This window comes from Chiloscyllium punctatum, chromosome 39, assembly GCF_047496795.1.
Source record: "Chiloscyllium punctatum isolate Juve2018m chromosome 39, sChiPun1.3, whole genome shotgun sequence".
In the NCBI taxonomy this organism is placed as follows: domain Eukaryota; kingdom Metazoa; phylum Chordata; class Chondrichthyes; order Orectolobiformes; family Hemiscylliidae; genus Chiloscyllium; species Chiloscyllium punctatum.
In genome coordinates, this window is record NC_092777.1 from 47,115,686 (window position 1) to 47,240,835 (window position 125,150).

Genomic DNA, 125,150 nt, shown 5'->3' on the forward strand with positions numbered 1-125,150 from the left:
AATGCAAGGTGCTGCATTTTTGAAAAGCAAATCAAAGCAGGACACTTAATGGTAAGGTCCTGGGGAGTGTTCCTGAACAGAAAGACCTTGGAGTGCAGATTCATAATTCCTTGAAAATGGAGTTGCAGGTAGATAGCATAGTGAAGAAGGCATTTGATGTGCTTTCCTTTATTGGTCAGAGCATTGAGGAGAGGAGTTCGGAGGTCATGTTGTGGCTGTACAGGACATTGGTTAGGCCACTTTTGGAATATTGCATGCAATTCTGGTCTCCTTCCTATTGGAAGGTGTTGTGAAACTTGAAAGGGTTCAGAAAAGATTTACAAGGATGTTGCCAGGGTTGGAGGAATTGAGCTATAGGGAGAGGCTGAACAGGCTGGGGCTGTTCTCCTGGAGCGTGGAGGCTGAAGGATGACCTTAGAGGTTTATAAAATCATGAGGGGCATGGATAGGATAAATAGACAAGGTATTCTCCCTGAGGTGGGGGAGTCCAGATCTAGAGGGCATAGGTTTAGGATAGAGGGGAAAGATATAAAAGGGACCTATGGGGCAACATTTTCATGCAGAGGGCGGTGCACATATGGAATGAGCTGCCAGAGGAAGTAGTGGAGGTTGGTACAATTGCAACATTTAAAAGGCATCTGGATAGGTATATGAATAGAAAGGGTTTAGAGGGATATGGGTCAAGTGCTGGCAAATAGGACTAGATTAGGTTAGGATATCTGGTCGGCATGGACAAGTTGGACTGAAGGGTCTGTTTCCATGCTGTTCAGTTCTATGACTCTATAACTCTAAGCTGTTCATGAACCTGTTGGTATGTGTGTTGAAGATTTTGTGTCTTCTGCCTGACAGAAGAGGTTGGAAGACATTTCAACCAGGGTGGGTGGGGTCTTTGATGATGTTGGCTGCCTTTCCAGAGGAGTCAATGGAGGGAAGGCTGACTTGTGGGGTTGTCTGGGCTGTGTTCACAACTTTTTGTAGTTTCTAATGGTCCTGTGTAGAGCAGTTGCCATACCAAGCTGTGATCCAACCAGATAGAATGCTGTCTATAGTGCATCTACAAAAGTTACTGAGTCTTTATGGATATGCTGAATTTTCTTAGCCTCCTGAGGAAGAAGAGGCATTGATATGTAGAGACCTTACAACGTAGATGTAGGTGGGTTAGCTAATTGGTTTCCTACTTCTATGATAAAGGATGAATGACAGGTATTAGCACCAACTTATAAAATACTAAGTGTTGTTCTTAAAAAGGGAAACAACCCCTCAAGTTGAACTTAAGCAACAAAGAGAATCTTAACAACTTAAAATTTAGTTTCAGGTATTGAAGAAGCATCACTTGTCTAATAGTCATGGAAGGCACCAAGAATACCGGTTGGCCCTACACTCGATTGGTCTATGCTGGCATTTATGCTCCAATCGAGCCACCTCCCATCATACCAAATCTAACTCTCAACCTGGTTTTGAAGTTTAAAGTATTGGAAGAATCCCAATATTCAGCAGTGTGGGCAGGTATAGGGGATGGGTTGAGGAGGAATTTCGTCCAGGTCCTGGGATTAGAAGCATTAAGAAGGCCTAGGGTTTAGTACTAAGGAGGGTGTTCTTTTTTTAAAAAACAGAAAATAGTAACGTAACTGTTTGAGTAAGCAATTTAAATAAACAAAGAGAAATGCTCACCCTAGCAATACAATAACTCATCCCAATTATTCTATTAATTCAAAGTTAATTTTGAAAGGCTTAGCCTTGATGAAAAGTAAGGAAAGAACTAAATATCTTACTGGCAGTTGCTTGACTGCTTGTTTTTTGCAAATCTTACAGAATCTGTATATACACTGTCTGCAGTTCTATAGCAGTAAAGTATTTGGAAAGACATTTCAGGATATAATAAAACAGAAATTGCTAGAGATACTCAACAGATCAGGCAACATCAATGAGAAGGGAAATAGAATTAATGTTTCATATTGATAGCTTGTGTCAGCCAGCTCAGTTCTGTAAGTCTATTACAAGGCCCTTAAGTGTTATCTCAAGAGGCCCCAAATGCCTCCTCAAGCTAAACTCCCATCCACATTGGAGACACTTGAATTTATTTCTGCCTCTGCTGTCGTTCCAATCAGATTTGCTTGCTCTATACCACTTCTCTCTTGCTTTCTTTTTGACAACAATATCAGAGTAGATCCTTCGTTCATTACAATAGTGCCATGCCAGTAGGTAATATCCTATTGTATGTTGTAAATATCTGTTGCTTCACCAGATTTCTTTAAAAAAAATAATTTGCTTACCACAAAACAAAATGTATTGCTAACACCAAGTGGCAAACACTGGTCAACATCAAAACTCTAGTTCAGAATTAGAACTATAGCCCCTTAGTCCCAACATGGACACAAAAGATAACCATCACTGCAGAGATTTTTTTTAGAAAAAAGGTCAAGGGAGAAAATAATTTCTGTTGACCAAAATGTCAGAAAACAAAGAAGGTAATTTCATTACTTCTCATAGTCCGTCTGATTTCCTGTCAACAAAATTTAATTACTGGAAGCTGTACACTGGTGGAAGATGTTCACTTTGTTTTGAAATCAAGTTGGATCAGAGACTTTTGAAAATAACAATATATTAGCCTTTTAGTGTTGGTAAAGTAGTCAGAAATACTGATATTTGGAAACTTTCAGGTTCTCAGAAATCTCTGCTGAGAGGGAAGGATGGAGACTTGCATCTCCTGGAGTTTCTTCATTACTCACTGTCTAGATCACTGTAAAACAGAAAACTAAGTCCACAAAGGTCAGTAGGAACCACTGGCATAGAGGTCTCCATAGTCTTTTCTCAGCCAGGTTTTTCAGCAAATAAGAGGCATAAGTGCCTACCTGTTATCTCCCTAAAAGCTTTCTTGTCTTTTTACGAAAGTCTCTTGACTTTCTATAGACAGCAGATAAGCCATAGCACACATTAAACTGTTGACTTCATTTCTGAGACAATATATGATTAAAAACCCTTTTCAATTTAGGAAATTTCCAAACCATTCCACACCTTCCAGTTTTTCAAGTATAAATACCAATTCTGAACACTGTCAATTTTCACTTTGCTCATTAGATAAGAAACTGCATTTTTCCCATTTCTAGTTGAAAGTAATGAATCATATTCTATCCCCTCCACCGAATTTTTTGTCCAATTACATTATCAAAAGAGCAGAAAAACTGCATAACTCCCTCCCTAATGGGACCATGGGTCTACCTACAACACATGGAATGCAGCAATTCAAGAAAGCAGTTCATCACCATTTTCTCAAGGACAACCTAGGATGGGACGGAAAAGCTGGTGCAGCCAGCGATGCCCTCATTCCATTAATGAAGGAAGAAAACGTTTCTCTCGCATTCATTGCCTCCTTCACTATAGCCTTTAAAAATAAAACATATTTTTAAAAAAATTCACCCTCAAACTTGGCCGTAACATTTTATTTTCTTGTAAATTCCAAAAGGTCAAGATATTTGTTTGGCTAGCTCTGTCCAGCATTACAATTTCCAAGAACATTTTTTATTCATTTGTGAGATGTGGACATTGCTAGCTGGCCAGCATTTATTGCCCATCCCTAATTGCCCTTGAGAAGGTGACGGTGGTCTGCCTTCTTGAACCGCTGTCGTCCACCAACTGTGGGTTGACCCATAATACTATTAGGGAGGGAATTCCAGGATTTTGACTCAGCAACAGCGAAGGAACATGTTATATTTCAAAGTCAGGAAGGTGGTGATGTTCCCATGTATCTGCCGCCCTTGTCCTTCTAGATGGAAATGGTTGTAGGTATAGCTCTTCCAATTTTGGCAGTAGCGCCCAGATGTTCGTAAGGAGGACAGGGTCGACAGGGCTGTTTCTGTGTTGACTTTTCTGGTGCATAAATTGATGCCAGATGATTTTTCCAGTTTCATTTCTTTGAGACTTTGTAGTGATTGGTACAACTGAATGGCTTGCTAGGCTATTTCTGAGGGCAATTGAGAGTCAACTATATTGCTGTGGGTCTGGAGCCAAATGTAGTCCAGACCAGGTGAGGATGGCAGATTTCCTTCCCTGAAGGATATTAATGAGTTTTTCCAACAATCAACAATGGTTTCATGGTCATCAGCAGGTTCTTAATTTCTGTTTTTTTTAAAATTGAATTCAAATTCCATCATTTGCCGTGGTGGGATTCGAACCTGGGTCCCCAGCGTATTAACTGGGTTTCTGGATTAATAGTTTAGCGATAATACCACTACATCATTGTCTCCCCAATAACATCTCTTCTGAAATTATTCTACTTACTTTTGTCTGATTTCTAAGTACTTCTTCCATACTATTCCCTCCTGATCGCTCAAACTTTTCAACAGTTTGTTTCCCTTACTCAGTTACCCTTTGGAGCATTGTTCCAGAAAGCATTGACAAGAAAAACAGGAACAATAATAAAACAGGAACTGCTAAAATGAGAGAAAATATGTAAAATACAGGAAATTAAGGAAAAGGTGAGGATAATAATATTAATAAGTGCAGAGGTCTATATCCAAAGAACAAACAAACTGCTGATTTTACTTAATTACACAGCAGTAAAGCAAAGTGGAGTTGAGGATTATGTTAGTCATGATCTCTTTAGAATAGCAGAGTGGACTTGATAGGCTAATGGTCTACTTATGCTCCTATGTTTTCAGGTCAGACCAACAAAAAGTATCCGCAGCATGAGCGAGAAAGCAGACCTCACGGTTGTAGATAAGTTGCAAATAAGGTAAATTTGATCAAAAATAAGTCGAACTTGAATATGGAAATAAGCTGTTTTGATGGTTGTATCGTTTAGTGTGTTGGGAGCTGGGATAGAACATTACTCTTACTCCACTAATATAAAGGTTGAAAAATGTGTTGCTGGAAAAGCACAGCAGGTCAGGCAGCATCCAAGGAGCAGGAGAATCGTCGTTTCGGGCATAAGCCCTTCTTCGATTCTCCTGCTCCTTGGATGCTACCTGACCTGCTGCGCTTTTCCAGCAACACATTTTTCAGCTCTGATCTCCAGCATCTGCAGTCCTCACTTTCTCCTAGTTGATTTTTCCACTAATATAAAACATTGTAACTTCTGACTAAGTATTCACAATACTAACAGGAAATTAACTAGTCATCACAAATATTATAAGAGTTATGGAAAGGCTTCCTAATCCTTATTCAGAACTTTTAAAACTACAAACAAATTACAAATGTTAGTTAAGAACAGCACAAAAATAAACAAATTGCAAATCTATTTAAATATCGAGCTGTACACCTTTGGATGAAGACTAAACTAGGTGACACTGTGTGATTGTCAGTGCTTGACTCTGCTGCTTTGGAATAAAATAAGTGGATATGAAATAAATTATTTTACTAACCTTTGCAATCCTTCAATTTCAGGAGCTGACAATAAATTCAACAATCATCTGGTATAAAAGCTAGACTAATGATGACTACTTAATATCTGCAAAGGGCTGCAGCACAGGGGGTTGGGTGCCCAAAACTCCATCAAATGCCTCTTGTGCAATGTCTATCATTTTGTTGCAGCTGTCAATGTGGCACCAATGTGCACCTCGCAATCTGTCAAGGTTTACGAATAAACATAAATGAAGCTACAACACTCAGCAGCTCATGCCCCATCATAACCTTTTGTCACAGCGAGAAGAACAGTTAGATATGACAGCGTTTCACCAAAAAGCTTTCTTGGGACAGGGGTGCAAGCGCAAAAGGATGAGCACCTCACAGGTATCTCAGATGCACACCAGATAATAAACTCGGTTTGTTTTCTAAGGACCAGAGAAGGTTGAGGGGGGAACCTGTTAGAATTATATAAGATAATGAGAGGCAGGGATAAATTGAATAGAAAGCAGGTGTTCCCCTTGGTCAAAGGGTCAATAACAAGGAGACATAATTTTAAAGTAAAAGGCAGAAGGTTTAGAGGGGATTTGAGGAAAAGATTTTTCACCTGGTGGGAATCTAGGAGAACATGAGGACTGCAGATACTGGAGATCAGAGTCAAAAAGTGTGGTACTGGAAAAGCATAGCCGGTCAGGCAGCATCTGAGGAGCAGGAGAATCGATGTTTCGAGCATAAGCTCTTCATCAGGAATGACGGTCGGTGGTGGAAATCTGGAATGCACTGCCTGGGAGGATGATTGAGGTGGGAAACTTCACAACTTTAAAAAGTACTTGTCATAACATTCAAGGCAATTGGCCTACTGCAGGAAAGTAATACTAGTGTAGGTAGTAGTATATTTTTCAGCTGAAGAATTGATGGGCCTCTTCTGTCGTGTATATTTCTATGATTTTTATAATGCTTTAAAAAAGAAAAGAACAGCAGATGCTAGATATCTAAAAAAAAATCAACAAGTCTGGCAGCATCTGTGGAGAGAAAGCAGTAAGCAATTTCCTAGTTGCCATTAGTTCCGAAGAAGGATCAATGGACTTGAAACGCTCTTCTGTTTTTCTCTCCACCTATGCTGCCAGACCTGCTGACTTTCTCCAACAACTTCTGTTTTCGTTTTAGAATACTTTTGTTGTTTTGCATTAACTGTAGCTCTTTCCTGATACCGAATTCTCACTTAGAACCACTAACACCTGATTTCCCCTGTATCACATTGTGCACATGCATAACTAGGAAGAATAATCTGGGGATTGATGGAGCAGTTCCACCTTCTGAGCGCAGAGCACCAATATTGGTCCTCCAGCCGGTGGTGGCGCTCCAGCGAGGTCAGTGCGTGTGCGTGACGTTGAACGTTCGCCCAACGTGGTCGGCGGTAACGCGCCTCGTGCCCGCGCCCCCTCACTATGTTATCGAATGTTAAAGATGGCGGATTTCCTGCCGTCCCGCTCCCTCCTGGCCGCTTGTTTTCCGAGTTGCGTCCTCACCCAGCGAGAGGCCGAACAGCTCCGCAAGAGCAAGCAGATCGACGAGCTCATCTCGCGGGATAAGACCTATGTGCGGCGGCTGGTGAAGATCCTGCTGCTCGGGGCCGGCGAGAGCGGCAAAAGCACTTTCCTCAAGCAGATGCGAATTATTCATGGCCAGGACTTCGACCAGAAGGCCAAAGAGGAGTTCAGGGGGACCATCTACAGTAATATCTTGAAGGGGATCCGAGTCCTGGTAGACGCCAGGGAAAAGCTCCGCATCCCTTGGGGAGACCCCGGCAACCAGCAGAACGGCGATGTCCTGATGAGTTTCGACACCAGGGCGTTGACCGGGGCCGCCGCGGGCCTCATGGAGACGCGGGTTTTTCTCAATTACTTGCCGGCCATCAGATCGCTATGGGCAGATAGTGGTATCCAGAACGCTTACGACAGACGCAGGGAGTTCCAGCTGGTGAGTAACTCCGAGCCGGGGAAAGTACGCGGGCTTTGAAAGGCCCTGGGGAACGGAACGAGAAGCCCTCCGCTTCCTGGAGGGTGTGTTCGAGTGGCAGCTTTGGGCGGGTGGGGGGGCTTGTATGGTTAAGTTCTCTAGTCTCCAATAAGCTTCATAAACTAAGACGTTCACTTAGGGTCTTTTTGACGCTGTAGGTTCTTTTTAGAAATCATCTCATCCACTCCCCATTATTGTCAAACTTTTATATAAATTTAAAGTTTCGTTCAACCGCAATTAATCTTTCCCTGTTCGTTGGACGTAAAATGTATATACAAGGCGCACGTTTATTCGTGTATACTGTATGTAGTTTGAAGATCGAAAGTGCCTCGGACTTTTAAACTTCATCATATTTAAACTTTTATGGGGGAGTACAGAGTTAAATTTGTGTAATTTCTGCCATTTAACCCTTGTGCTCATGATTGTATTTGAAACCTACCGATAATATTGAAAATCGCCACATCTTAACAACTAAGTAACTTTTCTGACTAATATTTGTTGCCTTTACATTTTTGACTAATACTGTGTTATAATCCATCCTTTTAAATCTGTTTTCGACTGTGATTAGAAATTGGTAAAGGTGTACCCATCATGAGAAAAGTGACAAATTTATGTCCTTGTGAAATGTTAGCTGATTTATTTGGAGAGTATTTATTTTACATACTAATAAACTAGTAAGGCTGAATAAAATAAAGTTTAATTTTGCCTTTAATATCCAAGCTTGTTACAATAAGTGTAACCAGCATGTTTCAAGCTTGTTAGGACTATAGATTACGTGTTTTAAAACAATAGCAGTTTACTAATGTCCTGCTAACAGTCAAATGGACAGTACAGTTTTTTTCCAATCTGAGTAAAGTAGTGTGCAAAATGTTTTGAAGGTATGAGAAATCAACACTTTATGCATGACGTAACTTGGGTGGGTGTGATGACTTCAAAGGGGTTTCTTTTGAATAGGTAGATATAATTAGCAAATGTAGTGAGAGAGGAAGTGAAATCAAAAAGTAGTTTTTGAGAGTAGATGAGGCCTATAGCATTGTTGTGAATTATCAGATTTAAAATTGACTAAAGGGAGCAAAATTTAAGAAGAAAGGCAGAACTTTAGATGGGATTTGAGGAGAAGATTTTTTTTTATCCAGAGGGTGATGAGAATCTGGAATGCAGTATCATGGGGACGCGGGGAGGGGTTGAGTAGGTAGGTAGGGTAGTGGAGGTGAGAAGCATCATAATTTTTTGTTTATAAAAATTTTGGATGGGTACTTGAAATATCATATTCAAGGCTATTGGCCAAATGCCAGGAAGTAAGACTTGTGTAGGTTTAACCTAGATTTGTTTTCTTGGTGCAGACTTGATGGGCTGAGGGACCTCTTTGGTACTGTATAATTTCATCATTGTTTCCCTAGAATCCGACTGCAAATCTAGTATGTTTGATTTAGAAAGTGACTTTCCTGTATCTGTCATTGTCATCTGTGGAATTTTTTTGCATTTTATTTAACCCAGACAGGCATTTTATAATCCCAAATCTGGGAGTGGGTGAGCTCAATGGCACATATTTCTGTAACCGCCGACGAAGCTGTTATGATTCGTTGATAGTGTGATTGAATGAGGTAAAATAGCATGCCCCCTTTTTTTCCTTACTCTGAATTTACATGTGGTCAAGAGCTGATAGAATACAACAAAGGCAAGTGAATTGGAGTCATAGTCAATGTAGGAATTTGAATTCCCCTCACCCCCACTTCTGAAGTGAGACCGTTGCGTCCCCTGTTTGAACTGGCAGTATAATCCTTCAGAATAATATTGTTGAATTTTACAGGCTGTATGTCTTGAAACTCTGGTAAAAACAATTTCTTTTAAATCCAAACCAAGTACGTTTTGAACTAAACAATACTGATGCTTCATTCTTTATATTCACCTGAATATACACTGATTTGAAAATTATTGTAAATGGTTAAATTCTTTATTGTGCTCATTTGGCTAAATTGTAAGGTAATCTAGTCTTCCTTTGCAAATTGATCAATTATAACGTTCATAGATCTTGACTAGTCTTCTAATAACTGGTCATAAAACTGTAAAAATTTAAATTGTCATCAAATTTTGTTTCAAATTCTAACAAGTTTTAAGAACTGAGGGTCATTCAGTGAAAATAATAGTTTAACTATGCATGTATTGATTCATTGTATTTGGTGCTAATGTCTGTATTTCACTAATTCTGTGGGGAATGTGGAAATAGTGTTTTAAAACACTGTCAAGTACCTCAGCTAAAGAGCAATTAGTTGTGGAGAAATGAAAGCATGGCATGAAACAAAAGGAATCCTGAAACACAAAAACAAAGACTTTTTGAATGCTTTGCAATTATTGTGTGTTAGGAACATTAATGATATATTGACTTCTGTTAAATATTTGCACTTAACAACAAGCCAGGAATATTAAAAGAAACAATTTTCGAGTATTTTGCTGCACATGTGCAAAGATTAATGAAAGTGGATTGATTCTACATTCCAGTAAATTGAAAATTTGTGGCTCTTATCAAATCGCATTTTAGGTTTTAAAAAGCACAGCAATGAGTTAACATCCTATATAACGATTAGAACTGTGATTTGGACGTGGATATGAAATACTCGGTGTTGCACTTAACATTTACTTTATCATGTGCAACAATTAAGCAAGAAGAAAATTGTCTCTCTGCATGTATCTGTGTCTCTGTCTGTCTCCCTTGCTTTGCTCCCCTCTGTCCTTGGTCTCAGCCTCCTTTCCTCCCTTGCTCAGACAACTTCCCACCACCTCCCCTGCACTTGGTCCCCTGTTTTACTGTGTTTTGTCCATGACCTCTTCTTGGCATGTGATTCTTATCTTGATTTTCACCTGCTTGATTTTATGTAAGTTGTCTGCTTAAATTTTAGATTTCTGATTTGTTTCTTTGATTCAAAAACATTTAATTTCATTAAATATATTGCTTTGATAAGAATGATCATTTTTAAATTAATTTATAAAGTAACTTTTAAGATTACATCAGCTTACAGGCCAGTGGCTTCATTTTCTGCATATAGTTCCACACTAGTATTGATTTAATTACTTTAGGGTTCAGGATATTAGCATTTGAGTTTACATCAACAATTTTAATTGTTGCAGTCTCTGGGATCTGTACAGATTCAGTTCTGTTCAAAATGTTGTAATTGTCAGATTTTTTGAAGTTCTGCTGAACTGACAAGTTCAATTTTGCTGATTTATCCCATTTGATCGCCCAAAGGGCAAGGATCGTAAAGGAAGAAAATGTTTTTCAATTTGTACTTGAGCCCTGATCCTTGTTTTCTTCCACTGAGACAACTAGCTATGTCGTTTTGCTTCTAAACTCTTTCTGATGCACACCTCATCCCCGAATGCAACTTTACTTTTGACACATGGACTGATTAGCTATCTTTATTAGCTTTTATTTATTTTCTAAGTCACAACACATCAAATTGCAAATCATATCCTTCTTTCAAAATCCACCCTATTCCCTCAGTCCACTTATTTTAGCAACTTCCGTAAGTTCCACAATTTAGTTATTTGCCCTTTAGTCTTCTGACTCTGGTCCCGCATATTGATTGTGTTCACTACAATAACTTTTTCTTTCTGCCTTTCTTTTAAAATCGTCACAGGGATCCTTTTAACCATTTTTACCCTCTGGGTATTTCTTAAAGATGGCAGAGCGCCAATGTTAATATAATTATAAAGCGCCAATGTTAATTTCCTGATATGAACTTGAGAGTTTTATATTTGAAAAATTATGATGTAAAAAAGACAGGACAAGGAATTGTTGTTTTCCACCATAGGATTTTTGATGTTTTCATTGCATCTAGTGCAGTGGAAACATTCACTGGAGTGATTTGGAATTTTAGATTTAAGCTTGGCAGAGCTGTCAGTTCTGCATATGTGAGAGTAATTTAAATTTATAATTACGAACAAGTTAAAATTCCCAGCTTTTAGCTCAAACACATTGTCAACAATGTGATTTTTGGTACCATTTACTCAATCCAATGTATCAGCATCAGTGATTCTGGGTTCTAGACTACAGTGTTAGACATTGTCAGAGTTTTATACCAAATGCATATATTAGACTTAATTTTATATTTAATCTCAAAATGTGTGGAAAGAGAAAATAGGTTCTGGTTTTTAGAATTTGCGATTCTGCAGCCAAAAACCAAACACAGACCATTGACTCTGGACGCTTCATAACTTTTGGAACAGAAATTTAACTGTATTGCAGGAAATCTATTTTAAAAACTGAATCCTCCTGTTCAAGTGCAGTTTACAGCTGTGCAATTCACAAAGTGCTTGGTATAATATGACAAAATCTTGGGTTAGGTTGGTGACTGTCACAACTTAACTGAATTAGTATCATATGTGAAATCTTATTACGTTAGAGATGTAACAACTTCCTTTTGGGTGGGTAAAGGAGTGTGTCTGAGGTTGAATATCAGCTTGTGGAAGATTATTCTTGGTGGTCCTCACTGAACTGATTGTGGCCTTAATTTCACTTTGTCTGCCCCAGTCCATCAATAACTCTGGACTCCCTAGTGTAATTGCAAATCTAATGAACACTCTTCAATACACTTGATTAGCTGGTCTCTGTGGCTATCTGGGAATGAAAATTCCACAGACCAAGTACTCAGGAAAAAAAATCATCACGACCACTTATTAAACTGTGTCACTTAGTTCTAGTCTCTGTTATAAGAAGGAATATTCTCAGTGTTCGCGCTACCAACTCCTCTCGGAATTTTATAACGTTTCAGTAAAATAATCAATCATTCTTCTGAACTCTGATGAATATAAGCACAATCTGTTTGACTTTTCTTCATAGAATACGGCCTTCATCCCAGGAAGGACCGTGCAAATCTCTGAACTGCTTCCAGTGCTATAAAGAGACTAAACTTGCCCACTACTGGGATGTGATCTCACCAAGGCCTGCAACAAAAGTCTGCCTCACTGTTCCATTCCCCTTTCAATAAAAGGCAGTATTCCATGCATCCTCCTATTAATTTGTAACCTGTACGCTTTTATTTTAGAATTCATGTACCAGCATACCCAGATCCCCCTCTCCTCTCAGTTCTGCAGTCACTCTCTGTTTAAACGTGAAATTGTGGGTGCCAGAATCTCAATACACTTTTGAAATGAGGACACACTCATCTAATGATGCCAAAGGGGGAGGAAAAGGCTTTAAAATTTAACTTGCAACAGTGTCTAAAATATGCTAATTTAAAAATGAGAAGCAGTTTGTCGTAGTTCATTGGCTTAAGTTTTGTCTTTAGAAAGTCCTGGCGCATGTTCTTTACTATGTGTTTAGTCAATTTCAGTCTGGGCTGCTGAGGGACTGAGCTTACCTCACGATCCTAGGATGAAGATACAGAGAAGGAATTCATTATGGTACCCATGTTGATTTGGTGCCCGTTGATTTTTGTTGGGAAGCATGTACATATTGGGCAGGAGCTCATTTTGAGATATTCCTTTAGAACATAGAACATTACAGTGCAGTACAGGCCCTTTGGTCCTTGATGGTTTCACAGGTCAGCACAACAATCTAAAGTCCATCTAACCTACGCTATTCCATTATCATCTATATGTTTATCCACTGACCATTTAAATGCCCTTAATGTTGACAAGTCCACTAATGTTACAGGCAGGACATTCCACGCTCTTACTATTCTGAGTAAAGAACCTACCTCTGACATCTATTCTAAATCTATCATCCTTCAATTTAAAGCTGTCCCCTTGTGCTAGCCATCACTATCTGAAGAAAAAGGCTCTCACTGTCCACTATCTAATTCTCTGATCATGTTATATGCATTCATTAAGTCACCTTCTCTAATGAAAGCAGCTCCAAGTCCCTCAGCCTTTCCCCATAAGACCTTGCCTCCATACTAGGCAACATCCTGGTAAATCTTTTCACCATTTCCAATGCTTGCACATCCTTCCTGTAATGCAGTGACCAGAACTGCATGCAATACTCCCAAGTGCAGCCACACCAGAGTTTTGTACTGCTGCAGCATGACCTCATAGTTCTGAAACTCAATCTCTCTACCAATAAAAGCTAACACACCTTATGCCTTCTTAACAAAACTACTCTTTACTGAATAGCTGACTAGATCAGAGTTATCCATTTAGTTTAAGTATGAGACTGCACTTGTGACAGCATAACCCAGCATGAGTCACTGACCTTGATCAGTGAAGGAAGGAGAATAAAAACGCCAAGAGGTTTAGAGTGAATTAGTGATCATCAAGTATACTAGTTAAAACATCAGTTCCTATTTGAAGGAATGTTCACCTTAAAACTTTGAAATTCTACAATGTATGTTCACAAGTTTCTGTTAGCGTTTCTATACTAATTTGTTCACTAGTTATAGAATATATTTACTTCAAGAATTTTCAGAGTTGCTGTACTTCCATTGCAAAATCTTTTTTTGTGTTCAAACTTTGAGGAAAGTAACAATAATAGGGTAAATTTGCTTCAAGGAAATTGCTGTTTGTTTTTTAGAAAGTCGGTATGAAGTTTACGGAGAATAAAGTGATAACATTGGCAAAGGAAGACAGTGAGTATTAGCAGAAAATGCAGCAGTTGAAAAAAATACATTATTGCCGCCAGTTTCAACACTTCCCTTTTTGACTGGCAGTGTTCTTGAAATGAGTAATGGCGAAGGAGGGTTCTCTATTCAGAACATCATGTTCAAATTGATTTCTTTTCTGCTGTCAACTACATTTGATTTTCAAAATATAATCATGAAACGTTGAGAAACCCTATCAAGGAAGCCATTCTTTCTGAATTCAGAAGCTCACATTGGAAATTTTATTAATTCCTTTGGATAAAATGATGGTCCTCTTTTTAAAAAGACGTTTCTTTAAATTGAACTATCTCTTCAAAGTGACAGTTCCCCATTTAATTTCTGCACTTTTTTCATTCCTTCTATTTCTTTATCTTTTGCTGTTTGAATTTTCATTTACTCTTTGTAGTTTAATATTTTCTTTCTAATTCCTGTTCATGTTATCTGCTTCCAGTTTAATTCAGAATTCTTCTGCTTAAATCTTATCTTAGTGAGTGGACAGTTTTGTTTTGGAATCATAAAATCATTTTGTACAGGAAGAGACGGTTTAGTTCATGCTTATATCAGTTGTTTGAAAGAGCAATCCAGTTAGTCCTAATCCGTGCTCTTTCCACATAGCCCTGCAAATTTTTCCCTTTAGGTAGTTTTCAGTTCTCTTTTGGAAATTACAATTGAATCATGACTCTTAACCAGTGCAATTTACAGTCAGTATGCATATAAAACTGATTTGCTTCAGAAATTCTAAATTAATTGAGTTGACACATTTTGGTGTTCCCATTTGGCAGGCCATGTCAGGTTTCTATTTTTTGATCTTTGGCTCTCCATTCTGTTGAAAGAAATTTAGAATTCTTGATTTGGCAAAATATTATGAATGAACACTTGAGTTTGAATATCAGCTGACTGACAATCTTCAGATCTTATTGAGATTCCAGCTGAGTCCAGAATTCAGAGCTCAAGAGATTTTGGTCAACAGGGACATGTGCTTCATAAAATCTAATTACATTGGATAGTGGAACCTGGGAGCATGATGTAGTCAAGTTGGATCTCCTATCTGGGGTGATTTCAGCAGAGCCTAATGTAAAATAAATGTCTTGAGCCATTCCTGGTGGTAGGGGTTCAATGTGATATAAATTCAGGAAGACTGACTTCTCTAGCTAGTGTTCTTAGCATAAGGTTATCACGTGGAGGGGGGGAAAAAGACTTGGAGATGTCCAGAAGCCGTTTGGTATGGGGAACTGAAATATCAGTGATATTTAAGGCTGACTTTTAAGATGCATTGAAATATAAACTTCCTACTACTCAACCATATCAGTATTTAATATTGACAGTGGGTACTTGAGGTAGAAAGTGCTGGAGACACAGAGCATCTCTTCGTTGACTTTGCCAGACTTGTTGAGTTTCTCCAATGCTTTCTGTTTTCATTTTAGATCTCCAGTGTCCTCAGTTCTTTATTTTATTGTAGTTTTTATATTAGTCTTGGGGCAGGATAGAGAAGTGATAAAGGGAAGGAGATAACCCTTGGAAATAATTGGTATCTTTGTTACTGTGACACGATCCTATAATCTAATAGTTTTCTGCTATAATTTCTAGCTGAAAATTTTGTTCTTTAAGAAATTAATTTTGAGTCATAGATGTACAGCACGGAAACAGACCCTTTGGTCCAACTCGTCCATGCCGACCAGATATCCCAACCTAATCTAGTCCCATTTGCCAGCACTTGGCCCATATCTCTCCAAATTCTCCCTATTCATATACCCTCCAGATGCCTTTTAAATGTTGCAATTGTACCAATCTCCACTATTTTCTCTGGCAGCTCATTCCATACGTGCACCGCCCTCTGCGTGAAAAAGTTGCCCCATAGGTCCCTTTTATATCTTTCCCCTCTCAACCTAAACCTATGCCCTCTAGTTCTGGACACCTCCCCCCCCCCCCCTCACCAAAGTGTACCAAATACTTCCTTCACTATCCTATCTACCTGCGACTCCACTTTCAACGAGCTATGAATCTGCACTCCAAGGCCTCTTTGTTCAGCAACACTTGCCTAGGACCTTACCATTAAGTGTATAAGTCCTACTATGATTTGCTTTTCCAAAGTGCAACACCTCATGTTTGTCTAAATTAAACTCCATTTGCCACTCATTAGCCCATTGGCCATCTGATCGTGATCCCCTTGTAATCTGAGGTAGCCTTTGCTGCCCACTACACCTCTAATTTGGTGTTGTCTGCCAATTTAGTAATTATACTTTCTATGTTCATATTTTAAGTCATTTATATAAATGATGAAAAGTAGTGGACTCAGCACTGATGCTTGTGGCACTCCTTAATTCTATTTGCCAAAGCTATCTCATGTCCCCGTTTTGCCCTCCTGATTTCCCTCTTAAGTATACTCCTACTTTCTTTATACTCCTCTAAGAATTCACTTGATCTATTTTGTCTATATCTGACATATGCTTCCTTCTTTTTCTTAACCAAACCCTCAATTTCTTTAGTCATCCAGCATTCCCTATACCTACCAGCCTTCCCTTTCACCCTGACAGGAATATACTTTCTCTGGACTCTTATTATCTCATTTCTGAACATGGCTTTGTGCGTGGGAGATCATGTCTCACAAACTTGATTGAGTTTTTTGAAGAAGTAACAAAGAAGATTGATGAGGGCAGAGCAGTAGATGTGATCTATATGGACTTCAGTAAGGCGTTCGACAAGGTTTTTCATGGGACACTGATAGCAAAGTTAGATCTCATGGAATACAGGGAGGTCTAGCCATTTGGTTACAGAACAGGCTCAAAGGTAGAAGACAGAGGTTGGTGATGGAGGGTTGTTTTTCAGACTGGAGGCCTCTGACCAGTGGAGTGCCACAAGGATCGGTGGTGGGCCCTATACTTTTGTCATTTACATAAATGATTTGGATGCGAGCATAAGAGGTACAGTTGGTAAATTTGCAGATGACATCAAAATTGGAGGTGTAGTGGACAGTGAAGAGGGTTATCTCAGATTACAACAGGATCTGGACCAGATGGGCCAATGGGCTGAGAAGTGGCAGAAGGAGTTTAATTCAGATAAATGCAAGGTGCTGCATTTTGGGAAAGCAAATCTTAGCAGGACTTCTATACTTAATGGTAAGGTCCTAGGGAGTGTTGCTAAACAAAGAGACCTTGGAGTGCAGGTTCATAGCTCCTTGAAAGTGGAGTCGCAGGTAGATAGGATAGTGAAGGAGGTGTTTGGTATGATTTTCTTTATTGGTCAGAGTATTGAGTACAGGAGTTGGGAGGTCATGTTGCGGCTTTACAGGATATTGGTTAGGCCACTGTTGGAATATTGTGTGCATTTCTGGTCTCCTTCCTATCGGAAAGATGTTGCGAAACTTGAAAGGGTTCAGAAAAGATTTACAAGGATGTTGCCAGAGTTGGAGGATCTGAGCTACAGGGAGAGGTTGAACAGGCTAGGACTGTTTTCCCTGGAGTGTCGGAGGCTGAGGGGTGACATTATAGAGGTTTACAAAATTGAGGGGCATGGATAGGATAAATAGAAAAATTCTTTTCCCTCTGGTCGGGGAATCCAGAACTAGAGGGCATAGGTTTCGGGTGAGAGGAGGAAGATATAAAAGAGACCTAAGGGGCAACGTTTTCATGCAAAGGGTGGTACACGTATGGAATGAGCTGCCAGAGGAAGTGGTGGAAGCTGGTACAATTGCAACATTTAAGAGGCATTTGGATGGGTATATGAATAGAAGGGTTTGGAGGGATATGGGCTGGGTGCTGGCAGGTGGGACTAGATGGGGTTGGGATATCTGGTTGGCATGGACGGGTTGGACCGAAGGGTCTGTTTCCATGCTGTACATCTCTAACTATGACACTGGTCACATGCTTCCAGTCTGAAAAACAACCCTCCACCACCACCCTCTGTCGTCTTCCTTTGAGCCAGTTCTGTGTCCACATGGCTAGTTCTCCCTGTATTCCATGAGATCTAATTTTGCTAACCAGTCTCCCATGGAGAACCTTGTCGAATGCCTTACTGGTCTATACAGATCACATCCACCATTCTGCCCTCATCAATCATCTTTGTTACTTTTTCAAAAAACATAATCAGGTTTGTGAGAAATGACTTCCCACACTCAAAGCCACGTTGACTATCCCTAATCAGTCCTAGCCTTTCCAAATACATGTAAATCCTGTCCCTCAGGACTCCCTCCAGCAACTTGCCTACCACCGCCAATAGGCTCACTGGTCTATAGTTCCCTGGCTTGTCCTTGCCACCTTTCTTAAATAATCGTACTACGTTCACCAACTTCAGGTCTTCTGGCACTTCACCGTTGACTATCGATCTTATAAATATCTTAGCAAGGGGCCCAGCAATTACTTCTCTAGCTTCCTACAGAGTTCTAGAGTGTACGTGATCAGGTCCTGGGGATTTATCCACCTTTTGTGTTTCAAAACATCCAGCACTTCCTCCTCTGTAATGTGGATGTTTTTGAAGATGTCACTATCTATTTCCCTACATTCTATATAAAATCATAGATGTACAGCACGGAAACAGACCATGAGGTCCAACACGTCCATGCCAATCCGATATCTCACCCAATTTAGTCTCACCTGCCAGCACTCGATCCATATCCCTCCAAACCCTTCCTATTCATATACCCATCCAGATGTCTTTTAAATGTTGCAATTGAACTAGCCTCTACCACTTCCGCTGGCAGCTCATTCCATACACGTACCACCCTCTGCCCCTTAGGTCTCTTTTTATATCATATCTTCCATGTTCTTCTCCACAGGAAACACTGATGCAAAATGCTCATTTAGTGTCTCCCCCATCTCCTGTGGCTTTACACAAAGGCCGTCTTACTGATATTTGAGGGGGTCCTATTCTCTCCCTAGGTGCCCTTTTGTCCTTAATGTATTTGTAGAAACCCTTTGGATTCTCCTTAACCCTATTTGCCAAAGCTATTTCTCGTTCCCTTTTCGCCCTCCTGATTTCCCTCAAGTTTACTCCAACTGCCTCTATACTCTTCTAAGGATTCACTTGATTTGTCCTGTCTATATCTGATGTAGGCTTCCTTGCTTTTCTTTTCCAAACCCTCAATTTCCCTAGTCATCCAGCATTCCCTCCACCTATCAGCCTTTCCTTTCACCCTAACAGGAATATACTGTCTCTGGACTCTCATTATCTCATTTCTGAAGGCTTCCCATTTTCCAGCTGTTCCTTTACTTGTGAACATCTGCCCCCAATCAGCTTTTGAACGTTCTTGTCTAATACTGTCAAAATTAGCCACTTGTTCTGATTTTGGCATCATCAAGTAAATTTATTTGTAGTTTGTGCAAATTGTAGTGCCACATACCCAGGAAAATAGACAATGTTAAGTAGTTCGCACAACATAATACAATTGTGGTCGAAAACCAGGAAAAAATTAACACTGCTGACCTTGAAGAATAAAATTTATTTTAATTCTTCATTTAAATTAAATGCAGCATGCAAAAGCTGTTGGCAGTTGCAGAGAAGTATGACAAGGCAACTGTGAGGCTATCACTCTGAATTGGTTCCTTTCTTTAGTTTATCATTTTGAGAGAGTAAGTTTAGTAACACTTCATGATGATAGTATGACTTGTCTCTCAAAACATTAACATGGTATGAGTTTTAATCTTTCTGTCTAAAGTTGAAGTAATCATAAATATTTGGATTTAAGTTGCTATGTAAAGTCTCGTAATTGAAGATTGTAGAGCTTTTTGTGACACAGAATAATAAAGTTAAGTTGTCTTGGCTCAAGGGACCATAGAGCCCTGAGGATTACTATATCACAGGGAAGGGGAAGTTGAGAGAGATTCTTTCATGGTGGCCTCAACCAATCAGGAAATTGAACCCAAACTGGGGCATGACTCTGCGTTGCAAACCAGCTGTCCAGCTAACTGACCCTACAATCAATAATAACATGAATTTTAAAGAGCATGAGCCTGTATTAATTATAAATATTGCACCAAGCAGTTTGTATACATTTTCAAGTGTGATTTTAGGTACTGGAGTTTAAATGGCAGGGACTTACAATCAAGCACCATAAAAGTACAGGAACAGAATTAGGCCATTTGGCCCATTGAGTCATAACTGATACATTTGTCAACTCCATTCTTCTGCCTTGTAATGTATGATCCCCTTCCTGATGAAGAGCCTCTCTATCTGTCTTAAATACACTCAATAATTTGGCTTCCACACACCTAACGTGGCAATAAGTTCCCAGATTCCCCATCCTCCAGCTGAAGAATTCCTCCTCTCAGTTCAAAAGGGTTGTCTCTTCACTCTTGAGGCCTTACCCTTAGGCCCTAACCCCCCTCCTAATGAAACAGTTTCTCCATATCCATTTCTATTAAGGCCTGTCAGTATTCTGTAAGTTTCAATCACATCCCCCTCATCCTTCTAAATTACGTTGAGTACAGATCTAGAGTCCTCAACCGTTCCTCACATCATAAGTCCTTCATCTTCAGGATTGTTTTGTAAACCTCCTTTGGATTCCCACCTAGGCCAGCACATCCTTCCTTAAGGAGTCCAAAACTGCTCACAGTATTCCAATAGTGGTCTGACTAGAGCGTTATTCAGCCTCAGTGGTACATCTTTGCTGTTGCATTCTAGCCCTTTTGAAATGAATGCTCACGTTCAATTTGACTTTGTAACTATCAACTGAACCTGCACATTAGCCTTAAGAGAATCCTGAAGTAGGACTCCTCAGTCCCAGTTCAAATTTCTGATCTTTCCACCAAAATGCATTACCTCACACTATCCCACATTGTATTCCATCTGCCATTTCTTTGCTCACTCATTTGGCTTATCCAAGTCCTTCTGCAACTTCCCCACTTCCTCGACACAACCTCCCTCTACCTATCTTCATCTTGTCTGCCAACTACGCAAAAATGCCATCAATTCCTTTGTGCAGATCGGTAATGTATAATGTGGATGGTTGTGGTCCCAGCACTGACACTTGCAGAACTCCAAGTCACCAGCTGCCATTCTGAAAAAGACTTCATCAGTGCCTTCTGCCAGGTAGCCAATGCTCCATTCATACCATATCTTGCCCCAACACCATTTCACGTATTCAATTCCTCTGCCATTTCTTTGCCCGCACTACTAGTCCCCCTGCCTCATTTTCCAGCAGTCCGATGTACCCATCTTGCCTCTCTGTAAGCTTTTTATATATCTTTTTTAAAAAATTCTTAGTAGTCTTTTATTTTACTGGTTGGCTTACTCTCCTATTTCATCTCTTCCCCCCCCCCCCCCCAGTTTGTTTTAAGTTGTCCTCTACTCATTTTAAAATCCCCTGGTTTCCCACTAATCTTCACAACATTGAATGTTTTTTCTTTTGCTTTTAGTTTCCCTGACCTGACTTGTCAGCCATGGTTGCCTCATCCTCTCCTTGGCATGTTTTTTCTTCTTTGGGATGAACTTTTGCTATGCTTTCTCATTTACGTCCAGAAACCCCGACCATTATTGCTCCGCTGTCTTCTCTAGGCTCCTCTTCCAATCAGCTTTGACCAACTCCTCCCTGATGTATTTATAGTTACCTTTACTCAATTGTGATACCTTTACAGCTAATTCAAGCTTCTCCCTTTCAAACTTAGGATGAATTCTATCAAATTATGGTCTCTGCCCCCTAGTTGTTCCTTCATCTTAAGCTCTCTAATCATGTCTGGATTTGGTGATGTGTAATGAGTCAGAATTACTGTTCCCTTGTGGGCTTCACCACAAGCTGCACCTTAAAAACAAAACTACTTGTAGGCATTCCATTAATTCCTTTCCTGGGATCCACTCCTAACCTGATTTTTCCCAGTACACCTGCATATTGAAGTCCTCCATGATTATTGTGGTAATACCTTTTATACATGCCACATATTTACCTCTTTAAGCTTGTTGACCCTTTACCAATGAGCACATGGCTCAGATAGTAATCTAGAAATTATTGCCTTTTTTGGTTCTGCATTTTAATTTAGCCCCTAGCTGCTCATATTCCATCAGCAGAAACTCTTTCCTCTTACTGCCTATATTGTAGGACCTGCTTGGACCACAACAAGTGAATCTTTCTCATCCTACAAATGCTAAGTTCCTCTGCAGCCTGCACCAAGCAGGAAACAGAGTCTTCAGAACTGTTGATCTTGGCCACAGAAGTGTCTATTCCTTGACAATACCATCCTGTACTAGGTTACAACTACATCCCCACCTGCCCCCCAAAAAACCTCTTGAATGGTTCCTTGTACTGTGGTGCCATGGTCATTTTTTTTTTACAGCCCCACTCTCCATGCAGAGGGTAAGAACCTTAAACCCTTTAGTCAAGTGCAAGAGCTAGAGCTCCTTCAGCACTAGCTCCTGATTCCTGTATTTGCTTCATTTGTCACATCATCCTGTCCCTGAGCACTGATAGGATAGTTTCAGGATTGTTAATGTAAGAGATTTGCCTGCCTCCTGAAAATCAGCATCCAGGTACCCTCCACCCCCCAAACAAAATGCACGCACACACTTCAAATCACCTCTGAGCCAGAGTTCCTCGAGCAACCAACACTTGATACAGATGTGGTCAATGAATCAAATGGGGTGCACCAGCTCCCATGTCATGCAGTTACACTTTGCCTGGCCCTGCATCTCTTTTGTTTACTTAGCTCTTAACTTTTTCCCTAAAAGTACTCTGCTGGTCTTTTATTTTGTAACCTGTAAATATTTCCCCATTTCTCTAAAATCTAAAAGTAGAATGGGCTTTAAGATATTGCACAGCTACTGAAGTACATTAGTTTCTTCATGGACAATCAATTGTTACATTTAGAACTCTAACAAAAATGGAAGTAATTTACTGTAATAAGCATGTTATTGACATTGACTTGGATGCAGCATTAGAAAGGCAAATTGATGAACAGAAACCTGCCAATTGCAGTTTTAACCTCAACTAAATTTTTTATATGGCTTGTTCAAAATCTGAGGTAGTTATAAAATAATTTTTGAACTGAAGTACTATATATAACTGGAATATTCTTGAACTTGCTGACTTGAGTCCCTCAACTACATTTGGGCTGAGTGGTCACCAAGTACCTTTATAGTGTACAGCTGCAATGTAAAGAATTGCTATGGAAAATTGTAATAGCCATTGCACCACTCAGCAGGGACACATTATCACAGAGTTTTCAGCACTCCGATGATTTCTGTTGCTACTGATTTGTATTATATGGCTGCGACAACAGTTATTGTATTTTAAAGTTGCTAAGGAAGTATAATATGTACAATGTGTTATATTTAGCATTTTATGCAAAGTGTAAAAAGGTATGTGTAAACCAGTTCTATTTAATCTTTCTCCGTATGAGTACATTTAATTATATTTGGGATGTCAGTAGAGTTGTCAGTAAAGGCATGACATTTCCTGAGGAAGAATGGTGATATTACATGCTTGCAAATATTTATTTGCATAGAGACAATAGGAGAATGGTCGACCTACAGAAAGTGTATTTCAGGTGTTGAGGTGAAAACAGCAATTCAAGTGGATTATTGGATGAAAATGTACTTTCCATCACCACCTGTGGCTGCATTAGTAGCACTGCAGTTTGTTTTTGATACATGGTGGCCAGTGTAAGCAAGACATTTCTGAAATGGACAGAAGGCATCGTTGCCCTTCATCTTTCCATTTGTGGCTCTCTGTGTGCTGGTTTTGTAAGCACATTGTGTTAATGATCCACGTCTTGTGTAGTATTAAAGAGCTGAATGGGGCTCAAGTATGTAGTGTTGCTTACTTTCATCTTTGGTTTTGGAGTGAACTTTAAGCTCAGAGTTCAGGCATTTCAGCTATGGAGGACTGGACCGTGGTTGAATTAAACGCAGTGATAAACCCATTTATCTTGGCATTTTATTGCAAAAGCTCTTAAGGCCAATGGAGGTGACTGAAGGCAGTAAAGTTTTCTGAAAAGACAGTGCAAGTGCAGCATTTGATGAGGTACAGTCAGTCTGAAATAGTCATGCTTAAGCAAATGACTTTGTAATTGGTACTTATTTTAGTGACACAATTAATTGCATTTGTCCACTATCAGCTATTCAGCTATTTAGGATAAGCATGGCCAAGTGGTGGGGCACTGTAGCTAATGTACTCAGTCATGCAGAACACTGTTCTTAATTTTTTTCCCATCTAACATTTATGTCCCCCACTTGATGTACTAATTTTGGTCATTTGTGCTGAGCTAAAGCAAAAAAAGTCTCCACAGTTACCTTCATAGTTTCACTGCAGTTGGAATGAGGTATGTAAGAAATTTGCATGGATCCCTGCTGCTGATTTCTAGCGAATGACATTAAAATTATCTAATTGAGTGTCAAGACAGCATTAAACTATCTGTGGAAACACATGATTCCATAAAATGCTGTTCTTTAAGAGCATGAAAGTTACATTAGAGAGATGCTGATATCTGTAAAAACTGCTACTTGTGTTGGAGCCTTCAAACTGATTGAAAAAATGAACCTCTTGGTAATTTTTGTCATTGTACATGAATAAAAGCAAGGGTAAAAGGAACATTAAGAATGTTGCTTCAAATTATTTTGTTCTCCGGCACAGGTGTTTTGTTATAGCTACTGACTTAGATTTCCATTTGTATGAAAGCAAAATACTGTCAATGTTGAAGATCTGAACTGCAAATTGAAAATGTTGTAAATATTTGGCAAGTCCAGCAGAATCTGTGGAGAGAGAAAAAGAGTTGAAGCTGTTGATCTGTGACATTTCATCTGGGGTGTTCTGAGAAGTGGTCTTAGACCAGAAATATTACCTGTTGTTCACCTTCCATATTTACCACTAAATTTATTAAATGTTTCCTGGATTTTTGGTTTTTATTATCCAATTAGTATGTTAGTGGTTAGATTATTGATTCTTATGTTTTTAAATTCTCAACTTAGAAAAATCATTTTCTTGAAATTAGAAACTATTGCAAACAAATTTGGAGGGATTGTATTGTGAGCCAACTTCAAGTTTGTGAACACTTTTGGCATTTTATAGTGTCTTTGTTTTTTAAAAAAAAAGTTCTGAGCTTTTTTTTTTAAATACCAGATGTCCCCAGAAAAGTGTGTACTACGAAAGGCCAGTGCAATGCAGTGAAAGCTTGTTTTGGCAATCAAAACCAAAGAAGACCAGTGCACCGCATTAGAACTTGTTCTTTGACCAAACATCTTTGATACTCCAATTTTGAAATGGCTTTTAAAAACTTATTAATCTGCTAAGCTTTTTAAATTATCTGCCTTTATTTCTAAATGAGTTGATATTGTGCTTTTACTGGGCACTGTTGTAATTTTTTCCCGTAGTTTCAAATTAGTAGTTTTAACTACATTTATTTAGTAATGTGTTCAAATAATTAATTGGCAAACTGAATGTTGCCTTAATTGCAACTTAAATGTTGGATACCAGTTAAGAAACTACGTTGCAAAACACTTAGTATTAGCAAATTTACATATGCTGGACTTTGACCAAATAGGTCATTAGAGTTAGTGTCATAGAGATGTACAACGCAGAAACGGGTAGACCCTTCGGTCCAACTCGTCCACGCCGGCCAGATATCCCAACCTAATCCAGTCACATTTGCCAGCACATGGCCCATATCCCTCTAAACCCTTCCTATTCACATACCCATCCAGATGCCTTTTAATGTTGCAGTTGTACCAGCCTCCTTTGCTGGGCCACTTACTAAAATACTCGTATCATTGTTAATCACAGATGAGGTGTCGGAAGACTGGAAGTTGACCAATGTGGTGTCACTGTTTAAGGAAGGTGGTAAGGACAAGTCAGGGAACTATAGACCAGTGAGCCTGATGAAAGTGGTGGGCAAGTTGTTGGAGTGAATCCTAAGGGTCAGGATGTACATGTATTTGAAAAGGCAAGGACTGATGGGGGATAGTCAGCATGGCTTTGTGTGTGGGAAATAATGTCTCACAAACTTGATTGAGTTTTTTGAAGGAGTACCAAAGAGGATTGATGAGGGCAGAGCAGTAGATGTGATCTATAAGGACTTCAGTAACGCGTTCGGCAAGGTTCCCCATGGCAGACTGGTTAGCAAGGTTAGATCTCACGGGAAACAGAGAACTAGCCATTTGGATACAGAACTGGCTCAAAGGTAGAAGACAGGGTGGTGCTTGAGGGTTGTTTTTCAGACTGGAGGCCTGTGACCAGTGACCAGTGGAGTGCCACAAGGATTGGTGCTGCGTCCACTACTTTTCGTTATTTATATAAACGATTTGGATGCAGATGACACCAAAATTGGAGGTGTAGTGGACAGCGAAGAAGGTTACCTCAGATTACAAGGGGATCTCGATCAGATGGGCAAATGTGCTGAGAAGTGGCAGATGGAGTTTAATTCGGATAAATGTGAGGTGCTGCATTTTGCTGAAAGCAAATCTTAGCAGGACTTATACACTTAATGGTAAGCTCCTTGGGAGTGTTGCTGAACAAAGAGACCTTGGAGTGCAGGTTCATAGCTCCTTGAAAGTGGAGTCACAGGTAGCTAGGATAGTGAAGAAGGCATTTGGTTAGAATATTGAATATGGGAGTTGAGAGGTTGTGTTGCGGCTGTACAGGACATTGGTTAGGCCATGTTTGGAATCTTGTGTGCAGTTCTGGTCTCCTTCCTATTAGAAAGATGTTGTGAAACTTGGAACGGTTCAGAAAAGATTCACGAGGATGTTGCCCGGGTTGGAGGATTTGAGCTAGAGGGAGAGGCTGAACAGGCTGCAGGTGTTTTCCCTGGAGCGTCGGAGGCTGAGTAGTGACCTTGTAGAGCTTTACAAAATCATGAGGGGAATTGATAGGATAAATAGACAAAGTATTTTCCCTGGGGTCAGGGAGTCCAGAACTAGAGGGCGTAGGTTTAGGGTGAGAGGAGAAAGATATAAAAGAAACCTAAGGGGCAACCTTTTCGCATGGAGGGTGGTACGTATATAGAATGAGCTGCCAGAGGAAGTGGTGGAGGCTGGTACAATTGCAATATTTAAAAGGCATTTGGATGGGTATATGAATAGGAAGGGTTTGGAGGGATATGGGCCAGGTGCTGGCAGTTGGGACTAGATTGGGTGAGATATCAGGGCAGCATGGACGGGTTGGACTGAAGAGTCTGTTTCCGTGCTGTACATCTCCATGACTCTGACTGTGTGACTCTATGACTTCCTCTGGCAGATCATTCTATAGATGCACCATCCTCTGCATGAAAAAGTTGCCCCTTAGGCCCCTTTTATATCTTTCCCCTCTCACCCTAAACCTATGCCCTCTAGTTCTGGGCTGCTCCACCGCAGGGAAAAGCCTTTGTATATTTAGCCTATCCATACCTCTCATGATTTTATAAACCTGAGGTCAGCCCTCAGCCTTTGCTCCAGGGAAAACTGCCCCAGCCTATTCAGCTGCTCCTTAGACCTGCACCTTGGCAACATCCTTGTAAATCTTTTGTGAGCCCTTGCACATTTCACACCTTCTGATAGGAAAGGTACCAGAATTGTACACAACATGCCAAAAATGGCCTAACCAACATCCTATACAGCCGCAGCATGACTTCCTAACTCCTATACTCAGTGCTCTGATCAATAAAGGAAAGCATACCAACTAACTTCTTCACTATCTTATCTACCTGCGACTTCACTTTCAAAGAGCTGTGAACCTGCACTCCAAGCTCTCTTTGTTCAGCAACACTCCCCAGGACCATACCATTAAGTGTATAAGTCCTGCTAAGATTTGCTTTTCCAAAATGCAGCACCTCACATATATCTAAATTAAAACTTCATCTGCCACTCCTCAGCCCATCAATAAAATCACGAGATGTAAAGCAGTGCTTTCCCCAAAAGGGAAAAGAAAGAAATTGGCAAAGCAACTCAGACCACATTTATGAATCAACTGACCAATGAATAAAAATTGATCTTCCTGGGTTTAGAAGCAGCTGCTTAATCATTGGAGTTATGAAAAGACCTCCGTAAGATTGAAGTAGTCTCTTGTCACGCTATTTTATGTAATTTGCAAAACTGAAAAGATCTGTTTTCATCTTTTATGTAATTTTTTTTCTGTTGTGCAATAATATGATTCAGGATTGAGGGTCTTCACTTTTATGAAGTGTCTGGAGAGCTGAAGCTGTTCCCTTAGAGAAACGAAAGTAGATCAGGAACTTAATCATGAAATGTTTTGATTGAATAAATGAGGAGAGCCTGCATGTCCATTGTGCACCTTCGATCTGGTATATGAATCAATTATATAATTCTTTACTATTTATAGTCCATTTGTAAAATTCACTTGATTTAAAATCCGACAGAATGAGTTTCAGTTGCATTTGAGACTGTTTACTTGGAAATTGTAACATAAATTTCTTAAACAATAGTGACATCTTACCATGAACTATTACTGCTGTAATATCAGATTAAAAGCAGATAATTTAATTCGAAGAACTGAGGTTTAATGTGTACATCAGAGATTTATCATCATTGAAGCTTGATGAGAATGTAATGGAATTGATCATTTCAAGACGTACCATGAACAGTATTTCTCATGGATGGTTAACTAATTAACAACATCTCTACAATAGTCCTATTAGTATTGACATAAACCAGGCCATTGATCCAACTATTTTGAATCAGAGCTGTCATAAGTGAAATTAGGAATGCTATTCTAGGATGGAAAATGGAATATGCTGAGTTTTCATCAATTGTTTCATGTATTTGTAAACTTTTGGGAGGATCTGGCAGAAGTCATCTCATTTTGAGTGATTGATGCCTGGTATGCTTTTAATTCTTTAGCTTGCTGTTGCCATCGCTACTTATACATGTGTCATTGTCTTTGTGTGTGCCTGAGTACATTATTCTGAGGCAGTCAGCAATTTTAAAGACAAATCTATAATTATACTGATGGGTATTTTCTCTGTCAGTACTTTAAAAGCCTCATGGTGACTCTGACTGCAGCAAATAGGAGAACAGGTTTGAGATTCAGAATAGCTTACTTCTCTTCCAGTGCAAGTTATGCTGCTGTTTTCCAACGTAACATTATATGTCACCTTTTAATAGTTGAACTATTGAGGGTAGCAAGTATTTTGTTTTGCTATAGAAACAGCCTGTTCACTCAAACATTTACAAGCTATTTCAGATAGTTGTTTTGAAAGCTTTAAGAAAACTATTAAGAATTCATTGGAGAATGAAGGGTCTAAGTTGCATGCAATTTTCTTTTAAGCGTTTTTGCTTTCTTGAATCTTGATACGCAAGGACCATGTAACTGGATTAACCAGTTATATCCACTCGATGTTAAGGGGCATTGTTCATTGATATGAATGGTGTTTATTGAGTTTGAAGTCATTTTTGATCAGACCGAATGAAGTTGCTCAATATGTAGTGCTTGCGGGGGTTCAGGAAATTGGGGGGAGTGTCTGAAGCTATTGATTGTGTAAGTCTGGGAGTGGTGGATATTGAGATGTGTTAGTTGTATCTTGGTATTTCCTCTGTCCTAAATGCAACTGCTTGAAAAAAAACTTTTTTTAAACCACCTTTAGTTTTCCTTGGGTTTGTTTGCCCTTTCTATGTTCTACATCAATGAGCTGAGAGTAAACTTTATTGAAACAGAGTACAGAACAACCTCAGTTATCCGAACTTTGGACAATCTGAACAAGATCTTGAGGTCCCGAAGTTTGAGATCAGAAACTGGACTCTGTCACTACCTGCAGAAACTCTCTTTCCAAGACAGGGCAATTTCACTCCTGCTCTGCGTCCGTCATTTATTGTCTTTGCTTCTCGTTTCAATATAAAACGATCGAGGTAAATTTAACAGTAGAGAATCTGGTTGTCTAGTTTCTGTGATAGGTTTCCAGAAGGGGATGGAACAGTTGTGCGAGGACCCGGAGATAAACTGCCTTGCACCCGCTGTGTGCCTTAGCCCAAGACCGTTTGTGCGAGGCAGCAGTTTCCAGCTGGTGGCAGTGGAGGAAGTGCTGGGGTGGTGGTTGCAGAGAGGAGAAGGTGGGCCTCTAAGTCCAGTTGAAAAGGCTGGAGATGGCAGCTCTGTGTACACCCGAGAGAGGTCTTCCCACTGTCTGAATCATCTCTGTCTGGTGCAACTGTTTAAATATTAATTTAATTCAACCTTCTGTTAATGTTAAGTTGATTTAAGATATTTACCTGACTCTGAGCACTTACCCGAACATTCAGTTATGCGAACAAAATACTCCCCGCCTGTGTCATTCAGATAATCGAGGTTGCCCTGTATATTAGCACTTACTGAATTGTCCTGAATGGTTCATAGTTATGTATTAGGAAATGTGTCCCTATTTGCATGAACCTGACTTGACCAACAGCAGGAGAGAGAGATAATGTAATATTTCACTGTTCTCAATGTGCTACAGGTGTAAGTTTTGAAAAGATGGGTTAACAATGCATCATGAGGGTAACAATGACTATAAGCTGTACAGTAAGGGTTGGCTTCACATCAGTTAGAGACTGCTTTTTCTGGGCTTGTGGATCCATATCTTCCTTATGCATTTGTATGCAACTGTCATCAGGACAACCACAACTGTTGCCTGGACCTAGTCGTGATGGTTCCAATGAGCTTATGTGGGCAATATCTGAAACAAAGCAACCCTTCGGTAATGGGATCACTCAGCAGTGGCAGCACACACACAAAAAACATATTTCAATCTTTGGGACAAGGAAGTCAGTGAGATATCGCCACAATGATGTTGCATATGGGACAATGGTGTGGATGTTTTATGAGAAACTCCTGCATCTTGTGCAAACCATATACATTTGTTTTGAAAGTGGTGCCACTGAAGGCATTTGGCACGCATGCTTTCATTGGTCAGACCATTGAATATAGGGGTTGGGACGTTATGTTGCAACTATACACGGTGTTGGTGAGGCCACTTTGGAGTACTGTGTATAGTTCGAGTTACCCTGCTATCAGAAGAATATTATTAAATTGGGAAGCATGCAGAAAAGATTTACATAGATGTTTCTGGGAGTGGAGAGTTTGAGTTGTAAGGATGGCTGGGTAGGCTGGGACTCTGAAGTGTAGGAGGTTGAGGGGTGACCTCTTGGAGGTTTATAAAATCATGGGGGGCATAGATAATGTTAAGAGCAAAAGTATTTCCCCTAGGGTAGGGGAATTCAAAACTAGAGGGCATAATTTTAAAAGTGAGAGGAGAAAGATTTAAAAGGGACCTGAGGGGCAACTTTTTTCCCCCACAGTGTGGTTTCAGCGTGGAATGAACTGTCCAGAGGAAATGGTAAATGCAGCTCCAAGTACAGGGGAACCTCGATTATCCAAACGAGATGGGCAGGCATTATTTTGTTGTTGAATAATTGATTATTCGGTTAATTGATTAAATGCTTTTCCTCTGGGGCTCGGTGTTTTTAAAGTCTGCTCCCAATTCAGGACTCAGCATGTGAGCACCCGCCCCCAACCATCCAACGGTATGAAGTGGAGCACAACTATACACTGTATAATTTGTCAGAATGTTGAAGCTGACCCTAACTGCAAAGCTGAATTGAAATTCCATCTGCTGTCCTGGCATTGACTTGCTATGTTTTGTGGTTTTAGCACCAGTGGGGCATCTGCATTTGGAAAAAAAGCTGTTTGGCTTATGAGGAAGAGTTGTTTGTTATTTGGATCCTTTGAAATATCATGTTATATAATTGTATCATTTCAAATCATGCATTTTAATAACCGTGTAGATCAAATCTATTTCGTAGGCCCCATGTTGATCAGGATTTTGTTTTTGAAGTGAGACTCCCTGATGTTATTTGGAGAGGAGTAAAGAGTTTTTTTTTCTTTGGCATTTTGCTATGCAAAAAAAGGGCTACTAGTTTGAATGTATTTCAGGATAAATTTTCTGGTTGTGAAACATCTTTCGACATCCTATGATGTATAAATGTAAGTTTGTTCTGTGTGCATCCTATCAGCAAATGATGACTAATTTCAAATTTTATTGCTTCATGTGAGAGAGGTAAAACATTTTTACTGTCTTGGAGCTGTGAAAGAATAAGTTTTTTTTTTGAGCATGTGAAGATGTGGGTGATAGTATCCAGTTGAATGGAGGCGTTTGGCCCATCTTAAAAAAAAAACTTTAAAAAAAGAACAATCCATCCTAATCCCAATTTCCAGTTTTTGGACTGGAGTCTTGTAGGTTGGAAGAGATATGGGGTTTCCTTAACTGGGGCAATATTGAGGCCAAGAAGTGGTTGGTTGAAGATATGTTCATGGAAGTTATCAAAATACATGATAGCCATTGAACTTAGGAGTAAATTTGGTAATTTGAAAATTCAAGCTTTTATTACCCATTTATAGAGCATGAATCAGATCAACATTTTAATAATTTGACGGTGATTTACAAGAAACTGATCTTATGAGCAACAATTGACAAAATAATCTTTCATTGTAGGCTCAAAATTTGCATAAAATGTAGTGCAAGTCTTTCTCTTAGTTTATCAGAATACTTGCTTGGGCTGGTTGAGTTGAGGCAGTCTTTGAGATATGATATCCAAAAATACAAAGCTTCAGTGTTTAACCTCTATTCAGAGCACATTTATTGAGTATCCTGTTGTGATGGTGTATACAAGTTTAAAAAATATCATGATTTGAGTAGGCTTGATTTGAAGTATCAATTTTTAGTACAGTTCTCTTTCTGAAAATTAGCTTATGTATTCTATAACTGTTTTGGAGTGTAAAATTGTGATCGAGCTGGTTCCTTCTCATATCTTTATTGGCATAATACTGTTCTTACATGAGGTGTGTCTAAGCTGTTTTGGTTTCTTGAAACAAACTCTCAAAGTTTTCAGTAATTCTGTTCATATAATTGCATTTGTGTGCATGCAATGTTTGCAAAGTGGCTGTTGTTGGATTCAATGGTAAATAATACTACTTTTAAAAAATATATAGCTCGCCTAATTTTAGTCAAAGTCTGAAGTTCAAAGCCTGAATTTAAAGTTTGTAGTCGCAGTCTGATTAGTGCAAAGTTTAGCTGTCATTATGAATGTTTTCTTAATACTGTGTATACAATTCATTACCTTATTATTGTTCCATATCACATTACCTTCCTTTTAGACAGCAAATATGTTGCTTGGGCTTTAATCATATTTATGAAGCCTGTTAATAATAAAGTTCAAATTTAATAACCCACCTGTCAAAAATCTGGTAATGAGGCACTTTCTAGGTTTGGGTATTATGTTTGTGACAAAAAAATTAATAGGTTAATTTCATTGAAGAAGCTATAAACCAAACTGTTTTTCAAGAAAAAAACTTGGTGAGGTGAAAGCTTGACACCATACATGTTCAAAATAGTTTTGACCAGAAATAGGGATTAACATATATACTTCACCAAGTTTAAAATAATAAAAGTTGCGTTTTTTGAAAGTGAAAATTTCTGAAGTTAGTTACTATCTCAGTTCAGTTATATGACTGCATTTATATTAAAAATATTATCTCAATTCTTTGAATATCTGTAAATAATGAATAAAGCACATGTTTTGGGCTCCCCGTCTATTTTAATGTTGGCAAAAGAGATTTTCAGAGATTTGAATACCAGATACAGTATGTCCTATAAGGTTGCTAATGTAATTACTTTTAAAAGAAAATTTTGTTACAATAAGACACGTGTAGTTAGTATTTCAAATCTGGATGAGTGGATGGCATGGACTTGCTGTACTTTAAGGCACAACAGCAAAACAAAGATTTAGGGATTTGACCTGCCAACTGTTGAGCTGTTTTGTTAGCTTTGCCAATTTGGTTTCATTTAACATGACTTTTAGGCGCTTGTTTCTGTTGTAAATTAACTGCTCAATGTGAGTTTGCTAAGGCAGTAGCACCAAAACTATTGCAGTATGAAGAATTTGATTCTGTGTAATGTTTGGTACTTGCCTGCATATTGAATTTCAAAGTGATTATGTTCTTTGAGAGGTTTTTGGTAAATGTGATTAATTTCAAAATGTAAATCTGTTATTTTTCAGTTTGGAAACTGAGTCTGTAATGGTGCTCTTTATTGTCTTGCACAGGTTTTTAAAATCATGTATTTATGAAACCAAAATCATTTGAATCATTTGCTCCAGACAACTCAAGCTTTTCTGTTTTCTATCTGATAAAAGCTTTTCTGTGGCAGTGTCATTTGAAATGTCAGAAATTTTATGAAGTCTTGTGAAAGTAGATTTGTAAGAAACTACGACAGTTTCCTTGAAGTGCAGTTCAGTCACTGTACTTAACACCGTATCAACAAAATGTCTTGAACCCAAGGATATCCCATATTTTTGTCTTTATGGGTTTAGTGTTATTGTAGCCCTAACTATAAAGTTTGAACTTGCATTCTCATTTGTTTGCACCTCAAGTTGCTGGCATGAACACATCTTGTAATTTTGATTTAGGCTTCATCGAAGAGAGCAGTAACAATAAAAGAACTGAGAAGAAACAAAGTTGCAATAGCTGAATAAGATATACAGAAGCCTTTGGACTTTGACCAGCTTAGGAGCTGTCTTGGTTTTCTAAGTAAAAGCCAATTTATCTTTCTTTCAGTGCTGTAAGCCATGATACTTAATTGATAAGTCTTCACTTTTGATAAATGAACAAGCCACCCTCTTGTAAATCAGTGAAAGCATCAGATGAGTGCGAAACAGCTCTGACTAGCATAAGAATCATCTCGGCAAACCTGGTGAACAGAAACTGTGACTTTTTTCCAGTTTTACCATCTATCCATAATCCATGGTTTTCTCCCCCACCTGTTACCTGTGTATGAGAACAGATAAGGGGGAATTTATTAGGGAGTTAGAATTCTAACGAGTAGAGTTAAATGCTGATTGTTTCATAATTGTTTACCGATTGTTAGAATTGATTTGCCTGTAATGAATAATAATTTTTAAATACAGAAACCTGATCCATGCTTTCTGTTGACCTGGCTTAACGGACAAATATGTTGGGGAATCCTTTTAAAATCTCTTAACTTCTGTGATAATGGGAATTGTGGTTTGATTGACTGTCTGAGTAATTTATAATCATTCAAACTTGCTGGGAATATGGAGATGAAACTGTCCAGAATAAGCTCTTTCCTACTCTTGTTTTGCGCTACCTACAGCTTCTGAACTTTACAACATTGACAAATTAAGGAATGACTACTTTGGGATAAGGGAGTTAAATTCCTCAATCTATTTTCATTTTGTGTCCATTTATCAAATTCATTTATCCATTGAGCATCTTGATACATTTGAAATTGTTTGTATTCACATCTAAGAATGCTTTAACATTGAGCAAGAGTCTCTGAATATTTGATTTCACACGATTTGGAACTAGGGCATTTGACCTATACTATGAAGTTCACTTAAGTCTAGATGCAACTTGAATTTCCATGAACTTCAAAATTTAGCAATTTTAAGAAGTAAAATACTAAATCAACATCTTGAGTCATGTATTTTGTAATTTTGGTTTTATACATCAGTGATAATTATACATTTTTAGAATAGCTGTATTTTTGTAATCTCGTCATTTGTCAGGATCAACTATCACCTGTTATCAGTATTCTTGACTTGTCTAAGACAAGTATGTGCTGCAACCTCTTTGGTGCACTTGAACTAAATAGTTCTGAACATAAGTAACAAAAAATGTGAATACAACCCTTTCATGATTAATTTGTTATGCAGGGTAGCTAGCAGTTTTGCTCTGTTCACATTTAATTGTGACATTTTGCAGAAGGAAATCTTATTTGAATTTTTCTCTTGATTTGCCAGGCAAGTGTTTTTCCTTTCACTAATATAAAATCACTGAAAAGACATTGAGTTTGGATGTGTATGTTCTGCTAATATGCATCATATACACTTATGAATTTAGGAAATGTTCAAGTTTGGTTTATGCAGAATGTTCAGCTCTTCTAAGACATTTTATGCATGCATTAGGGGAAAGAGAAAATGTTCAGGAGTGTGGCAAAGTACAGATTTCTTGATAATTATCTCTTTATGTCTTAATAGCAATCCTTTCATTTCTTGTAAATGACAGGGGAACTCACTCTATTACCCATAATGTTACATAGTGGATGCTTGCACTTTAAAATCAAATTTTCTGCAGTACTTGAATACCCAGTGATTAGTTCATTGGGAGAAACTGATATTGCTTGATACAATTGTATTCCGGTTAAGTATCTATCAGATGTGACAGTTTGTATTTGTATTTTTGAACAGTTATATAAAGTCTTTATTCCTGAACAAAATGTGTAAAACTTTAGATGCATTATAGAAGGAATTTTCGTTGTAATTGCAACAGTATGGCAATCATTCAAAGACTGGTAAGTAACTATAACATCAAATAATTGTGAATGAAGAAGATGACCCAGTTAGAGTACTTAAGTCTCTGTATTACAGCACCCAAATATTTCTGAAAGGCATCCAGGGTTTTTACCTCCACTGTTTGGAAATGCAATACATAAATTAATATATGGTTTGAAACATTAAAGGTTGCCTAGTGGCTGTCTGCAGAATTAGAATGGGAGTAATTGCTCATATTTCAAATTCAAATTTAAAATGCCAGCAATGATTATTTTCTTTGGAAGTTTTGAAATTTAAAAAGAATTGTGTCTAGCTGTTTGAAACATCTTTACGTATGTGAAATGTTGTAAATGAATTTTTCAAATAAATAAAAGTTATTTTAATGTGAGGTTAAAACTATGGAAAGGCTTTTCCAACCTTGGACAATGTTTGTTTCAGCACTCGGGCAAATTGATGATGTTTGCCAGTTAAAATTTTATTGGAATGAGCAAACTTTTTTTTCCTTACTGTTCACACATTTGAATTATTTAAAAAGTTCCTCGTACATTGACTCCTCCCAAGGTGAAGATCTTCATTCTTCAAACTTGCTGTAATCGAAAATTAGTAAACAAATACTGCATTGTACAAAAAGGTTCTGTGTAAACTGTACAACTAAAAGAAATAAAGACTTGTATACAGTGGAAACTCGAGTATCCGATGTGATGGGCGGGCAGTATTTCATTTGGATAATCAATTGTTCAGAAAATTGATTAAATGCAATTCCTCTTGGGCGCAGAGTATTTAAAGTTTGCTCCATGTTCAAGAGACTACAGCAGTACACAGTGTGTGAGGCTTTGCCCCCCCCCCCCACCCCCGATCCACCTCTGGCCCCTCTCTGGGGCATCCGGACTGCACACCAACAATAAGACTGCTGCAGCTGCCTCTATGGGGGCACAGCCACAGCCCCCCACACACCATTTTTTTTTTACTCTGAGAAAGTGACGACTGCAGAGGCGGGGGGTGGCGGGCGGTGGCAGTGTTAGGGTACACCCCTCTGTAGAATTCCAAGGAAAGTGTAGGGAGAGAGGAAGGGCGGGCAGTCGGTCATTTTGAGACAGTGCCTGTTTAATCACTAAATAAAAGATATGATCACCGTTAAAAAACACGTCTTTGCTGTAATGTTTCTATCAGGACCTCAAGATCTCCTTCGAATAGTCTGATTCCGGATAATCGAGGTTCCCCTGTAGTGCCTTTTGTAGTCTCATGAAATTCCACAAATAGTAAAGTATGATCATTACCATATAGGAAACAGCATTCAGCTTATGCACTGTTAAGGCCCCATGAATAGCAATAAGGGAAGAACCAGATGCTAGTTGAAGGCTACATGGAAGCTAGGACATTGGGAGAACTTGCCTACTCTTGAGTGTTATGGAATCTTCTATGCTTACCTGAGATGGATAACTGAGCCTTGATTTGAACATATTCCTGAAGGGACTGCAAAATGTGCCAACCTGGATTCTATGTGCTCATGTCAGAGAGTCATAGAGATGTACAGCATGGAAACAGACCCTTCCCTCCAACTCATCCATACCGACCAGATATCCCAATCTAATCTAGTCCCATTTACCAGCAATTGGCCCACATCCCTCTAAACCCTTCCTATGCATATACCCATCCAGATGCGTTTTAAATGTTGTAATTTTACCAGCCTCCACCATTTCCTCTGGCAGCTTATCCCATACACTCACCATCTGCTGTGTGAAAATGTTGCCCCTTGGGTCCCTTTTAAATCTTACCCGTCTCGCCCTAAAGCTATGCGCTTTAGTTCTGGACCCCACCCCAGGGAAAAGACCTTCCATCCTATCCATGCCCCTCATGATTTAATAAACCTCTATAAGGTCACCCTTCAGCCTCTGACGGTCCAGGGAAATCAGCCCCAGCCTGTTCAGCCAGTGGAGCTTGAATGTGCAATGTGTAAATCAGATGACGTGAATTACCTTATTTTGTGATTGTACCAAATGTTTGTAATAAGAACTTTGGATTTTTAAAAAATCATCTAATTAATCACCTAAGCAAGGCATTTGAGAAGGTTCCCCATGGTAGGCTCAGCAAGGCATTTGATAAGGTTGCCCATGGTAGGCTCATTCATAAAATCAGGAAATATGGGATACAGAGAGATTTTGCTATCTGGATTCAGATTTGGCTGGCTGACCGAAGGGGGAAGAGTGGTTGTACATGGAAAGTATTCTGCCTGGAGGTCAGTGTTGAGTGGGGTCCCGCAGGGCTCTGTTCTTGGGCCTCTGCTCTTTGTAGCTTTTATAAATGACTAGGATGAAGAGGTTGAGGGGTGGGTTAGTAAGTTTGCAGATGTCACAAAGGTTGGAAGTGTCGTCGATAGTATAGAGGGCTACTGCAGGTTGCAGCGCTACATAAACAGGAGGCAGAGTTGAGCTGAGAAATGGAGTTCAACCTGGATAAATGCGAAGTAATGCATTTTGGAAGGTCAAACTCGAATGCTGAATATAGGATTCTTGGCAGTGTGGAGGAACGGAGGGATCTGGTTGTGCAAGTACATAGATCCCTCAAAGTTGCCACCCAAGTAGATAGGGTTGTTAAGAAAGCATATGGTGTTTTGGCTTTCATTAGCAGGTTAAATAAGCTCAGACTTTTCTCTCTGGAGAAAAGAAGGTAGAGAGGAGACCTGATCGAGGAGTACAAAATGATGAGAGGAATAGATAGAGTCAATAGCCAGAGACTTTTCCCCAGGGCAGGATTGACTGGTACGAGGACTCATAGTTTGAAGATATAAAGGAGACTTCAGAGGTAGGTTCTTTACGTAGAGTTGTGAATGCATGGAATGTGTTACCAGCTGTGTTGGTGAAAGCAGAGTCACTGGAGACATTTAAGCGACTGCTGGACATGCACATGGATAGCAGTGAGTTGAGAGGTGCGTAGGTTAAGTTACTATATCTTACATTAGGATTAAACCTCGGCACAATAGAGTGGGCCAAAGGGCCTGTTCTGTGCTGTACTTTTCTATGTTCGATGCTAATGCTTTAGCTCTGTTTGGTAGCAGTTGACATAAATTTAAAAAATTTTTTAGCTTCTAAAATAAAATTGACATGATTATCTGAGGCTTCTATTTTGATAGCCAAGCAAATAAATTTCAACCCAAATATTTTTAAACTACGGTTCACTCTAGTTATGTGACCACTTATGCATGTATCTGAGGTTAATGCTACTTACGTTGTGATCCAGACATATATTTTCCTTGTAACAGGAAAGATTGATATGGAGTTGGGAGGTCATTTTTGGAATACTGCGTGCAATTCTGGTCTCCCTGTGATAGGAAGGATAATGTGAAACTTGAAAGAGTTCAGAAAAGTTTCACCAGGATCTTGCCAGGTTGAAGGATTTGAGCTATTGGGAGAGGATGAATAGGCTGGGGCTATTTTCCCTGGAGCATCAGAAGCTGAGGGGTGGCATTACAGAGGTTGGTAAAATCAGGAGGGGCATGGATAGGGTTAATAAATAAGGTATTTTCCTGTGCTGGGTGAGTCCAGTACTAGAGGGCATAAATTTAGGGTGAGAGGGGAAAGATTTAAAAGGACTTAAGGGGCAACTTTTTCATCCAGTGGTGCGCGTATGGAATGAGTTGCCAGAGGAAGTGGTAGAAGCTGGTACAAATACAACATTTGAAAGGTATCTGGATTGATGTATGAAGAGAAAGGGTTTATAGGGATATGGGCTGGGTGCTGGCAAATGGGACTAAGTATATTTTTGGTATCTGGTCAGCATGGATGAGTTGGACCAAAAATGGTCTGTTTCCATGTTGTACTTCTGATTGTTTATGAACTCTTTAATCTCCTCATGCTGCTCAATAAAATATCCAAAGCAACTCAAAAACTGTATTTTGGTCAAATATTTAATGACCATCAAACTTTTGAAAGAAAGCAATTACATCATGAATCAAAGAACTGAATCTTCAGTAATTTGAGGTTTAGGTTGAATTATGTAGAATAAGAATAAAATTGACTTCAGTTTGTCCTGAATGTTAATGAAGCTTTAAAGATTAGATTAGATTACTTACAGTATGGAAACAGGCCCTTCGGCCCAACAAGTCTACACCGCCCCGCCGAAGCGCAACCCACCCATACCCCTACATTTACCCCTTACCTAACACTACGGGCAATTTCGCATGGCCAATTCACCTGACCTGCACATCTTTGGACTGTGGGAGGAAACCGGAGCACCCGGAGGAAACCCACGCAGACACGGGGAGAACGTGCAAACTCCACACAGAGTCGCCTGAGGCGGGAATTGAACCCGGATCTCTGGCGCTGTGAGGCAGCAGTGCTAACCACTGTGCCGCCCACAGTTGAATGTATGCATTGTCACCTGCTGTTGTGGATCGAATTGTTGCTTTACCATTCACTAATGCAAAGTAGGGATATTCAAATAGTAATTTTTAAAATTAGTTTCAGCATTTAAAAGCAGCAACTCATTTTAAACTTAATACATAGAATGACAGAAAAGGTATTCCCCATATATCAACAAATCTTTCACCATGTTTATGTTTCTCACCACATTTTCAGCAGAAATGCAGTGTCAATGTGACTTTTCATGTCGCAGTTTGTTTCGAAAATAAAAATTATCATTACTTAAAACCACAGTTTAAACAACTTTGCATTTTGAGGCATAGATAAATGCCTTATTGTTTTATAAAATGCTTTTTTGCCCTTTGCCGTAGTGGGTCAGGGTAGCAAAATTCTTTTAAAACAAAACACATTTTAGGCAGCCTGTACAACATAAACATGTCATTACCGGCATATTTAGAGTATAGCTTTTTCAATTTCTAATTGGAGTAAAGGACACGTTCTAGAATTTAAGTGAATTCCAAGTTGTTAATTTGTAAATAGCTTAGCCAAGTACTCTGGTTTTCAGAGTGTGGTTAGAAATAAATATGTTCTATTAATTTATATGCTACAAATGCAAATCTGCTTAATCTATTTTCAATAGTCAGTAGACTTTTATGCACCAATTCCGAGATAACCCGTGGCCTTATTTTAAGTATGATATATTCAAGATACAGGATTATCTACTGTAAATTTCTTGAAAGCTAGTTCATCAGGAATATCAATCTCAATATTTCAATTTTTTTTTCAAAAAGGATATGTTTGGATCCTAAGGTAAACTTGAGACTAAATTAACTTAATTATTTCAAATATCTCTTTCAAAAACAAGTATGCTGTAATTCCTATTCTTTTATTCATTCTTGGGATGTGAGCATCGCTGGGTGGCCAACAAGGGTGCCTGTCCCTTGTTGCCCTTTAGAAGTTGGGGGTGAGCTGTCGTCTTGAACTGCTACATTCCTTGTGCTTTTGGTTGACCCACAATACCGTTGGGGAGGTAATTCCAGGATTTTAATTCAGTGACAGTGAGGGAGCTATTTCACTAGTATTTGAAGCACAGAGTATTCTAGTGCAGTTGATGGAAACCTAAAACAAAAAGTGAACTGCTGGAAACACTCAGCATGTCAAGCAGTATCTGTGGACAAGGCAAGGAAGAGCTAAATTTCAGATTAGTGATCTTTGATGAAAGCCCATTGATCTGAAATGTTAGCATTGCCTGCCCCAATAGGATGCAGCTGATTTTCTGAAGATACTTAATCTTTTCGATTGTGTTCTAATGATCAGAGCAAAAAGAATACCCATGTTGAATTTTCTGTATTTTATATTGATGGGTACCTGTATTTTTGTTATCATAAAAAATCATATCAGTTGACAGGTCATCAAGAAAGCATTCCACAAATTGAGATTTTATGGTTCATGCAGTGGTCACTGAAATTATTATTTGGAAAATCTACCAGAGGTCGTTAGCAAACCTTAAGCAGTTTTTCCCGTGTTGGCAGTTGCCCAGCTGATATCCGTTATAGATATCAAGGCGTGCATTGAATTGAGCAAGTACCGAATAAACTCGTTTTGATGACAGTACTGTTTACCTGTATCCAAAGATTGCAAATATTTTTTTCTCTCACTGATTTGCACTTGTAATCTTGGTGTAAGTTGTATATTTAAAAACATATACGTAGTTATGTCTAAAATGTTTGACTTCTCAAATTTTATTTGCTCTAATATATTTTCGAATTATCTTTTAACTGTTGACAAAATTGTTCTTGATGTGCTCGAACTATGATTTTTTTTTTGTTTGGCTGTATGTAGCAACTTGAAATTATACAGGACCTTTTATTGTACTAAAATATTTTGAGATACTTTGCAGGGAGTACAGGATGTACACATAATTGTCAAATTCTCAAGCAGAGAAGAATGATTCACAATTTGAAGACTATTGAAGCTGTTTCATATTTATGAAGTTTCTGAATATCTGAATATTTAGCACCAACTTTGGAGGTCCTTCACTCTGCTCTGATATGAAAGTCACATCTAGTGGTGTACTAAATGTATTTTCCCTCTTTTCCTCCCCCAGGGTGAATCTGTGAAATATTTCCTGGACAACTTGGAAAGATTAGGAGATCCAGTAAGTAACTAATGAGTGAATGCAGATTTTCCTCTAGACTCTTAAACATGCAATTTTGAATGGATAAATTTAACTTGGCTGAATAAAACACGTTATTCTTTTTGATATTATAACCATGCATGGACGCACTGTTCAAGTATTTCTTTAAAGACAGTGAAGGCTTTAATGTGCAATTAAGGATCAAAATTTAGATGGACAGAAATAAAAAGTAGAAAAATTGATTATGTTTTAAATCCAGTTAAACACTCAGATAAATGAATTTTTATCCAAGTTATAATTTCTTTGTCAGTTTCCTTTTCTGTGCTTAGATTCTTTTCTATTCAAGTATGTGTTTTTAAAGCTGTTAAGATTGGATAAAGCATATGTTGTACAGAGAAACCTTGATTTTCTGAAGGACGTGGGCAGGGAGTATTTTGTTCGGATAATCAAGTGCCGAATAACAGTTTAGCCAAGCATCGGGACATTGCAATCTTGTTTGGATAATCCAAAATTCAGATAATTGAATGCTGGATAATCGAAGTTCCTTTGTACTACTTCCAGCCTGTCTAGTCACCATTGATTCCCTTTATTCGCTCAAGGAACATAGCTGTCACTGGCTGTGCCAGCAATTACTTATTGCCCTTGAGAAGGTTATTGTGAACTGTTGCAGTCAGTGTGTTGCAGGTAGAACTGCAATGCTGTTATGGAGGAAATTCTGTGGTTCTGATCTATCAGCACTGAAGGCACAGCAATGTTTCCAAGTCAGAACAGTGAGTGGCTTGGAGAGGAATTTGCAGGTGATGAAGTTCCCATGTATTTGTTGCCCCTGACCTTCTAGATGGTAGTGATTTGAGGGATCGGAAGGTGTTGTTGAAGGAGTTTTGGTGAATTTTCGCAGAGCATCTCTTAGATGATTCACTCCTGTTGAATATTGGTGGTGCAGGGAGTAGGTATTTATGTATGTGGTATCAATCAAGCGGGCTACTTTGTCCTGGATAGTACCAAGCTTCTTGAATGTTGTTGGAGCTGTACTTATCCATGCAATTCGAAAGTATTCCATCACAGTCTTGTAGGTGGTGGACTGCCTTTGGGAAGTTGGGAGGTGAGTTATTCACTGCTGTATTCCTAGCCTCTGACCTGCTCTTGTAGCCATTATATTTACATAGCTAGTCCAGTTCAGTTTCTGGTCAATGGTAATTCTAGCACTTTGATAGAATGTTAAGGGGCAATGCTAAGGTTGTCTCTATTGGAGATGGTTATTGCCTGACTTTTGTGTTGTGTGACTGCCACTTGCCACTTTTCAGCCCAAGCTTGTGTATTGTCTTAGTCTTACTGCATTCATACGTGGGCTGCTTCAGTATGTAAGGAGTTACAAATGGTGCTAAACATTGTACAATCATTGGCAAACATTCCATATCTGACCTTGTGTTAGAGGTGAGGTTATTGATGAAGCAGCTGAAGGTGGTTGGTCCAAGGACACTAGCTTGTGAACTCCTGCAGAGGTCTCCTGGAGCTGAGACGTCTTACCTCCAACAACCACGGCCATCTTCCTAAATGTTCGTTATCATTCCAACCAGTCAAGTTTTCCCCTAGATTCCATTGACTGCAGTTATGCCAGGGCTCCTTGATGTGACACTTTGTCAAATGCAGCCTTGATATCAAGGACAGTTACTCTCTCCTCACCTTTGGAATTCATTTCATTTGTCCATGTTTGAACCATGGCTGTAATGAGGTCAGGAGCTAAGTGGCCCTGGCAGAAGCTAAACTGGACACTGGACAGCAGGATAATGCTGCTTGATAGCATTGTTAATGACACTTTTGATCACTTTATTGATGATCAGAAGTAGAATGATATGGTAGTAATTAGCTGGTTTGGAATTGTGCTGCTTTTGTGTACATGACATACCTGGGCAACTTTCCACATTGTCAGATAGGTGCCAGTGTTGCAGCTATACTGAAACAACTTAGCTAACGGTTTAGCAAAGTTTGGAGAACAAGTCTAGAGCAGTATTGCTGGAATGTTGTCAGGGCCCATGGCCTTTGCAGTATCCAGTGCCTCTTGATATCACATGAAGTGAATTGAATTGGCTGAAGACTGGCATCTGTGTTGCTGGAGACCTTTAGAGGAGGCAGAGATGGATTATCCACTTGACACCTCCGGCTAAAGATTATTGCTAGTACTTCAACTATCTGCTTTAAGTGCAAGTATCCTTTAGAAAGTATTTAATAGCAGAGCACTTGGAAAACAGTGACAGTATTAGATGGAGTCAGCATGGATTTATGAAGGGGAAATCATGCTTGACAAATCTATTGAATCTTTAGGGATGTAATTTGTAGAGTTGGGAACCAGAGGATGTGGTTTGCTTGAACTGTCAGAAGGCATTTGATAAAATCTTACACAAGAGATTATCATGTAAAATGAAAGCATGTGGGATTGAAGTACTTAAATGGATAGAAAACTCACAGTATGGTGTGGGTCCTATTTAGCATGCTCAAAGTGCCACACTACACAATGTAAGGTTGTGATGACAGAACTTTGTCTCCACAAGGACTGTGTGGTGGTCACTCTCACTGAGACTGACAGATGCAACGACGGGCAGGCAGGTGGTGAGGATGAAGTCGAAGTATGTTTTCCTCTCTCGTTTCCTCACCACTTCAGATCAAGTCTAGTAGCAGTGGGCTTTAAGACTCTACCAACTTGATTAGAAGTGCTGCTGCTGAGCCACGCTTGGTCGTTAAGTTTAGAATCCCTCACCCAGAGTACATTGTGCTCTTGCTACCCTGCATGTTTCCTTCAACATGAGCACTGACTCATGTCCAGAAACTCTAGCCACACTCCCCTACATCAGACATCTCTGAAATGACAGCCAGATTACTCAGACCCCTTAGCATCATAGCCCACAAACCCAACACACTAAAATAGCAGCTCATGAACTTGAAAGACCCTATACTGACAACAAGCAAAACTATTGTCATCTACAAAATACATTGCAAGAATTGTAACAAACACCACATTGGGAAACGAGCAGAAAACTAACTACCAGAATAAATGAACACCACCTAGCCACAAAACAACATGACCTTCTGTCACTAGATAAGGAAGTACACCACTTTGACTGGGACAACACATCCATCCTAGGACAAGCCAAACAAGCATGCACGAGAATTCTTAGAAGCATGGCATTCCAATTGGAACTCTATCAACAAATACATTGACTTGGATCCCATTTACCACCCCTGAGAAAAAGAACAGGAAATGTCATCATCATAGGAATGATGTCACCACATGACATGACATCACCAACCCAAGGAAACTCAAACATATAAATAGAAAGCAGGCTACACCACCAGTGCTTCATACGGCGGCTCACTAAAGATGTTACCTACTAGGGTGACAAAATGTCTGAAAACAAACCTTGCAGCACAGTGACCAAGCCTACATCCAAAATTGTATACTTCAGGGAAAAAAAGTGCAGATACACAGGAATTAATCAAGATCACCTTTCAGAACAAAAATAGTGTGGTGCTGGAAAAGCACTGCTGGTCAGGCAGCATCTGAGGAGCAGGAGTGTCAACATTTTGAGCTTAAGCTCCTCCGCATTCCTGCTCTTCGGATGCTGCCTGGCCAGCTGGGCATTTCCAGTGCCACACGTTTTGACTCTCGTCTCCAGCGTTTGCAGTTCTCACTTTCTCCATATTAAAATTAGCCCTGCTACCCGTCCAATCCATTTATAGCCTGTTTGTTTTTTCAAATCCTACATAGAATAGTGTGTAGTTCTATGAAATAAGATTAGTAGGTTTAGCTGTGAGCTTGCTCTCAATTCAATTTCTTGATGCCATTGAAAGGTGCAATTTTTCTCTCCTTCCGCACCACCATTTCATTCCCTTTATTTTCTTTTGCTGAATTATATTTTTGTTAATAACAGTTTTAGTGGGCCATCGTGGATATTTTGTGATATTTTAAAAGTCTGTTTCGATTGGGCTGTCTTTCGACAAACTGTTTGCTTGAAATTAGTTGATTTGTATGAACTATTTTGAAGTGTCCGCAAGTTTTTCCTCTGATGTTGTTCCTAAGTGAGCAAAATCTGATTTTTATTTCCCAATATTAGTAATTTTACATATACATTCCTATTTTATTGGGACCGATTTTTAGGATCCATTCAGCTTTTTTACACTTGCGTGGCTATTGCAGTGTGTTGTTGAAAAATTAATTCCTTAATTCTTACAGAAAAAAAATGTTTTTTGTTCCTTCACAACTCATTGGATTTTTCTGAAACTTCTCTTAATCTAATAGCAAGGACCCCATATAACAATTCAGATTAATCTTTCCAGCTTTTAAAAGTTATTTGCGTACAGTTGTGAACATTGCATGTATAAAGATTAAAGGTAACCCTGAAGGAGTTGTGAAGTATCTTAGAGGTGCTTTTTCTGAACTATTCCTCTACAGTGGATGTTTCAGTTGTTGTACAGAGAGTCCTCATTATTCATAGGAGAGATATTTCAGAAACATTCAACAAATAGCAAAAGAACAGCACAGTGACTCAGTGGTTAGTATGGCTGCCTTGCAATGTCAGGAACCCAGATTTGATTCCAGCTTTGGGAAACTGTCTCCCTGTGTCTGCATTGGTTTCTTCCCACAATCCAAATGTGTGCAGTTTAGGTGGATTGGCTATGCTAAATTGCCCATAGTGTTCAGGGATGTGAAAGTGAGGTGCATTAGTCAGGGGTATATATAAAGTAATAGGTTTGAGGAATAGGTCTGGATGGGATACTCTCAGAAGGTCAGTGTGGACTTGTTGGGCCAAAACACTATAGGAATTCTGTGAAATTCTATGAAAAGAACGAGAATTGGGGTTTTATTTTGCATAGGCATTAATGAATTTTTGGTAACATTCTGAAATAGTGACACAAGTGCGAAACAACTGAATGAATTCCAAAGGTGGTGGTTAAATAAAATAGAGGTTAAATAAAATTATTGAGGCAATGAATAATGCAGACGACCTGTATTTGCCTTGTAGGAAGGTAAACGTTAACTTTCAGCAAGTGGAGTATTTTGTCATTAAATGTTTCACAACACATTGCCTGGGATTATAGCTAGGGAAGGGTTGGAGGTGAAAGTGACAATAGGGAGAGAGAGCATTTGTCAATCCTTTTGAAACTCTGCTCATTCAAGTAATGATCTTTTACAAATTATGAATGGATAGACCTAAATCTCAGTTCAGTAATGATCATAACTGACTCAGTCCACAAGTCAACTACAAATATTCATTGAGTATTCTGTACACTTTGAATAAAGAGTTCTTCCTTGCTGTCCTTCATGCCTGCCATCTTCTAAATCAACCAAAAGGGAAAAAATGCAAAAAGGACTCGTGCAAAAATGGTACCATACATTCTCGAGTAAAAGTCGATCCCTTATTTTTGGCTAGAAAATCTGGAATATTCTGTATTGCCTGTGTAAAAATGGCCCCCTAGTTCTTCACAGATAACAGATCAACATTTGAGAGTTAAGATATTATCCTGTGCATAAATGTGCTATTATATGTTTTGATGTACAGTTCACATCAAAAAATGTGCTGGAAAAGCACAGTTGATCAGGCAGCATCCGAGGAGCAGGAGAGTCGATGTCTTGCATATAGGCTTTTCATCGGGAAAGGTGGGGGTTGATGGTGATAGGTTGGAGCAGACATGTGGGAGGGAAGATGTACAGGTAGGACAGTTCAAGAGAGTGGTGCTGAGTTGGAGGGTTGGATCTGGGAAAAAGTGGGGGGACGGGAAATGAGGAAACTGGTGAAATCAACATTGATTCCGTGTGGTTGGAGGGGCCCAAGGCAGAAGTTGATGTGTTCTTCCTCCAGGTGACAGTGGAGGAGGCCCCTGGTTTGCAGAGTGGGAGAAGATCCTTGGTGGAGTGGGAGGAGAGGGGCACGCACTAAACAACCCCATAGCTGTCCACTTCAACTCCCCTCCCAGTCTGCCAAGGACATGCAAGTCCTGGGCTACCTCCCACTGCCAAATCCTAGCCACCCCACGCCTGGAGGAAGGACACCTCATCTTCTGCCTTTGGATTCTCGAGCCACACAGAATCAATGTCGATTTTACCAGTTTCCTCATCTCCCCTGCCCTCCGCCTTATCCCTAATCCAACCCTCCAGTTTGGCACCACCAACTTGAACTGTTGTATCTGTCCATCTTCTTCCTATCTGTCAGTTCCACTCTCCACTATCGCCACAACTCCCCACCTTCATCTACCTATCGCATTCCTAGCTACCTTACCCCCAACCCCACCCCCTTCCCATTTATGTCTCAGCCCCCTTGGGCACCTCTCCACATTCCTGATGAAGAACTTATGCTCAAACATTGACTGTCCTGCTCCTCGGATGCTGCCTGACTGGCTGTGATTTTCCAGCGCCACATTTTTTACTCTTATCGCCAGCATCTGCAGTCTTCACTTTGTCTGACAGATTTCTTGAGTTCATTATTGAACAAGTACTATAATTTGTATATTTAGCATGATGCAAAGTTTATCACGCCATCATTTCCTATATAAGATTAGCCTACTGGTATATGTATTTCCTTGACTATAATTACCATGCAGGAGAAAGTGAGGACTGCAGATGCTGGAGGTCAGAGTCGAGAGTGTGGTGCTGAACAAGCACAGCAGGTCAGGCAGCATCCGAGGAGGAAGGAGAATCAACATTTCGGGCATAATCCCTTCATCAGGAAGGACTGATGGAAGTTGGAAGCTTTGAAAATGTATTGTGCACAGAAGTATATTCAAGATGTTGTCTTAATGCCAGCTGAGGTAGAGCTATACAGCCCAATCCTACACTTCAACTTCATGGTCTCAAGTTACAGTATTTCATCTGCACATGAGATTCAGTACGTATTCCTCCCTCCATCACCCTTTTCAGGCAGAGAGTTGCAGACCCCCATGACTCTGAGGTGGAAATGTTCTTATTCTTATTTATATTACACTTCTTGGTTATTGACACATCTTTTGCTGGAAGTAGATCTTTCTTGTCCGTTCTGTGTCTGTTGTGGTTCTGTTCGCCGAGCTGGGAATTTGTCTTGCAAACGTTTCGTCCCCTGTCTAGGTGACATCCTCAGTGCTTGGGAGCCTCCTGTGAAGCGCTTCTGTGCTGTTTTCTCCGGTATTTATAGTGGCCTGTCTCTGCCGCTTCCGGTTGTCAGTTCGAGCTGTCCACTGCGGTGGCCGGTTTATTGGGTCCAGGTTGGTGTCTCATATTTATATGCTTCAGTTAAATTTCCCTTGGCGTCTCCTGTTCCAAATAACTCCAACCGTTTCAACCTCTGCTGTTAGGTTAAGTTCCATATTCCCAACAACATTCTTATAAATCATCTTTGTACTCTCTCCAGTGCAATCTTAACATCACAATCAGATACAGGCGCCCTGATTATTTTCTCTTTTATCATTCTCTTTTCTCGTATTGGACACTGAAGCCAGTTGTACTATTGCCAGCCTGGTTAAATCAGAAATTAAACTTCATAGTCCATGTAACTTTGTGTTGCAGATATGGTATAGAGAGAAAATCATCGGCTTCAAATGAGTAATGTTATTAATTATACTGATTTTATAAAGTACATTTTTTTTAAAAATTCTGAACTTACACTGGATTTGGTTGCCTTCCAAATAATGCATTATTGGTGCCCTTGGGAAAACGAGTTGCAAAAATGTGTCTTTAGTTCCAATATTCATTGCTTTATCAATCATTCATTTATGATACAGGCTTAATCCATAATCAATTACTTTGTTCCATTTATCAGTGCCTTTGAAGCAGAGAGTTGTGTCAATACTTGATGAAAAAAAATTTGTTGTTTGGTCATGTTTTGTGGAGAATACCAGTTCAAAAGTGTTAATTAAAATGTGGATATTAGCACTGCTGCTTTCTCTTCATCAGTGTAATTTTTCAGATTGTCTATGCAGCGTTTGCTCAACATCAGTGACAGTGTAGTTTTGTAGTTATAAACCTATCTGCAATTGTCATATGCATCCAAGTCGCATTCTTGAATTAAGCAACATGAATATGGTCAAAATTTGCACCTGATTTCATATTTTGTTGGTGCTGGTCTCTGGATTTGCCCTTCTGTGCAAAATAAAGAACATGTACAGCCACTTTAAATGCATAATCACTTCCAGTGGAAATTCTTCCATAATTTAAATTGGAATGCGTTCCAAATGCTCAAATTTATAAATTTTGTATATTGTTATGTTGTCAATTCTAGATTCCAGTCAAGTGATTTAAACTGGCTCCAGAGCAGTGTATCTTTATTAGATATAAAAAATACCGGTTCATTTAAGTAGTTCTCAGCATCCAAATATTTCATGAATTGCATATTCAGTTAACTCCGGTAGAAATAAGCTAATACTGGCTTTGCCAGTACTCCAACAATAACCTATTAAAACTATTGCATGTATTTGCGTGCGTGTAAGGTTAATGCTCAATGATGTTTATCCTGCATTTGTCTTTAAAATAAAAGCCACACAAATAACTGATTTTCACTAATGGAAAGGAATGTTAACTTTGAATAATAGCATACTATTTGCAATGTTAGAAGTGCACATTTCCTCATGAGTCTGATAATTTATTTTGTAACCATGGAAGTTAATCTTATGTACTTCAAGTTTATACAGAAGTTTTTTTTGTTGTATGTGAAATTGGATGTGGCATTGTCTTATTAATTGGATAGTGTCATTTTGATCTGATTACATTGTAAAAATGATTTGCGTAGGGAGAGATTAAAATGTCTGATACTGTAAAGTTGTCCCCCGCTGGTGACCCTGGATCGTACTCTCAAGCTAAAGAGGTAACCATTTGTGTCTGAGATGACAAATGTCCTCTCGTGAAGGTTTGCTTTTAAAATTCTCTACTCCAGATATTGTGGAGTCTGTTGGATACTGTATATTCATGACTAAGATTGATAGATATTTTAGGCACAAAGAGAATAGAGGGATATTGGGTCAGGCAGAAAAGTGAAGTTGAGGTTGAAAATTAGCCATTACTATATTGATGGCAAAGTAGTCTCTAGATACTTCTGTTTCCTATGTTCTTAAAATCTATATGACCATGTTCATATAGATCACACTGTTGTGGAAGCCTATTCATACACCCATTGTTTTATTTTGGCTATCAGATTATTTTGGAATAGGTTATGTTTTTAAAACAGACCTCCAGGTGTATGCCTAAATATAGTTGAATATGGTTTACGCCGTATAGCAGCTATTACAAATGTGTGAACAGGAACTGATGGCTGTCTTTTCCTTGACACAGTAAGTTAAAGAAGTGGGCTGGTTGCAAGTACAGTAAAAAAAAGTATTCCCCAACAGGTCACTTATGAATTTGTATTGTTGTCCCACTTATTGAGTCCTTGATTTTGGCTGTGTCCAGTAAGATATTGGGCAAATATATTTATTTATAGGGATGATAAATAATCCTAGAGTTCACATGTGTGACTTGGGCATCACTGGTTGGGCCACCAAATTGTGCCCTTGATAGCATATTTTTTATGCACATTTTTCTCAAATGTAACTGATTAATCCTAGAAACCAAAGGTTTTGCTTCTTGTACTAAGGCTAAGTGCATTGCTTAAACAGATGCTATCGTTGTCCTGTACAGTACAGTTTTACCTCCTTTATCTTTAGTCTGGGCCCTGGAAGGAGAGAGAACAATCGCCCATGTGCACATAGACATGAGTTCGTGGTCATCTCTGGAACAGCAGTTTCTCAATGAACTATGTAGTCATTTTACAGGGAGGAGCATCCAGATAAGGCAACATGCATATTAATTGGGTGATCGTTAGTTTAATCTTTACTATGATATGTGTTGATTCTATCTGCTGTTACATAATGAATACTTTTCACCTTGTTAGCTGACATTACATACTGAATGCTACCTCATCTTGTTAAATGACTCTACATAATGAATGCTTTTCCACCTTGTTAACCCTTGCTTACAGCACCCCATTGTTAACTGTAAGTCCTTAGCTGATCTGAATTATGCTCAGCTGTACCTCTTATTTCCCAAAACTCTGAAATGAACCTTTTCGCTGCCTGCTTATACCCTATACAATCTCACTATAACTTACGAGTCATAGAGGTCTACAGCACAGAAAAAGGCCCTTTACTGCACTTGTCAAAAACAATCACATAATTATTCTAATCCCATTTTTAAGAGCTTGGCCATAGTTATGTATGCCTTGGCATTACCAGTATCACCTCTAAATATGTCTTAAATATTATGAATATTTCTGTCTTTACTGCCCTTGCAGGCACCGAGGTCCAAATTCTCATCACCCTCTGAATGAAAGTATATTTCCTCATATTCCCTCAACCTCCTGCCCCTTACCTTAAATAAAAGTCCCATGGTCATTGATCCCTTCACCGGGGGAAAGGTTTCTTCGTATCTACCTTGTATGTCCCTTAGAATTTTCTACATCCCAATCATGACCCCTTTGGTCTTCTCTTTAGGGAAAACAATTGTAGTCTATCCAATCTCTCTCCATTAACTTTAGCCAAGCAAATTCCTAGTAAATCTCCTCTGCATCCTCTCCAATTAAGTGAAATGGTTCAGAAGCCAAACCTACGCTGAATAGGCAAATTTCCCACCTCATCATCAGGTGCAAAAATGTAATACAAAAGAACCTCGATTATCCCGAATACCAATTATCCAAAAATCAGATTCTGAAGGAGATCTTGAGGTCCCGATGGAAACATTTCATCAAAAACGTGTTTCCAACAGTGATCGCGTCTTCTATTTATAGTGATTTAAACAGGCACCATCTTCAAATGACTGACCTCCTGCCCTCTCTGTCTCCCCACACTTTCCCTGGAGTTCTACAGAAGTGTTAACCCTAAACCCCACCCCCCTCCCCCACATAATCTGCCCAACATTGCCCTATACAGGGCAAAGGTGGAACCTGTCAAAAAGTTGCAGTAAAAAGGTTGTGTGCGAGCGCTCACACACGAGCCATAAAGGTGGCGGCGGCAGCAGCAGTCTTGTTGGTGTACAGTCCGGCTGCCCCAGAGAGAGGGCGGGGGCAGTGCTGGAAGTGGGGGTGGGGGGGGGGGGGGAGAAATGTTAGGCGGGGGCAATGCTGGAAGTGGGGGTGGGGGGTGGTGGGGGGGGGGGGGGGGAGAATGTTGGACGGGGTTAGGTGCAGGGTCTTGTATGCTGTCTGCTTCTGCAGTCTCCTGAATGGCAAGCTGACTTTAAAAACTCCGAGCCCCAGAGGAAAGGCATTTAATCGAATAATCAGTTATCCGAACGAAATAGTGCCCGCCCATCTCGTTTGGATAATAGAGGTTTCCCTGTTTTAAAAAAAAGTCAAAATTTGGAGAAACTAGGATTACAATTAATTGTGCTAAATTTAAGGGGAAATTAGAAAGGAATGAGGATAGAGCAAGCTGGAACGGACTGGGCAATGAGTTCAGCGGCACAGCAGACACATAAACATAAATTAGATCAGGTGTGGAGCACTTGGTTCCTGAAGCCTGCTCCACCATTCAGTGAGATTATGGCTCATCTGATTACTCCACATTCCTGCATATCTGTCTACTTCTGCTTTAAAAATATTTGAAAGCCTCATCAGTTCTGGAAGATTTGCAAAGACTAATGACCCTCTGTTGGAGGATTAAATTCCCTTTGTCAGTCTTAAATAGGTAATTCCTTATTTTTAAACTATGACCCTCAGTCAAGATTCTCCCATGAGAACAAACCTTTTCACATATACCCATGTCCTTCAAGATCTTATGTTTCACTCAAGTTGCCTCCTACTGTCCTTAACTAGGAAGGCTATGATCCTAGCCTGTCCCCATAGTGTTTGTCCATAAAGCCCAGGTCCACTCCCAGTGCACATGCAAACAGTATTTGAACTGCGCTCAACGGATTTGTCCTTCTTAAATAAGTTGACTAATATTGTACAGAGTACTCCAGATGTGATCTTGCCAATGCCCTGTGAAGCATAACTTTTCGTGTTGAATTTCCCTTCTAATAAATGATAACATGCTATTAGCTTTCCTCATTATTTGCTATACCTGCTTACTAATATGTGATTCATGTACTTGACTCAATTCCAGTGTATTTCAGAGCTTTGCAACATCTGTCCACGTACCACTCACCAGATCTCTCACCAACGTAGTTCATTTTTATTCTTGCTGTCAAAATAGTCAATTTCTTATTTCCCCCCATTATACAGCATTTGCTACGTCTATTCACTTAACCAATCTATATCCTTTTGCACCCTCCTTGTGCCCTCTTCAGAGCTTATTTTCTTCCCTATCATTGTGTAATCCACAAATTTAGCATCATACCTTCTTCCTAACATCCATTTTTTTATTCTTTATATAAATCATAAAAAGTGAAGGTCCCAGCATCCAGAATACCTAGATTTGGTCCCAGCAACGGTGACAGAACAGTGATTAAAGTTCCAAGTGAATGATATTTCTCTTAGATTGTAACTCCTAAGTGGTGGTGCACCCAGGCGTTATCTGCTGTTGTCTTCAAGAAGATGGTGGGTTTTGAAAGGTGCTCTTGAATGCGCATTGGTGAATTGCTGTGGTGGATCTTGTACATAGTGTAGACAGCTACCACTGAGTTGGTGGTATAGGGAATGAAAGTTGAAGCTGCTGGAAGGGATGCCAATCAAATCTGCTGCTTTGTCTGGATGTGTTGAGCTTCTTAATTGTTTTTGGGCATCCAGGTAAGTGGAGAGTTTTCCATCACACTTTTGATTAGCTCCTTGCAGATGCTGGACAAGGTTTAGGAGACAGGCAAGTTAGTTGCTGCAGAATTCCCAGTCTCTGACTTCAAATTCAAGTCTCAAATACTTACAGCCACAATATTTATATGATCAGTGGTAGCCTGCAAGATGTTAGTAATGGGGATTCAGCAATGGTAATGCTGAATCTTTTTGGGAGATGGTTTGATCTTCCTTTATTTGCACTCAACTGCTTTCTGATATGCAGTTAAAAAGCACTTTTATTAATTGGCAGTATTTTAGATTTGAATTTTGGATACCACTCATCTGCTTAGCGTAATAAGGCCTATTCTGCCAACAAATTTTGTAGGTCCACCATAAACCAATATTGTGAAATTGGCAGCAGAAAGTAGTTGGTGTAAAAATTCCTTTACTGACCTCTCAAATTCCAAATGGAAACATCAGGATTAAAGTGTCTGGCAGTGTTTCTTTGTGGGTCAGTGAAGCTCTTACCATTACTTTTAATTGCTGAGAGTTGTAATTGACACATGCTTTCTTGTCATTACACAGGTTGTTCTTAAATAAATTGGAAATCCTTTGATTAAGTGGATGTTGTCCTCATTCTCAGATTCTCTTATTTAAATATTGCAAGAAATTATGAAACTTTATATGTACAGATTCAAATAAAACAAGTGACAACTGAAATTGACATTCCTGCATGAATTTTTACAAGCGTGATTCCAAGTAAAAGTAATACAAGTAAAGATTTTACCTATTGCTTCTCTTTTCCCCAAAATAATATAATGGTTCTTAACTGCTTTTAAAGTAACTGTTATGAACTGTTAGGTTTGATACTGTGAGGCTAGTGTTGCCAGTGTACTACTACTCCCTGAGTGCATGAATGCATTTGTACACTTCTTCACCTTGCTGTCATCTTTCTCAGAGTACAAGGTTTGTTGATCAAAGTTAATTAGAAGGATGGCATGGTCAACCATGGATTGTCTGTGGTTCTTTGTACAGAAATATTCTGTTACAATCAGTTCTTTTTAAAAAAAAAAATAAAACTAGTGTAGCTGCTTTTAACAAAAACCTGGTTCGTCAGCTGAAGGTATGAGATGCCTGAAGATTCCTAGTTTTTCCAAAAACCTTATCTGTTTTATGCATTCATGTGAGCTACATTCACTGAACAGGGACAATAGTATGCCATAAAATATAGTACTCAATTTATCACTCTAAGATGTACATTGGAATTTTTAATGTTTGTTATCTTGAGATATTCAGTGCATTGATGTAGTTATTAGTTTCTGTTTAAAACTGAATCATGTGGACTCAGTATTAATCAGTTCTGATTTCTTCTTTAGGAATATCTTCCAACACAACAGGACATTCTACTAGCACGAAGACCTACAAAGGGAATACATGAATACGACTTTGAAATAAAAAATGTGCCCTTCAAGATGGTAGATGTGGGAGGACAAAGGTCAGAACGAAGGCGTTGGTTTGAATGCTTTGATGGGGTGACGTCCATTCTGTTCTTGGTGTCTTCAAGTGAGTTTGACCAGGTGCTTATGGAGGACCGGCAGACTAATCGCCTGAGTGAGTCCCTAAACATCTTTGAAACAATAGTCAACAACAGGGTCTTTAGCAATGTCTCCATAATTCTTTTCCTTAACAAGACGGACTTGTTGGAGGAGAAGGTCAAAACTGTTAGCATCAAGGACTACTTTCCTCAATATGAAGGAAACCCCCATGAGCTCTCCGATGTCCAGCAGTTCCTGGTGCAGTGCTTTCGTGACAAACGTCGAGATCAGCAGCACAAACCACTCTACCATCACTTCACCACCGCCATTAATACCGAAAACATTCGTCTTGTCTTCCGTGATGTCAAGGACACTATCCTCCACGATAACCTTAAGCAGCTCATGCTCCAGTGACATCCAATTACTTGTCACTTCTAGTGTCTGGCACTGACAGCAGCTTACACCAGAGTGATTAAGGTTACAGTTGCTTCAAAAACTTATGGCAGCTGCTGTAAACTGCTCAACTGAAGAATGCCAAATTTATTTTTCAGACCTGATCTTTCAATTGCTTTTGTCCCAGTTGAGTGTTGCTGAGGGTATTCTAATCAAGTGTACTCTTAGACAACCTGACAAGGTTTATGATTTTGTTTCTTCAAAAATGAAGATATGTGAAACATTGCCAGATAGTGCAAAGCTGTGGTGTTGAATGTGGAAATTGTCTTGTTAATATCTGCTCTCTGCCTCTTTCTCTTTCTCCCTGACCCCCAAACAAAAGGGCTGTTACAAAGCAAAGTGATTATTTATTCCAAAAAAAAAATTGTGTGTGTTACAGAAGCAGGTTAATGACGTTTTGTTCATGAAGAATCCATTTGGGAGTGAAATTTGCTGTTGTTGCATTCAAATGGTTTTCATGACTTCTCAAAAATGTTTAAAATTTTGCTATTCGGCCGATTATTGATAAGTGCATCAAAGAATGGTGCATTTGTAACCTATAGAAATGTGAAGCAGTCACAATTTGCCTAAGTTAGGGTTGTGAATATTGGATTTAGTATTTGAAACCACTCCCAAATGGAGGTTTTGCAAAACTCATACGGTATTTATGTAACATTTGCGATGTTTACATATATTTTGTCAAAATTGTACAGAAATGCCAAATTTTACAGAATTGCTTCAATTATTTTGGAGTCTGGGCCGAGTGTAAAATACACTTTTGATTGAATGGCACAGGTACAAATACCTTATCACCTGTCAAATCTGAGTAAACCAATACTCTGAATTGTTATACAGTACGACTATAAGCTTACTAAATATTGTGTTCGTTGGCCACTTAATGAAAAATTTTGACTTCATTTAGATGTCTATTAAAGCATGATTTGCAGCTTCAGCACAAGCACCACTAAACTAATATTGAGGAATGAGGGCTATTTTATAATTGAATCCAGGAGTTTTTTTTCAATGCAATTTATAGTTGAAGAATTTTTCTTGGTATTGAAGCATTTGATATTACTCTATGGCTGAAATAATCCTGCTGTTTATTTAAAATATTAATGACATGATTCCTAAATTTGTGATGCAATTTATGATTGATTTTTTTTGAAAATGAGATATAGAAAATTGGTTTTCACTTTATAAACAGTTGTAACTTCAAAATACATTATTTTGCAGTGTAAATCATGGATAAACCAGTTTTTAAACAGTTGAACTTTTTTAATTTGTCCTATTTGAATTTAGAGCTTAGAATTCACTAATTTATCTGCAAACCTCTTTTCTGTTGGTCAGTAATTACTAACAGAAGCCTTATTAAATCTTTCACACTTGCCAAAATGCAAAAACATTCTCTTTTTTTGAATACTACTTTTTACAAGTTAGTATTAATAGTTGCCATGCATATGTAGTGATGAATTGCTTAAAAACCTTTGAATAATTTTATAAATTTACAAATTTTGTTACAATGTTCTTTATGCCATATTTAATATTGGTATTTTTACAGACTTCATAATGAATAATATTTGATTCATGTCACTGTGGCAGGTACAGATCTCTGAAGTCAGATCCACCCAGATTGTGTCATTGTGAAGACTAGCCATAACTGAGTTAAATAGAACTTCAGAATGTGAAGTTAAAACAGGAAATTCATGGAACTACACAGCAAGTCAGGCAATATCTGCAGTCAACATTTTAAATTGATAGCCTTTGTAATGAAAAGTCATTACTGTAAACCAAAATATATAACTATTTTTTTCGCCACAATAACTGCTGAGTATTTCCAGAAAGTTTATTTTTAATTCAGATATCCAACATGAGCAGCAGTTGTGTTTTTTGCATCAGAATTTGGAGCGAGCTGAATCATTTTAGTTGTCAAGCTGTATGATGAGAAGCAAAGAGAAAACTTGTTGATTTGCTGGATGTCAGACCCTAACTTAACTTCCTAAAATATTCCCTTTTTTTTGTTGGGGGGTGGAGGGAAGAATCCTTTGGAATTAATTTGTCTGTTAACAAAAAAATATACACAAACTGAAGACAATTTATTCTTGGTCTTCTTGAACTTTGCAACTGCTTCCAAGCCTCGATCAAGATAGAAGTAGCTCAATATTTACAAAATTTTGTTAAACAATTTGTTCATTAAAAAAGCAATATATTCCAATTAATGCTCTAAGTGACGGTTTACAGTGAAGAGAATATTTTAGAATGTCTAGATCCTGGAGGGAATGTTGCTTTATTTCTATTTTGAAGTATTTTTTTGCGGCACACTCCATAGACCTTAATGCAATGTACTGTGAAGTATTAGGTGGTTGAGACTGGAGTAACTGTACCACGGTCATCAAACTGCATTTTATGATATTGTGCTAAAACTTACTGTGCCTACTATGCAGTAACTTCAAATAATTTTTAATCAACCTATTTGGACACACATCTTGTGCAAATTGGACTTGAACCTGGTTGACAAGAATGCAAGAGCCTTAATTTTCCATTAATTATTGCAAATGTATGGAAGGAGACTATAGTGTTTTATCTGTCTGGTCTTAAGGCCTCATAAAATAGCCACATTTGTGCCATTAACCAAATGCATTAATCCTTAAATTGAACAGATAATAAGTATTAAAATACTGAATTTGCTGTAGCTTTTCTGAAGAATCTAGTGTTATGTATGTTCTTTCATAATCTACTTTCCTTTTCATTTCACCTTTTTGAAGGCTCATATTGGGCCAGTTTCTCTGATATTTACTCCCAGTGACCACTTTTTTGTTTGTGAACCTGAAGAAAAAAGTACACAGTGCAATGCCTTAGTACCTGAGCTAGATATTCTTCTCACATCCTCATGTACGCTTACACCAGTGTTCCAAGTTTACATTGAGGTACTGAAGGGTTGGGATCCAATCCATTTGTATCTTTCATGATGTTTCCCTACCTTTTTGTGGGATGTCATGTTCAATTGTAGCATCTTCCATTAAGATTACCTACTCAGGATTCTGAACACTGTGGAAAAACAACTTGTTATGCTGGTGCTACCCATTGTTGAGGCCAGCAACAATAATTTGACTGTCAAAATATTTACTGTCCTCAGTAAGCAAGTATCATTTGTTCATTTTGAGAGACATTGTACAGAGAGATACTTAATGTCCTTCAATATTTTTCTGTTCTTTGGGTTGCAAAATGTTTGAAGATGAACTTGTAGTCACAAGTTTGTAAAAGATTTTCCTTCTAAGTAGAATTAATAATTTGTATACGAAACTAAGCTTTATCTCCTAAAGGCCAGTGTAGTAGTTATCATGTGCAGTTCATTTCACTGCATTACTGTCTCGTGCTGCCATGCTAAACCATGTGAGAATTACAAAAAGATTCGTCCAACTCTGCACAAATAACTTAGTTGGCAGTTCAGTTTCAGTCAAAAAAACCCACTGTGCTCCTTCATTTTTGTAATATGATCCAAATTGCAACAACTGGTTCTAGTAAAGCCAATGTGGTAGCAGTAGCTGGTGCCAGTTAGCAATTGCTTAATGTGTTGAATGGAATCATGACACTCAAATTTCCCTATTTTTCTGTTTGCAAACCTGCAAGTGCTTCAACTAATGACATCTAATTTAATACAGAAGTGGAAAATCTTCCTGGTGGAATTTTGAGTTTCACATCCAACATATTCTGTTTGCTTGTTTGTTCCGCAGGTAGTCTGCCAGAAATTGAGGATTAAAACCAGTCACCCCTTGCATACCAATTTACATTTTCTATTGTCTATTGTTTTTCTCACAAGTCCACCATTTTCTTCAATGAAGCCTCTGAATTCATTCCTGCATCCTCACTTTGCAGAATAGATGTTTAGTTCCACATTCTTATGAAACTGTAGCCGAGTTTAACTTGTTTGAAAATAAGAGTATTTCGAATTTTTGATGTTTAATTTGCTGTACTTTGAAAAGATTTCAGAGTCTCCTCTGGTCACAACAATCCTTTTGAGCCCTTTAAATATTTCAAGCATTTTCTATAGGTTCCCTTTGAATTGTTATTACTTATTTATTTTATGACTTTCAAGATCACTTTAATTTGATGAGTCATTAAGTTTATAGCTCTAAAGTGATTGTGCTGTAAAGTGATTGTGCTCCATTGCTTCAGTTTTATTGGCTAATTTAAGTGTCTCAAGTCATTTGGAATGTATCTTTTGGCATGTTTGATCAAAGATTTTTGTTAACACCTTATATTTCTGTTTATCCAATGGCTTTTGTATGTTCTGTTATTAATTCACTGTCTGGAACTTTTGTTGTACTCATCAATTTCCAAACATTCTTTCCCTTTGTCACAATGTTTGGTACTTTATTTGTCTCTAAACCCCATTAATTTGGATCATAAATTGACTTGTGTACATCCTGACCTTATTTCTTCCTACATAACCCACTCAAATAATATTTTACCATCGTTGTCTTTCATGTATCTTGCCCTCATAATCTAGTCAAACCATTTCTCTTTAGTCAGTTGACAGGTGTTTTTTTTTCAGTTTCATCATACTCTGGTATATTCTTTCCCTTTCTATTTCAATTCTGTTTCTATTCTTTTACTCATCTCTCATTTGTCACCTCCTTGTGTCATTTTCTTTACTATTCTAGCAATACTTTCTTTATGCCCATGCTTTTCCATTTGATTTCTTGTTCTGAGTCATCTGTCTGTTCTGTTTCTGATCAGGTACTGATGGTAAACAAGTGAATGTTGTTAATTGTTTTGCCAAATTTACGTTTATCTTGCCTGAGCCTAATTTCCACATTTCTATGTAGACTTGCTTCACTGTCATTTTAAAGAATTCAAAAGAACTTTAGGGAGTGTTCTTTCTTATTTGGCTTATTTTTATAGGTCCCAATTGTGTTTGCATGAAATATTGAATGAAATGCACTTTTCAGTAAACCTAAGAGGTTAGAAAACAATTTTTTCATTTTAATATACCAATATGTTATTTCTATAAACCACAGCAATCTTAAACCTAAAATCTAATCATGATTAGAATTATTTTCAAAAGGTTGTTACTATTTCCACAAAAAAACCCAAAATACTGGAAATATTTGGTAGGTCAGATTATTTGTGGAGCAAGAAACCGAGCTAGTGTTGCAGGTCAGTTCCCTTAAGTTCCATATGTCTGCCTGCCAAGTATTTCCAGCATTTTCTGCTTTTATTTCTGATTGTCAGAATCTGCAGTATTTTGTTTTTGTACTATGTACCAGGACTGGGTTCAACTAACAAGAACAGTTGCTTGCTATATGATGTAATGCCTTTTTCTTTTTGCATTATTTAAAATCAAACTTTGTATTTTCTATCTTTAGTGGTGCCGTGCCAATATCTTCCAAAGTATTGCAAAAGTACTGTTTCCATTTTCATATGCTGGCAATAGCAGATGGACCTCTTATGTATCAGTAATATTTGGGAAGTTGTGTGTACACAAATTGGTGTCTATCAGTTAGTAATGAAACACCTCAGTACCAGCTTTAGCAGTGTTGTATTTATACTGCACGGGTTCTATCAGTGAAAATTTGTTGAGTGAAACAGTGAACACATTGTGGTATCTGCAACTCATAACTACTGTAATATAGTTAGGTTACAATTATATTTTAAACTTACTTTGTCAAGGACTATATCATAGATTTTACTTCATGTATAGAGATGCTGTATTAGGTCGTTTGGGCTATAATAATACAAATATTAACATAGAAATGTTGCACCTTGGCAAGGACAAAACAAACTGACGACTTAAAGTTTTATTTCATAAATCACAACACCTGAATGGAAAATGATATCGGTAGCTAACTTTGCATACAGAATCCTTTTGTGCATTGTAAGAGCAGGTGTATCTACAAACTAAATGTCACAAAAATTATTTTCCCTTCAGTGTATATGAAGTACAACAGAACATTGAGCTATAAATATCTGTTTACCATACCCTGACATAACAAATCTATTGTATGAGTTCATACATTATAATGTTTCTTTGGAGTGGAATTCTGATATACAAGTGACAGCATATGAATATGCTTATAAATGTTGGTTTGCAGGTTAATGTATAAATCTGAGCTATGAAGTTACTGAAACTTGTGCACTGCTCAATTTTTTACTTGTTTTTAATTCAGTGGGATGATATTCTGTTGGTCTGCAGGATTTTGTTTCACTTTTCTCTATAGATATTTCTCTTGAAAGTTCTGACTTTTGCTGAGGTACTATTTTGTGGATGCCAATAGCCTTCCAGTACCAGGCCTTTATAATCATGTGTAAGCATACATGTGTTGCAGGCTGTTCTGTGGATGCATCATGGCCAAATTAGACGTCTTCTGCAGATGTGATTCCAGAGTTGTGATCACTTAGTTTGTAAAATTCATGCAAAAATTAATTGAAGATGATCAGGAAAATCTTAATCTATTTAATTAGCATTCCTGTCTTTTTCTGCACTGAGCTTGGTCAGAAGATTTTTAAAAATTGAGAAAATTGCAAAACAAGATCTTAATACTTAAAGGGCTTAGTGTTTACCCCCTGTCTTTGCTTCTCCATTCACCAACCCCAACTCCCTGACAGACACAAGCTGGTTATGTTTCTTTTAAATTAAAACATAGATACTAGAAATACCCAGCAGGTCAAACAGCTCATTTGAAAACAGGAACAGTTAATATTTTAAGGTCAGTAATCTTTTGTTTGAAACTTCTGAGAAGTTGTCATCAAGCTGAAACTTTTGCTGTCTGTGTGTGCTGCCTGACTTGATGTTTCAAGTGTTTGTATTTTATTTCAAGTTTCTAGAATCATATTTTGTTTTGTGATGTAAATGCTGGATGCCTCATTTTTGCTTAGTAGCCATTTTCATTTGTTAATTTGAATAGGCTCACCAACCATGACCTCATCACGCAGCTAATACCCATTCCTGTCATTACCTGGTGTGCAATTTTCAGCAAAAGTTATACATTCATCAATTGTGAATTTTTTGGAAATTTTATTCTTTGTTTCTTTTAACCCAATTATAATATTTCCCAACTGAGATCAAATACATTGACACAAAGTAGGAATGAAACCTAGGACCTTGAATATCTGATTTGGTGTTCCATCAAATGGTGCCTTTATTCAGGACTTGAAAAGGGAGGTTCCTCCAGTCTTAAATTGCTTGTATATTGCCAAATCCCCCAAAATAATGTTGTGCCCCTTCATAGATCAAAAACTACTTGATTCTAAATATTTTTAAGATGGTAACATTTGAAATAGCCAGGAAAGAAACAGACATCTATGTTGACAAAATGATGAGATAATCAAAGTTTTGACTTTTTTTTAGTTTAGCTCTTTAAAAAAACACTTATTTGGCTACAGGTATTTCTGTTTCAGTTCTTCATTCCCATGTTTGGCAACTTTCCCCAATTTTAAAAATATTTTGCATTCTTTTTAATTCGTACTGTCTTCCATTAGTATCTCTGAATCATCACTAATGCAGTATTCAATTAAAATTTGGTATGAGTTAATTTGATTTATCATGAAACAAGATGTGTAAGATCAAGTGATTTACATGATATTTTTCACTTGATATTACGATTGGTCTATCAGCCGTGGTGCATCTTGACAGAAAGATACTGCAAGAAGAATTCATGGGCTTTCTGTATATTTTGATGTGTGCCGACATGGTCATATTGCTTGTGTATAAAATTTAAAATAAATTTTAAATTAAAATTGATTAAATTTTTAAACGCATGCACATTTCTTTACAGCTACGTACAATGTATTCCATTAACCTTGTTAAATCCTTGTCTATCCCTTAATTTCAGTGGCATTACTTGAAAATATTTTGAGCAATAGCGTTGCATTTGTGGAAAATCAGCTGTCAGAACACATTAATTCAACAGTCATGGTTTCAAAGCAGCAAAACTGGTTAAATAGTGCTTTAGCTAAAAGTATAATTTTAACTATTCACTTAAAATAGTATAATTGTGTAGGAAAATTGTGGTTACTTATTAATATCTTCATGGATTTGGGGAATTGGACTGAATCCTTTACATCATTTGCCTTTACTTTGTTGTATATTTTCTTTTGTTCAGAAATGGCAGTAAATTATTCAGATTGGAAAGCTGAAAGTAACTTCTTGTTTTGGTTTAATGCTTTAGTTACTAATAGTGATGCTCTTCCCATTATACTGTATTTGTATATTGCTCTGTACATACAATGCAGAAAGTTTGTCTTTGCAGCCAATAATGCCTTGTATAAATTTACTGACGTGTATTAAACACATTTACAACTTATGATCGTCTTTTGTAACTTTGTATGGGTGAATGTTGGATGCTTTTCACAGCATAAATCTATGTAAGTTGTATTGGATGTAAATGTCAACATGGAGAAAAGGGAGGTCCTTCATGTATTGGTTGAGTATTATTATCAGTGGAAACCATGTTGAGTTCAAACTGAGATCATTAGCTCTAATTCTGACTGAGCTTTTCCTTTGACGTGAATAGGAAGTTTTTGTTGATTGGTAGCAAAGAGTCATGGATAATTAAGTGTTAAGGCCCTTTGTTAACCTATGCATCCGGGACACTACTTGACATCCAACAGCTTTGCCATCATTAGATTCCTTCCATTAATATTTTGGCATCTCTAGTGACAACATTCCAGTGACATCAAAAGTGGGTAACAGGCAGAAATTTTTCACCGGTGACTTTTGATGCCTGACTCACCAAAACCTTTTAATTTTCTACAAGATGCAAATAAGAGTGATGGAATATTCTACAATGCTTGACACTATCCTGGCTGAAGCGTTCTTCATTGCTTCCCAATCCAACATCTTAAACATTCACTCACTCCACCATCAATTCAGACATGACTGTGGTGTTTTATCATCTACAAGATGCAATTCAGTAATCTACCAACCTTTTATATGATCTCTCGAAGGCTGCAACATCCACTATGTAGAAAGACAGATGTAGAGAATGTTTTGGAACTCTGTGATCAATCTTTGATTTTCTCTGATGATTTCCCATCAAATTCTACATTCTGTATTTCAATTCCTTCTTTGTCACCACCTTAACATTTCAGGAACTCTTTTCCTAACAGCATTGGGAGTTTTCACACTGACTGCAGTGCTTCAAGTGGCTTACCACCACCTCAAAGGCAGTAAGGTTGGGCACTTGGCAATGCCAGTGGTGTGTACATTTGGTGAATGAATTTATAAACAAAACTCCTTGTAATTTGAGATGTAATCAGGCTGGGCATCATTTAAAAATGTAGCCAAATTATGTTGAATTTCTGAATCTGGCAGTAAGTTACAAACAGTCATACAGTCCAGGTTAAACTTATTCAGTAGTGTTAGGATTCCTCTGATATTATTATTGCTCAATTCAGATCCCAAACAAAAACCTGGCTTAAGATTTTTTTTATTTAACAAGCGGTCTTTCACAGAAATATAAGCACTCAATGCTGCAGCTCTGCTTTTAATACCAAAAAGTATATTATGCAAAAGAAAGGAAAATATAATTTTAAAGATTTTGAAAAGTAAAAATACAAATCCTTTCTATCCCAACAGCTTCCCTTTTAAATACCCAACCTTCAGAGAGAACTCCCTTCTGTATTATGTCTATAAGTTTGACTTAACTGTTTTCAATTCTTAGCCTTGAGAGTTTGATAGTGTCTTTGTTATGTTGTCACACAATTGAGCTGAAACTTTAAATTTGAATAATCTCTTTGGGATTCTAAGCAAACCAAACCAATGAGCCAAAGGGTGGCAGATGCAGTTTAATTTAGATTAATGTGAGGTGTTGCATTTTGGAAAAGTATGGCAGGGCAGGACTTTTACATTTAATGGTAAGGCCCTAGAAGTGTTGTCAGAGAAACCTAGGAGTACAGGCGCATAGTTCTTTGAAAGTGGAGTCACAGGTAGACAAGGTGGTGAAGAAGGCATGTGGCACACTTACCAATAAAGGAAAGTGCATTGAGTATAGGAGTTCGGATGTAATGTTGCAGATATACAGGATATTGGTTAGGCTAATTTTAGAATACAGCATTCAATTCTGGTCTCCCTACTTCAGGAAAGATGTGAAAGTTGAGGGTTCAAAGAAGATTTACAAGGGTGCCATCAGGATGTGGAGCGTTTGAGCTGTAGGGAGAGGCTCAATAGACTGGGGCTTTTTAACCTGGAGGGCAGAGGCTGGGGTTTATAAAATTGAGGGTCATGGATAGGGTGAATAGCCAAGGTCTTTTTCTCAGCGTAGGGGAGTCCAAAACTAGAGGGCATAGTTTTAAGGTGGGAGGGGAAAGATTTTAAAGGGACCTGGGGGCCAACTTTTTCCATGCGTGGTGAATGTATGGAATGAGCTGCCACAAAAAGCAGTGGAGGCTGATACAATTACAGCATTTAACAGGAATCTGGATGGGTACATGAATAGGAATGGTTTAGAGCACTATGGGCCAAATGCTGGCAAATGGGTCTAGATCAGTTTAGGATATCTGGTTGGCATAGATGAATTAGATCAAAGGGTCTGTTTCCGTACTGTATAACTCTTGTGACTGTAACTTCTGGCCTGGAAATTTAAAACTGAACTTTATACTGAGGTAACCTATTTCCTAACTTTTATGAACTAGCCCACTTCTCTGGGAGAAACCATTTCACGCACCAAACTTCAGCCAGGATTTCTGTGAACTGAAAACAAAAGGTTTCTGAGGAAGGCTCAGTTGAATCAAAATGTTATCTCTGATTTCTCTCCACAGATACTCCCAGGCCTTCTGAGCTTTGCCAACAATTTGTTTTTGTTTCAGTCTGTACTGATGTCAACTGAGTGAACAGCTTGCTAACTTTCCCTATCAGCTCAATGAGCTGAATGGCCTAATTCTACTCCCCTTTCATAGTCTATCTATCTTGCATTCGAGAGAGATTGTTCACCAAGCCAATGGAGAAATGTTGACTTCTATTGACAAGTACACTCCTATAAACGCTCGTATATGAGAGCCAAGAAGGAAAGAAACTGCAAGCTGTAATAAGAATCCAAACATTTTTTGTACTGGGAAGAATATGTATATAATATTCCATCAGCCTCCACATACTAAAAAGTGATTAATTGCTCTTTTATTGATTACTTTCATGACAAAATCTGCAGCTGTAAACAAACTATAAAATGTGTAAATGATCCTTGAATAGAATGAGTGCAATCAATATGAGAGATTCTCCTGCCAAGTATTCACAAGCAAAGTCTTCAACATCATGCCCTCCCCAGAGAGAACATGTGCAAAACTGTGGCCAATTTCCTTGCAATAGCATAAAATTGAATTGTTTGCCCAGCATGTAATATTCTATTATGCAATATTATTTATTATAGATGTTCTCTGTTCACATATGAAATGCCTGAACATTTTTTTCTATTAAAATATAGGATCTCAATAGGAAACATTGAAAGCACGTTTGTCATGCTGCAGGAACCTTTATTTTGCAACCCAAGATTTTTTTCCCTCAGTCCACAAAACATTTTAGTACTTTTTTTTGCATGATTAATGCTGGTTTTAGTGAGATACAAATTCATTTGGTCTTTATGTTTGGACCCATTGACAGGAGAGACATGTCAAACTGATATATTGTACAGCATGAAGTAAAATAAAAAGCTTGGTAAAAGATAGAGGGGAACACTTAATCAACTATGGTATTAGGCAATAGTTAGAGATGACTGGTTCAGGATGTCAGAATGTAAAATCAGGTTAAGTTGAGAAGAGGAATAGCAGAGGAAATAAGTCACGAGTAGGAGTGGTCTAAAGTAACCTCTTTACAGTAACCACAATGTGGGGACAAAGTGTATAAGAAATATTTTGTGCTTGCATAAAGTGGCAATAATTATAGGTGACTTTCATGTACATATTAACTGGAAAAACCAAATTTCTAGCCATAGCCAATATAGGAGTTTATAGAATGTTTGAGTGTTTCTTAAAGCACTGTTTTGGAACTGACCAGACAGCAGGTCATATTAGACTTGGTATTGTGCAATGTAACAGCATTAATCAGTTACATCAGAATTAAGACACTCCCAGGTAGCAGCAACCACGTTATGTATTTTATATTCTGTTTTAAAGTGAGAAAATGGGATCCATGACTGGTATTTTAAACACAAGCAAGGTCACCTGTGTGAGAATGAAATCTTAGCTGAATCAGCATACAAGGATTAGGCATCGATCAATACAAGAAGTGGCAAACATTTAAGGAGATGTTCCGAGGAGGACTCTTTATCTGAGGTGAACTATGGAAGGAAATGCATATAATTGTGCAAAGTTGAGTGGTAGGTGAGATGATTAATCATAACATAAATAATGGCAGAGAATGACTACGATGTTAATTAGGAAGAAGAAATCAAGAATCTAGCAAATAATGTAAAAATGGAGAGTAAGGGTTTCTACTACTTAACACTATATCTGAAAAGGGAAAGACTAAAATTGTGTTGGTTCTCTATAGAGAGTGTGAGGAATTAATAGATAATAAAGAAATGGCAGGTGAAGTTAATAGATTCTTTATTCACTGTAAAGGACATAAAATCATTTGAGTAATAGTTGTGAATCGACAAATGGAAAGCAGAGAGAAAATTAGCAAAATTATAATTGTGTGGAAAGTGGTAGTAAGCAAACTGCTGTAGCTGTCACTGACCAGTTCAAATAGACTTCATACGGTGGCCTTAAAAAAAAAGGTTCCTAATAAGATAATAAATGAATTGGTGTTAATATTCCAAGATGCCCTAAATTCAGGAGGGGTTTTATCGATCTGGAAAGTAACAAATATTGGAGAAAGGAGGATGTCAGAAAACAAGAAACTCTAAGCCAGTTAGTTTGATCCCACAGGTTCTCCGCGACATACATCAATTGTTGAAAATTTATAGCATACTTAGAAAAACTCAAGGTAATTGGGAAGAGTCAGCATGGTATCGTAAATGTCAGATCATGTTTAACCAATTTATCACATCAAGGATTGTCAATTATGTGCTTTGAATAAAGGGTAGATGTGTTTTACTTTCCAGAAAATATTTGAAGAAGTGTCATATTAAATCTTATTGCAGAAAATTAAAAGCTCATGGTGTGGGGGGTAATATTAGCATGGACAGAAGATTGGCTGGCAGAAAACAAATCATGCAAAATTGTTCCTTGTCTGATTTGCAGATGTGATGATTGGAGTCCAACAAGGGCCTTAACATTTTAGAATTTACATCAATGACTTAGATGAGAGCAATGGCATGGTAACTAAATTCATAGACAACACCAAGGTAGGCAGGAAAGTGTTGTAAAGAAGGCATAACGAAGTTTCAGAGATAGTTGACTGAGTAGGCAAAAATTTGGCTGATGCATTGTAATATTAGAAAATGTGAAGTTTTTGCCTTTGGCAGGAAGCATTAAAAAAAGTATTACTTAAAAGGAGCACAGAGAAATTTAGGCTTTCTGACATGAGACATAGGAAGGTAGTATCCAGGTACAGCACATAATCAAGAAGGCTAATGGAATTGCAGGATGAACGGAACACAAAAGTAAAGATGTTATGCTTCAGTTATACAGGAAACTAGTGAGATCACATCTCAAATACTGTATATGATTTTGGTCACCCTACTTAAGGAGGAGTGTAAATATACTGGTGGAAGTCCAGATGAAGTTTACCATACTATTACCTGGAATGTCTTTTATGAAGTGTTTGGACAGGCTGGCTTGGTTCCATTGGAGTTTAGAAAAGTGATAAGTGACATGTTCCACAGAAAAACCAATATAGAGCACAATGAGAGTTAGAAAATGAGGTCTGTGTAACAAGGGCAATACAGTAATTATTGGGGATTTCAATCCACATATAGACTGGCTAAACACAATTAGCACTGTTGCTGTGCTCGATGCATTGTTTTAGATCCAATATGGTGCAATAATAAAGGGTCATTAAAGTCTCATTGTAAAGGAACCTCAAGAGTAAACATGATAGAATCTTGTATTAAGTTTGAAAGTGATATAGTTCACTCTGAAACTAGGATCTTAAAACTAAACAAAGCAACTTACAAAGGTATAATGGGCAAATTGACTGATAGTTTAGGAAACTATATTAAAAAGGCATGGCTGTAGACTAGCGAGCGTTTAAAGAAATCATACATGGTTTCCATCAAATTTACATTCCTTTGAGATACAGAAGCCCAGGTAGACAGTATTCAACCATGGCTCATGAGAAGTTAAAGCTTATTAGATCAAAGAAAGAGGCTTATAAAATTGTTCTAAAAAGTAATAAATCTGGGGGTTGGGAACATGCCTAGAATTCAGCATAGAAAGGCCAAGAAATTGATAAAGAATGAGAAAACAAAATAGAAAAGTAAGCTGGTGAGAAATATAAAAGCAGACATCAATAGCTTCTATAGGGATATGAAAAGAAAAAGTGGTAAAGGCACATGTGGATGAATTTAGAAAGAGAGATCAGGAAATGACAGAAAACCTCACTAAATATGTGCTGGGCTTTGACATGAAGATAGAAGAAAGCTCCCGGGAATACAATAAGAGCCAAGACACTAGCAAAAACATACTGAAAAATGTTTGTATTAGTTAAAAATTAGTATGACAGTATTTATTGGGATTGCTAGTTGATAAATGCTCTGGATCTGACAATAAGAAATGCTATAATGACTGCTTTAATGTTCATTTTCTAAAACTCTATATATAGATTCTGGAGTGGTTGCTGCAAATTGTAGTGATTAGAACCAAGTAGACCTTATTGACTAGGAGTTCCTTTTATTGGAGTTGTTAATTGGGTCCAGTTAGGAAGCCTGGCTAACTAATATTAACAGGGAATAATATAAATGCTACTGCAGTATGGCAGTAGTGTAGAGGAAACAAAAGAAAACCAGGAGATTTGGGAATCTCCTCAATTCAGGAAAGAAAGTAAAAACAATATTAGCGAAGGATTTCGAGCCTCCTGAGTTCAGGGGACTGACTCCAAGATGACTGGGCACAAAACATAAGTAAACAAAGGGTGAATGTGTGACGGATTACCAGCCTCTGTGCAGTTATTTCACAAATGGTATTCATCACTTATAGAAGAAATGAGAGAGAAAACGGGGAACTACAAACCTGTTCGCTTGACATCAGTAATAGGAAATAATTCTATTATAAACAATGTCATAAGTGGACAATTAATGAAAGAGAAATCATATGAGATAAGTCAGTTGGGAATTTGAGAGGATGTAACCAGCAGGATAGATAAGGGGATACCAATGGATGCAATGTTTTGGATTTTCCAAAGGCTTTCAGAAAAGACCCACACAGGACACCTCAGCTGGCTGGACAGTTGGTTTGCAAAGGAGTGTGATGCCAACAGTGTGAGTTCAATTCTCATACTGGCAGAGGTTGCCATGAAGGATTCTTAACCTTTTCCTTTGCCTGAGATGTGGTGGCCCTCTGGTCGAATCACCACCAATCGTCTGTAATGAGAAAGCAGCCCTATGGTACAACTATGGCAATTTGATTCATTTGGCAACAAATTCAGGATATTTTTTTTTCGTGAGAAAATGGGAAATGTTGATGTCCAAAGGGCATGCAGCCTGGAAGATAACTTGTATGTTGGGCTATATTGCAAGAGGATTTGAATACTGGACTATGGAGGTCTGGCTTCAAATGTAGAGAACCTTGGTGAGACTGGTGAAGGAGTACCACAAAGGTTCACCAGGTAGATCTCTGGGATGGCAAGATTGTCCTCAAAGAAAGATGGAGAAAACTGGGCCTATAATCTCTAGAGTTTAGAAAATTTTTGGATGTTCTCACTTAAGCTTGCAAAATTCTTAACAAGATTCGACATAGTACTTAGAAAATAGAGCTGAAGAATGTGTCGCTGGAAAAGCGCAGCAGCTCAGGCAGCATCCCAGGAGCAGGAGAATCGACATTTTGGGCATAAGCCCTTCTTCTGGAATGAGGAGGATGTGCCAAGCAAGCTAAGATAAAAGGTAGGGAGCAGTTACACTGGCACCACCCCCCCCACTTTTTCCTCCGCTACATCGATGACTGTATCGGCACTATCTTGTGCTCCCACAAGGAGGTTGAACAGTTCATCCACTTTACTAACACCTTCCACCCTGACCTCAAATTTACCTGGACCATCTCAGACTCCTCCGTCCCCTTCCTAGACCTCTCCATTTCTATCTCGGGCAACTGACTCAACACGGACATTTACTATAAACCGACCGACTCCCACAGCTACCTAGATTACACCTCCTCCCACCTTGCCCCCTGTAAAAATGCCATCCCATATTCCCAATTCCTTTGCCTCCGCCGCATCTGCTCCCAGGAGGACCAATTCCAATACCGAACAACCCAGATGGCCTCCTTCTTCAAAGACCGCAATTTCCACTCAGACGTGGTTGACGATGCTCTCCACCGCATCTCCTCCACTTCCCGCTCCTCCACCCTTGAACCCCGCCCCTCCAATCGCCACCAGGACAGAACCCCACTGGTCCTCACCTATCACCCCACCAACCTTCAGATACATTGTATCATCCTTCGTCATTTCCGCCACCTCCTAACAGACCCCACCACCAAGGATATATTTCCCTCCCCTCCCCTATCAGCGTTCTGGAAAGATCACTCCCTCCGTGACTCCCTCGTCAGGTCCATAGTCCCCACCAACCCAACATCCACTTCCAGCACCTTCCCCTGCAACCGCAAGAAATGCAAAACTTGCACACCCACACCTCCCCCCTCACTTCCCTCCAAGGCCCCAAGGGATCCTTCCATATCTGCCACAAATTCACCTGCACCTCCACACACATCATTTACTGCATCCGCTGCACCCGATGTGGCCTCCTATACATTGGGGAGACAGGCCGCCTACTTGCAGAACGTTTCAGAGAACACCTCTGGGACACCCGCACTAACCAACCCAACCGCCCTGTGGCTGAACACTTTAACTCCCCCTCCCACTCCACCAAGGACATGCAGGTCCTTGGCCTCCTCCATCGCCAGACCTTGGCAACACGACGTCTGGAGGAAGAGCGCCTCATCTTCCACCTAGGAACCCTCCAACCACAAGGGATGAATGCAGATTTCTCCAGCTTTCTCATTTCCCCTCTTCCCCCCCCCCCCCCCCCCCATCTCAGTCCCAACCCTCGGACTCAGCACCACCTTCTTGACCTGCAATCTTCTTCCTGACCTCTCCGCGCCCACCCCCTCTCCAGCCTATCACCCTCACCTTAACGTCCTTCCACCTATCTCATTCCCAATGCCCCTCCCCAAAGTCCCTCCTCCCTACCTTTTATTTTAGCCTGCTTGGCACACCTTCCTCATTCCTGAAGAAGAGCTTATGCCCGAAATGTCGATTCTCCTGCTCCTGGGATGCTGCCTGACCTGCTGCGCTTTTCCAGCTCTGATCTCCAGCATCTGCAGTCCTCACTTTCTCCTACTTAGAAAATAGAACAGGACAGCACAGGAACAGGTCCTTTAGCCCATGATGTTTTGCCGTGAAGGAAGACTATTTCCCCTTGGGGAATTTAGAACGTCTTCTGAGATACATTTCAAAGTAAGAGGTAAGCAATTAGGACTGACATGAGGTTTTTTTTTAAACTCAGAAAAAGATCTATGGAATTCTCTACCCCATAGGGCTGTGGAAGCTCTCTTGTTGGGTATATTCAAGACAATGACTGATTACACTTCTAGATAGTAAATCTATCAAGGGATATCTGGGGATAAAGCAAAGAAAATGACAGTGACATCACAATTGTGAGAGTGAATGGAAGAGTTGTTTCTAGATGCCAAAAAGCCTAATTATGATCTCATTCTCTAGCACTGAGCATTCTGTTTGTTCAAGGAAGCAAGCATTAGTGTAAGTAATTGCATCAATTTGTATAGAATATATTAATAGACACCAATGATGTTGATACAGACTCTTACATAGCCACAAATCATCACACCATCTTCTCTCTTTATGATGTGAAGATGCTGTTGTTGGACTGGGGTGGACAAAGTTAAAAATCTCACAACGCCAGGTTATAGTCCAACAGGTTTATTTGGAAGTACAAACTTTCAGAGTGTTGCTCCTTCGTCAGGTACCTAGTGGAGTAGGATCATAGGACACAACTTATACATAAAGATCATTGTGTCATACACTGATGCAATATATTGAACAAACCTAAGAGTGCTGTTAAGTCTTTCATCTTTTAGAATAGGCTGTAGGTTTCAATTCATTAATAAGTAAATCCCAGAACTTCTCTCAAGTCACCTTCCCAAGATAACTTACGGTTTTATTAAAAAAAAGGTGACAGCTCAGACAATGCATTAAAGGTGTGAGGTTAGAGTCTGTATATATTCAAATCGAATCAGGCTGGTTCTATTTCCAAAGTAGGATTTTATAAAACATTACATAGATTATAAAAAATATTGATTGCCTACAGATTGTATTTTTTGAACAAAATAGCATGTATCTGCAAATATAATTCCGCAAATGCAAATTCACCCGCACACATGAGGGAGAGAGAGAGTGTGATCAAGTATATGCCTATGAGAGTATATGCGTGTGAGAGGGTGTGTGTATGAGAGACTATCTGCGTGAGTATGTAAGGGTGTGAGTGTATAGTGTAGTGGGGTCACCTGTATTGGGAAATGAACCCAAGGTCCCAGTTAAGGATATCCTCATGGGTACCGAACTTGGCTATCAGCCTCTGCTTGGCCACTCTGCATTGGTGTGTATCCCGCAGTCTGCCATGGAGGATGGTCACTTGGAGACCTGAGGCCGAATGTCTCTGACTGCAGAAGTGTTCCTGACTGCGAGAGAACATCCCTGTCTGGTGATTGTCGCATGGTGTCTATTCATCCATTGTCATAGCATCTGCATGTTCTTGCCAATGTTCCATGCCTCTGGGCATCCTTGCCTGCAGCGTATCAGATAGACTTGAGTCACTTGAGTACCTGCTGCATACATGGTGAGTAGTGAGCCCATGTGTAATAGTAGTATCAATATCGACACTGACACATCTGGCACTGGTTGCCCTGATAGGGAACCTTGGGAATGTGACTTGAAAGAAGTTCTGGGATTTACATATTAATGAATGGAAACCTGCAACTCATTCTAAAAGATGAAAGACTTAACAGCAATCTAGGTTTGTTCAATATATTGCATCAGTGTACGACACTACCATCTTTTGCTATAAATTCTGTGTCCTATGATCCTACTCCACTAACTATCTGACGAGGGAGCAGCGTTCCAAAAGCTTGTACTTCCAAATAAATCTGTTGGACTATGATCTGGTGTTATGTGATTTTTTTAAAACACTCTTTTTAGGTATCATGCCTTAAAAGGGTTTTGGCGATCATGCTTGATTAAGTCTGGCAGAGTACCATGTAGTTCACCATTGCCTTCTGCATAGGTTGACCAAAGGACGCCTACTCTACTGTCTGTCATGAGATGTAGTGGAAGAATTTACAGGTTAATAATCAATTTGTTTGATCATGTTATGAATGCACCTGGAATGAGATTTGAACCGAGAGCAGGGATGCCTTCTCACAGTGCCACAACGTAGAGGTAACAATCAAAAAAGTTCTTTTAAATTTTTTTATTTGTTACAAAGGTTAACCAGTTATTAGGTCAATGAAAGAGTTATGGACATTTTATAATTACAAGGTTAATTGTATATCATAGCTGATCTTATTTACGTCAAGATAATTATAGATTCTGGTTAATGTAGCACTTGACCCACATAACCATTGTCAAAAGGAGGTAAGTAATTATGTCAAAGCAAGTCTGATTTGTCAATATTTCCTAGCAACTTCCTCGCTCTAAACCACATTGCAGAGTCTCAGATGGTCTCAAGAGGAAATACTGAAACCATCTGACGGCATATGAATGATAACAACTTTGGCTGATGTAATGTTTAAAGCTAAAATAAACGTTGGCAATTTATTTATTCAGACGCAAACCCCCACAAATCTTTATGTTAAGCGGTAACGATGTCAATGCAGAATCGTGCAAAGAAGATGAGAGCTGTAATACATTTGGGAGTTGCAGATATTGGAAACTAATATGTCCATATCTGTCTTGAGGAATCACTATTATTTTATGTATGGCATTGATATGCATCCATCATTTACCTATAGTTCTTTTATTGTCTCTATACTTTGATTCCTCAATCCAACAGCAGTAATTGGATTTGAAAAAGGATTGTTGAAATTCCTAAAATTGAACAGAGAATCAGAGACTCAAATATGCAGTAACAACTGATTAAAAAACATAACTACCCATTGATAACGGAATGGGTTCAAGACAGGAAGTTGGAAAAGGGACCTGCTTTGCAGCTTAAGTGGGAAAAGGCTATTCGTAGATAGTGTTATTAATGAAATAATGGTTAAAATATACACTAATCTGCTCATGTGGCAAGCAGTCTTTTAAAATTATCTCTATAGACAACCTGGAGAGGTGTCCTGAATGATACAGGGACAGAGGGGCAGTAGAAGATGCAATCATATACCAACTTACGGGACCCATCCTGGAGATCTTCATTGAAATACAAATGATCACATTGACAGCTGTTACCCCTCTGTGCAGAACCTTACCACTCCTTAATGTTAGTTTCGCAGGAAACCACAAACGATACAACTAGGAGTCGCCTCATTGTGCAGGGAGGTGGAATGGCTGACAATGAGGAATGAAACTCTCTTGGTAAAATCACCTACTCCTGCATCAGAAAAAGGACTAAGGCTCAATTGACAGAAGATTTGTATCCAGACCTTCCATCAACTGTCACAGAATGAATTCTGCTGCAACTTCCGGTTTTGAATGCACCATTTCCTCTCAGAACCTAGTATTACTCTACATTGTCTCAGGTACCACTTCCATTTGGTGTTGTATCTATTCCTCAGCTCAGCATTTGTGTTAGTCATACAGCATGGAAACAGAACCTTTGGTCCAACCTGCCCACGCTGAACTGAAGTGGTCCCAACTGTCCGCGCTTGACCCATATTCTTCCAAACCTTTCCTATTCATGAACTTATTCTTTTAAATGTAAAATGTACCTGCTTCTATCACTTTTTCTGGCAGTTCATTCTGCACACAAACTACTCTGTCTAAAAATATAGCACCCAGGTCCTTTCTGCATCTTCCTCCTTTCACCTTAAAAATATGCCCCCTCATTTTGAACTGGTCCCCCCTCCAACCCAAGAGAAAAGACTTGTCATTCACCTTATCTATGCCTGTCATGATTTTATAAACCACAATAACCTCCTAAGCTCCAGTGAAAAAAGTCCTAGTGTTTCCAATCTATTTAAAAATCACAAATCCTCCATTCCCAACAATGTCCTGGTAAATCTTTTCTGAATCCTCTCCAATTCTGATAATAGAGCAACCAGAACTGGATATAGTACTCCCAGAAGAGGTTTCACCATTGTCCTGTACAACCTCAACATGACATTTCAACTCTTATACTCAAAGGTCTGAGCAATGAAGGCAAGCATTGTAAATGCCTTCTTAACCACCCTGTCTATCCGTGATGAAAATTTCAAAGAAATATGTACCTGAACCCCTAGGTCTCTCTTCTACAAGACTATCCAGTAATACTGTTCTATCTAATGGCCTGCAGAAGGCAAGTTCAATACCAATGGTTTTGGCCACGTTCCTCAAAATTAAATTGGTTCAACAAGCAGACGATCTGGTTATCCAGCATCATGTTATGGTACACAATGTTAGGTCTGAAAATCCAAAGTTTCTAATATCCGCTGTGAAAACTATTTTATAGCTAAGTGATAAACTGAAATTTTTTTTTGCCAACAGGACTAAATGGAATCAGGATTGTGCTAGAGCTACATTTTACTTTTCCTTTAACCTGTTTTCATATGTTTGGCAACACTCCTTTCCCAATGAATTAGGGGAAACACTTTTTAAAAATAAGGCGTATTTATTTTTATATTGAAGGAAGGGGAATTCTTCACAGAATTTTGGTCAGTCTGAGGAAATTTCCCTGAGAAAACAGTGGAGGCTGGGTCATTGAAGTTATTCAAGGCTGAGTTAGTCGGATTTTTTGATAGGTGGGAAATTGAGGTTTTGTGGGGTGGAGGGGTGCAAATGGGGATTTGGATTGAGGACCATAACCAGATCCATTATGAATGGTGGACCAGGCTCGAAGGCCCAAATGACTAAGTCCTATGATTAAGTACAAAGTGTATTTGAAAGCAAAGGGTGGCAAAAACAAACCTAAAGTTCAGACAAAAATGTGCTTATAACAGATGTCAGGTGATTTGAGAACAAGGCCTAATATGCAAGGTTTAGAGTGGATTTGAAAAAGTAAATAAGGGAGGGGAACAGAGGGGAAATAAGGGGAACAAATGGCAGCTAACATAAAAGTCTTGATAGACACATGAACATTAAAAAGTTAGTGAAAGGAGGAGTGAGGACAATGAGAGACCAAAAAGGGGATTTACATGTGGAGGCAAGTGGCATGGATCAGGTATTTAATGAATACCTTGTTTTTGATTTTACTAGGAAGAGAAGCTGCCTAGCTAAAGGTGAAAGAGGAAATATTTCAAACATTTGGAAATTTTAAAATTGAGAAAGAGTTGGTTTTTCTCTAATGGACTTATCAATTTGGCCCTTTGAGCCTGCTTCACCATTCAATAAGATCGTGGTGAATATGGTTATGGTCTCAAATCCAATGCCCCATTTGCATTCCCCCAACAAACTGCATAAATCTTGGGTTTCCTTGTCTATCAAAAATCTATCTAACTCCATCTGAATAGATTCAATGACCTAACATCCACTGTTTTCTTAGGGAGAATTCCACAAACCTAATAAACTTTTGGGAAAAAAATTCTCCTTTTTCCATTTTAAAAGTAAGACCTCTTATTTTAAACTGCCCCTGGTTCATTGGGAAAGAAGTGTGGTCAACCATCTCTCTATAGAGGTTATGTTCATGCAGAAGTAAGATGTTATAGCTGCAGCATAATCATGATTCCACAAAGCCCAGTAATGTTAATGTTTGATTATCCATTAAGACTGGAAGAAATGCATTCAAAGATGTTTACAAAATCATGAGGGGCATGGATAGGATAAATAGACCAAATCTTTTCCCTGGGGTCGGTGAGTCCAGAACTAGAGGGCACAGGTTTAGGGTGAGAGGGGAAAGATATAAAAGAGACCTCCAGGGCAACTTTTTCACACAGAGGGTGGTACATGTATAGAATGAGTTGCCAGAGGAAGTGGTGGAGGCTGGTATAATTGCAACATTTAAAAGGCATCTGGATGGGTATATGAATAGGAAGGGTTTAAAGGGATATGGGCCGGGTGCTGGCAGGTAGGACTAGGTTGGGTAGGGATATTTGGTCGGCATGGATGGGTTGGACCAAAGAGTCTAGTTCCATGCTGTACATCTCTATGACTCTATACAGAAGGATGTGAGAATGGTAATTCTGGAAGCAGTGGCCATAAAGTGCCAGAGGACTGGAAATTGCAAATGTTACATCCTTGTTCAGGAGAAAGTAAGCCCAACAACTACACAGCATCTTGGTGATGGGGAAGTTTTTAGTATTGATAACTTAGGACAAATGAATAGTCATTTGGGAAAATGCAGATTAAGTAAGGAAAGCCAGCATAGATTTGTAAAGGCAAATCATGTTTCTAACTGAAACACAAATTGCTGGAGAAACTCAGCAGGTCTTGTGGCATGTGTTAAAAGAAGACAGAGTTAACATTTTGTGCATTAGTGACCTGTCTTTAGGAGTTCTACCAGACCCACTGAGCTTCTCCAGCAATTCTGTTCATGTTTATTTTAGATGTAAAACACTCACAGTTTTTTTTGTTTTATTTTCATATCTTTAATTAACTTCCTTACATTTTTTTGACGCACTGGAGCAAAGTTTGAGTCTATGGACTAAAAGGGACAGTTGAAACATGGATATGAAATTGGCCGAGTACCAGGAGGCAAAGGATAGTGAAAAAAAACCAAAAGAATGTAAATCAGAAATGAAAACAGAAATTACTGGAAAATTTCAGGAAGAAGGGCTTATGCCCAAAACGTCGATTCTGCTGCTCCTCGGATGCTGCCTGGCCTGCTGTATTTTTCCAGCACCACATTAACTTTTCAGGTCCAGTAACCCTTCAGAACTGATGTAACAAGAAAAAAGTTGTTTTCTATGCAGAAGATAGAATGGGAGAAGGGGGTAAGGAAGAAACAATAGGTGGAGGTCGAGCCCAAAGACAGGGAAAACAGTTGGACAGACAAAAGAGTAGATAACAATCAACCGAATGAATGGCTGCTAATGGTGACTATTAGTGGCTAACAATGTAATGTGTGTAATAGCAGACCATATATTAACAAGGCCTGGTGTGTGGGGGTTGGGGTGAGAGAAGGTGTCTCAAGCCCTAAAATTGTTGAACTCAAGGTTGAGTCCAGAAAGCTGTAGCGTTCCCAAGCAGAAAATTAGGTGCTATTCTTCCGACATAGGGTTTCAGACTAGAAGGTTTACAATAAAGATTGTAACACCAGGATTGGTATTCTGATATCTACTGAGTGTGATCTTAGGTCAGTTTTAAAATTTGAGTGTGTGCAATATTTTGAAAGTATTGTAGGGTGGCACGGTGGCTCAGTGGTTAGCCTCACAGCAACAGGGTCCCGGGTTCGATTCCAGCCTGGGGTGACTGTGTGGAGTTTGCACATTCTCCCTGTTTCTCCAGGTGCTCCGGTTTCCTCCCACAGTCCAAAGATGTGCAGGTCAGGTGAATTGGATGTGCTAAATTGCCCATAGTGCTAGGTGCATTAGTCAGAGAGAAATGGGTCTGGGTGGGTTACTCTTCAGAGCGTTGGTGTGGACTGGTTGGGCCGAAGGGCCTGTTTTCACACTGTAAGGAATCTAATCTAATCTAAAAAAGACATAGGGAGGCAGTGTAGAACTTCAAAAGGATGCATATATATACATATGCATCCCTGGAATTAAGAGGAACGAGAAAGAAAAAATTAATTTAAATTAAAAATTATGCAACTTTTGCCGAGTTAAACCAGAGGTTTGGAAGAGACTGGAAGACAAAGTTTCTGATCATAATTCACAGTTCAGTCAAATGTTCAAAGCAGTGCAGGCTTTGCTCAAATCTGCAGAGAAGGATGTGGTACCATTTTTCATGTGATTTGAGAAGATAGTAACCAAAATAAGGCGGCCAAAGATAGACTGGACATTGCTCATGCAAAGCAAATTAACTGGTAAAGCACAAGAGATTTATGCATCTCCGTTGGAAGAACATTCTCAAGGTTATGATGATTTGAAAAGAGCTAATCCAAATGCATATGAATTGGTCTTGGAACTATACATGCAAAGGTATTGGAATTCACAGAAACAGCCTGGACAAATTTATACTGAGTTTGAAAAATATAAACACATAAACAAAAGCATTTTGATAGGTAGATAAGAATGTTAAAAGCTGAGATGTTCTTACAATGCTCTCAGATAAATTATTATTTTTGAAGAATTTAAACCTTCCATATCTTCTGTAATTGGAACTTATATAGAAGAACAACGGGTAGCAATGGCAAATCAAATAGCTAGACTGACTATTGATTGTGAACTAATCCATAAAGCTTTTTTCCATCACCCTGAGATGTTTGAAAAGAATAGTAGTGAATATACAGTAGGAAATATCCCAAGAATTCCTACTCAGATTAATTAATTAATATTAAGATCAAGTGCTGAGGGTGTTGGCAAATTTTGAAGATTTAAATATATTTTTTGCAATAAGTCAGGCCATTTGGAATGTTGGAAGTTGCGACGTAAACCCATGGGACTTATAGAAGTTTGTGAAAATGAGTCAAAGAAGGGAACATAAAAAGATAATACCATTGACCAGGTTGTAGCTCTATTACAAAATGGCCAAAGGTGAATTTTGTCATTTATAAAGAAATGTGTAAGGCAGATGAGCGGTATGCAGGAATTTTGTCCAAAGGAGAGTCCTCTCTCTTCAGGTGAAGTACCTGAACATATAACTTTACTGAGACGTACAGTTGCAACACAACACTTTTACGAGAATAATACTTGGTTTTCCCTCCAGAGAGTTCAATGGGAGCTAAGATATTAATAAATGGGATTGGTGGAAAGTATATTCCAGTTCCATTTTATAAAAGTACATTTGGAATGTGATTTGTTAACAGGAAATTGGCTGAATAAAGTTATTACTGATTGAGGGTGTGGGTAACAACTTAATAGGACTAAAAGTAATAGCTTCACCCTTAATTATAGAATATCCAAAGATAGTTCAAGAAACAGGACAATTACAGGGACAGGTTCCTGGTATTGTTCCTACATGTAACCAGAACGATTGTTAAACAAAATCCAGCAATAACGTTGATGTGACACTACAAAGAAATGAAAGGACAGTTGAAACCTTCCTGAGGGATGAGATAATCCAGGTGGAAGGTGTCGTATGATATCCCTAATTACAGCACAAAAATGCAGATCCTGAATTAGATAAATTAATGGTTAATTTACACTGAAGTAGAGGTTAAAAAAATTTGGGCATGTTGACCTCTTAAAGAGTGCTCATGAGGGCACAGTGAACTTCCCTACTTTGTTGTTTAATTTTGCCCTGTTAAAGTTACTGTGTTGTTAATAAACTACTAAGTCATTTGATTAAACTAAAATTTGGTGTTGAGAATAAATTATTCACCAAATCTGCGAGTGGTTATTCAAAAAATGTCTTGTTGGGAACCATTTGGGATAAATTTTGAGGGTTTTTGAATACTTTAATTTTACTGTGTTGCGAATACAGAGACTGATTCGGTTCACCTGTCCAGCTTTGGATCATACAAGGGCTGGAGAGGAACTTGGAGTGGGGAGGGATCCAGTAGTTGTTGTCCATTTTGGTACTTAATGACGTTGACAGGATTAGCAAGGAGGCTCTGTTGAAAGAATCTGAACATTTAGGAGCTAAACTAAAAAGCAGAACTTCCTGAATCTAGAACAGGCAATATTCTCAGGATTACCACATTAGCCATAGACAAACTAGCACAGAGTAAATAAAGTTAAGGAGTTAAATGCCTGGCTTAAAGATTGGTCTGGGAGAAGGAGCTTTCAGTTTATGGGGACTGGCACCAATCCTGGGATCGAAAAGAGCAGTTCCAGTGGGATAAACTTCACCTGAACTATACTAGGACCAGTTCTGGCGAATCAAATAACAAGGGCTGCAGAGAGAGAGCTCCAAACTAATTAGAGGGTTCAAGAGGGAGCTTGAGGCTTACAAAGCAGAAGGATATGATGGCATTGTAGGGCAATTATTTTGATAAAGATACCCAGAGTAGGACAGGAAGGTATAGAGTGTACAAGCTTAAAAAAGTAGCAAATAGGGTCAGAGGAAGGAAAAGAAAATGGTAGCAGTTCTGTAGAGCAGATGATAAATCAGGAGATAATGAGGGCATGTAAAGAAGACAGCATGTTATTCATGGGTGACTTTAATCTTTGTGTAGTTTGATAAATTGAAATTGAATCGAGAGTGTGAATCCAAGAAGCGGGAGAATCGACGTTTTGGGCATAAGCCCTACATCAGGAATCTTATCGAGTTTTGAGAAGATTTGTATCTTATGCCCAAAACGTCAATTCTCTTGCTTCTCAGGTGCTGTCTGACCATCTGTGCTTTTCCAGCACCACGCTCTCAACTCTGATCTCCAGCATCTGCAGTCCTCATTTTCTCTAAATTGAAATTGACAAAGGTAGTCACAAAGAAGAATTCATAGTGGGGAGTCTAGTTAAAAAAAATAAGAACCCCTTGCTACAAGTATGAAAGGCACTAGTCAGAGTACATCTGGAATGCTGTGAACAGTTTTTCTAAGGAAAGATATATTAACTTTGGAAGCAGAGCAGGGAAGATTCACTAGATTAATTCCAGTTACAGAGGAATTTTCTTATGTAAGATGGAGTAGGTTCAGTCTGTATTCATTGGAATTCAGAAGAATGAGACCCCTTGTTGAAACATAATATTCTTAGAGAGCTTGACAAGGTAGATGCAAAGAGTTGTTTCCCTTTGTGGGAGGGTCTATGACTAGAGGGTATAATCTCAGAGTAAGGGATGCCCATTTAAGGCAAACAAAAGGATTTTTTTCTGTGTAGTCCATCTGTGGAATTCTTTCCTGTAGAGGGCTGTCAAGGCTAGGCCATTAAGTATATTCAAGGCAGAGATAGATTTTTAGCCAGTAAAAGAATTAAAGGTAAAAGGAATAAAGCAGGAAAAGCAGAGTTGAGGATTATGAGATCAACCATAATTCCACTGAAAGGCAGAGCAGACTTGATATGCCAAATGGCTTATTTTTGCACCTATGTCTTAGGTTGTAAGGATCTGGGTGTCTATACGTAAATCATTGGAGGTGGCTGAACAGGTTGAGAGCGTGGTTAGTAAAGCAGGGCCAGAAGTACAAAAGCAAGATATTAGGTTAAACATGTAAAACCTGTAAATCTAGTTCTGCCTCAACTGGAGTATTGCAGCAGTTCTGAGCACCACAGATGAAGATATCGGAGGGGGTGCAAAAAAATTTCACAAGAATGTTTCTAAGGACGAGGAAGTTCAGTTACAGAGAAAGATTTCCAAAACTGGGACCATTCTATTGAGAGAAAATTTGAGATCTGAACAGAGTGCAGAGGAAAAATGTTCTCATTTTTCGAAGAATTGAGAATCAAAGGGCACAATATTGAAGCTAAGTAACAAAAGAAAAGAGAAGTTCTTTTCACGTAGTGAATGGTTAGATGTGTAAGATGCTGCTCGAGTATGGAGGAATAAGGTTTGATTGAAGTTTTCAAAAGTAAGTTATATTAATTTCTGAAAAGGCAGGGGAGCAACACCAGGTGAATTGCTCCAGACAGCCAACACAGACATGCCAGACCATATGGCCGCCTCCTGTGCTTTAACCATGCTCTGCAGCAAATTCCTAGTAAAGAATGTTGCAGAATCAGACTGTTTTTTTAACAGCACGGAAGGAGACTCTTCAGCATATCCTGATGAACGGCCCGAAATGTCGATTTCGAAGCTACTTGGATGCTGCCTGAATTGCTGTGCTCTTCCAGCATCACTAATCCAGAATCTTCAGCATATCCTGTCTACACTGGTCACATCATCATCCATCTATTCTAATCCCATTTTCCAGCATTTAGCCCCATAGCCTTGCATGCACTGGTGTAGTTCTTAAAAAAAGATCTTGATGGTTTTCACTTGCACGACCTTTTTTGGCAGTGAGTTCTAGACACCCACAACCCTCAGGGTTAAAAAAAATCTTCAAATCTCCCCTAAACCTCTTGCTTTAAAACTGTACCTTTTGGTTAAAGACCTCTCTACTAAGGGGAAACGTTTTTGTTGAGCTACCCTCTGGCTTCTCTGCTCGAAGGAAAACAACCCGAGCCTTTGTAGCACTGATTTATTTGCGCTCAATATTGGGTAGTATGTTGGATATTATTTTGTTTGAATAATCCAAGCAACATTCGTTTATAGTTGATTGGCTCCAGGAAGGGCACAGACGGATAATCTAGCCGACCTTGAGATGACCGCCTCATACAACAAAAACTCCTGGAGAAACTCAGCATCTGTGGAGAGAGAAACAAAGTTAACGCCTCAAGTCCAATGACACTTCATCAGAATGCCTCCGCCTACTTTAACTCGTTACCAAATTATAATTGTCCGTTCTGAAAGGTCACTATACTCGAAACATTATCTGTACTTCCTCTTCACAGATGCTACCACGGTTTCTGTTTCACATTTCCACCATCCTCAGTTCTTTGTTACATATTGTATGGCATTGTTTTTCACCGCAGCAACAATGAATGTCAATCTGTTACTTAGGCTTTAAGACTCCGGATTCTCCCGCCCCAGTTGAAAGCGAAAACGGTTTTGAAAAAGCAATTGAAAATCGAGATTGAACAGTTGGATTGATTGTAAACCACAAATCCCATTACGCACATCCTCAGTTCGCCATCTTGGACGCTCCGACGTTGATGAAACTGACGGTTGGTAACGCTCGAGCCGCAACGCTAACGGTTTTAGGGCCACGCCCCTCGGCCCCCTCGCTCCTTCCCAGAATCCCAGCCCCGCCTCTCGGGGCTGCGCGCGCACGGATCATGACTGAGGCTGGTCCAGCGCCTCAAGAGGTGAACGCTACTCTGAGTGTTGGCGCTGTGTTGGGAGTGTCGGGCCCGGTTAGTGTCAATGCAAGCCGAAACAAAGTTATCACCCTCTTCCCCCAAACCCGTGCAAAGGAGGCGTTATTAATTGGTCGTGGGGCGGCGCAGTGGTTAGCACTACTGCCTCATCAAGGACCCGGGTTCGATTCCCGCTTCGGGTGACTGTCTGTGTGGAGCTTGCACGTTCTCCCCGTGTCTGCGTGGGTTTCCTCCCACAGATCCAAAAATGTGTATTGCCCATAGTGCTAGGTGCATTAGAGAGGGGTGGGTTACTCTTCAGAGGATCCGTTACATACTGTAGGGAATTTAATTCCAGTTTGGTGGGCAATTCGGTTATATAGGTCAGTTGAAGTGCCGTTGTGCGAGGGTTTAAAAATTAGGTTTTGCTAAAAAAAAGTTAAAGACTGGTGATCACTAACTGACTTGCTAAAGCCTGTCTGTTTGTAAAGTAGGCCATCCGAAAATAAGAATGGTTTTAGGTGGAAAACGGTGCTTATCATCACTTTCATTTTATGTTTTATATTGTATGTAAGCAGTTATTAAGACTTTAATCTTAACTCTGAAGGAATCATAGAACTTGGGTTATCATCACTTCTATGATGTGATATTTTCTGCTACTTCTGAATAAACATGTGCAACCTTAATAACAGCACAGTGCGCAAACAAAATTTTGCAGTTTTTCAGATCAGGCAGAATCTGTGGAGAGAGGAAACAGTTTGCAGTAATACCGTTTAGAGTGGGGTGTTGGAAAAGCACAGCAGCTCAGGCAGCATCCGAAGTGCAGGAGAATCGATGTTTGGTGCAAGAGACCTTCATTAGGAATGAGGCTGTGAGCCTCGGGGGTGGAGAGCTAAATGGAACGGGGCTGGGGGGAAAGTAGCTGAGAGTGTGATAGGTAGATGGAGGTGGGGTAGTGGTGATCGATCAGAGAGGAGGGTGGAGCAGATAGATCTGAATAAAGATGGACAAGGCATGAGGTGGTGCTGAGTTGGAAGGTTGGAATTGGGATAAGGTCGGGGGAGGGGAAATGAGCAAATTGGTGAAGTCCACATTGATGTCATGTGGTTAGGGGGTCCCAAGGCGGAAGATGAGATGTTCTTCCTTCAGCTGTTGAGTGGTTAGGGTGTGGTGATGGAGGAGGCCCATGACCTGCATGTGCTTGGCAGAGTGGGAGAGAGTGTTGAAGTGTTCGGCCAAGGGGCATTGGGTTTGGTTGGTGCAGGTGTCCCTGAGATGTTCTCTGAAGCACCCTGCAAGTAGGCGTGCTGTCAACCCAATGTAGAGGAGACTGCATTGAGAGCAACAGATGCAGTAAATAACATACAGAAATGCTGGTCGTCTTCAGTCAAGCCCTCTTCCTCAGTACAATAATTTTGTGTGTTACTAACAGTGCTGGAAAAGACCTATTTAGTTCCCAAAGTATTTGCAGCATTCTTGATCAAACTCTTTTGACGGAGGAACTGAGAATAATATATTTGAGACATTTAGAATCTACATTCCCTCTATTTTTTCCTGCTGTTGTGCATTCCTCTTGAGTTTTGCAAGTGGCAGCAACTTCTGGAATCAGGAATCAGTGTCCACACCGTGATCAGTCAGTGTTTGTGGACCTTCAAGAGTGGCTTTGCAGCTTGGTTAGAATTCATTTGGAATACTTACAGCGATATGTTGTGGATCTAACCGGGGATCAGGCTAGGATGTAGTATTGTGCATTGAAGCATGCGCAATAAATGACTTCAATAAAATATCCCTTAGGAAACAGCGACTATGGTAGAATGGTAGAATTTAGCATTCAGATTGATATTGAACAATTTGAGCTGGAAACAACTGTGCTGAATTCAAATTAGGGTAATCACAAGGAATTGTTGGCACAATTGGCTGGTGTGTACTGGGAAAAGAGTTTGTCAAAAAGATGGTTGATTAATAATGGCAGATGAAAGGAGGAAAAAAAAATCACAACTAACAATAATGTTACTTCCCAGTGAAGAAGAAGAAGAAGGAATAAACTGACCACACTTAAAATTGAAAGGAAGAAACATACAATATGAAAAGATTAGTGATCAGCCAAAGGATTTGGAAAGTTTTAAAAGCTAAAAAGTGATGGCCAGAAAATAATGAAGATAAAAATAAATTTGCATATATTATAGAATCATAGTAAATAATATCAAAAAGGGCACTAAGAGCTTCTTTAAATATCTTAAAAAAGAAGAGACCAAAGTGAACTTATTAGAGAATGGGGCTGAGAAAATAATGGGAATTGGGAAAAGGCAGATAAGTTGAATAAATCGTTTTTTGTCAGTCTTCATGACAAACACAAATACTATTCCAAAAAAAAGGAAATAATTAAGGGGCAAAAGGGGGAGAGGAAATAAATAACTATCCCTAGAAGAAAAAGTACGAGGAAACTAATGGGCCCAAAGGCTATTACATACATTGGACAAGATGGGTTGCATCTGAGAGTATTACAGGAAGTAGCTACACAGGTAATAGATGCACTGGTAGCAATCTTCGAAGAAACCTGAGATTCTGGAATTGTCCCAGAAGATTGGCAAACTGCCAGTGTATCACTCTTATTCAAAATGGGGAGTGCCAAAAATCAAGTAACGTAGGCCAAATAACTTAAAACCTGTCTTTGGGAATGTTAACAAGTCTAACATAAAGGATGCAATAGCAGAGCATATAGAAATGCAGATACTATAATTAAACAGAGTCAGCATGGCTTCATAAGGAAAATATATTCAAATTCTTTGACAAGGTAAAGTGCAAAATAGATCAAGGGAAACCATTGCATATGATGTATTTCAATTTCCAAAAGGCTTTTGATAAGGTTCTGCTACTTAGGGTGGCACGGTGGCTCAGTGGTTAACACTGCTTCCTCACAGTGCCAGGGACCCAGGTTCGATTCCAGCCTCTGGCAACTGCCTGTGTAGAGTTTGCACATTCTCCCCGTGTCTCCGTGGGTTTCCTGCGGGTGCTTTGGTTTCCTCCCACAATCCAAAGTTGTGCAGGTCAGGTGAATTGGCCATGCTAAATTGCGTATAGTGCTAGGTGCATAAGTCAGAGGGAAATTGATCTGGGTGGGATACTCTTCGGAGGGTCGGTGTGGATTGGTTGAACCAAAGGGCCTCTTTCCACATTGTATGGAATCTAATCTGAAAAAAAAGGCAAATGGAACAAAGAACAATATAGCACAGGTACAAGCCCTTTGTCCCACCAAGACTGTGCTGACAAATGATGCATTTCTAAACTAAAAACCTTTAGCCTCTCTGTAGTCCTTATCCCTCTTTTCCCTGCGTATTCATAAATCTATTAAGGTATCTCTTAAATGTTGCCATTGTATCCGCCTCCACCACCTCCTCTGGCAGCACATTCTAGGCACTGAACGTCGTGGTTGTCATCGTGGCTATCCCTCGAGGTCGAGCATTATGGTATTTGTTCTGTTGATCCATTTATGGGCTCTCATGTAGGCACTTAACACCTGTGTAAATAAAAAGCTTAACTCTCACATCTCCTTTAGACTTAGTCCCTTTTGCTTTAAACTTATGTACCGTAATAATTAGCATTTCTACCCTGGAAAAAGACCTGACTATCCATGCCTCTCTTAAATTTGTAAGCTTTTGTCAGGTCGTCCCCTCATCCTTTTTCATTCAAGTGAAAACAAATTAAGTTTGTACAGTCTCTTCATATAACTAATACTCCCCTAACCAGGCAACATCCCTGTAAACTATTTATGTACCCTTTCCAAAACATTCACATCCTTCTTCTAGTGTGCTGACCAGAACTGTACACAATATTCCACATGTGGCCTAACTAAAGTTCTGTACAGCTGCAACATGACTTTCCAATTTTGATAGTCTGTGCCCCAACCAATGAAAGCAAGTATGCCATGTGCCTTGATGACTTTGTCCACATATTAATGGATGGAGTGTTGATATTGCTGAGCTTACAACAGATCAGAAAGCCTTCTCTTCAGAATGGAAATTTCAAGTCTTATTTCAGAAAGGATGAGTTCAGTTCGGAAGGGAGAAAAGTTTATCTGAACAGGACAATCAGGTTTTGGGTCAGGGATCAGTTTTGTGGAGCTTCAAAGCTGGTGAGTTTGGATAGAATTTTCAAGTTGTTGGAACTGAGAAAGTTTTGGCCATCAAAATTGTGAAAAGTTCATGCCAACAAGCTCAAAACAAGTCTCAAATTGTCTGTACAATCCAAGCCATAGAAACCAGAAGAGTCAATTGAGTAAAAACTTAGAGCTGAGATTGGAGTGAAATTTCTGTGAAATTGAGTACCTGTACCAATAATGTTGGGTCATACATTGAAACTTTGTTTTGATATTTGTGTTAAGATCTTATTAACTGTCTTCATGGCTGTTTTGTTTTATTCCTTGTGTAATAACTTACTTTGTATTGTTGAAGAGCATCTGCAGCCTCATGTGAGTACTTCAGTGACGAACGTAAAATGAGGTAAAGTTGCCCTAGTCCCAAAGGATCATAGAGCTGTAATGAGAGAGAGAGATGACTGGTAGTGGTGGTTGAACCTTAGGGTCACCATTACCTTAAGCGAAGAGAGAAATTGAAAAGAAGAATCCTCTATGGTAATCTTAACTGGTGAAGATATTGAGCTCTGCAAAAAAATCCAGCTGTCCAGCCTACTGAGCCAACCAACAAATTACTATGATAACCAATTGTTTAAAAAAAAAGCTTATAATTTACCAAACCAGTTTTCATTTTGGGATCTAACTTGATTAGTATTACCAACAGCTGGGATTTTTGCAGTATGTCATTCATTTAATATAATAAAATATCCCAAGAGTTCTACACAGCAGTCCACATAAGACAGGTGGGCAAAGTGGTAGTTTTTTAAGGACTATCATCAGGAAAGAAAGAAAGGTGGAAAGACTGTTAGATGGCTGATGGCACTGCCATAAATAAACAAAAACAGAAGTTGCTGGAAAAGTCCGGAAGGTCTGTGAAGAGAAATCAGAGTTAACGTTTCGTGTTGGTGATCCTACCATAAGTCATAGAGATATACAGCACAGAAACAGACCTTTCAGTCCAAAATGTCCAGCTGGCGATATTCCTACCCAATCTCGTCCCACCTGCCAGCACCCGGCCCATATCCCTTCAAATCTTTCCTATTCTTATACCCATCCAGATGCCTTTTAAATGTTGCAAGTCTACTAGCCTCCACCACTTCTTCTGGCAGCTCATTCCATACGCATACCACCCTCTGAGTGAAAAAGTTGCCTCTTAGGTCTCTTTTATATCTTTCCCCTCTCACCCTAAACCTATGCCCTCTAGTTCTAGACTCCCGCACTGCAGGGAAAAGACTTTGTCTATTTATCCTATCCATGGACCTCATGATTTTATAAACCTCTATAAGGTCACCCCTCAGCGTCTGACACTCCGGGGAAAACAGCCCTAACCTATTCAACCTCTCCCTATAGCTCAAATCCTCCAATCCTGGCAAAATCCTTGTAAATCTTTTCTGAACCCTTTCAAGTTTCACAACGTCTTTCTGATAGGAAGGAGACCAGAATTGCACGCAATATTCCAAAAATGGCCGAACCAATGTCCTGTACAGCCACAACATGACCTCCCAACTCCTGTACTCAATACTCTGACCAAAAAAGGAAAGCATACTAAACACCTTCTTCACTATCCCATCTGCCTGTAACTCCACTTTCAAGGAGCTATGAACCTGCACTCCAAGGTCTCTTTGATGTGATGGATCTAATAATATCAGGGATTATCAAGAGGCTAGAAATTGAATACAGATATCTGAGTAATGTAGTGCTGAAGGAAATAACAGAGATAGGGAGGAGTGAGGTCATGGCAAAACTGAAATCAAAGATGAGAATTTAAAATCAGCACATTACTTGACCAGATCCCAGTGTAGGTCAGTAAGCAGCTTTTAATGTGTGAAGAAATTTGATACAAGTCAGGACATGTTTATCAGAGTTTTGGCTGAGTTGAAATTTATGTAGAGCAGAATAATTGAATAAGTCAAGAGCTCTAGATTCAACCTAGAGCTAACAAAGGCATGGATGAGATTTTCAGCAACAGTGGAGCTCAGTCAAGGATAAAATTGAGCCATGTTGCACAGGTAGAAATAGGTGGTCTTGGTGATGCCACAGATAAGTGGTTGGAGGCTTATATGAGACAGGCATGATACCAAACTTGGCAACAGTTTATTTCAGACACAGACAGTTACCAGGGAAATGGATTAAGTTAGCACCTGTGTAATGAAGTTTACAACAAGGTCTTTGAACACAATGACTTGGCCTTTGAGATTAATAGTTGGAAAGATTTCTGCTCAGCATATGCTGGATATCAGACAAGCAGTTTGACAATTGATCAACAGTGGGACAATCAATGAGATGGTGGTGAGGTCAAGCTAGGAATTTAAAATCATGATAAATCATAAAAGCACAGTACTACAAATTCCGGATTATCAAGATAAAATCAAAAAATACTTGAAATTCTAGACATGTCAGGTGATATCTGTGGAAAAAAAACTAAAAATGTTTTCAGTCTCTGCCCTTTTATCAGAATGACAAAAATCAAAACAAACTTGTATAAATATTTCTAGATGTATCATTATGCAGCTTAAAGGTAAGAGATAGTCAGGAGGTTCTATTCTTTCATGGTATATGGGAATGATTTGCAAGGCCAATATTTGTTGCCATCCTTAATTTCCCTGCAGTTAGGTGGTTTGCTCAGTGATTTCAATGGGCATTTAATAATCAGTCACATTTTGAGTTACATGTAGACCAGGCTGGGATAGTAGCTCTGATGTCCTGAAAGGTATTATGCCAATGATGGTTGTCATGGCCATTATTATTGAGATTAGCTTAATATTTTAGATTTAATAACTGAACAGGGGCAGGAAATAACGATTGTCCCCTAGAGTCACTTTTTTTTACATTTATAAATTATTTAGTTAAAGGATTGGATAAGTGTTTTTGGTTTTTGGATGACATGAAGTTAAATGTGGATTGAACAAAAAAGTTGTAAAGGAACTTTGTAAGATCAAGTGAATGGACAAAAACTTGTTTTTATTTTGGAAGCAGTAACGAAGTTCATTGTGGTGTTATGTGTTGGAAGTTTGGATGAAAGCAAAAGAACCAGCTATTTAACTGAATTTAATACAGAGTTTTCATTTATTTTCTTTCTAGAGATTTTGATTTGTTTCTCTTGATGGAGACAATGCAACACAGTGAAGCAACGCTGAGGACAGCTCTAATATCTAACCATAAGGATGTGATTGACCTCTACCAAAAATTCAGTCCAAGAGTGAAACATCTCCTAGAAGAAGCTTTTCAGCCAAATAGCAGCCTTTTTAAACCTATTGTGTTGCATTCGAAGTCTGACTGGATCCATAGCCACCCAGAGCCAAAGCAAGACTTCTACGCATTTTACAGTAGTCCGCATAGGAAATCACCAGTTCCTGGGAAAAACATTATTTACATTCAGACCATTGGTATGATCCTACAGGGGTCAGTTAGCTCAGTTGGGCTGAATGGGTGATTTTATTGTGGGTTCAGTTCCTACTCTTGCTGAGTTCCATGAAGGTCATGGACTTGTCTTCTCATCCTTGCCCTTTGCCTGTGGCATGGTGAAACTCAACAACAGTGATCTCTCTAATGAGAGAGCAGCTCTATGGTACTCTGGGATGTTGGCATCTTTATATCATGATTCTATAAAGCTATTTCTTTCAATTTTTTATATGAGGCATCTTGTAATGTTTTAACAACAAAATGATTTTTTAAATAAATTCAGTATTTTGCATGTTGCGCACTTTTTCTCATATCTCCTTCCACAAAGCTTGCTGTCTTCCTGGCCATCCAGCATTTCAGTTTTCAGTCCTCTGTTTGCTCACATTATCATCCTCTACTTAGGTATTATTTATTCTGATTTCCCATTTTAAAATCTTGACATGTTTTATTTAAATTGCACTCCTGGTGCACCTTGTTCAAGATCAGTATAATTTTTGTTGTGCCCACAGTGCCAAGATATGTCCAAAACTACTTAAAGTGAAGCAAAAATTGGATTTCTGGCTTTTATTTCTTCTTAGTTGCACTTCGGCTGCGTTTATACCAGAAAATGGTCAGCTTCTAGTCAGCAGAGAATATTATTTAATTTGAATAGGACTTCTATATTAATGTCTATAATTTGGGAATATGAGTGTTTTATTAATGAAGAAAGTTGTGAAGAAAATTCCAAAGATGTGACTGAGAGGAAAAAAGCTCCCCATCACTGTCTTAATTGGGAAACCCTTTATTTTTAAAGTGTCCCCAGTTCTAGATTCCCCCATAAGAAGAAGCAGACCTCTCAGAATCGATCATGTCAAGCCTCCAAATAAGATAATCTCCTATTCTAAAGAATTATTCCAATTAATATAGGCTTAATCTGCTCAACCTTTCCACATTGGACAGACTTTTCATTCCAGGAAGCAGCCTAGTGAACTTTCTCTGAACTGCTTCCAAATAAGTATATGCCCCTTTAAGGAGAATAAACTTATACACAGTACTCCTTTTTTATTCACTTATGGGATGTGGGCATTGCTGGCTAACCATCATTTATTGCTCATCCGTGGTTGCCCTTGAGAAGGTGGTGGTGAGCTACCTTCTTTAACCACTGTAGTCTACTCCATGTAGGTTGACCCACAATACCATTTTTATTCTCCATTCCTCTAACAATAAAGGCAATATTAAATTTGTCAAATTACTTGCTGACTGCTATGGACTTGACTGAAGGGCATCTTTCTGTGCTGTAATAATGTGACTATTAATTGTCAGTTATTTGTACCCTTAGTTTTTCTGCTCACTTTAGTAATTATTTCAAGTTCTTTTCTCCCCCTTGCCCCTGACATTTCTACTATTCCTGCAACAGTTTTATCTTTTACTGTGAAAACAAATTAAAAGATACTTGATCAAATTTTTGCCATATCCTTGTTTCTCTATTCATTCCAGATTCTCACCCTTCCTAAGGGACCAAGGCTCACTTTTGCTAATGTTTTACTTTTCATACTTAGAAAATGTTACTATATTTTTATATTCTTGCTAGTTTACTCTCCAACTATAATTTCTCCCTCTCTCTATTTTCCTTTTCAGTACTTCTTTGCTAATTTCTGAAATATTCACTATGTTTTGGCCTGTATCTATATAGTTTTGTAGATTTTGAAATTTCAGTTTGATGTCATTCTTAATTTCCTTAGCCGTTGATGATGCATCCTTCTCATAAAATGTTTCTTACTCATCTTTGCTGAGAGTTTTTAAATGTTTGCCTCTGCTTCCGTGATATCTTACCTTTCTAAGCCTATTTTTCCATTCAACTTTAGCCAACTTTGTCTTTAACCACCTGTAATAGCCTTTACATAGAGGATTCTTTAGCAAAATGTCTATGTATTAATCCTCTCAAATTACACATTACTAGTTCTAAAATGGCCTGTTCCCCTGGTTGGCTTTAGAATGTCGTTTTCAGAAATCCTGACCATGGTCTATTAATCTCCAGGCTACCTTTGCCAATTTGATTTGACCAATTTATATGAAGATTAAAATTTCACAGTTGTAAAAGATGTTTGTTAGAGATCCCATTATTTCTTGAATTTATACTTTTTTGACAGTATAATTATTGTCAGCAGGACAATGAACCACACCTAGCAGTGACTCCTTTCCTATTTCTCATCCTTGATTAACAGAGTTACCACCTCCACCTTTTACTTTATTTCCTATTCTTTTTGATGTATCAAATATACTTGAATATTTGCAACCATATCACTGTAATGGCTATCAAATTGTATTTATTTCCATTTGTGCAATTAATTCACGTGTCTTTTTACAAATGCTGCATGCATTCAGATAAAGAGCCTTTAATTCTTTTTAATCACATTACTCTGATCTTTAAATACTGGTGTTTTAGAATGGTTCTGTTGTTCCTGTCATACTTTGGTTTACAATGTCTGTATTGCAACTTTACACTATTGCTTTTACCTTTCTCTTTAAGTTCCAAACGTTCTCCCATCTAAATCCTTTACCTCCACATGTCTTCTCTCACCCACCCCTACTCCCCAATCCCCAGCCCTGCTCCCAAAATAACCACACACTATTTAGCGTTGAGTCCTTTCCATGGCTAGTTGGTAGATGACTGGCTAGGTGACAGTGCAGTTCAATTGAATGCAATCCCAATGGTAGGGCTCCCTCCTTCCATAATAGTGGGTTCTGTATCCCATGACCTGAAAATCATTTTTCCCCATCTTTCAGGCATGTGCTTAACTCTCTTACTTATTTAATCTACATTGATTTTTAGTGATCTTGAGATTATTAACCTTGTGGTTCTGCATGGTACGTTTGTTTAAGCTGGTTATACTTCCTTAGCAGAACCTTTCAATCTTACCTATGGTGTTTGGTGCTCGCTTGGATCATTATACCTGGTCTTTCTCCAATTCCAATTACCTCTCTAGCCTGGGGGATATGTAACCAGCAGGCAATACTGCCTTCAGGACTTGTCTTATTAGCAGCAGACATCCACATGCTCTCAGCTACTGAGCACAGTTTCCTCCTTCTGCCAGTAGTGGCACAGTCGCACCTCAATTTTGATTTTTCCCAGCTCCTCACCTTATCTTACAGAAAGTAAACAATTTTGTGCGTTGAAACCAAAATGTAACCAACAGAATATGTTTGTCCATCAAGAGAGAGATAGATAAATTGATTGGCTATATATAAGTGTTGTCTAAAGTTTTAGCAACATATTGCTAATACTCTATCCAGTTGCACCTAATTGCACACTGCTGGAAGTGGACAGAAAGTATCAATACACAAATTTGCATATGTAGTTTTACCTTTTTGGACATTGGTTGAAGAAGTTATTTGATGAATAGTCGACAGTGTGGTTTTTGATGGCAAGTGTTTTATTGGGACTGAAAAGTGGTAAATGTTTGTTAAATATACACATACAATGTATATTTGTTTGTATTGTGTGCATGCAAGATATTGTCTAATAAAATTAGTGTGTGTGACTAAAGCAGTCAGCATAAATTTTCCAAAGGTCATTTAGTCTCCCAGTTGTGGACAAACGTTTGTTATCTGTTCTGATAAAAGTAGTAAGGATTTAAGAATCTGTAATAAATGAAGGACAGTCAACAGAATGTAAACAAGGGCAGTTGTGTTTGGTGAATGTCTGTGTCGGTGAGGGCAATGTGGTAAATGGTGTTCAAAATGCAACTAATATAATGCCTTACAAGACACTTGTGTGATAAGAAAATATTACTGCATGAACAGAAATGACGGACAGGAAGCAAAGAATTGAGTAAATGAATGCTGTCTGGATGTGGGAATGGTCCAAAACCATCTTGAGATGATTGAATTTGGGTAGAACAAACATGATCTTTACATTTATTAATGTAACAGAACTAGGAAGTTTTACATACAGTGAGGAAGACTACGAATGGCATTGGTGGAATTTGCAGATCGATGACATATGCAATTATTGTGAGAAAAAAATTAGAGGTTATGCATCTTGGGAGAGCAATTTAGTAGTTGGGTGATATATGTTGTGAAAAGATAAAGGTTGTAGATACACAGAAACACAATTGATTTAGAGACAAAATTCACCAAAACCAGGAATTTTATTTTGTTTATCTCTCTCATTTCCTTTGCTTTTGATGGCAGCCATTCAGGTTTCTGCCATTCATACCTTCTCTGGACACATGATTTGTTTCTTTACTAGTGCCATTACCACTTCCTTTGGCCTTGTACCATGAATGTTTAGTTATTGAATCTCTTTTGCCACCCACCCCACCATACATTATTTTTTACAACAAAAACAGAAATTGCTGGAAAGTTCTGGTCTGGCAGGATCTGTGGAGAGAAATCAGAGTTAATATTTTGGGTCCAGTGACCCTTCTTCAGGACAGCAGTTCTTCTGGTACACATTTTTTGTATTCTTCCAATCTTACATCCTTTCAATGCATAAAACCTATTAAATTCCAATCTTTTTTTGATGTAGTATTTTTATATCAAAACCAGCTTTTTCATTCATATTGATAGCTGGTAACTCAAAATTTCCAAAGCTTTAAAAATTTTTCTTTTTGCTTACTCTGTTTATTTTCTCTTTTCAGGTTCATTTGGTGATTCACAGACAGCTACTGAGACATACATCCACTGGTTAAAGGAATACTGTGAGTCATTTTTCTATGGCCTGAAGATCAAATTCTTGGATCCTGTTTCAGTATCCCAAATTGGCTGTGTGTTCCGTGTCAATACATATTCACACAATCTGCAGATACATACAGGTAATACTGGATTAAATTATTCTCATATCTGTTGATCAAAGTGGTGTGTGCATTAGAAATTACATGAGTTATCAATTTGTTATAGCATATCCACTATTAATAGTATCTCGAGTTAAGTACAAGATGAAATGAATGGAGCCACTGTGTGTCATTGTGACTTCCCAAGACCCCAACGTTCAGACAGATGGAACTTGTTAGACTGAACGTTTCCAAAGTGTGTGTGTGTGTGTGTTTCAGTAAAATTTAATCTTAAGTAATTTTTGTAGTAAGGAAAGATATTTGTAATGTTGTGCAACATTAATTTTCTCCATGTTCTAAGCCTACTTGGAGTAGCACAGCTCTCCAACTGACCTTCCTGTAATCCCCAAACTGCACATGATCTGCAGGACTGAAGTGGACTAATCCTCAGATTGCAGAGACCTGGATCTGTGGACTTCCGTTTGGACTGAATACCTGACAGACCATGGCCAAGCCTCTTGATTGAATGTGGCTGACCTTCCTGACTTATTGCAGTACTGTTTGAACCCATCAAGGACTTTTGAGCTCCAAACATAGTATGGAATTGAATACAGAAATAAAGGTGTCTTGCTGCAGTTGTATAGAGCCTTGGGGAGACCTCACCTGGAGTATTAAGTACAGTTTGAGTCTCCTTATCTAAAGAAGTATATACTTGCCAGAGGGAATTCATGGAGGCTCACCAGATAAATCCTTGATTTGGTAGGATTGTGTCATGAGAAGAGGTACGTCAATCTATAGTTTGTAGAATTTGATGAATAAGAGGTCATTTAATTGAAACATACAAAATGTTCATGAGGCATGGCAGGGTAGATACCGATGGGATGTTTCATTTGGCCGGTTTCTTCAGAACCAGGGAACTTAAGGACAAGTGTCAGACTGTTTTACACTGAGATAAGGAATTTCTTCACTCAGTGTGTGGTGAATCTTTGGAACTTTGTACTCTAGAAGCCTAATCACTGAACAGGTTCAAGACAGAAAATTGATAGCCTCTGAGGGACTAACTCTATTAAGGAAAATGGTGATAATGCAGAACATGGTATTGATCAGTCATGATCTAGAATGGCAGAATATGTTTGATGGTCTGAACAGTGATGGTTCTGATGTAACTAAAAGTTAGCTTGTCAGTGATTAAAATATAATCAAAAAAAGCTGTGCCATGTTGAATTTCATCACTAGAATGGGAAAGCAGAAATTTGGCAATGAAATTGCTATGTTGGACCACTATATTTGGTGGTTGTGTTCAGTTTTAGGCATTTATTGAATTAGGAAGTATACATTTGAATTTGGAACGTATTCCAGAAAAGGCTGGAAATATTTCATTCCACATTTCTACACTGCCCCTTTGTGGCTGGAAGTTTGTAGCATTTTGTTGGAGAAATAACTGAAGATTTGTTAGTGTAATTTGAACATTTGTTTTCAATGGATAAGGATGTGCACAAGTTTCTGGTTGTAGAGTATCTAGTTTTGAGTAGTGTTAGTAATGTGTATTTTTAAGTTTGTCATTAGAATTGTTTTCATTTAGGTAGTATTCTTAAGTACCTGCAGAAGAAAAAACCCAAAGATGCTTTCTGTATTGTTGGAATTACAATGATTGATCTTTATCCTGAAGAATCCTGGAATTTTGTGTTTGGACAGGCATCTCTTACAGAAGGTAAATAAATAAGTGTATGCATTTATTTCCCATGTCCCGTTTGTTTTCATTTGAATTTAAATATCTTTAGTAACGTTTGTACTTTCCTGATGAGAGGCTTATTTGCAAAATTATCAATTTTATGTACGTTACAACTTATCCAAACCTCTCAACATTTACAGTAATTGTATATGGTTTAATTTCTCATCTTGACCCTTGTTCTGTGTTCCTCTGAACAAGTCAGGACAGAGCAGAACAAAGTAACTAAAGTGCTATTAATGAAGAACTCACTTGTGGGGGAATCATTATTCTATTTAACAGATTATTAATCACTTTCGCCTGCAGTACTATCTTTAATTTTGGTCTCCTTATTGAAGGAAGAACATAGATCACATAGAGGGGATATGGCAAAGTTTTCCAAAACTAGAGTCGAGGATGAGAGAACTGTCCTTTGAGGAGAGGTTGGGTAGATTAGGCCTTTATTCCGCAGAATTTGGAAGAAGTACATGCTTGACAGGTTGGTTACTGGGAAAATAGATGCAAGTTTCTTTCACCTGCAAGCTCCCCTCTGAGCCACACACCCTGAGTTGGAACGAGATCATAGTTCCTTCACTGGCCTGGTGTCAAATTCTTGGGACGCCCTCCATAAAAGCATGTGGGTGTACCGATACAAGATGGGTTACTGGGGTTCATGAATGCAGTTTCTCACCAACTTGGAAAGGACAATTAAGGATAGATAATAAGTGCTGGCCGAATCAATGATGCTCACATCCTGTGAATGAATTTTAAAAAAGCATTTTCATGGTTGGGAATTGCAAACAGTCACTAATAGCTGAACTTTGAGACTGAGATGAGAAGAAATCTCTTCACTCCGGGTTATGAATCTTTGGAGTTCTCGATGAAAACAGTGGTTGCTCAGTCATTGAGTGGAGTCTGAGGTGAAAAACTTTTCATATCAGAGACTCAAGGGATATGTGGGGTAATGTAGAAAGGTGGAGTTAATTTAGTTGATACTCCATGATTCTGATTAAGGTGGAGTTCATTGACTTACTATAGCTCCTTTTTCTTATTGAAAGTCTTGATAGAAACAGCTGATTTACCAATTTACAAAGTAATTAGAACTGTGTTTTATTCATTGAAGCTAGCTTGAGAGTTGCATCAAATATCGAGCTATTACAGGCTCAGACTGGAGGGAGGAGAGTTCTGTTGAAAAAGTTAGACTTATGTAAATCTATCTGTGCCCTTGTAAAGGATGGTAGTGCTTTTCTTGTTATTTTCTTGGATATTGCTAATAAATCCATGGATACTGGGAAAATAGATGCAAGTTCCCCTCCAAGCCACACATCCTGACTTGGAACTAGATCACAGTTCCTGGTATTAAAATCACTGGCCTGGTGTTAAAATCCTGGGACCCACTCTACAGATGACTACTTCCACAGATGTCTAATTATCATGAATATTGTTTGTCTCAGTTGTATGTGGTTCTGTCTTGATTAGGTGAAACATTTGTGGACTTTTGCATCACTTTCGATGACATTGGAAAGTGAACCAAATTCTGTCCAGTAATTGTAATCCAGTTTCTGTTCACTGCAGCTGGGAATCGTGATAGTTTTCATATTTTGTGGAAAATGTATACATTTTATTTAATACTCTGAGTGTTTTTCAATTCTTAAATGGTTTGGAAATAAAAAACAACTTATTGATTGATATAATGAAATATTAACGTATTTTTGCTAAAATAGATTTTGAGTTAGTTAATTGAAGATGTTATTTCAATTTGCTTCTACAGGTCAGGAGAGAGAAAAGTACTGAATTTATGTATCTTTTATAGGAATGGGTGTTTTTAGCTTTGCTAGATACGATGATGACTTTTACAGCACAAACTATAAAGGAAAGCTGAAGAAAAAGAAACATCTGGCTCCTGACGATTATTCTGTCTTTGAAGGATACTACACACCACCTATTGCAAGCAAGTTGCTGCTGCGATCATGCAAGGTGGGTGTATTTGCAGAAAGGAAAATGCTGTGGTTGGAAACAGTTGATTTAAATAGTAGTAGAGTTGTATTTTTTCATGTCCATGGCACCTTGGTTCAATTACAAGCACCTTATCTCTGAATCAGACAGTTTAGATTGAAACTAGAGTGTAGGCCAATATGCCAGCAGCATGTGGCTAATTGGGAATCCTTAAATATTTTTGCTTAAGTAAAATCTGAGTAATAGACATCATCTGTGACCATGAATTTTGATAATCCCTTTCACGTATCATATGTACTTAAACATTTCTTGATTGTTTTGTGTTGTTTCTGAGCTACTGTTAAAGCTGGTCTTTCTGCCTGGAGAACTTCGTGCATCTTGCAAGTCAACATTCTCTGCATATTCTGGCAACAATGGTTAGAGGAAACCAACCAGTATAAGAGAGCAATTCCTATGGCATGGATGGAAGATGTGCAAAAATTATGGCCTGATGGTTCTTCTTTGTGGATGGCAGGAAGCCAATAGCCCTTACCAAATAGATTGCACTGAATACACAGAACCTTTTAAAAAGTTCTTCTCATTTACTGCTAAACATCACAGAAAACACTATGCCACTTTTGTACATTACATTGCATGGAGTAGACATTTAGTTACGTGCATGAAATCCCAAACTCCTTCTGGATTCCACCCTGGTGTACCTGCCTTAAGAAAAGTCTTTTCACTCAATTTTCATGGTATAATCAACAAACCTGTAGTAGCAAGGTACCCTTTGGTGACATCAACTCCTTAGTTTTTAGATGATACTGTATTGTAGAGAACATAGATTTAATATGTATTCAGTGCTCTATTTTCCTTCCTAATATCATGTGATTATTGCTGCTGGAGTTGCTGTCCTGTTGCTGTGACTACTTAGCTGGAGTGCATAACACCTGTTTCTTGGGTGTAACCAACTACAGAATATTTACACCCCACATTCCAGGGAAGATTCACAGGTAGTAAGCTGATGCTATCCATGCACTTGATATAAATTTCACTCTATTGATGTGTCCAATGAAATCAGTAATTTAGATAGAAGCATTTTCACATTTCAGCAGTAACATTTCACTGTTTAGTCTTTCTGGTTTTACTCTTTATCAGGTCACTTTCATTCTGGGATGATTTTCTGTTGTGCACTTGTCATCTTCAAAATGGTGATTGACAGCTCAGTGTGTAGCCTATGTTTTATTATTGTGCTATCTTTCATACCTCAGTAGTTTTCCTGCTAAACCCAGGTGTGTTCCCTGGTGAACATGTAGCCCATCACAGGGAAAGCAGGAAGAGGTATGATGGCATTAGGATCCCAGCCCAACAACATTTTTCAGGATGTTATGACCCAGCATGCTGCAGAACCTGTCCCTAACTGGCTGGAAAAATTCTGTGAGTGAGTATTTCTACTAATGGGAAGTACCAAAGGTAGAGACTGTCAATATATGATAGCCATCAAGAAGTCAAATACTGTGGCCTTATTCATTTGGTGTAGGTTGTTGGTTATCTTCCTGAAGCTCCCTGTATTTTATGAATGTTATTGATCACAGAGGATTTTTAGCTTTGATACTCGAGCAATATTTAATCATGCAGCTGTTGCATATATTTTCCTTTTTCTTTACGCCTGTTCTGCTTTTGGTGATGGCAGAGGTTTTGTGTTTTGTTTACTTTTACCTTTAATTGGACGCGAGACCTGATGATATCTTGATGACTCAGCTGCTTTTTGACTCTCCACTCACATGATCCACTGATTCTATTACATACTCACTGTTTAGCCAGTTCAGTTTACATATTAATTTTGTTTCCTGGGGTTTTGAAATACATTGAGCTTCTGTACTATTCAGAATCCTGTCTGAGACTTTTCCATATGGTCTTCAAATTGTCTGGGAAATCCTCTGCTGAGCACTGTTGTAGTTTTGTATTTACCAACATAAACTTACTAAGCTCACATCAGAACTAGTAAATTGGTGTAGATTCTATTTCTTGTTGCAGGTTTGCTTATTAGTCAGAATTGTTAAGTTCAACAATTACATTACAGGACAGTACGGCAGCACTCTCTAATACAACATGCTGCAAAATCATGTTTTCTCCATGTTGGTTACTTGCTAATTAGTATGTTCCTCTTAAAATCATATCATAACAGGGAATAACTGCTGTGAGTAAAAAGAATTTTTAAGGATAAGTTAAATAAGCATATGAGAGTGGAAGGAAGAATTAACTGGTTGTTAAGAAGGCACATGGTATGTTAGCTTTTATTGGTAGAGGGATTGAGTTTTGCAGCCACAAGGTCATGTTGCAGCTGTACAAAACTCTGGTGTGCACTTTGAGTATTGCGTACAGTTCTAGTCACCACATTATAGGAAGGATGTGGAAGCTTTGGAAAGGGTTCAGACGCGATTTACTAGGATGTTGCCTGGTATGAAGGGAAGGTCTTATGAAGAAAGGCTGAGGGAATTGAGGCTGTTTTCAGTAGAAAGAAGAAGGTTGAGAGGTAACTTAATTGAGACATCTAAGATAATCAGAGGGTTGGATTGGGTGGACAGTGAGAGCCTTTTTCCTCAGATAGTGATGGCTAGCATGAGGGGACATAGCTTTAAATTGAGGGATGATAGATATAGGATAGATGTCAGAAGTAGTTTCTTCACTCATAGTGTAGTAGGGACATGGAACGCCCTACCTGCAACAGTAGTCGACTCACCAACTTTAAGGGCATTTAAATGATCTTTGGATAAACATATGGATGAAAATGGAATAGTAGGATGAATAGGCTTGAGGTTGGTTCCACAGGTCAGCGCAACATCAAGGGCTGAAGCGCCTGTACTGCGCTGTAGTGTTCTATGTTCTAACTATGCTGATGCAACCAGAGAAGGAAGGACAAGAAATAGGTGCAGGAATGAAATTTTTGATGCTGTAAGTTCTGTGTACTTCAATGTAGGACGTTTTCTGCTGAAATTTCATTAGGATAGTGTTACAGTAGTAATTGTCAGTCATGGCATATTTCAGTTTAGATATTATCCCAGGCTTCATCTTCCTTTGAATGCAAAGGAGTATCAGTTCAGAGAAACACTTCCTGTGTTCATCTTTCAGCTAACAGTGCAGGAAATAGGTTATTATTTATCTGATAAGGCTTGAAAGACATTATTATGGGATGATAGACTACATGTTTGCCTAATAACAACAGTGGCTGTATTTCCAGAATAAATTAATTGGTGCTGTGAACTTCTGGAACATACATAGAAATATGAAGGATGCAAATAAATAGTTCTTTTTTGAAACATTTCTGATTGTAATCAAGACTTTGCAGGGAACCTTACCTGACTGTGATGCAACTGTGTCAAGAACCAGTGATTATATAAATACTAATATTTTGTGATGAAAGTGTTCACTTCTCTTTGATATGGTTCAACAAATGCCCTCTGATAACTCAACTCAGCGTTATGCTACATTGAGAATCTGCAGGCTATTTGATCGTAAGAGTTTTAACATACATCCCAAGTACTGCCAAGCAAGTAGGTCCATTTTTCTTAGAAATGCTGAAGCAAATTATAACATCCCTAACATAAGCTTAGCTGGGGTAATTCATATTGCTCAACTGTTTACTAAATAAATTCTCAATCATGCATCATTTGAAGAGCTTTTGTTTTCTTAACCAAATTGAAAGCTTGATTTAGTTACATGAAACTTCATGAAAGTGTTTGAGTTGAGCAAAGTTTGATAATTAGTTCTAGTTTTTTAAAATTCTATTCACATTCTTTTATCTATGTTTGGGTTAGCGTTATATCAAGGCTGAGGTGGACTTAAAAGGTTTTGTAGCAGTCTTCAAAGAGTATGGTAATTGTTCTGATGCCCTGATCGACATTTATCTTTCAACTGATGTAATGAAAAATAGATAAATTGATCATTTATTTCTTGTGTACTATTGAAATCTCTCTAACTATCCATTCTGAAGCATATTAAATTAAAAGGATGCAATCAATCCAATGGTATCACACAGATAACATTGGATCAGAAATATCATAGTCTTCATTATATTTTTAGAAACTAGAAAATGGCTTCAGAACTTTCTGTAAAAGTGGAAAGATATAGCTTTCAAAAAAACCCTGAAAATGTTCATTATTTTTCATATTTAACCATATCCTGGTTCAATTGAAAAACAAACCTTTTTAAAATTGGCTTTGATAAAATACCTTTCAGGTTGTTACATCACCTTCTTATTTTTCAATTCATAAATCTTGTTGTATTTTTAGACTTTAACGCATGAAATTGGACATATTTTCGGCATGCATCACTGCCAGTGGTTGCAATGTGTAATGCAAGGTTCTAACCATTTAGAGGAGTCTGATCGACGGCCAATTGATCTTTGCCCTATTTGCCTAAGAAAACTGCAGTACGCCATTAACTTTGACATTCAAGAGAGATATAAGGTAAAGTAAAAGTTCCTGATAGTTTTATGTTTCTCTGAATTATGGTAAGTTTGAAATAAGTTTTTTTCATTAATTATAATAGTTTAATTTTCACAAAAAAATAGTGCTTGCAGTAATTTTCTGCAAAATATTTCCTAATGGCTAGAGATTGAAAGTAAAGTTCTTTTGAGCTGACAGAACAAAAATGAAGTGATATTCATTGTGGCACAAGTCACAAAATATTTCTAAACATAAATTATGTCACCTCATGTGAATTGTATAACTATTCCATGTTGTACCAGCAGATTATGCAACAAAATTAATTCTTGCAATGAGAATCAAATTAGTAGAGTCACTTTCAAAATAAGTTATGCAAAACAAAGGTAAATAGTACTGTAATAAAAATAGAAGATGCTGTAAATCACCTGGTATCAAAACACTCCCATGGAGATAGAAAGAGTTTATGTTTCAAATCAAAGATGTTTCATCAGAGCTGGGAAAATTTAAAAATGCAATGGGGTATTAAGAAAGGAGTGGGTGAGACAAGGACAAAAGGGAAGTTCAATAATAGCGTGGAAGACAAGAAATTTGACAATAGCAGAGTTAGTCTTACAGGGTCAAAGGAAATGTTGATTGGGTGGGGAGAGAAATGACGAGACAAAAAATGTGCCTAGAGCAGGAGTGCTGAAAACAAAAGTAAGAGAAAAACTGAAACGCACAAACAAAAGAAAATAAAATACGGTATGAAATTGTTGAACTCAATGCATTTAGGAGGCTGTAAAGTGCCTACTTGAAAGATGTAGTGCATTTTGTTTAAACTTATGTTGAGCTTCGTGCAGTGGTGCAGCAAGCCAAAGATAGATGTCAGCATGAGAGCAAGGTTGAGAATTAAAATTCACACCATCAGCAGCTCAGTGCCAAGCTGTAGTTTGATCAGAGATAATTCATGAAGCAGCTATATAATCTACATTTGGCATTCCCTGTGTAGAAGAGAGTACACTTTGAACATTGAAAGAAGTGTGTGTCAGTTGCTGCTTCACCTGAAAGAATTGTTTGGGGCCATGGTCATTGAGGACAAGAGGAGATTATAGGAAAAGTATTACATCTCTTATGTTTGCATGGACAGAAACTGTGGGAAGAGGACATGTTTAGAGTTGGCTGTGGAGAGAACCAGTTTATCATGAAGGTGAAGATCCCATTGGAATTCTGTAAGGGCTGGGAAAAGAAAGATGTTTATGGAGGTGGGAGAAATGGTGAAAAATAATCTGTTGAACATAGAGCCTAATGGGTTGGAAGGTGAAGACAAGAGGAACCCTGGAAATTTCCACAGTGAGGGGAAAGAGATGAGTTAGAAGTGCAAGAAATGTTGAAGATACGTTGAGTGTCATATCCGTCCCTGTGGATGAAACCTCATCCACACCTCCGAACTGCTGGTGTGGAAGGTAGCATCATCAGAATAAATGCAATGGAGACTGGAGAATGAAATTGAGTCCTACAGGGTATAGGGCACGAAGGGCTGCAGTCAAGATAGCGCTGGAAGTCAGTGAGCTTATAATAATTATTAGTTCTGGGTTGTTGCTAGACGTGGAAACAGAAGTCAAGGAAGAGGAGGGAATAATTTGAAGAGGAGAATGTGAAACTGAGCAAAAACTGAAAACTGGAAGCAAAATATATGAAATTTTCCAACTTAGTTGGTTAAATAAGAGCAAAACAGATACATATTGTACTGAAGGGATGTAAACTACAGTGCCCTTTGGGTCAGGTCAATTATACAGATGGGAGTATTTGAATTTGGAAAGCCGTGCTTTATTAAATTGGAAGCATAGATTGAGTCTCCACAGATCATGAAGGGGCAGAAAGATGAGCAATCATTTGAATTACAGTGACTAGGTAAGACTAGAATTACGTTAGGGCAGTGTCATTGTGGTGCCGCACAATTGAATTGTTGGAGGAGCTTAGTGCGACAACCAGCATAAAGAAAGATCTTGTTTCAATTGAATAGCTGAGGAGAGATCTGATAAAGGTTTTCAAAGTTATGAGGAATGCGGATAATGTAAATAGAGTTTACATTATTTCAATCAGTTGGCAAACTGCAACTATAGGGACTATATTTAAAGTGTTCAAATGAATTAAAGAAAATATAGTATTTTTACTACCTGGAAGGCTTTTAGGGCATGGAAAACTTTAACATAAACAATGTGGAAATAAAATTAATACTAGCATTGAAGTGGAAGTGAATAAAGATTTTATATTTTTTAAAGAATATAGGAAGATAACCCCAGAGAATAGGGCTAGATTTTTTTTCAGAGCCATGCAGATATTATGGTTAAATTTATTTGCTTTCTGTACCATAAAATTATGAAAGTATGAAATAGGAGCAGAAATAGTCAATTCAGACCCCTGAATCTGCTCTGCAGTTTAATAAAATGATGATTAATAATCTGTTTGTATTAGCGATTTTTGGGAAGATTTGTAGCTCAGGTTGATGATAAGTAAGTAAGTTACTAACTTATAAACTAATCTGTTTGTATTCCAAATTCCACATCCCAGCTGCCCCTAAAAAGCATTAATTTCCAAGCCTAACAAAAACCAATCTACCTCTGCCTTAAAAATATTCAATGACCCTGCTATCACAACTTTCTCAGGCAGTAAGTTCCAAAGTTGCAAAAACTACTGAGAAAAGAATTTTCTCTTCATTTTTGCCTTTAAAGGGGACACCTAATTTTGAAACAGTGCTCCCTAGTTGTAGAAATTCATCAACTGCAGGAAATTCTGGGGTATTTTCTGTATTTAGGTAGATTTGTTTCTTTGTCTTTATGGCGAATTGTATTGAATCAGGACACTTTTATATATCATAAGAAATGTAACAAAAGTAGAAAATCAATTAGAGCAAAAATTACTAAAGTGTAATTATTGAAGAACTTGTAATAAAATAAAGTGTGAAATGAACAAGTTGATAATACCACCATCTCCCTTTAGTAGTCATAAAAAAGTCTGTTTTAATATTTTCTGATTTACCTTTATAATGCACTTTATTAAGAGTATTCTCTTGAATAAAAAGTACAGCAGCATATAAAAGACTGGAAAAAGACTAGAAACTGGTCAGACATCATCTGTGCAGAGGAGGACATTTCACTAGGTTATTCCGATTTTAGGTCATCTCGACTTGAGTCAATTATTTCTACTCCACTGATGCTGCCTGACCTGCTACATATTATTTTGTTTTATTTCAGACTTGCAGCACCGGCAATACTTTTGACTAAAAACAATACATTTTATCAGGAAATAAGATGCATTTGCAAATGGTCACTGTTAATAGCACAATATTTTATATGTAGGATGAGCACTGTAGACTAAGTTGGAACTTGAATCACCATCTCTTGGGCAAATGTTGATTGGGTTGTAGAATTATTTATTCTGTCTTCCTCCCATCAATCACCCTCTTGCGGAGAAAACTCAGCCAAAGTGAATGTCTAACTGCTTTTGAATGTCCTTTGAAATGAATCCCAGATTGCTTAACAAACATGCTAAGTGAATTGAGAGAATTTTCAAGTCTTGTTGAGGAAGTGAAACCGTTTGGTTTTGTCAGTTGATTTATTGCAGTGACCAGAAGGATTTTTCCAAGAACTTTGGCTTACTGAGAACTGGTGGAATAAAATTTAATGAGCTCTGTTAATACTAAGATATGTCTAAAATCACACAACACCAGGTTATTAGATTAGATTTCCTACAGTATGGAATCAGGCCCTTTGGCCCAACAAGTCCACACCGACCCTCTGAAGAGTAACCCACTCGGACCAATTCCCCTATCCTATATTTACCCCTGACTAATGCACCTAACACTATGGGCAATTTAGTAAGGCCAATTCACTTGACCTGCACATCTTTGGATTGTGGGAGGAAACCGGATCACCCGGAGGAAACCCACGCAGACACAGGGAGAACATGCAAGCTCCACACAGACAGTTGCCCTGGCCTGGAATCAAACCCAGGTCCATGGCACTGTGAGACAGCAGCGCTAACCACTGAGCCACCCCTGTTATAGTCCAACAGGTTTATTTGGAAGCACTAGCTTTCCTAGTGCTGCTCCTTTAACAGGTGGTTGTGGACTATAACTGGGTGTTGTGTGAATTTTAACTTTGTACACCCCAGTCTAACACTAGCACCTCCAAATCATGACTAAGATATGCCAACTTCGAACATGAGGAAATGCTGACTACTCAAAAACGACATGAGGTATACTTTTTTTTACCTTGAATATGCAGTTGGACAAGGTAGCTAATTCTACATTTCCAACATGTAGAATTAGCTTCCTGAATAATAGTGGAGGAGAGAGACTTAAAATGATTTAAGAAAGATGTGATCTATATGGATTTCAGTAAGGCGTTCAACGAGGTTCCCCATGGGAGACTGGTTAGCAAGGTTAGATCTCATGGAATACAGGGAGAACTAGCCATTTGGATACAGAACTGGCTCAAAGGCAGAAGACAGAGGGTGGTGGTGGTGGAGGATGGTTGTTTTTCAGACTGGCGGCCACAAGGATCGGTGTGGGGTCCACTACTTTTCGTCATTTATATTAGATTAGATTAGATTAGATTACTTACAGTGTGGAAACAGGCCCTTCGGCCCAACAAGTCCACACCGCCCCGCCGAAGCGTAACCCACCCATACCCCTACATCTACATTTACCCCTTACCTAACACTATGGGCAATTTAGCATGGCCAATTCACCTGGCCTGCACATCTTTGGACTGTGGGAGGAAACCGGAGCACCCGGAGGAAACCCACGCAGACACGGGGAGAATGTGCAAACTCCACACAGTCAGTCGCCTGAGGCGGGAATTGAACCCGGGTCTCAGGCGCTGTGAGGCAGCAGTGCTAACCACTGTGCCACCGTGCCGCCCAATATAAATGATTTGGATGTGAGCATAAGAGGTACAGTTAGTAAGTTTACAGATGACACCAAAATTGGAGGTGTAGTGGACAGCGAAGAAGGTTACCTCAGATTGCAACAGGATCTTGATCAAATGGGTCAATGGCCTGAGAATTGGCAGATAGAGTTTAATTCCTTGGAGTGCAGGTTCATAATTCCTTGAAAGTGGAGTTGCAGGTAGATAGGATAGTGACGGTGTTTGGTATGCTATCCTTTATTAGTCAGAGTATTGAGTACAGGATTTGGGAGGTCATGTTGTGGCTGTACAGGACATTGGTTAGGCTACTTTTCGAATATTGCGTGCAATTCTGGTCTCCTTCGTATCGGAAAGATGTTGTGAAACTTGAAAGGGTTCAGAAAAGATTTACAAGGATTTTGCCAGGGTTAGAGGATTTGAGCTATAGGGAGAGTTTGAATTGGCTAGGGCTGTTTTTCCTGGAGTGTCGGAGGCTGAGGGCTGACCTTATAGAAGTTTATAAAATCATATGGGGCATGGATAGGATAAATAGACAAAGTCTTTTCCCTAGGGTCGGGGAGTCCAGAACTAGAGGGCATAGATTTAGGGTGAGAGGGGAAAGATATAAAAGAGACCTAAGGGGCAACTTTTCCACGTAGAAAGTGGTATGTGTATGGAATGAGCTACCAGAGGAAGTGGTGAAGGTTAATATAATTGCAACATTTAAAAGACATCTGGATGGGCATATGAATAGGAAGGGTTTGGAGGGATATGGCAGGTGCTGGCAGGTGGGACTAGATTGGGTTGGGATATCTGCTGGGCATGGACTAGTTGGACAGAAGGGTCTGTTTCCATGCTGTACATCTCTATAACTCTAAATAATAATAAAATTATAATCTATAATTACCTTACATAGATCAAATTGAAAAGGTAATGTGGTATTCAGTCAAATGGATTTACAAGGATGTTGCTTGGTGTGGAGGGTTTGAGCAATAGGAAGAGACTAATTAGGGGCTTTTTTGGGGCTTTCTTCCTTGGGGTGTCGGAAGCTGAGGGCTGACTTTATAGAGATTTATAAAATCATGAGGGGCATGGATAGGGTGAACAGCCAAGTGTTTTTTCCAGGGTACGGGAGTCCAAAACTAAAGGGTTTATTGTGAGAGGGGAAAGATTTAGAAGGTACCTAAGGGGCAAATCTTTCATGCAGAGGCTCCTGTGTGTGTGGAATGAGCTGCCAGAAGAAGTGGTGAAGGCTGGTACAATTAAAAGATGAAAAAGTATCTGGATGGGTACATGAATAGAAAAGAGTTGGAGGGCAATGGGCCAAATACTGGCAAATGGGACTATGCTAATTCAGGATATCTGGTTGGCATGAGTTGGATGAGTTGGATCAAAGGGTCTGTTTCCATGCTGTACAACTCTATGACTGTATTGCAGAGGGTAAAAACATCCACAAAACTGTGGGGATGAAGCCACCTCGAAATGTTTCAACATTACCAACAAATTTGTATTGATTTTTGAGAAGATTTATAGCTCAGATTGAGGTTCAGTTTGTTCGCTGAGCTGGCAGGTTTATTTTCAGACATTTCATCACCATGCTAGGTAACATCATCAGTGAGCCTCCGGTGAAGTACTGGTGTTCTGTCCCACTTTCTATTTATGTGTCTTGGTCCTACCAGCTCCATGAACAAATTTACAACCAGATTTGTATTGATATTTGAAACAACTTGGTTGTGTAGGAAAGAGTTATTTAATGTTATGCTGCTCAAAAACTGAAATAATTCTCCAGTTTTTCTTTTGAAATAAGAGCTGCAGGGAAAAAAAAAAGACTTTTATGTTGGACACAATCAAGGTTATCAATTTGTGGCTGGACGACAATGCTCTGAAGTTGTTGTGCGATTCACCATGCTGAATTAGATATCCCAAAAGAGGGCATGCAGCACTCCACAAAAGTGAGAAGTGTGTGTCTCCATGTATAAATTTGATTGGTTGGCACATTTTCCAATTACTTTATAAAGTGGCTGTTATTGTCTGATCAAACTTCCTTTGTACACACACTTTGAGATCCAAGTCCTGAGTTTATTGGAAGGAGCTCAGGAATTGGTTCTCCACTCACCTTTTTGTTTTTGTGTGTGTGTATATACACTCACAGCACTTGATGCAGTACTCCCTGAACAACAGCTTCTAGATCACATTAACTGTTCCTTTGTCTCTTCAAAAATGCATTCCTTGAATTCGGAACCAAATTAAAGACCACTTCAGATCTTTTTCTTCAGCCATTTGTCAATCATATAAAAAAAAAGTAGCATTGTTAGAGCAGCCAGATGAAAAGATTTTTATATTTGTTTATTCATTCATGGAATGGTAAAGTTGTAATTTATTACTCATCATTAATCGGCCTTCAGAAGGTAGTTGTGAGGCATCACTTTGAAACACAATGTTGCTGTCCCGAAGCCACTGTTGTGAAGAAAGCAATTCAAAGCTTATTAAGAAATGGTGGTTTGTGATCAGAGCATTGAATTAGAAGTCCAGATCCAAGCTAATATTTTGGCATAGGTTCAAATCCCACAATGAAACTGTGAATTCAATTAATGAACCATGGTCACAAGGTTCAACATAAAAGTTAATTCGTTTAGTCACAAGTTGAAGTCAACAGACATAGCTGAGATGGCTAATGAGAACACGGAATTACAAGAGTGCTGTATCTTCATTATTATGGCAACATTTTTAAGTGCATGCTAGACCAATGATTTCCTTAGAACTCAATAAATGACCTACATAACTCATATATCACATTGCTGACCTTGAGGAATGATTCAGAGCTTCCAGTTCAGCATATCCTTGATAGGAACTATGTCTTGAGAAAATGCGTCGAAAAGAAATACTGATGGTGCTTGTAGTTTCAGAATTATACTTTCTGATGAGAATACCTGATATTAGAATGAGCCACATTGGTTTGTATCAATTGATGAACAATAATTTATTTTCTCTTTATTCTTTTATGGCACATGACATCACTTAAGGACAGTATTTGTTGTCCAGCTGAGTGGCTTGCAAGGCCAGCTCAGAGCTAAGATTCATGGCTATGAATATGAAATAATATGCAAGTCAGACCAGGTAGGGATATCACGTTTCCTTTCCTAATGGACATGAATGAACCAGTTGAGTTTTTATGGAAATCAATAATTGTCTCAGATTAATTTCCAGATTGATTAATTGAATTTAAATTTCACCAGTTGTCACGGTGCAATTTTGAACCAATAGCCTAAGATCATTAGTTTGGGCCTCCGCAATACTGATCCTGTGATTTTACCAGTGTACCACCATCATTCCCTGTCTGATGTTTAGTGACTAATTTTGATCAAACTATTCAAAAATGCATGTCTTAATCTCTGCTTTTTTATCTTTAGGCTATGCTGAGATGGATTGAGGACGATTCTGATCCTGAGTTTTTGGTTGGAACTGTGCTGGTATCTCATAAACCCATGGATGCATTCAAAGACTGGAAAGAATGGTTGCTACGGTGTCTGCAGGTTTTGGAGGAGTGAACTTTAATAAATGCAAGTTACTGATGGCACTGGTGAGGTGTGGGATACTTTTGAGCTCTTTAAAAGAAGTTTTCATTATTCATGAAGTCCAAGCTCTACTAAATCATTAATGATGTGACTAGATACTGAATAAAGAATATTGTATATGTTGTGCATGATCTTATAAATCTGCATCCGTGCTTTGTTACAGGAAGTCTCAGAAAATTTGGTGTACATTTTGATAAAAAAGCAAAGACATTTTTGACACAATTGTTGAAAATATGCTGTGGCTTATGTAAAATTCCTACTTAGGAAAATGAGTGAAGCATACTATTAGGTTGGAAACAGTGAGGACTGCAGATGTGGAAAGTCAGAGTTGATAAAGTGTGGAGCTGGAAAAAACACAGCAGGTTTAGCAGCATTAGAGGATTAGATTCCCTACAGCATGGAAACAGGCTCTTCGGCCCAACAAGTCCAAACCTACCCTCCGAAGATCAATCCACCCATTCCCATTCCCCTACCCAATATTTACCCCTGACTAATGCACCTAACACTATGGGTAATTTAGCATGGCCAATTCCCATGAATTGGAAACCATGAGTCCTGATGAAAGGTGCTGTCCAGAAACATCTATCCCCAGCTCCTCTAATGCTGCTTGACTTGCTGTGCTTTTTCCAGCTCCACACTTTATCGAAGCTTGTCATTAGAGTAAAACTTGTTTCAATTAGGAGGTTTTGCACTTTTGTGCATAGATTATGTATGTGCACAGCTAATGCTGAGTGGTTGAGAAAACCAATGAGTAGGCATAGCACTTACTTAATACATTGATCTTTCAGACTGAGTTACTAAAGTAGTATTATGTTTTTGCTCATCAAAACTGTTGAATGGAGTGGCACATGGCATCAATTTAAAGTTGAGATTATATTGATATTTAGAATTTTGTTTTCTGGGTTTTTGCAGTATGTATGACATTAGGAAAGAGGAAGTATTTTAGCTTTCTGGATTGCTTTGGTTTACTTGTAATTAGCTGCATTTAGTTTATCCTTCCTAACATGTAAACAAGCAGATTCACAACAGGATTTAAAGCTGGACCGATTACCTAGAAAGTCGACTATGCAATTTCTTCTAAGCACTACACGGCCTCCTAACTTTCTAAATAGTGGCAAGGAATTACATATAGTAAGTCCAAATAAAAAGTATGTTACCCTCCCTGCAAGCAAGCTTTAGGTATTTTACACCTGCAAATAAGGATCCTACTGTTAGCTTGAGGACTCTACAAGAAGATTGATTTTCTTTTCCCCCTAAGGCACTTGGTGTCATTGTGGGAAACTAACCCAACAGAATCCCAGTGGGAGAGAAAAAGGTGAAGTGACTTATCTCTGAATGTCTGAATCTCTGACCAAACTCTTGTTTCAAGCCTGCTTGACCATGGCCGAAAATTAGGCGTTCCAGATCTTATTGTGTTTTATGAGCACATAAGTGAGTGTGAAATATGTTTTGGGATTTTCACTGTTAATCTTCGCAAGATAATTCTTTTCAAAGATTTGTCATGAACTTTGGTTGCAAAATTTTCTGCTGTTTGCAATTATTATTTTAGTAATGTAATGTGATTATTTCTCTTTATTCGGAGATAAATAAATGTTGCAAGTAAGGGTCATAGTTCTAGTGCTTGTGGAACTACATCTAGACTATTTTCAAAAATATACTTTCTTACCAAAACCTTGTAAAATTACATTCAGCAACAGCTTAAATTAAGTATTATCACAAGCAAAAAAATTCAATTACTTTTCATGCATCGTATAACACTGAGTGCTTCCATACAATGACAGTGACCTGTTATATTACAAGATGCATTCCATGACAAGAATGCTGCCTGAGTGATACTAATTTAGATGGCAATACACTTCAATATTTTGATGGAAAATCATCTTTGCTTGCTCCACAATGCTAGGGTGGTACTGCCAGTCATTGCCAACGTTGTTGTAGCCCTGAATGTTGTAAGTGCCTGGCTCATTTCAAGCTGCACAGGGACTTTTAAATATTATTAGTCAAGTTAGTATTCAAATGTATCAAACAGGTACAAAGACCAGTTTTAATATTTTTTGGACTGTGGACTGAAAATTGGATAAGATGGTGCTTTAAACTGAGGAAACTCTAAGATGATGTTTACAGTTTTTAAAATAAATGATTGGAACACAACATGAGTTGTATTTACAATGTTGCCTAATTCAAGCAGTATGGGAAATTGTATGTTCATGCCAATCCTGCCCAGAGCCAGGCATTTGATCGGCTTTCAATTGAGACCAGTTGTGAGCTCAGTGTAGTAACAATCACTTGGTTACTGGGAAAGTGGCCACATCCCTGTGTGTGGACAATACAAGAAACCTGTGAAGAGAAAGCATCCCTCTTGTGTCTTTCTCTCTCTCTGTCTGTCTTTTTCTCTCTCTCGGTCGGTCTCGCTGGCTCGCTATCTCTCTGTCTGTCTCTCGCTTGCTCTCCCAGTCGAGCTCTTGTAGCTGGCTACCCTTGCTCATCTTTCTCTGTAAGTTGTTCTCTATGCATATCCCCTATTGAAAGGGAAAAGGGGAAAACCACTTCAGAGGCACTGAAGAAACTAATCTTTAGCCAATTAATACAAGACTGAGAATCGCTGTATCTGTGACCTGGCAACATTAGTGAATCAGAAGAAGTTGAAAGAAAGCCAAAAGAAAACAACCGATCAACATCTATGATGTGACACATTACTGGAATCATTCTTCTGAAAGTTTTCTGTATCCTTTCTAAATGCTTAACTTGTAGCTTATCTTGCTTAAAGTGTGGTGCTGTTATTAGACTCAATATCCAAACCAAAATGAAACTAGTCCTTTACAAAGCCTCATTGTAATTTCTTTGCTTTTGTATCTTATGCCTCTGCTTATAAATTCCAGGATGTCATATGCCTTTTTAATTGCTTTCTAAACTTCCATTATAATCTTTAACAATTTGCACATGTACAATGTACAAGTCTCTGTCTTGCAGATCCTTTAGAATTATATTCTTTCTTTTGCCCCTGCGTATTCACTCTATCAAGATGTATTACTTAAGACATTTTGCATTAAATTTCATCTGTGATGTGTCCACTCAGTGTAGCAAATGATCCTCTTGAAGTTTATCACTGTCCTTTTCGGTGTTACAGTACTACTTTTGTGAAATCTGCAAATTTTGAATCGTGTCTTCTGCGCCCAAGTCTACGTCATTTATATACCAAGAAAGTCTTTTGTACTGAAATTCTGAGATCTATGTTTCCTCTAATTTCTCCAGCCGCTGCTCAGACCTCAGTGCACCGTACAGCCTGTGGCTGGAGAAATCAGAAGTGAATGCACACCATGCCAATCGTGTATCAATCATCGGCACATCTGTGCAATTGCACAGCTTAAAGGGGATGTTGCTGGAGATCCTCAAATGCAGTTCACATAAAGACCCATTCACCACTAATTCTTCCTGTTAATCAACTAACTTTGTATCAATGCTGACCTTAGGACCATCTGGGTCATGAGAAGTGTCCAAGTGCAGGAAGTATCACCAGCTGTACAAGCTTGAGCAGCAGTTAGAGTCATTGAGGTGCATTTGTAAGTCAGAGAACTACATAGATAGTACTTTCACAGAGGTCACACCATGAGTTAGGGACTTATAAAGCTGTTCATGAGAAATAGATATGCCATGCAGGAGTCCCCAGGCTCACTGGTGAGGTTTTTTTATTCTGATGTTACTGAGGCCAATGGATCCTTTGACAAGCTCAAATTGAGCCACTTAAGATTGTGCTACTATGGGTGGCTAAGCTGTACAGGCTGGAAGGAAGAACAGTGGAAGAGCAGTATTGATCCTTTTGTTAGGGAAACTGGCAGGCATTTCTGCATCTGTTGAGGTGACATCAAAACTTTTTATTGCCTTTTTCATCCTGGGATCAAGGACAGCACAGGCCGCAGAACATTTTTCTGGGTGAATGTGAATAGTCAGAGCTTGTGGTCCACATTGGTACAAATGACATGGGTAGGAAGGGGGATGTGTTCTTGTAGCTTGAATAAAGGGGATAGGCCTTTTAAAATTGTCTAGATTTTGGACAGTATCTAATAACTAGATGATTAGCTGGATTAAGAAATAGGAACAGGAGTAGGCCTTTTGGCCTCTCAAACCTGCCCCATCATTTAACAGGATCATGGTTGATAGGACCACTTTCCTGCCCTTTACCTCTGACCCTTGATTCTCCTGCTAATCAAGAATCTATCTACATCATTCTTAAATATAATCAAGGATTCTTCCCCTCTCTATGGCGAGGACTCTCAACCTCCTCATCTCAGTCTTAAATTTGCACCCTTTTATTCTGTGGCTATGCCCTCTGGTCCTAGACTCTCCTATCAGGGGGGACATCCTCTCAGCATTTACCCTGTCAAGCCCCTTAAGAATCCTGAATGTTTGAACGAGGTCACCTCTCATGCTTCTAAACTCCAGTGAGTAGGATTCATCTTTGGTCATAAGACAAACCGCCATCAGGGATCATCCCAGTGAATCTTTACTGAACTGCCTCCAATGAAATGGTTTGGAGAAGTTGGGACTGTTTTTCTTGGAGAGGAGAAGACTGAGTTTTCAAGAGCATGAGGGATCTGAACAGAATAGATACAGATTAATTGTTTCCACTCATAAAGCAAAAAAAGAACCAGAAGGCAAGGTGAGAAACAAGATTTTCACAGACCAAGTAGTTCGGATCTGGAATGCAATATCTGGAAGGGTAATTGAGGCATTCTCGAGGGCATTAGATGATAACCTAATTGAAACAATGTGCAGGGTTTTGGGGAAAAGGCAGAAGATTGACTATTTATTGAAGTTTACGTGGCGGCCACTGAAGCCAAATGGCTGCCTCCTGCACCATAACAATTATGTGATTATGTCACTGACCCTTTTATTCAAAAGACTTTAAATTTTAACTCCTCATAGAATCCATACAGTGTGGAAGCAGGCCATTCAACCCACCTTCCTACCCTATCCCTGTAATCCTGCATTTCCAATGGCTAATTCGCCTAGCCTACATATCCCTGGACTCTACAGACAATTTAGCATGACCAATCCACTTAACCTGCACATGTTGGGACTGTGGCAGAAAACCACAGCACACGGAGGAAACCCATGCAGACACGGGAAGAATGTGCAAACTGCACACAGAGAAACATTTCTAAAGCAATAAAATGATAAATTTAATTGAGTATTTAAGTAAAATGGTCATTACAAAATGCCAAGCATCAGAGCTAATTAATAAAATTAATTAATTGAATGAGCAGAACAAAAAAAGGTCCCAAGTCCTGATCATCAGTGAAAGGGTTGATAATAGGGCAGAGATAAGGTGTTGGGTTTAACCAACACTAGCCTTGGTTCTCTTCTAATGGGCCATATTGTGAGGTGGTCTTTGTGAAATCCAGAGAAAGTCAGGGTTGGAAACAGGTTGTGTTTCAGTCTGTGTTTTCCCCTCCTGTTTTTTGGATCGGACTTTGGGTTGAGAGGAGGCGGAAGATGAGTGGGTGTGGGTCAGACTCTTTTCATTCACCCACTCACTCACTAACTTACAAAGAGCTGGGAGGTTTCATCATTAAAAACAAAAAAGGAACTGAGTGGGATGGCTGTGAAAGTACCAGTTCTCACTTCCTTTTGTCTGATCTCACTTTCATTTGTCCGAGGCTGTGCTCCTGCTCACTGCTTCTTCTGACTCTTCATCTCCATGCCCCAGCAGGGCATCAACTCTCCCCTCCATAATCACTCTCTGCCGAACAGATCAACCCTCATCACCCTCCTTACTCCAGCAAGACTACTGCCATTTGCCTCCCATTGCATTCTCCCCACCCTGCATTCTGATATTTCCTGTTCCCCTAAACCCCAGCAGTCCAACTCTCATTCATCTTTCTCCTTTCAGACAAGCCTGTACGGGATCTATCTAAACAGGTTAATTCTAAACTGAACGCTGTCTCAGATCAGTTGTCTAGTGTTCCACCCTGAGCTGTGCCGCAGTTAGTTTCACTTTTGCCCATGAGTCAGAAGGTTGTAAATTCACACAAAGTGCAATACTGAGTGCTGTACTATCAGAGGTGCCACCTTGTCAATGAGAAGTCAAACTGAGCCCCATCTGCCCTTTTCAGGTGGCACTCCTTTGAAGAAGAGCATAAACATTGGAGTCCTAGTTACAGTGCAGTACAGACTCTTCAGCCCTCAATGTTGCGCCGACTTGTGAAACCAATCGAAGCCCATCTAACCTACACTATTCCATTCTCATCCATATGCTAACCAATGGCCAGTTACATGCCCATAAAGCTGCCTGTTGCAGGCAGTGTGTTCCACATCCCTACTACTCTCTGAGTAAGGAAACTACCTCTGACATCTGTGCTATATCTATCACCCCTCAATTTAAAGCTATGTCTCCTCATGCTAGCTATTGGCATGCGAGGTAAAAGGCTCTCACTGTCCACCCTATCTAACCCTCTGATTATCTTATATGTCTCAATTAAATAATTTCTCAACCTTCTCTCTAATGAAAACAGCCTCAAGTCCTCAGCCTTTCCTCATAAGACCTTCCCTCCATACCAGGCAACACCCTTTCCAAAGCTTCTACATCCTTCCTGTAATGTGGTGACCAGAACTGTACACAGTATTCCAAGTGTGGCCACACCAGAGTTTTGTACACCTGCAGTGTGACCTCATAGTTCCAAAACTCAATGGGTGGCAACTTGCAAGGGTCTACATACCTGGACACCGAGATCCCTCTGCTCATCTACACTACCAAGAATCTTACCGTTACCCAGTACTTTGCATTCCTGTTACTCCTTCCAAAGTGAATCACCTCACACTTTTCCGAATTAAACTCCATTTGACACCTCTCAGTCCACAACATCCTTCATCACTATCCACACCTCTACTAACCTTAGTGTCATCCGCAGATTTACTAACCCATCCTTTTATGCCCTCATCCAGGTCATTTATAAAAATGATAAACAGCAGTGGTCACAAAACTGATCTTTGCAGTACCCCACTGGTAACTGAACTCCAGGATGAATATTTCCCATAAACTACCACCCTCTGTCTTTTTTCAACTAGCCGATTTCTGATCCAAACTGCTAAATCACCCTCAATCCCATGTCTCTGTATTTTGTGCAATAGCCTACAATGGGGAACCTTATCAAACGCCTTACTGAAATCAAATATACACCACATCAACTGCTTTACCCTCATCCACCTGTTTGGTCACCTTCTCAAAGAGCTCAAGGTTTGTGAGGCATGACGTACCCTTCACAAAACCGTGTTAACTATCCCTAATCAACTAATTCCTTTCTAAATGATTATAGATCCTATCTCTTATAACCCTTTCCAACACTTTACCCACAACCAAAGTAAGGCTCACTGATCTGTAATTACCAGGATTGTCTCTACTCTCCTTCTTGAATAAGGGAATAGCATTTGCTATCCTCCACTCTTCCGGCAGTATTCCTGTAGACAATGACAACACAAAAATCAAAGTCAAAGGCTTGGCAATCTCCTCCCTAGCTTCCCAGAAAATCCTAGGATAAATCTCATCCGGCCCAGGGGACTTAGCTGTTTCTATGCTTTCCAGAATTGGCAACACCACCTCCTTGTGAATCTCAATCACATCCAGTTTAGTAGCCTGTATCTCAGTATTCTCCTCGACAACATTGTCATTTTCTAGTGTGAATACTGACTAAAGGTATTCACTTAGTGCTTCCCCAATCACCTCTGACTCCACATCTTCCCACTACTTTCCTTAATTGGCCCTAATCTTACACTTGTCATTCTTTTATTGCTGATATATCTTTAGAAAGCCTGAGGGTTTTCCTTGATTCTATCCACTGATGACTTCTCATGTCCCCTCCTGGCTCTTCTTAGCTTTCTTTAGGTCTTCCCTGGCTAACTTGTAACGCTCAAGCACCCTAACTGAGCCATCACATCTCATCCTAACATAAGCTGCCTTCTTCCTCTTGACAAGAGATTCAACTTCCTTAGTAAACCATGGCTCCTTCGCTTGACAACTTTCTCCCTGCCTGATAGGTACATACTTATCAAGGATCCGCAGTAGCTGTTCCTTGAATAAGCACCACATTTCAATTGTGCCCAATCCCTGCAGTTACCTTCCCGAATCTTATGCATCCTAAATCCTGCCTAAACACATAATTGCCTTTCCCTCAGCTATAGCTCTTGCCCTGTGTTACATTCCTATCCCTTTCCATCACTAAAGTAAAGGTAACCGAATTGTGGTCACTATCACCAAAGTGCTCACCTACCTCCAAATCTAACACCTGGCCGGGTTCACTACCCAGTACAAAATCTAATGTGGCCTTGCCTCTTGTTGCGCTGTCTACATACAGTATCAAAAAAAAACCCTCCTGTACACAATGGACTAAAACTGATCTACTTAAACTACAGTATTCCCAGTCAATATTTGGAAAGTTAAAGACTCCCATAACAACTACCCTGTCACTCTCGTTCCTATCGAAGATCATCTTTGCTATGCTATCCTCTACATCTCTGGAACTATTTGGAGGCTATAGAAAATTCCAGCAGGGTGACCTCCTTTTCTGTTTCAAACCTCAGCCTGCATACACGATCAGAAACATCATGAACCCTGGGAGACCACACACCAACCATGAGTCTCTCTTGTTCCCAGAGAACCTCCTATCTGTCCCCCTAACTATGGACTAATGACTAATGATCTGCTTCTCTCTCCCCTTCCCTTCTGAGCAACAATATTGCATTGTTATTTGTGGGAGATAGCTGTATGCAAATTGACTGCTGTGCTTACTACATCACAACAGGGACAATATTTCAGAAAGTACTTGATAAGCTAATTAGCTAGAAAATGTTTTGGGACATTCATGTTGCTAAAGGCACTACTTTGTTT

General features: G+C 38.8%; 2 protein-coding genes across 7 annotated transcripts; both read left to right on the forward strand.

Annotated features, from left to right (window-relative positions):
* Window positions 1–6,781: 6,781 nt before the first annotated feature.
* LOC140464021 (guanine nucleotide-binding protein subunit alpha-13) lies at window positions 6,782–65,627 on the forward strand. The gene is made up of 3 exons (XM_072558625.1): window positions 6,782–7,320; window positions 42,630–42,680; window positions 56,734–65,627. The coding sequence occupies exons 1-3, from the start codon at window positions 6,799–6,801 to the stop codon at window positions 57,304–57,306; spliced, it is 1,146 nt and encodes a 381-aa protein (XP_072414726.1). The 5' UTR covers window positions 6,782–6,798; the 3' UTR covers window positions 57,307–65,627.
* A 20,740-nt stretch (window positions 65,628–86,367) lies between these two features.
* LOC140464028 (archaemetzincin-2) lies at window positions 86,368–118,420 on the forward strand. 6 transcript variants are annotated; one of them, XM_072558647.1, is made up of 7 exons: window positions 86,368–87,294; window positions 94,640–94,944; window positions 99,583–99,756; window positions 101,297–101,425; window positions 103,236–103,399; window positions 107,650–107,826; window positions 116,105–118,420. In XM_072558647.1, exons 2-7 carry the CDS (start codon window positions 94,662–94,664, stop codon window positions 116,240–116,242), a joined length of 1,065 nt encoding a protein of 354 aa, XP_072414748.1. In that variant the 5' UTR covers window positions 86,368–87,294; window positions 94,640–94,661; the 3' UTR covers window positions 116,243–118,420. The 6 variants fall into 6 exon arrangements, with proteins under 6 accessions (XP_072414748.1, XP_072414750.1, XP_072414746.1 ...); XM_072558649.1 differs by lacking the exon at window positions 86,368–87,294 and adding an exon at window positions 87,354–87,435; XM_072558645.1 differs by lacking the exon at window positions 86,368–87,294 and adding an exon at window positions 87,359–87,483.
* The last annotated feature ends 6,730 nt before the right edge of the window (window positions 118,421–125,150 follow it).

Coding starts and splice junctions, on each gene's coding strand:
- LOC140464021 (XM_072558625.1), top strand. CDS start 6,799: ATGTTAAAGATGGCGGATTTCCTGCCGTCCCGCTCCCTCCTGGCCGCT. Junction 7,321..42,629: donor GACGCAGGGAGTTCCAGCTG/GTGAGTAACTCC, acceptor TTCCTCCCCCAG/GGTGAATCTGTGAAATATTT. Junction 42,681..56,733: donor TGGAAAGATTAGGAGATCCA/GTAAGTAACTAA, acceptor TTTCTTCTTTAG/GAATATCTTCCAACACAACA.
- LOC140464028 (XM_072558647.1), top strand. CDS start 94,662: ATGGAGACAATGCAACACAGTGAAGCAACGCTGAGGACAGCTCTAATA. Junction 99,757..101,296: donor CAATCTGCAGATACATACAG/GTAATACTGGAT, acceptor GTTTTCATTTAG/GTAGTATTCTTAAGTACCTG. Junction 101,426..103,235: donor ACAGGCATCTCTTACAGAAG/GTAAATAAATAA, acceptor TATCTTTTATAG/GAATGGGTGTTTTTAGCTTT.